This window comes from Chiloscyllium plagiosum, unplaced genomic scaffold (genome assembly GCF_037043375.1).
Source record: "Chiloscyllium plagiosum isolate Xiang-an unplaced genomic scaffold, Cpla_swu_hap1 HiC_scaffold_14, whole genome shotgun sequence".
In the NCBI taxonomy this organism is placed as follows: Eukaryota; Metazoa; Chordata; class Chondrichthyes; order Orectolobiformes; family Hemiscylliidae; genus Chiloscyllium; species Chiloscyllium plagiosum.
This window is the reverse complement of record NW_028270152.1, coordinates 10362285-10506463: the sequence shown is the minus strand read 5'-3', so window position 1 is coordinate 10506463 and position 144179 is coordinate 10362285. Positions and strand designations below refer to the sequence as shown.

Sequence of the window (144179 nt, the reverse complement as noted above, 5' to 3'; positions counted from 1 at the left end):
TCATTTTCAAAGGTTTCATCACCATATTAAGGAATATCTTCAGTGAGCCTCTGGACGAAGCACTGCTGATGTTTCCTGCTTTTTATTTATATGTTTTTCTCTCACTAGCATCCTTACATACAGATAAGGAAGGACACCACTTCGACTGGGACAACACATTCATCCTAGGACAAGCCAAACAGAGACACGCACGAGAATTCCTAGAAGCATGGCATTCCAACCAGAATTCTATCAACAAATACATTGACTTGGACCCCATTTACCACCCCCTGAGAAAAAGAACAGGAAATGACATTACCACAGGAAATGCCATCACCAATCCAAAGAAACCCAGACATATAAATAGAAAGCAGGAAACATCAGCAGTGCTTTTTCTGGAGGCTCACTATGGTGACGAAACATTTGAAAATGAACCTTCCAGCTCAGCGAGCAAATGTACATCCACAATTAAAATGAACTGGGATAATTGCAATTCCACTGATGCTAATTCTGATCTGGGACTCAAACGCAGAGGTACGATACTTTCTTTTTACCAACAGTATTGCATGAATTTTTTTCCTCTCAAAACGAATGGCCAGCTTCATCTTCATGTGGGGACAGCAACGTCCCTGTGAAACTGATGATTCAACTTCAGTCTACTCCCTGATGGTGCTTATTACTCATTGTTCAGTTTCCAACTTGTATTCTACATCCATCAGGAAGAACAAACAGAATATGAGACTATAAGAACTCTATTCACTTCAACAAATTTGCATTAGCTTCTACAAAGAATTTATCAAAAGTTTTCAATTTCACACTCATGTTGAAATGACAGGGAGTAATTCTCTCTGTTTTGCTGCATTACAGATGTTACTGATGTTAAGTTACGAGGACAGGTCGTGTAAACTTGGCTTATATCCCCTTGAGTTGAGGAGGTTGGTAGACAATACCATCAAAGTGAATAAAATGAGGAATGCATTCAATAGAATACAGAAAGACTATGTTCCCTGGTGAGGAAAGACAGGCAACTAGATTGAATATTCAACTTTGGAGCCAGTCTATTAGAAGCTGTTCTTCATTCTTTAATGGAATGTGGTCATTCCTGGCTGGGTCAATATTTATTGCCCATCTTTCATTGCCCCTGAGAAGGTGATGGTGTGAAGCCTTTTTAGTCACCATGCTCTTGGGAAAGAGGTTTCAAATGAACTTTGATTTAGATTTATTGTCACATGTATAAAAACACAGAGAAATATGTTCTTTGGTGGGTTACACACAACGCTGTGTCATGCTCCAGAGCCATGTTGATATACTGAATATAATGTCAGGGTTTGGTGTAATTGAGTTCTTTTTCTCTCTAGTTCTTTGTCCTCTTCCACTGCTCCTCCAGACAACGGCCGAATATCAGTCGGGGTCTCTGTAACAGGCCCCGGGGTCTCTGTAACAGGCTTCAGAGTCTCTGTAACAGGCTCCAGGGTCTCTGTAACAGGCTCCGGGGTCTCTGTAACAGGCTCCGGGGTCTCTGTAACAGGCCCCGGGGTCTCTGTAACAGGCTCCGGGGTCTCTGTAACAGGCTCCGGGGTCTCTGTAACAGGCCCCGGGATCTCTGTAACAGGGTCCGGGGTCTCTGTAACAGGCTCCGGGTTCTCTGTAACAGGGTCCGGGGTCTCTGTAACAGGCCCCGGGAACTCTATAACAGGCCCCGGGATCTCTGTAACAGGGTCCGGGGTCTCTGTAACAGGCCCCGGGGTCTCTATAACAGGCTCCAGGATCTCTGTAACAGGGTCCGGGGTCTCTGTAACAGGCTCCGGGGTCTCTGTAACAGGGTCCGGGGTCTCTGTAACAGGCCCCGGGAACTCTATAACAGGCCCCGGGATCTCTGTAACAGGCCCCGGGGTCTCTATAACAGGCTCCAGGATCTCTGTAACAGGCCCCGGGGTCACTGTAACAGGCCCCAGGGTCACTGTAACAGGCCCCGGGGTCACTGTAACAGGTCCCGGGGTCTCTGTAACAGGCCCCGAGGTCTCTGTAACAGGCCCCGGGGTCTTTATCACTGGCGCAAAGGTCTCTGTAACAGGCCCCGAGGTTTCAGTAAGATTCCTAGCATCCCCATTCCCCATACCTCCAATTCCCCATAACCCCTATTCCCCATATCTTTTATTCCCCATACCTCCTGTTGCCCACACCCCCATTCCCCATATCTCCTATTCCCCACACTCCCTATTCCTCATAACTCCTATACCCCACACCCCTATTCCCCACACCCCCATTCCCCATACCTCCTATTCCCTGTACCTCCTATTCCCCATACCTCCTATTCCCCACACTCCCTATTCCTCATAACTCCTATTCCCCACACCCCCTATTCCCCACACCCCCTATTCCCCATACCTCCTATTCCCCATACCTCCTATTCCCCACACTCCCTATTCCCGCATAACTCCTATTCCCCACACCCCCTATTCCCCATACCTCCTATTCCCCATACCCCCTATTCCCCATACCTCCTATTCCCCATACCTCCTATTCCCCACACTCCCGGTTCCTCATAACTCCTATACCCCACACCCCTATTCCCCACACCCCCATTCCCCATACCTCCTATTCCCCGTACCTCCTATTCCCCATACCTCCTATTCCCCATACTCCCTATTCCTCATAACTCCTATTCCCCACACCCCCTATTCCCCACACCCCCTATTCCCCATACCTCCTATTCCCCACACTCCCTATTCCGCATAACTCCTATTCCCCACACACCCTATTCCCCATACCTCCTATTCCCCATACCCCCTATTCCCCATACCTCCTATTCCCCATACCTCCTATTCCCCATACCTCCTGTTCCCCACACTCCCTATTCCCCATACCTCCTATTCCCCATACCTCCCGTTCCCCACACTCCCTATTCCCCATACCTCCTATTTCCCACACCTCCTATTCCCCATACCTCCTATTCCCTGTACCTCCTATTCCCCATAACTCTTGTTCCCCACACTCCCTATTCCCCATGCCTCCTATTCCCCATTCCTCCTATTCCCAGTACCTCCTGTTCCCCACACTCCCTATTCCCTATACCTCCTATTCCCCATTCCTCCTATTCCCCATACCTCCTGTTCCCCACACTCCCTATTCCCCATACCTCCTATTCCCCACGCTCCCTATTCCCCATACCTCCTATTCCCCATACCTCCTGTTCCCCTTACCTCCTGTTCCCCATACCTCCTGTTCCCCACACCCCCTATTCCTCATAACTCCTATTCCCCACACCCCCTATTCCCCATACCCCCTATTCCCCATACCTCCTGTTCCCCACACCCCCTATTCCCCACACCCCCTATTCCCCATACCTCCTATTCCCCATACCTCCTATTCCCCACACTCCCTATTCCGCATAACTCCAATTCCCCACACCCCCTATTCCCCATACCTCCTATTCCCCATACCCCCTTTTCCCCATACCTCCTATTCCCTATACCTCCTATTCCCCATACTCCCTATTCCCCATACCTCCTATTCCCCATACCTCCTGTTCCCCACACTCCCTATTCCCCATACCTCCTATTCCCCATACCTCCTATTCCCCATTCCTCCTATTCCCCATACCTCCTGTTCCCCACACTCACTATTCCCCATACCTCCTATTCCCCATACCTCCTGTTCCCCACACTCCCTATTCCCCATACCTCCTATTCCCCATACCTCCTATTCCCCATACCTCCTATTCCCAATACCTCCTGTTCCCCACACTCCCTATTCCCCATACCTCCTATTCCCCATACCTCCTGTTCCCCACACTCCCTATTCACCATATCTCCTATTCCCCATACCTCCTATTCCCCACACTCCCTATTCCCCATACCTCCTATTCCCCACGCTCCCTATTCCCCATACCTCCTATTCCCCATACCTCCTGTTCCCCTTACCTCCTGTTCCCCATACCTCCTATTTCCCACACCTCCTATTCCCCATACCTCCTATTCCCTGTACCTCCTATTCCCCATAACTCTTGTTCCCCACACTCCCTATTCCCCATGCCTCCTATTCCCCATTCCTCCTATTCCCCGTACCTCCTGTTCCCCACACTCCCTATTCCCCATACCTCCTATTCCCCATTCCTCCTATTCCCCATACCTCCTGTTCCCCACACTCCCTATTCCCCATACCTCCTATTCCCCACGCTCCCTATTCCCCATACCTCCTATTCCCCATACCTCCTGTTCCCCTTACCTCCTGTTCCCCATACCTCCTGTTCCCCACACCCCCTATTCCCCATTCCTCCTATTCCCCATACCTCCTATTTCCCACACCTCCTATTCCCCATACCTCCTATTCCCCATACCTCCTATTTCCCACACCTCCTATTCCCCATACCTCCTATTCCCCATTCCTCCTATTCCCCATACCCCCTATTCCCCATTCCTCCTATTCCCCATACCTCCTATTTCCCACACCTCCTATTCCCCATACCTCCTATTCCCCATACCTCCTATTTCCCACACCTCCTATTCCCCATACCTCCTATTCCCCATTCCTCCTATTCCCCATACCTCCAATTCCCCGTACCTCCTATTTCCCACACCTCCAATTCCCCGTACCTCCTATTTCCCACACCTCCTGTTCCCCATACCTCCTATTCCCTGTAACTCCTATTTCGCCATACCTCCTATTCCCCACACTCCCTATTCCCCATGCCTCCAATTCCCCATACCTCCTATTTCCCACACCTCCTGTTCCCCGTACCTCCTATTCCCTGTACCTCCTATTCCCCATAACTCTTGTTCCCCACACCCCTTATTCCCCATGCCTCCAATTCCCCATACCTCCTATTCCCCATAACTCCTATTTCCCCATACCTCCTGTTTCCCATTCCTCATATTCCCCATACCTCCTGTTCCCCATACCTCCTGTTCCCCACACCCCCTATTCCCCATTCCTCCTATTCCCCATACCTCATATTCCCCACACTCCCTATTCCCCATACCTCCTGTTCCCTATACCCCCTATTCCCCATACCTCCTGTTCCTCATACCTCATATTCCCCATACCTCCTGTTCCCCACACTCCCTAGTCCGCATACCTCCTGTTCCCCATACCTCATATTCCCCATACCTCCTGTTCCCCACACCCCCATTCCCCATTCCTCCTGTCCCACATACTTCCTATTCCCGATACCTCTTGTTCCTCACGCTCCCTATTCCCCATACCTCCTATTCCCCATACCTCCTATTCCCCATTCTTCCTATTCCCGATACCTCCTGTTCCCCACACTCCCTATTCCCCATACCTCCTGTTCCCCACACTCCCTATTCCCCAAACCTCCAATTCCCATACCTCCGATTCCCCATACCTCGAGTTCCCCATACCTCCTTTTCCCAATCACCCCTGTTCCCCATACCTCATATTCCCCACATCCCCATTCCCTGTACCTCCTATTCACCATACCTCCTGTTTCCCAGACCTCCTGTTCCCTATAACTCCTGTTCCCCATACCCCATTTCCTGTACCTTCCCACACCTCATATTCCCCACACCCCCATTCCCAGTACCTCCTATTCTCTTGAAGTGTTTTGCCCAAAACGTCAATTCTCCTGCTCCTTGGATGCTGCCTGACCTGCTGTGCTTTTCCAGCACCATACTCTGGCCATTTATACATCACACACACTGGACAATCTGAAGTAGCAGGTCGTAACTGTAGGAAATGGTTGTATGTTGAAGCTGCAACATTACTCCGCTGTATAGCATTCCGGATGAAGGGCTGTAGAAAATGTCGATTCTCCTGCTCCTCGGACACTGCTTGACCTACTGTGCTTTTCCAACACCACACTCTTGACTCTTGCATTCTTAAGTAAGTCGGACATTTGTAAATTGGCGATTCCCTGTATATAATTTCATATACATCACTACATCACTATGAGAGGCATAGATAGAGTTGATAGCCAGAGATTATTTCCCAGGGCAGAAATGACTAACACGAGGGGTCATAGTTTTAAGCTGGTTGAAGGAAAGTATAGAGGGGATGTCAGAGGCGGGTTCTTTACACAGAGAGTTGTGAGAGCATGGAATGCGTTGCCAGCAGCAGTTGTGGAAGCAGGGTCATTGGGGACATTTAAGAGACTCTTGGACATGCATATGGTCACAGAAATTTAAGGGTGCATACATGAGGATCAGTGATCGGCACAACATCGTGGGCTGAAGGGCCTGTTCTGTGCCGTACTGTTCTATGTTCTATGTTCTATCATTTCCACTGTCTCTCTGACTTCAGAAAGTGAAGTGTTCCGTTTCATGTGAAATTTACATGTTTCCTGAGCCATCTAGATCTTTCAGATGAGTATGTCTTTGGCTTGAATACTGTGGACATTTGAATCTGTTCTTGTCCTTGAATGGAATTTAAACTGAACCTCTCCACTGGAGGACCTTGAATCTCTCTAATGTCCTTCACTGAGGATGCTGATCCTGTCTAAATGTTTGGTCCATTACATTGTCTGGAGGAACCTCCATCTCCTGAATGTCTTTTGGAGAGTAACTCTTCCCAACTGAACCTGTTAGTTGCCCAATAAAAACATCTGGGCAACATCCAACCTTATAGGTTTCCAATGGGGGGATCATTTGCTCAGTGGAAAACAAACACTTTGTCCTTTGCAGCATCCTCAATTCCTGAGCCAGTTTAATTTTTGTGTTTTGACTGTGTTGTGATTCTGCGGTGTGGTATGTTGGTCTGGATTCCATTTTGTTGTATGCAGCTGACTTTCTGTTAGCGAATCCTTATTCTCAATTTGCTGATCAATGTGAAGTTATGCACTTTGGCAGAAAGAATAGAAGAGGTGAATATTATTTAAATAAGGAAAGGCAGCAGAGACGTGGAGCACAGAGGAATTTGGGGGTCCTACAGCATCGCTCAGAAAAATAATCCATTGGTCCCTGCAGGAGATAGGGAGAGAATGGATTGCAAACAAGATGTGGAAGCTTCAATGTACTAAGAATATATTCACCTCAGTTGTAATGGGAGAGAAACATAGCAATAGGCAATGCTTTTTAGTTGGTTACCACGGTATGGAGGTTTTGGCACCTCCACTGGAGTGCCTCCAGTCATTGCTCACAAACATCTTGTCCTCTCTTCAGATGGACTAAATGTCTGGTGCCTTGATTCTGTCTCTGTCCTGTTGTAGTGCCTTTCCTCCTAGAATGAGACAAAGGAAGGAATTGAGTCAGATGAAAGTGGGTGGGACAGTGCTGGTGAATTGTCCCAAGTGAGTGAGTAATTAGTACTGCAGCCATGTAGCTATAATAGGTCAGGGTTCAATAGTTCAGGCACACGGTGGCTCAGTGGTTAGCACTGCTGCCTCACATCGCCAGGGACTCGGGTTTGATTCCAGCATCGGGCGACTGTCTGCGTAGAGTTTGAACAGTCACCCCGTGTCTCTGTGGGTTTCCTCTGGGTGCTCCGGTTTCCTCTCACAGTCCAAAGATGTGCAGATTAGGGTGGTTTGGCCATGCTAAATTGCCCATAGTGTCCGTGGATGTGTAGGTTGGGTGGGTCAGCCATAGGAAATGTAGTGTGATAGCGAAGGGGGGTGAGTCTCCATGGGATGCTCCCTAGAGAGTTGGTATGGCCTTGTTGGGTCGAATGGCCTGTTTCCACACTGGAAGGATTCTGTGAGTGAGGGAACATGCTTCCTGCAGTAGTGAGGGCAGTACACGGTGGGCCGTGGTGGGATTTGGGTGCAGGAGCAGAGAGGATCCTTGATATTCTTCCTGCAATGCTGGGCAATTCTGATCACCCTGCTGTAGGGTCTGGGTGGAGTGCTCTTTGGAGGGTCAGTATGGACTCCATGGACTGAACGGCCAGCTTCCATAATGTAAGGCTTCTGTAAAGAAAGAGAGACTGTCAGTTAGAGCACCCTTGTCTCTGAGATTGATGGTCACACCCTGAGCATGTAAACCAGACTGACACTGTTGGAGCTATTGTCCTTCAAATAAGATGTTAACTCTGCGAGGGCCTGTCCTCCCTCTGAGATGGATATGAAATGGCTTTTGGTTATTGTTCAAAGCAGTATAACAGCCTGATATCTTGGCCATTATTTTTAAGGTGAGCAGAGAGAGACTTAAGAAAGACTTGACGAGCAAATGTTTTACACAGAGGGTGGTTCGTCTGTGGAATGAACTTCCTGAGGAAGTGGTAGATGTGGGTACAGCTGCAACATTTAAAAGATACTTGGATTAGTGCATGAATAAGAAAGTTTTTAGAGATATGGGCCAGGAGTGGGCAGGTGGGACTAGTTTAGTCTGGGAATGTGTTAGGCACAGACTGGTTGGACCAAAGGAGGAGTTTTCATGCTGTATGACTCTATGGCACTATTTATCCTTCAACCAACATTACTAAGATCAGAAGTGACATGACACCAGGTTATAGTCCAGCAGGTTTATTTGAAACCACAAGCTTTTGGAGCATTGCTCCTTCATCGGGTGAATGATGAAGTCTTGTGATTTCAAATAAACCTGCTGGACTATAACCTGGTGTCATGTGACCTCTGACCTTGACCATCTGAGTCCAACACCAGCACTTCCACATCAACATTACTAATACAGATAACCTGACTATTTATTTATATGCTGCTTGTACAAGCTTACTAAGTGGAGAAAGTGAGGTCTGCAGATGCTGGAGATCAGAGCTGAAAATGTGTTGCTGGAAAAGCGCAGCAGGTCAGGCAGCATCCAAGGGAACAGGAGAATCGACGTTTCGGGCATAAGCCCTTCTTCAGCCCTCCAAGCTTACTAAGTACAAACTGTAGTCTTTCCTTCTTTACAATACTGGCTGCACTTTCAGACGTTGAGATTGACTACAAAAACAATGCACCATGCCATGACGGTGTTTGGGTATGCTTTTTTAACGCCAGTCTAATTCAAAAATATCTCACTGTTGTTTGCAGAGAAGCTGCCCATGCAGAATTTACAATCGCATGTTACTCAATACTGAGCAAACACATAACTCCCAATGCTGAAAGATATTTAGCTTAATAATTTCGTGTTTAATTTAAAAAGGCAGTTATATTATCATAGGTAATTAGTCTTTTAATAATCCTGTCGCCACACAGTGCTAACTCATTTACAAATGCTTGATTTATCCTGCTACCAAACACCATAAATTGCATTATTAATCACTGGCTTTCAAACATGCATTAGAGTTGCATTTGGTTTTATTGCTAATACCTGCTGTTTTGGAGCATATTGGATGGGATACAGAATGACAGCACAAAACAGAGTTTATTGGATCTTTAATGATTGCATTACATGGAACGATGTAAAGTAAAACCCACTGCCCTGCTTAGCACCACAACTTTCTCTGCTTTATCTACCCACAGCCCATTCCAAGAAGTCCTGAACAGAGACATTTCGTTATTAAGTTGTCAGAAATCACTGTCCATTTATTCGCTCTAAGTACTATCTGCCCCGTCATCAAATACTTGTGAAGAAGGGCCACTGATCTGAAAATATTAACTCTGCTTTCTCTCCACAGATGCTGGGAGACCTGCTGAGTTTCTCCAGCAAATTCTGTTTTTGTATAAAATAGTTGGGCATTCGGAGCAACTTTTTTTATAGTAACTGCTTCCATAGATAGTGAAACGTCACACAACACCTAGTTATAGTCCAAAACGTTTATTTGGAAGCACTAGCTTTCGGAGCACAGCTCCTTGTTGGACAACCACCTGATGAAGGAGCAGTGCTCTGAAAGTTAGTGCTTCCAAGTAAACCTGTTGGAGGATAAAGTGAGGACTGCAGATGCTGGAGGACCAGAATTGAAAAATGTGGTTCTGGAAAAACACATCAGGCCAGGCAACATCCGAGGAGCAGGAGAATTGACGTTTCGGGCATAAGCCCTTCTTCAGGAATGGGCTGGTGTGCCAAGCGGGCTGAGATAAAAGGTAGGGGGGACGGAATTTGGGGGAGGGGCGCTGGGAATACGATAGGTACTGAGATGCTTATGCCTGAAACGTCAATTCTCCTGCTCCTCGGATGCTGCCTGGCCTGCTGTGTTTTTCCAGCACCACATTTTTCAACTGTTCGAGGATAGCCTGATGTTGAGTGATTTTTAACTTTGTCCATCACCATTCCAACACTGGCTCATCCAAAATATGACTTCCGTAGAGAGTGTGATGGCAAATTCCTGCAGATGTCGCTTGTCATCAGACCCGAGATGTTAGCTTTCTCTCTCTCTCCACGGATGCTGCCTGAGCTGCTGTGATTTCCAGCATTTTTATTTTGTTTTCTACACAGGCAGTGGCTGGGGTGAGTTGTTGAAAGGGCTGACTTCCTATTTTCGGTTTAGGTTTTGGTCACTTCAACGTTCCATCCCTCTGTCTTGGAACACGTCAACAGGAAAGGACACATAACATCTTCCTGCCCATCCCGAATTGCCCTGGAGAAGATGATGGTGAGCTGTCTTCCTGATCTGTGTGTTCCAGCGCTGCCTTAACTATTCATGCTCTCACATGTTCAAGGACTTTGACCTTTGACCAGGAGAGCTCCGACACACAGAGTGAACTAGAGCATGCGACCCTGAGAGACGTTACCGCCAATCAGCATCCCCACATCATCCAGAACAAAGCAGCTGGTTTATCTGACACCATATCCACAAATATCCACTCACTCCACTACTGATGCTCATCAACAGCAGTGTGTATCATCTACAAGATGCAGGAACAAGAGGCTCAAAGTTTCCCAGTAAAAGGGGAGATTTAACATCGACCCCAGTCATTTTAAGGAAGAAGACAAATTAACAAGGAGTGGATACAGGGGAAATCCAACACACAAAAATGCATCAATGCTGTAGCACAGAACTCGAATACTGCTGAGAAGGCAAACACAATGATTTTTGTCTTAGATTCATCAGGACAAATGCAAGAATGCCAAATTTCCAACTATCACAACAACATCTGCTACAGGACGTAAGGGTGCTGTATGGTTGACAAAAAACCGGACTGAGCCATTCAGCCAATTGGAGTCATCGAGTCATAGAGATGTACAGCATGGAAACAGACCCTTCAGTCCAACTCGTCCATGCCGACCAGATATCCTAAACTAATCTAGTCCCATTTGCCAGCACTTGGCCCATATCCCTCTAAAACCTTCCTATTTATATACCATCCAAATGCCTTTTCAATGTTGTCATTGTACCAGCCTCCACAACTTCCTCTGGCAGCTCATTCCATTTACACACCACCATCTGAGTGAAAAAGTTAGGTCTCTTTTAAATCTTTCCCCTCTCACCCTAAACCTATACCCTCTAGTTCTGGACTCCCCCGATCCAGGGAAAAGACCTTTTCAGTTAACCTTATCCATGCCCTTCATGATTTTATAAACTTCTTTAAGGTCACCCCTCTTCCTCTGACACTCCAGGGAAAACAGTCCCAGTCTATTCAGCCTCTCCCTATAACCCAAACCCTCCAACCCTGACAACATCCTTGTAAATCTTTTCTGAACCCTTTCAAGCTTCACAACATTCTTCCGTTAGGAAGGAGACCACAATTGCACGCAATATTTCAAAAGTGGCCTAACCAATGTTCTGTATAGCCCCAACATGACCTCCCAACCCCTATACTCAATGCTCTGAGCAATAATAGCAAGAATACCAAACTCCTCCTTCACTATCCTAGCTACCTGTGACTCCACTTTCAAGGAGCAATGAACCTGCACTCCAAGGTCTCTTTGTTCAGCAACACTCCCCAGGACCTCCCCATTAAGTGTATAAGTCCTGCCCTCATTTGCCTTTCCAAAATGCAGCACCTCACATTTATCTGAATTAAACTCCATCTGCCACTCCTCGGCCCATTGGCCCATCTGATCAAGATCCTGCTATACTCTAAGGTTGAGTTACCAATCATTCATCACCCTTTCCTCCTGGGGTATAAATTGTTGTGATTGCTTGAAATTTGGCACTCCTGCGTTTGTCCTGAAAAGAAAACACATCTGCAACATTTTAGGTATTTGAGGCATCTGACCCCACAGGCAACAAGACCTGGACCACGTCCAGACCTGGTCTGAAAAGGTACAAGTGGCATTCACACCATGCAAATACCAGGTAATGACCAACCCCAACAAGAGAGAGTCTACCACTGCCATTGACTGGCATGACCATCACTGAATTCCTCTTCATAACATTATGAAGGTTACCTTGATCAGAAACTGAATTGGACCAGCCAATATTTATACTGTGGTCACAAGAGCAGACCAATGACTGGGAGTCCTGCAGTGGGTAATTCACCTCCTGACTGCACAAAGCCTGTCCACCATCTATAAGGCATGAGTCAGGGGTGTGATGGAATACTCCACATTTGCCTGGACGGGTGCAGCTCCAATAACACTCTTTATTCATTCATAAGTTGAGAATATCACTGGCTAGACCAGCATTTATTGCCCATCCCTAATTGCCCAGAGGGGATGCTGAATCAACCACATTGTTGTGGGTCTGGAGTCACATGTAGACCAGACTGGGGTAAAGATTGGATTTTCCTTCCCTAAAGGACATTAGTGAACTGGATGGGTTTTTTTACAACAATCAATGCCAGATTCATGGTCATCATTAGACTCTTAATTCCAGATTTTTATTGAATTCAAACTCCACCATCTGCTGTAGCAGGATTCGAACCGGGTCCTCAGAAAATTACCTAGGTCTTTGGTTTCAACGAAACGTGGATTCTCCTGCTCCTCGAATGCTGCTTGACATGCTGTGCTTTTCCAACACCACACTCTCGACTCTTTGGATTAACAGTCCAGGAACAATACCACTAGACCACAACTCCCCAAAATGTCACATCATCCCCACATCATCCAGAGCAAAGCAGCTGGTTTGTTTGGCACCACATCCACAAAGATCCACTTGCTCCACTATTGGTGCTCATTGCCAGCAATGTGTACCATCTACAAGGTGCATTGAAATAACTCACTGAGGCTCCTACAACAATACATTGCAAACCCCCAACCACTTCCATCTAGAAGGACAAGGGCAGCAGATACATGGGAACAAAACTCCTTGCAAGTTCCCCTCCAAGCCACACACCATCCTGATTTGGAAAGATATCACCATTCCTTCACTGTTGCTGGGTCAAAATCCTGGAATTCCCTCCCTAACTGCCCTGTCCAGACACCTCCAAAGATTGCAGTGGTTCATGAAGGCAGCTTACATCATCTCAATTAGAACAATTAGAGTTTTGAAATAAAGTTAACTTACCGAGCAATGCTGTGAATAATTTTACAAGTTTCTCTTATCTACAAAAATATAGTGACCATATCCAGGAGATACATTTTGTATCTTTAATATACAGAAATCAGGAAAATCAAACATCTTATCTTTGATTCTTTGCCACTTCATTGGGAATGTTTTGGGATTCATCAACACTTTATTGTCTTCATTTCATGTTGATGTTCATGGAAAATCTACAGTGTGGAAGCAGGCTATTTGGCCCATCAATTCCACAGCACCCCTCCAAAGAGCATCCTATCCAGGCCCCAAACCTATGATTTGTATTTTCCCATGGCTAATCCACCTGACCTTCACACTCTGGGTAATTTAGCATGGTCAATCCATCTCACCTGCACATCTTTGGACTGTGGGAGGAAACCAGAGCACCTGGAGGGAAACCCACGCAGACACGGGGAGACAAACAGTGGCCTGAGGGTGGGATCAAACCCACGTCCCTGGCGCTATGAGGCAGCAGTGCTAACCACTGAGCCACTCTGCTATCCCCTGGACCTGAAAATCTTACATTAGAAATCCTGAAATTACATAGATTTAAATAGGAAAACCTGTTTTAATATAAGTGGTGGTAGCCAGCAACATTACCTGTTACTTAAAATGGGATTTTGTGTCCACTCTTCCCATTACACCTGCATAAAATGGACTCAATCTCAAGGGCTTCCCCACCCTCTGACTCACATGTGGATAACTATTCAACTCTTTAAGCAGTTTCACTTTTGTTCCCAATTCACCAACCAGGTTGAAAACTCTGTGGTCACTAGCTGAGAAGACACATTCTAACAATAACTGGCAGCGTTAGCTCCAGGGAAAGGGGTGGGGAGAGCCCTCAGCATATTTGCTGCTGAAACTTTCATGAATGTTTTGCGAGCTCCACTTGTCATTGCTCCAATACTCTCTGGACAGCCCTTCACCTTGTAAACCTGAAAACTCCTCCAGCCTTGACTTCCTTGTCCCACCATTGGCAGCCACACCTTAGCAGTTCCAAGATCGTGACTTCCAGGCCCTCAACATCTTCCTGTTCCTTCAGGATGCTTCTTCACACTTCCTCCAGCAACTAGTGCCTCCGCTGAACTGTCAGCCCGGGTTTTGATCTCACGCCTCAAGTGTATGGCTTCAAATTACAACCCTCTGATTCAGAGGCAAAGTTTTTCCAAAGTCAAACAAGCATATTCCTCACTTTCTCACACACATGAACACATGAACACACACACGCACAAACACACACACACAGACACACACACACTCGCACATACAGACATGCACACATTTTCTCTCTCACACGCACACAAACAGACACACACACACGCGCACATCCACACTCATTCCCAATCTCTCTCTCTCTCTCTCACACACACGGACACAGACACATGGTCACAGAAGTACACACACAGAATACACACATGCTTATAGACAACACACATGCACAGATACATAAACATGCACACACACACATATGAATACACACATGCACAGATACACACACACGGACACAAACGGACACACATGCTTACACATGAATACACACATACACACATGCACACACAGACACACACACCCATACAGACACACATACATATATACAGATGTACACACACACAGCCACATAAACACACACACAAGTGCACACACGCTCATGCACAAGCACATACACATGCACACTGACAAACACACACATTTACACTCAGTCTGTCATCCACACTCATTCCCAATCTCTCTCTCTCTCAGACACACACACACACACACACACATCTGCTCATATGTAACCATCAGAGCCTCAAGCAGAGGGAGGAACCGAGAGTGGGACATCATATACCACATTGAATGACTGAGAGATGTCAGTGTCCATTACCAACGCCTGCAGCACATTCCCTCCTGTGTAAGTATCCAGGTACAGCAAAGGTCAAATGAAGTTTATCAAGTGCTGATGCAGAGCTAACATTTGCTAAGATTTAGTGTTCCCTGGTGTTACTGTATCCTTCGCTCCACTTGCTTTAAATCTTTTCTACCACCAGTTTGTAAATTCCCAGAATCCCGAGTGCTGACAGATGATTTAATCTTTACTTCCACAATCTGTTACAGGTGACCTGAGCATAACTTCACATTTCACAGGCTCATAGAAAACAGGAGCAGGAGTGAGCCAACTTCACCATTCCGTATGATTCTGGCTGGTCTCACTGCTATACTCTCATTTTGTTTCCATACCCTTTGATGCTTTTAAAATCTTCAGTTCCATAGTTAACCTTTCATTTCACCTCAGAGTCTACAGTATTCAGTAGACATTTTCAAATATTTTTGACATATCTCCTCTATGAATGACGCCAGAAGAAAGGTTTCGAATCTGGGAAGAGTGTTTCACAGTCAGCATCTTAGTGAAGGAGTCTGGGAAAAGTGGCCTGCAGTTAGCATCATGGTGAAGGAGTCTGGGAAAAATATCTTGCAATTAGCATCATGGTGAAGGAGTCTGGGAAAAGTATCTTGCAGTTAGCATCATATTGGAGGAGTCTGGAAAGAGTGGCCTGCTGTCAGTTCTTGTTGAAAAGGGATAGTGACATCACAGATATTATATAAAAGCTGATTGGCGGAATATCGAAGATTTAGAAGATTGAAGATTTGGAAGAATTCCTGAGGAGTTGGATTGGCAGTAGTGCAGAGCAGGTGAATATTAACACAGCTGAGACACAAGACCTACGCTGAGGAGTCAGAAACACAATGGGATTGGTGAGGGAGCATCTGAGTTCAAAACAGAGAACAATTGCCATCGGAGCAAACTGTAGGTTCATTGATTGTTATGAAACCTGCTGCTGGAGATTGTCTACAAATTGCTGTAAATTAGAAGAGTGTATTATTTAAACAAGTAGCTGTTTTTCGATTTAACTGAGAAAGTTAGGGCCAGTGCAATAAGGTAATAAGATTAATGTGAGGGGATTTCCATGTACCTCAGTCACAATTATGTCCATCCATGCTGGGGTTTTTAAGGATCGCGTAACTTCAGTGGGGGGCTGTCTTGGTTGCAAGCTTACAGAATTGGAAACTGAATGTGATCACTTCTGAAAGTATGTTGTTACATCCCATGTAACATCGATCATTACAATGGAGATGTTGGACATTCCATATTGGGAAGCAGAGATTTTTAGGTTTCACGAGTGATGAGTGAGGATACGACAAGGGCCCACTCATCCACGTCCCAATAGATCTTTGTACGAGAGTGGAGAAGGGAGAAAGGAAGAACCCAATGATGGGTTCCCACACTCTGATCACTGCTCTGCTGAAACGTGTGTGTGTGTGTGTATATCTGTGTGTCTGTCTGCGTGTGTATGTGTGTCTGTGTGTGTTTCTGTGTGTGTGTCTCTGTGTCTATGTGTGTGTATTTGTGTGTGTCTGTGCGTGTGTCAGTGTGTGTGTGGGGTGGGTGTGTGTGTGCGCATGCGTGTGTATGTCTGTGTGTGTGTATGTGTGTCTGCGTGCGTGTGTGTGTCTGTATGTGTATCTGTTTGTGTCTGTGTGTGTGGGGTGGGTGTGTGTGTCTGTGAGTTTGGGAGAGCGTGTGTATTTGTGTCTCTGTATGTGTGTGTGTGTGTGTGTGTCTATGTGCGAGTTTGTGTATGTGTGAGTTTGTGTGTGTATGGGTGTGTGTGTGTGTGAGTGTGAGTGTGTGTGTGTCTGTGTGTGTTTCTCTGTGTGTGTGTGTTTCTCTGTGTGTGTCTATATGTGTGTTTCTGTGTGTATGTGTGTCTGTGTGTATCTGTATGTGTCTGTGTCTGTGTGCATGCGTGTCTGTGACTGTGTGTGTGTGTGTTTGTGTCTGTGTGTGAGTGTGAGAGTGTGTGTCTGTGCGTGTGTTCGTGTATGTCTGTGTGTGTGTGAGAGTGTGTGTGTCTGTGTGCATGTGAGTGTGTGTGTGTGTGTGTACATCCAGGCAGAATTCCCTTTTATTTTTAATGGGTTGCAACATTCTTTTCATTTAAATCATCCAGTTAAATATGGATTTTTATCCCTACAATAGATCATTTTTGGGGCCAGGGACCACTGATAATTCGAAATGATGTGATAAACTTTTACACGGCAAAGTTGCTATAGTTTGAGCAGACCATAACGCTGCTCTTTCATTAAAGAGAGAGAGACATGACCATTGGTGGTTTACCTAAGGATTACCACAGCCAGGTGAGGGAAGAAGTTGAGGAAAGTCCTTCATGGTAGCATCAGCCTGTGCAGGAATTGAACCCACACTGTTAGCATCACTCTACATTACAGACCAGCCATCCAGTCAACTGAGCTAACCAGCAAAAGTATCAACAGCAGCTAAGTGGAGTAGAGATAGATGTGAAATTGAATTAAGATTCAGTCCTTATCTAATTAATAACTCCAGATCCACAACAATATGCATGGGTCTTAATATCCCTCTGAAATGGCTCTGTCAAATAAATTAATTAAGACCACAGACAAAGATTAAAGGGTACAATCTGATAGCCTCATAGTGATACAGTTACAGGAGATCAATGCTGGGAACAAAATATTCAGGAGTAGATAAAACGTTGTGAGGTCACTTTCTTAGTATAGATGGGATAAGTAATATAGTAGATTCTCAATTCAGTAGCCGGTCAGTTGGGCCTAGGTCTTTGCTCGAGTTAGACTTTTCCGAGTGTTTTTCTTCAATCCAGGGAGGGTTACAAAGAGAGAGACCTGGCCTTTACTGCAGTATGTCTCATCATTTATGTGCAACAGCCCTCACAATTCTCTAACAAAATACAACTTAAAAATCTTAGAGCCTGTCGCTAACGTACCTTGCAATGCAAAGACAGCGAATGCCAGCTTGTCTCACAAAAGTGTCATATCCCAGCTTCCTCAGAAGGTCCATGATTTGTGTAACCAGCAACTCAACGACACACAGATTCTTCATTCTTATCTCCAAGTTGCAAAAGAAACACACCTGGTACACTTTCCACAACACTGCATTGTTCAAAGTTCCACTTCTCCAAGTTTATGTTACAGAAAACAATGGAGTGTTTACAACTTGTTGGTGACAGAAAGAGCATTTACAGTGCTGACAAGCTACCTACAAGATCCTTCTGATATTCTGCACCATTCTCCAAGCGGAGAACCGAGTGTGGAGATATGCAAACCAAGTTCAATCCCAGGTCAGAACCGATCAACCTGGCTCAAGTGACCGGGTTCCAATTACTGCAAGTACTTGTAGTCATTGTCAATCATGTTTATGGGTCAAACTCTGACCTTTGGCTAAAACCCAATCACGTTGGATATACCGTCACATAGGCTCCTGTCAACATGCCCTCAATATAAACCAGCTCATTTAAAGGCAGCTGTTCAGTAGCTGACATTTGCTCACAGCAACTCAAGTTTTCAAAGTCTCTACCTTACTTGTCCACACTGTGCTCTTGCCAATCCCACTCTCTAATATGGCAGCTTGGCATTGAGAGGAAACAGGGAGAAAGTGAGGACTGCAGATGCTGGAGATCAGGAATCCTGATGATGGCCCAAAATGTCAATTCTCCTGCTCCTCGGATGCTGCCTGACATGCTGTGATTTTCTAGCACCACACTTTCGATCAAGGGGAAACAGCAGATACACACCCCTGTTCAGACTTAAAGTCATCAAGAATACTGAACAGACAAATAATTGTGCAGGAGACAGAGAATACAAGAAGATTAGAGTCATACAGCATGAAACAGACCCTTCGGCTCAACTCATCCATGTCAACCAGGTTTCCTAAACTGAACTAGTCCCATTTGCCAAAAAAGAGAAAATGCAGGAAAATCTCAGCAAGTCTGGCATCATCTGTAAGGAGAGGAAAGAGCTGACGTATCGGGTCTAACTGACCCTTTGTCAAAGCTTTGACAAAGGGTCAGTTAGACTCAAAACATCAGCTCTTTTCTCTTCTTACAGATGCTGCCAGACTTGCTGAGATTTTCCTGCATTTTCTCTTTTTTGGTTTCAGATTTCAGCATCCGCAATAATTTGCTTTTATCTCGTCCCATTTGCCTATGTTTAGCCCATATCCCTCTAAACCCTTTCTGTTCATGTAGCTGTCCAGATGCCTTTTAAATGCTGTAATTGTACCAGCCTCTACCATTTCGTCTGGCAGTTCATTCCATACAAGCAACACCCTCTGTGTCAAAAGGTGCCCCTTTAATGCCTTTTAAACCTTTCCCCTCTCACCCTAAACCTATGCCCTTTAGTTTTGGACAGCCCTACCCTGGGGAAAAAGACCTTGTCTATTTACCTTATCTATGCCCCTCATGATTTTATAAACCTCCATAAGGTCACCCCTCAACCTCCGACGCTCCAGGGAAAATAGCTCCAGCCTACCCAGCCTCTCCTTGTAACTTAAACCCTTCAGTTTCTACAACATCCTTTCTGTATCCTATCTCACTTAACAACATTGTTCTGATAGGAGAGTTGAACACAATGGCTTCAACAATGTCCTAAACAGATGCAGTGTGATGTCCCAATTCCTATACTCAATGAACTGACCAATGAAGGCAAGCATGCCAAATGTCAAGGGCAGCAGATACATGGGAACACCACCCCCCTTGCAAGATCCTCTCCAAGCCACTCACCATCCTGACTTGGAAATATATCGCCGTTCCTTCACTGTTTTTGGATCAAAGTTCTGGAATTCCCTCCCTAAGGACATTGTGGGTTTTCCCACAGTACCTGGGCTGCAACGGTTCAGGAATGCAGCTCACCCCCCCCCCCCCCCCCCCCCCCCCACCTTCTCAAGGGGCACGTAGGGACGGGCAATAAATTCTGGCCCAGGAAACGATGCCCAAATCCCAGGAGTGAATAGATGCACGGGCGGAGGGAAACTGAGCACATAGTTGCGGTTGCAAAATATGTCAAAGAAAATCGCTGGAGTGGAGGTGTTCTGTTCAAACCTTTATCCCGAAACCTGCAGAAAATTGTGCCATTGCAGATTTTAGTGCCAGTCCTGGATGGTGTGCCAGGTTTGGAAGGAGGAACACTTTTATATTGAACCAGAAAGGCAAGGTGTCATAGAATGTCTCGTTAGAATTTGATGACTTTCAGAGACTTTATGAATTTGGCCAATTTGATAAATTTAACGCGCCCATATTAATATCTGTCTCCATGGGGCTTCTTTTATATCATTCATCGGATGCAGGGCCCAGCGGATTGGACAGCAGTTTTTGGACATCTTAATCATCCAAGGGGGTAGTTGAGAGTCAACCATGTTACTTTGGGTCCGGAGTCATATGAAGGCCAGACCAGGTAAAGATGGCAGATTTCTTTCCCTAAAGGGCATTTGTGAACCAGGTGGGCTTTTAAACAATGATTGAGAACAGTTTACATAGAATCCTCGACAGTATGGAAGTAGGCCATTCTGCCCATCGAGTCTACATGACCCTCCAAAGAGTGTTTCACCCAGACCCCACCCCATTCCTGTAACCCTGCATTCCCCATGGCTAATCCACCTAGCCTGCATGTCCCTGGACACTGGGCAAATTCCCATGACTAATCCACCTAACCAGCACATCTTTGGATTGTGGGAGGGAACCAGACCACTCAAGGAAACCCACACAGACACGGGAAGAATGTACAAACTCTGCACAGACAGGCACCTGAGGGTGAGATCGAACCCAGGTCCCTGGGGCTGTGAGCCATCACACCATCTTATGTCTGATCTGAGCTAGCTTTCAAGTTTAAACTTTATTGAATTTAAGTATAAGCCATCTGCCATGGTGGGATTCGAACTATTTCCCCCAGACCATTAGAAATAAAAACGTGACAATGAAATCACCTTTTGGTCCCTTTGGCACTAGTTTTGGGGATCGGGTTGGCAGGAGCACTTTCCACAACATGTAAGTCTCTGACCAGCTGGTGGCAAGGTGGTGAAGGGGTAGATATCAATCCCTGAAAAATGTTACTCATGTATAAGTTGACCCCCAACTTTGCTGGCTATAAATAAGATCCCTATAATGTGATTCTTCCAGCAGTATCTAACCCTGTGCTGCCCCTATCCTGGGAATGTTTGATAGGGGACAGGGTAGAGGTAACTTTACAATAGATCCAGTGCCTTGCCTTGATAACAGGGACATAGGCCACTGATTGTTTCCAAAGGTGAAACAGAATGAATCTGAAATTTTGAAGTATGTAACCATGTGGCCAGTGGGCAACCCATACATTACCTCTTTACTGGCTTTCGAGAAACAATCATTCGTTCACAACTCATTTTCAAATCAAATAAATTAGATAAAATGCCAATAATTTATTGTAATTCATTTCTTTGTCAATTCAAAGCAAGTTGGTGCTGAGAATAAAGCACAGTTAAGCACAAAGTTAGGTATATTGTACAATTCCAGTGTCCCCATCAAACACTCCCAAGACAGGGAGTTAAAGCTCTCTGTACACTGTCCCCATCAAGTACTCCCAGGTAAGGTACAGCACAGTGTTTTGATACAGAGTAAAGCTGCAGTTAAGCTGTCCTCATGAAACACTCCCAGGGACAGGGACAGCATGGGGTTAGATTCACAGTAAAGCTGCCTCTACACTGTCCACACCAAACACTCTCAGGACAGGGACAGCATGGTGTTTGATACAGAGGAAAGTTGCCTTTAAGCTGTCCCCCATCGAACGTTTTCCTGTGTTTCCCCCAATATGCCTTGACAAGGGTCATGACAGACACAGTAACGTAGAAACATAGAAGATACCAGCAGAAGTAGGTCATTCAGCCCTTCCAACCTGCTGCAACATGAAGACAATGTCTGATCATCCAACTCAGTCCCCTGTTCTCCACTTTCTCCCCATCCTTTGATCCATTCATCCCCAAGTGCTACATCCAACTCCTGTTTCAGGAGATCTGAGAAAGGGTCACTTGACCCGAAATGTTACCTATGATTTCTCTCCAGCGATGCTGCGAGACCAGCTGAACTTTTGCAGCAATTCCTGTTTTTGTTAACAATTCAGCCTCGGTTGCGTTCTGTGGTCGTGAATTGCACATGCTCCCCATTCTCTGGGTGAAGACATTTCTCCTCATCTCAGTCCTACACGGTTTATCCCATGTCCTTAGACATTGACACCTGGTTCTGGACTCCTCAGTCATCAGGAACATCATTCCTGCATCTATCCTGAAGAGACTCATTCGAATTGTATAGATTCCAATGAGAATCCACTCATCCTCTGAATGCTAATTGAAAACAACCTCTAATTATGGAGTGCTTTCCATGGGGCAAACACTTGGACTGAGAACTAGTGAATTTGAACATCAGTAAAGTCTGAAGGAAATGCCACAAGTTAGGAAGATGTGATTGTCCAATTTGCACAACTCCAAAACTCCTCGCAGTCAATGGGAAAATAGGCATGATTTCCAGACAAATCCCTGGTGCTGCATTTAGGCAAGACTAATTCTAGAGCGAATTATACAATGAATGAAAGTTGATGGGCAGAGAGATCTGAGAGTGCAGGTCCATTGTACCCTGAAGGTTGCTGCACAGGTGGATAGAGTAGTCAAGAAGGGATATAGTATGCTTGCCTTCATTGGACGGGGTATTGAGTATAAGAGCTGGCAGGTCATGTTAAAATTGTACAAGACTTTGGTTCGGCCGCATTTAGAATACTATATACAGTTCTGGGCTCCACATTACCGAAAGGATGTGGACGCTTTGGAGAGGGTGCAGAGAAGGTTTACGAGGATGTTGCCTGGTATGGAAGGTGCTAGCTATGAACAAAAGTTGAGTAGGTTAGGTTTATTTTAATTAGAAAAAGGGAGATTGAGGGGAGATCTGATTGAGATCTACAAAATCATGAAGGGTATAGACAGGGTGGGTAGAGACAAGCTTTTTCCCAGGGTGAAGGATTCAATAACGAGAGGTCACGCTTTCAAGGTGAGAGGTGGAAAGTTTAAGAGGATTACACGCGGTAAGTACTTCACACAGAGGGTGATGGGCGTTTGGAATGCGTTGCCAGCAGAGGTGGTAGAGGCAGACACGGTAGATTCATTTAAGATGCATCTGGATAAATGCATGAGTAGGTGGGGAGCAGAGGGATACAGATACTTAGGAATTGACCGACAGGTTTAGACAGTGCATTTGAATCATTTCAGGCTTGGAGGGCCGAAGGGCCTGTTCCTGAGCTGTAAATTTTCTTTGTTCTTTGTTCTTTGTGATTTTTAACAAGCAGTAAATACAGATTTAGTAAGGCGTGTGAGATCAAAATAATTGAATAACCTGGAGCTGAGGACTGACGGAGATTATTTTTCTGATATTAAGATGTATAATGACCTTCAAGAAACAGGAAAGTGAGAACATAGCTAACTGATTTTTATATTTCTAATAAGGACAATATAATTTAGTTCATTATGATGCTTTTCTTCCTCTTCCTCGCACACGTTGTCACTCTGGTGCCTGTGTGACAATCTGACATCGAGCTTTAATGTGCTTTAACATGGTCATGTTTGTCACTCTCTAATGAGCAGTGGCCCAGAACTAACACGTGCTATAAATAGTAGGAGCATACATCACGCTCCTGTGGTGCAAAACCTACCTTCACAAGCCGTGTGCTGACAGCTTGTTAATATTTTAGTAAGCGGCAGTTCAAAGGCAGCGTGTACAATAGTGGAGAGACTGGCTTGTAACACAGCCTAAAAACACTCTTGCAAAATGTCTTCCCCACTTTTAATGGAAAAAGTTGACAAGTGCACACAGACACAAGTTCTTTCTGGTACCACGAGAAATGAAGGACAGAAATTGAGATTCTTTGCCCAGTTGCAATGTTTGATTTTTCTTGATCCCCTGACTGAGTGGAAATCAATCTAATGAATGTCTCTTTACAACATCTGAGCAGAATATCTCACTGTCTTACCGATCTGCATTCAAAAAAGTGGAACCACAATTAGATTTGCAACCTTTGTGTCCACTTGGACAGAAAATGTTGCCCACTCACTGACTTCCTTTCCCTCTATCCTTTCTTCTGATGAAGCACTCTTAAGAATTCCCTCAGTGTTGCAATCCATGGAGGGATCAGCAAAGAGCATTTTTTTACAGCACTCCCTCCCTGTATAATGGTCCTGTTTTATAATCCCAATGGTTTTCATTGTGTTATGGATTGAATGGATAAGTGAATGGGTGACATAGAGATATATAAGTAGACAGATAGACATATACATGGGCAGCACTGTTTGCGCAGCAGTTAGCATTGCTGCCTCACAGTACCAGGGACCCAGGTCTGATTCCAGCCTCGGGCGACTGTCTGTGTGGAGTTTGCACATTCTCCCTGTGTCTGCGTGGGTTTCCTCCGGGTGCTCCAGTTTCCTCCCACAGTCCAAAGATGTGCAGGTTCAGTGGATTGGCCATGGGAAATGCAGGGTTACAGGAATAGGATTGGGGGGGTGAGTCTGTGTGGGATGCTCTTTGGAGAGAGAGTATGGACACAATGGGCCAAATGGCCTGTTTCCATACTGTAGGGATTATATGATAGTATCGGTGAGGTAAATGGAAAAGTGTATAGAATGCTCAATGGGTTAAGGCAGGTCATACCAGATTGAAGTGATCGTGAGAGGGCTAGGGCTTTAGAAGTGGGGTTTGAGCTTAGTTCCTTGAAGGTAGACAGGACAGTGAAGAAGGCTTTTGGCATGCTCACCTTCATTGATCAGTGCACTATGTATAGGAGTTGGGACATTATGTTTTGGCTGTATAGGACATTTTTGGAATACTACATTCAATTCCAGACTCCCTCCTATGGGAAGGATGTTGTGAAACTTGAAAGGGTTCAGAAAAGATTTACGAGGATGTTGTCAGGGGTGGAGGATTTGGGCTATAGGGAGAGGCTGAACAGGCTGGGGCTGTTTTCCCTTTGGTGTCGGAGGCTGAGGGGTGACCTTATAGAGATTTATAAAATCATGAGGACCATGGATAGGGTGAAGAGCCAAGGTCTTTTCCCTGGGGTAGGGGAGTCCAAAACTAGAGGGCATAGGTTTAGGGTGAGAGGGTAACGATTTAAAAGAGATTTGAGGGGCAACTTTTTCACGCAGAGGATGGTGCGTGTATGGGATGAGCTGAGAGAGAAAGTGGTGGAGGCTGGTACAATTGCAACATTTAAAAGGCATTTGGATGGGTAAATGAATAGAAAGGGTTTGGAGGGATATGGGCCAAATGCGGGCAAATGGGGCAAGATCAGTTTAGGATATCTGGTCAGCATGGATGAATCAGACTGAAGGGTTTATTTGTGTGCTGTATGAAAGGATGAATCTATGAGTGACTAGGGAAGGTCTCAGTTATTTAGTTACCCAGGACTTAGTTTAGAATATTTCTGTTTAACATTTCCTGTGTTCCTGTGCAGTAGGAGGTGGTGACATAGTGTTAATGTCACTGCATTACTGATATTCAGTAGTATCACCATTGTTGAATGCCACACTACCAACATTTTGAGGGTCACCAGAGGGCAACTTGACTCATGATATAAATATCGATGCCATAACAGCAAGTTAGAATCTGGGATATAATGTAACAAAGGAAGTCTAACTCAAGCCCTGACTCCTCCAGTTCCTATCCACCATCCAGAAGGTACCAGTCAGGAGTGTGATGGAATACTCCCCACTCGCCTGCATGGGTGTAGCTCCAACAACACTCAAAAGTTTGAGATCATCCAGGACAAAGCATCATCAACACCTTCAATATTCACTGACACTTAGTAACAACGATGCATACAGATAGTTCTTCTATAATGTGATGGTTGGGTTCTTGTGCAACCCTACATTATGGAAAAATCACACTTTAAAAACAGCGCTTAAAGTGTTGGTGATGTAAGCGCGTTACAGCCAACACCCATTTTAATAGTCTGCACTTTAGAAACTCTGTCCCTTTTTCATCAATCGCGTTACAGCAGATTTGCATTAACAAAACGAGCATTAAACCAGAACGACCTCTACCATTTAGTACATGAACTTACCAAGGTTAATCTAAAACCCTTGAATTCTCCCACCTAGATCAATAAGGGCAGCAGATGCACAGGGATACCATCACCAGCACATTCCCCTCCAAGCTATACATCATCCCACTTTGGAACTACATTATGATCCCTTCTCTGGGGCAAATTTCTTGGAATCTCTCCCTCCAATCACTGCATACCTACATCCCAACAACTGCAGTGATTCAATAGGATGGCTCACCATCAGTTCCAGGGAAATCTGGACAACATTCCAGCTCACTCTCGCATCTAGAAGCTTGACAGCAACACCTCCCCCACCATTCCATAGTGTCCCTTCCATCACTTGCTGAGGGATGGTCACCCTAAAGACTGTTTGAAAGTGGGGATTTAGCACAAAGTGTTGGTGTTAATCGCTAGTACAGCAATGTTTTTAATCAACCTGTTCAAAAATGCTATTATATGCCTCTGAAGCAGGTGGGACTTTAACATGGAGCTCGTAGCTCGGAGGTAGTGCACTACCATTTCCTGGTGGGAACCCCCTCTGACCATAACGTTGATATGATCTTGGCTGCAGGTGCAAAACCAGATAAAAGGGAGATGTTGGGACATTGGTAGGGTAATGGGACACCAGGAGGGCTGGGCAAATCTTCTGAGGGACATGGGTTAAAATATCAGCAACTCATGGAGTTTAAATTCAGTGTTTCAATCTGCAATTGAAACTTAGCCTCAGAGATAGTGATTGTGAAGAGGTGGTATGGGGTGTTACAGTGGCTCAGTAGTCAGCACTGCTGTCTCACAGCGCCAGGAACTCGGGTTCGATTCTACCCTTGGATGGCTGTCTGCGTGGAGTTTGCACATTCTCCCTCTGTCTGTGTGGGTTTCCTCCAGGTGCTCTGGTTTCCTCCCACAGCAGGTTAGGAGGATTGACCACGCCACATTACCCATAGTGGAAAATGTGTTGCTGGAAAAGCGCAGCAGGTCAGGCAGCATCCAAGGAGCAGGAGAATCGACGTTTCGGACATGACCTCTTCTGCAGGCTCGTGCCCGAAACATCGATTCTCCTGCTCCTTGGATGCTGCCTGACCTGCTGCGCTTTTCCAGCAACACATTTTCAGCTCTGATCTCCAGCATCTGCAGTCCTCACTTTCTCCTAGAAGACATTACCCATAGTGTTCAGGGATGTGTAAGTTGGGTGAACTGGCCATGCCACATTACCCATCGTGTTCAGGGATGTGTAAGTTGTGTTTTAAGAAGAAGGTAGGTCTTGGCAAAGCATCCCAGAAAGTGACCTGATGTATTTGAGCCCCTCCCAGCTGCAGATGAACATGGGATAGTGAGTAATCAGGGAATTAATCAGATATTGAAAATTCAAAAGGTGATTCTCCAGAAATCAGATTGTATGATATGGAAATGTTTAAAGGGTTAGATCATAGAACCGCTATAGTGTGGGAACAGGCCATTCTGCCCTTCATGTCCACAACGACCCTCGAGGGTCATCTCACTCCGTATCTTATCATTGTAACCTGGCTCTTCCCATGGTTAATCCACCCAGCCTATAAATCCCTGGACACTGTGGGGAATTAAGCATGGCCAATTCACCTAACCTGCACGTCTTTGGGCTGTGGGAGGAAACTGGAGCACCCAAAGGAAACCCACACAGACACAGGGAGTATGTGCAAACTCCACACAGACAGTCATCCAAGGATAGAATTGATCCCAGATCTCTGATACTCTGAGATAGCAGTGCTAACCACTGAGTCACCGTGCCACCCCAATAGTATAATATTTTATATTTCAGGAAACTATCATCCTGACTTGTAAAGAATATTACAGACTCATTAATCAATATTTATGAATAGGGCATGAACCTCTCTTTCATTGTTCATGATATTAATGCATTACCTATAAAACAACATTCTTATAGACTCATTCCATATTTCAATCCTACAAGAAGAGGATCAAACAGCCTATCAAAAAGAACGATTGAACAGTGGAGGAAGTGACATTGAGTCTTATGGTAGCTCAGTATCAATTCAAAACCTCTGGGCTGAATCTTAAAGGGTTTCTTGGAGGGTTTATCAATGTGAGGCTGAATTAGGTTTCTCACTGTATCTTATCAAACCCATCTCATTACCTCTCCTTTTATTTTATCCCCCCTTACCACATGACACTCTTAGAACAACTCACCACTCAGAGGAAATCTGCCAAAAGACTGGCATGCCTTGTGTCCACATTGACTTTACAAGGCTGCTGTGCCCCTGGACAAACATTGGCAATCTGATACTACCCCTTGTCACAATGGCATGGCAACCATAAAGGAGAATGTGAGGACTGCAAACGCCGGAGATCAGAGTCAGAAAGTGTGGCACTGGAAAATAACAGCATCTGAGGAGCAGGAGAGCCGACGTTTCGGGCATAAGCCCTTCATCAGGACTCTCCTGCTCACTCTTGGACATACAACCCCCCATTGTCTCACCCTCATCGTTATTTAGCCACTGGAACACTTGGCTTACCTGTCCTTTCCCATCCCTAAATCAGTGCTACTCTGACCCCAAACCCCACTAGGTTGGCCCTCACATCCCCCCTAACCATCAGATAATTACCATCATGAGCTTTTATTGACCCATGAGTGGACTCTGTAGTTTGCTCCCAAAATACAAACTAAGTATTGGCACTGTGACACCAATCTATCATCCGTGATAATCGTCTGCACCCAGATCTCAGTGACTAGAAGTTGGTATCAATCAGTTCCAGTCTGGCTGGTAATGTCCACTCCTCTGAGCTCTGTCAATACCCTCCTCAGAAGAAGAAGAATGCTTCAGTTCCACAGAGTCCAGTGCATCACCTCATTGTCTGCTCCAGGAACACAGCCCTTCATGACCAGCATGCCCTCTAATCTTTTTACTGGGTGCACGGGCTTCCAAGTACTCAGTGTGGTAGTGACTTCCAGGATCACAAATCCAAGGGGCGGCATGGTGGCTCAGTGGTTAACCCTGCTGGTTCACTGTGCCAGGGACCCGGGTTCAATTCCAGCCTCGGGCTACTGTCTGTGTGGAGTTTGCATATTCTCCCTGTGTCTGTGTGGGCTTCCCCTGCTCCAGTTCCCTCCCACTGTCCAAAGATGTGCAGGTTAGGGTGAATTGGCCGTGCTAAATTGTCCACAGTTTTCAGGGATGTGTAGGCCAGGTGCATTAGTTGGGGGTAAATATAGGATTGGTCACTCTTTGGAAGGTCAGTGTGGGCTTGTTGGGATGAAGGGCCTGTTTCCACACTGTAGGGATTGTATGATTCTAGAACTGAATCTTTGGTGGCCCCATTGTCTGCTGTGACACTGCACCAGCCAATGGTTGTGTGCCAACTTGATGAAGGTGCCAATCTGGCTGAGTGACCAACATATCACATTCAAAGGGGTAGTGCCTACTGCAGTATATCCCAGACCCACATCAATATTTCATAGAATCCTCACAGTGTGGAAACAGGCCATTCAGCCCAACAAGTCCACACTGACCCTCCAAAGAGCATCCCACCCAGATCCATCTTCCAACCCAATCCCTGTAACCTTGCATTTCCCATGGCTATTGCACCAAACCTACATATCCCTGGACACTATGGGCAATTTAGTGTGGTCAATCCACCCTAACCTGTACATCTTTAGACTACGGGAGGAAACCATGGCACCAGGGAGAATGTGCAAACTCCACACAGACAGTCGCCCGAGGCTGGACTCAAACCCGGTTCCCTGGCGCGGTGAGGCAGCCGTGCTAACCACCGTGCTGTCCGAACGTTCAGTAGACTCGGTCTAGTTGAGGTGCTCGTCGGACTGTCTGTGTAGACTTGTGTATCTAAAGATCTTTCAGACTGTGATCTATATTTTGATAGCTCAATTTGATCTGTTTTGTTCTTGTGTAATAGAAGTTCTGTTGTTAGAAAAGGGTCAATAACAATAGGGAGGGGCATAGTTTAAAACGGAAAGACAGGAGGCTGAGAGGAGATTTGAGGGAGACTTTTTTTTCTATCCAGAGAGGGGTTCTGGAATACACTGCCTGGGTCGAACGTTCAGAAGGAAACTCCACAGTCTTTAAGAAGTACTTGTATGAGCACTCAAAGAGTGTTGGGCCTTCAAAGCTGTGGGCCGAATACAGGAAAATAGGTCTAAAGTTCATAATAGTATATTTTTGGTGGTACAGACTCAATGGGTTGATGGGCCTTCTATGTATTGTATGATTCTGTAATCGAAATAAACAACTGCAGCTTTACATGTCATTTAAAATCCTTGAGAAAGTAAGATCTATCAAGCCAGATTTCTTTCTGAGCTCTGACTTGTCCAACAGTGCAATCAGTTGGGGTCATAACTGTAATCATTTACATAGTGCCTGGATGCCATACTTACACTCAGATAGTAGACTGCTTCTTGGAGAAGGTATTAAGTTAACACGAACCTCAACCATGCTGTTAGGCAATGATACCCATCTCCATGTTCTACTAAGCTGTCTGCCTGGGTACCATCATCAGCACTCACACACTACCAAGTCTGATTATCCACCCAGGAAATTCCATGTCACTGCTCATGGGTTCTGTGGGTCGCTGTGTGGCTGATAACCCCCAATCCAAGAGCCATGTCTGCGCCCACACATTTGGCAGGTGGAGGTGGAGTTGGTCTTTGATATTTCTTTCTGCAATGCCTTTCCCATAATTCCTCTCAAAGAATGATGTGCCTTCATACAGGAGTTTCCTCCCAGTTAGTTCCTTCTGACCGAGGGTGTCCTGTGCATTAACGTCTGTGATGCATTTCTTGAGGGAAGCCGTCACAGAGTCTTAGAAATTCTTCCTTTATTTAGATTACTTACAGTGTGGAAACAGGCCCTTCGGCCCAACCAGTCCACACCGACCCGCCGAAGCGCAACCCACCCAGACCCATTCCCGTACATTTACCCCTTCACCTAACTCTACAGGCAATTTAGCATGGCCAATTCACCTAACCTGTACATCTTTGGACTGTGGGAGGAAACCGGAGCACCCGGAGGAAACTCATGCAGACACAGGGAGGATGTGCAAACTCCACGTAGTCAGTCGCCTGAGGCGGGAATTGAACCTGGGTCTCTGGCGCTGTGAGGTAGCAGTGCTGACCACTACGCCACCGCGTTCTCCTCTTGTTCAGGTGCCTTCCTTGAACAGCTGAAGATTTGCTTTGGCCATCAGAACTCAGGCACCTTAAACAGGTGTCCGGCCCAGCTGAATTGGTTTTGAATGATTGTGGCCTTGAAGCTGCTGCTGTTAGCTGCTATAAGGACACTGATGTTAGTATACCTGTCCTCCCACTGATGCGGAGAATCCATCTCAAACAGCATCGACGGTACTTCACAAGGGCCTTGCGTTGGTGTCTATATGTAGTCCAAGTTTCACAGCCATGCAGGAGAGTCAGAAAGATGACTGCCTTATCCACAAGGATCCTGGTATGAGCACGGTTGTCACGGTCATCGAATTTTCTCATCCTTATATATTCAAAGGCAATGCTCACAGACTGGAGGCAATGCTGAATCTCCACATCAATGTCAGCCTTCGAAGAGAGGTAGCTTCCCAGGTAGGGGAAAATGCTCCACATTTGGGAGGATTCCTTCATTGATCTTAATGAAGAGCTGGATGGGAACATGACCTGAGACAGATTGGTAAAGGAATTCAGTCTTCTAAGCCTGGGTACCAACCTGCTACCAAAGGTAACCATCAGTGCCTAAAGCGAATTGTGTGTATTGAGCGTAATGTGCTGCCAATCCTCTTTCCTGTGTCAGTCTAAGAGCCTGTTGAGCAGCCAATTGTGATCACACACAAATCTTACCTTGTTTCTTTTACCAAAATGCAGTTACACCTCAGTAACCGCATACAGGTTTATTTTAACTCTTAAACCCATTAACTATCACTGACAAGATTAACAATGTGTCTCTCTAGCAGGAAGCCAGGCTCCTTCATTGTCAACCGCAAAATCCAGGCCTTAAACTTCAACCTTAGTTACCAAAAGGTCCCCGTGTCTGTCCTCGGTGTGTCTTTGTCTGCACTCAGTGTTAAATCACAGCCAGACTCAAGTGTGAACTTACTCAATGCAGCTTTTTATTATGAGCTTAAGTAGACATTCTAAGTGATGACCAGTCCCTTACCTGGTGTGGTCTCCCAGCTGTTGGCAAGATGTTGTGAAACTTTAAAAGTTGCAGAAAGGATTTACAATAATGTTGCCAATACTGGAGGGTTTGAGCTACAGGGAGAGTCTGGGGCTTTTTTCCCTGGAGGGTTGGAGGGGTGACCTGATAGAGGTTTATAAAATCATGAGGGGCATGGACAGGGTAAATCCCCAAGGTCTTTATTTAACCTGGGAGGGGTAAGGTTTAAAACAGACCTACGTTGTAACTTTTTCACGTATGCGTATGGAGTCAGCTGCCAGAGGAAGTGGTGGAGGCTGGTACAATTACAACATTTAAATGGGTGGGTATAGGAATAGGAAGGGGTTCAGAGGGATATGGGGCAAGTGCTGGCAAATGGCACTGGATTTATTTAAGATATCTGGCCAGCATGAACGAGTTGGACTGAAGGGTCTGTTTCCAGCACGATGACTCTATGGTTTAGTCTCGGTGTTGGTTTCATCTCTGCCAAAGTGGGTGACTTCTGTTACAGCCAGTTTTGCAGCTTAAGATCTTATGTTGGTCCCCTCACAGTTCCCTTAGTTTCCAAAGTACAGTATCTGAGGAATATTGCTTCCTTACGCTGGATAAGCTTAAGTGAGTCAATTGCATTCTGTGCCATTTATATTAATATTTCAAGTCCAGAAGACACAGCCCATTAACCCTTGTTTTTGTTTGTTGAAGTGTCGTTTAATCTCAGCCTTATCTTTCGCTGATCTTGCCTGTGACTTGTGTGGAATTCGGTTCTCTGGGGACTTGCGCACTTTATATATTCTCCTCAAATTCTATCAGATTTATTACTTATGCAGCAGATCTTGGAGTGCCAAGTCTATAAAGCATATCCGCCAGTCTTACAGTCCCCGGATCAGCTGGTGGGTGATGGATGGAGCCATTAGCAGAATCACTGTAAATAATGTGTAACTTTGAAAATTACAACAGGCTCCCTCATTAAATGCAGTTCAGTCATTTCACTTTCCAATTAATGTTTAAGGCCTCAGTGAGGCCAGTGACAATGCATCAAAGCACAGAGGCAAAACCCAACGGGACATTAATAGCATCTCGTCCACAAGGAGGATTTTCATCATCATTTATGAGCTGTAAATAAAGCGATCCTTTGCCCCAACGCTTCTTTTTATTACTCGAAAGATTGGTGATATCTCCTGGTTGTTGTTTCCTACTTGAAGGCTACGTCCACCTCCATGATTAAAAGTCCTCATCCAGGATTGCAGGATGGGTTAATACAGCAACATCCTCTTACACAACATTCTCTTCTCCATCTCCTCAATGCAACTGAATCTCTTTAATCTTGTTACAATTTACAGGAGTGGGGGAGAGTAGGGGATAAACAAAAGCGGCCATTCTGAGTGGACAGTCGAATTACTCCCAGTTGAGGTGTCCTGTAATTAAAATACACTGGAACACAAGGATCACCACTGGTTCTGCTGCAGGTAACCAATCCAAAGCCTCTGTTGAGAAACCCTCAGAAGAAACACAAATTTAATGAAGTTATGGCTCAATAGACGCTCCCCAAATTGCAACTTGTTTTCACCCAATCAGAACTGTATACCTGCGATTCTGAAAGAGAGAGAATGGTTGCCATGACACCCATTGGTGAATCTTACTGTTCCATTGGAAGAACCAAGTTCATATTAAACAGAGGCAAGGACACGTTGAGTGGTCCATAGAGTAGGGGATGGGGGGAGGTGTGGAGACCTCCTTACCTGGAAGATCACAGGAGGACAAGTGTCTGCACACTGACAACCAAGGTACTGTTTTGTATAATAATGAGTTTTCTAATAACTGAAGAGAATGCAGCAGCAAGAGGCACTGGGGGTGGGGTGTCAGCAAGGGTCAGCCTTACAACATTAGAATTCATGTCTGTGAAAATATAACCAGACAAGGTTACAAGAGTACTGTGCAGGCAAACTAACAATGTCTGAAAAGTCACTGTCTCTTGACAAAAACACAGAATTTAAATGGATGGGAGCCTATTCGTTGACTTAATCTGTGGGTTAGGTTTGGGTTACCTGGGAAGCAATGAGTGATCTTTTTCTCACCTGGAGATGTGAACTTTGACCTGATGACGATGTGCAGGCCACTACCTTAGCTGCCATCATGTTTCCTGACAGCCTGATTGTAGCCCGCTGTGCGATTGGTCTGTGGCCAACCCTTTCCTCTTAATATGTTCACAGGATGTAGGCATCACTGGCCGGGTCAGCGTGTACTGCCTGTCACCTTAACTCCGGTGCCTTATTGAACCACTGCAGTCCACCTGCTGTAGGTTGACCCACAATGCCCTTAAGGAGGGTATTCCAGGATTTTGGAGGTAAAAACATCAGGGCTTTTGCCCGAAACATCGATTTCGAAGCTCCTCGGATGCTGCCTGAACTGCTGTGCTCTTCCAGCACCACTAATCCAGAATTCCAGGATTTTGGTCCAGCGACAGTGAAGCAACCGCGATATGTTTCAATGTCAGGATGGTGAGTAGCTTGGAGGGGAACTTGTAGGTGGTGGTGTTCCTATGTAGCTGCTGCTCTTCTCCTTCCAGATGGAAGTGGTCATGGGATTGGAAGGTGTTGTATAAGGAACCTTGGTGAGTGAGTGGAGTGCATCTTGTAAATATTACACCTTGCTGCTACTGAGTGTCTGTGGTGGAAGGAGTGGATGCCGTAGATGTGGTGCCAATCAAGTGGACTGATTTGTCCTGGATGGTCATAGAGTCATAGAGTCATACAGCACGGAAACAAACCTTTTGGTCCAACCAGTCCGTGCCGAACATAATCCCAAACTAAACTAGTCTCACCTGCCTGTTCCTAGCCCACATCCCTCCAAACCCTTCACATGCATGTATCCATCCAAATGTTTTTTAAACATTGTAACTCTACCCACATCCACCACTTCCTCAGGATGTTCATTCCACACACAAACCACTCTCTGTGTAAAATATTTGCCTCTTATGTCTTTTTTAAAAATCTCCATCCCTTCCCCTTAAAAAGGTGCCCCCTAGTCTTGATGTCGAGCTTCTTGAGTGTTGTTGGATCTGTGCCCATCCAGGCAAGTGGGGAGTATCCCATCACACTCCAGACTTGTACCTTGTAGATGGTGGACAGGCTTTGGGGAGTCAGGAAGTGAGTTACTTGCTGCAGTATTCCTAGCCTCTGACCTGCTCTTGTAGTCACTGTGTTTATATGGTGAGTCCAGATGAGTTTCTGGACAATGGTAACCCCCAGGATGTTGACAGTGGAGGATTCAGTGATGTCAGTACCACTGAATATCAAGGGCGGTGGTTAGATTATCACTTATTGGAGATGGTTATTGCCTGACTCTGTGTGGCATGAATGTTACTTGCCATCTCCCATCCCAAAGCTGAACATTGTTCAGGTCTTGCTGCATCTGGACATGCACTTTTTCAGTATCTAAGGAGTCATGAATAGACAATAGACATGGTGCTTTACATGATGTAATAATCAGTCAACATCATCCACTTCTGAGGCAGGTCATGATGAAGCAGCCGAAGATAGTTGGGCAACTCTGAGGATCTCAGGCGCTTGTGTGGTGTATCTATGCCCAGAGGTCTGCAATGCCATCTCTGAACATGTTGATGAAAAGTACCTGTCCTGAGGGGCTCCTGTAGAGATGGCAAACTCTTTGATGAAATGTGGGACTCAGTGACAAAACATTTCTTTTGTCCATTTGAATTGTCCCGAGTGGCTTTCTAGGCTATTTCAGAGAGCAGTTAGGAGTTGGCCTTATTGCTTTGAGCTTGGAATCATGTACAGACCAGACAAGGATAGCAAATTTCCTTCTCCAAAGAGTGCGAATGAACTAGGTGAGGGGTTTTGGACAATCACAGACTGCTTTTGCGATTGCTATCAGGGAATATCGGCTTTCATTGATTGAACTACCAGTGTTGTGGTGGGATTTGAGGTCTGGTGCTGCGGACATTAGTCTGAGCCTGCAGAATATCAGCCTGGTGACATAACCCCTGCACCACATCTCCTTCTGATAGTTACCAGCCAGCTTTATAGCTTGGAATTGGGGGTCTAGTGGTACTATTGCTCAACTATAAATCCAGAGACACCAGGTAATGTTCTGGAGACCCAGTTTGAATCCCACCATGGGAAAGGTGGAATTTGAATTCAATAAAAATCTGTAATTAAGGAAGTCATGATAACCATGAAACTGTCATCAATTGTTGGGACAAACCCATTAGATTCACTAATGTCCATCAGGGAAGGAGACTGCCATCCTTACCTGGTCTGGTCTACATGTGACCATGGCAATGCGTTTGACTCTTAACTGTCCTCTGGGCAATTAAAGATGGACAATAAATACTGAGCCAGCGAGCAATGCCTGCATCCTAGAAACAAGTCAAAAAGATGTTTAAAGGATTCAGTTCAGATTTGTGTGTATTTCCTGTTTATTGACATGAGAAGGTTCTGGAGATAATAAACCCTCTTCTTCTAGAACCACAGGGTGTGAGGCCATTGGCTGAAAAATGCTTCAGGACATCTAGAGGTCTGAAAGATGCGATATAAATGCCTGTCTTTCCTCTTTCTGATTACTGTCCACCTGTTATCACAGTCTCTCACAGAAACTAATGTCAATTCTTGTAATGTCATGGACCTCCCACATCTCAAGCAGCCGGTTGTGCTCACTGGCGATAATACAGTCTGACTGAGAGCAAAGGAACATGAGGGATGAAGCTTCAAGTTACACACACACACACACACACAGACACATAAACAGACACACACACATATATACACACAGACAGACACACACACATACAAACACACGCACACACAGACATAAACAGAAACACACACACATACACAGACACATAGACACACACATATATACACACAGACAAACACACACACATACAAACACACGTACACACAGACATAAACAAACACACACACACACATACAAACACACACAGACATAAACAGAAATACACACACACACACACACAGACACATAAACAGACACACATATACACACAGACAGACGCACACATACAAACACACGCACACACAGACATAAACAGAAACACACACACAGACGCACACATACACATAAACAGACACACACACATACACACAGACACAAACACATAGACAGACACACACATAGACAGACACACATGCAGACACACACACAGACACATACACAGAGACACACACAGACACACACATACACACAGAGACACACACAGACCAAGACACACACACACAGACACACACAGGCATACGGACAGACACATACACAAAGACACACACACACTCACAATCCCAACACATGCACACATATGCAAACACACACAGACATAAACAGAAACACACACACATACACACAAACCCAACACACGCGCACACACAGACACACACATACAAACACACGCAGACACACACACACAGACACACATACACACATACACTCACTCTTACACACACAGACACACACACTCTCTCTCACAGACACCACACCACAGACACACACACAGACACACACACACTCTCACACATACACTCACTCTCACACAGACACCTCAAACACACACACTCCTCTCCCACATGCACTAACCCTCACACATACACCACAGGCACACACACTCACACACACACTCACTCTTACACACACAGACACACACACTCTCTCTCACAGACACCACACCACAGACACACACACAGACACACACACACTCTCACACATACACTCACTCTCACACAGACACCTCAAACACACACACTCCTCTCCCACATGCACTAACCCTCACACATACACCACAGGCACACACACTCACACACACACTCACTCTCATACATATACTTTCTCACACAGACACCACCGACATACACACGCACACACACACACTCACTTTCACACATACACTCCTCTCACACATACACTCACTCTCACATACTCTACAGGCACACACACACACTCACTTTCACAGATACACGCATATGCAAATACATATGAATAAACGTACACAGAGTCACAAACGTTCACATCTATAATTTGCAGCAGCCCCTGCTTTCTACTCTGCAGAATTTTGAAAGGAGATTTGAAAATTGGACTTGAAACTTCATCATAAGGCTGTAAGAACGAGGAGCAGGAAGAGGCCATTCAGCCCCTGGAGCCTGCTCTGCCATTGAATGGAATTGTGGCTGACCTGACATTCTCACGTCCACTGTCCTGCCCTTTCCTCTTAACCCCACTGATCAAGAATCTATTTACCTCAGCCTTAAATATCCTTCTCTCTCACTCTCACGTTCTGACAGAATCACACCCTCACCCTGGTTTCAAAGGGTAATGCTGAGGACATGACGGCCGAGTGCTATTGTTGTTGGATTGTTAGTCCAGCATCTGAGCTAGTGTTGTGGGTATCCAGGTTTGAATCCCATCACGGCAGATGGTGGAATTTGAATTTAATAAAAAAATCTGAAGTTAAGTGTCAAGTGATGATCATGAATCCTTCACTAATTGTTGGGGAAAACTCCATCTGGTTCACTGATGTCCTTCGGTGACAGAAACTGCCATCCTTACCCGGCTTGGCCTACACGTGACTCTAGACCCACAGCAACGTGGTTTGTGTTCAATAGACAATAGACAATAGGTGCAGGAGTAGGCCATTCAGCCCTTCGAGCCTGCACCGCCATTCAATATAATCATGGCTGATCATTCCTAATCAGAATCCTCTTCCTGCCTTATCTCCATAACCCTTGATTCCACTATCTTTGAGAACTCTATCCAACTCCTTCTTAAATGAATCCAGAGTGTGGGCCTCCACTGCCCCCTGTGGCAGAGCATTCCACACAGCCACCACTCTCTGGGTGAAGAAGTTTCTCCTGAGCTCTGTCCTAAATGGTCTACCCCGTATTTTTAAGCTGTGTCCTCTGGTTCGGCACTCACCCATCAGTGGAAATATGTTTCCTACTGCCAGAGTGTCCAATCCTTTCATAATCTTATTCGTCTCAATCAGATCCCCTCTCAATCTTCGAAACTCAAGAGTATACAAGCCCAGTTGCTTCAGTCTTTCAGTGTAAGGTAATCCTGCCATTCCAGGAATTGACCTCGTGAATCTACGCTGCTCTCCCTCAATAGCCAGAATGTCTTTTCTCAAATTTGGAGACCAGAACTGCACACAGTATTCCCAGGTGTGGTCTCACCAGGGCCCTGTACAGCTGCAGAAGCACCTCTTTGCTTCTATACTCAATTCCTCTTGTTATGAAGGCCAGCATGCTGTTAGCTTTCTGCACTACCTGCTGTACCTGCATGCTTGCCTTCATTGACTGGTGTACAAGAACACCCAGATCTCTCTTTACTGCCCCTTTACATAAATTGATTCCATTGAGGTAGTAGTCTGCCTTCCTGTTCTTGCTACCAAAGTGGATAACCATACATTTATCCACATTAAACTGCATCTGCCATGCATCTGCCCACTCACCTAACTTGTCCAGGTCACCCTGTAATCTCCTAACATCCTCATCACTTTTCACCCTGCCTCCCAGCTTTGTATCATCAGCAAATTTGCTAATGTTATTGCTGATACCATCTTCTATATCATTAACATATATTGTAAAAAGCTGTGGTCCCAGCACGGATCCCTGCGGTACCCCACTGGTCACTGCCTGCCATTCCGAAATGGAGCCATTTATCACTACCCTTTGTTTCCTATTCGCCAACCAATTTTCAATCCAAGCAATATACCATTCCTCCTCAACGATTAAAGTAAACATTTGTCCATCATTTACTTGTGCAGGAAAAGAGTCAATTGCCTTCTGAGCAAAAGGGACAGCTATAAATGCTGACCCAGCCAGCGACGCCCAAATCCCATGAATGACTTCTTTTAAAAATTAAAAAGAAAACAATTGTAGCAAATAGACTAAATATAGAGGAGGGAGTGAACAGTATTTGGCACCAGACAAGAATGTGCAATAGAAACCACAATCAGATCAGGCATAAACCTATTGAATAGCAGAGAGACTTGAGGGGCTGAGTGGCCTGCTCCAGTCCCTAATTCTCATGCTCCTATGTATGTGCTGCAAACATACAGTGAGTTGTGTAAATGCACCAGGGATGTGATAAGTGGAAACGAGATGGACATTGAATCATAAGAGACATACTGTAGACAGACAGAAGTCATTCAATGGCAGAAGACTTACATTCAAATAACAATTCAATGCCCCTCATGATGTCCCGAAATATTCGGGTAATCCATGTGATTTAATAGCTGGGACTCTTTTCCTGCACAAGTAAATGATGGACAAATGTTTACTTTAATCATTGAGGAGGAATGGTATATTGCTTGCACCAAGAATCATAGAATCCCTCCAGTGTGGAAATAGTCATTCAGCCCAACCAGTCCACACCGACTCTCTGAAGAGCAACCCACCCAGACCCATTGCCCTACTGTATTACTCTACATTGCCCCCTGACTAATTCACTCCTACATACCCCTGAACACTATGGGCAATTTAGCATGGCCAATGCACCCTACCCTGCACATCTTTGGGTTGTGGGAGGCAACCCACACAGACATGGGGAGAATGTGCAAATTCCAAACAGACAGTCACCTGAGGGTGGAATCGAACCTGGTCCCTGGCACTGTGAGGTAGCAGTGTTAACCACTGAGTGACTATGCCGCCCCCAAAGGGGCATTGTTTATTCAATTAAACATTTCTCCAGTAGATACAATTCATAGCTTCTCATTTTCCAATAATTGTATTTTAAAAGAAAGGTAAGAATGACAAAATTGTTATAGCACACAGAAGGCCATTCAGCCCAACATACTGGCACTGGCTCTTCAAACAAACATTATTACTGATACTAGCTTCCTACCTTCCCTCTGTACTCTATCATACTGTATCTATCCAAAAAAAGCATCCAGTGACCTCTTGAATGTCTCAATTGAACCTGATTCCATCCCGTTTCCAGGCAGCCCAACACCTCACTGCATGAAAAAGCATTTCCGCACATCATTTTTGCTTCATTTGTAAATCCATATGTTTTCATACACCCTCTCCCTCTTGACCCTTTATGAGAGGTAACACCTTCTCCCGATCTGCTCTGTCCAGGCCCTCTCGTGGTTTTGCAAACCTCTGTCAGATCCCCCTCTCAGCCTTCCTCTCACCATGAGGAACATTTCCAAACTTGCAATCCTCGAATCAGACAGTACCTAACAGGCATTTCAGCCCATCGGGGGTTAAACTGCTCTCAGCCTACACTAGTCCCACTTTCCAGAACATGGTCCATAGCCTTGATATTATGACGCTTCAAGTGCATATCCAAATACTTTTAAAAAGTTGCCTGAGATAGCCAGCCTCAATCACCCTCCCAGGCAGCGCATCACAACACCCACAAATGGAGCTGCATCAGAACATTATTTAAGTGGGCCATGACACACTGCAGCCCCCAGGAACGATGAGAAGCCAAGGAAAAACACCTGTACAACGTGTTCAGGAATAATGGGTACCCAATCATCACAGTCCGCCAATTCCTGCACAACAGACCCTAAACAAGCAGACACAACATGCCCAGAGACTCCAGCCACCCTGCCCTACATCAAAGACATCTCAAAGATAATGACCAGACTACACCAACCCCTTGGCATCATGGTAGCCCACAAACCTACCACCACACTGAATCTAAAGGACACCGTACCACCAACAACCAGCAGAACAAACATCATATACAAAATACCCTGCAAGGACTGTAACAAACATTACATTGGACAGATGGGCAGGAAACTAGCCACCAGGATACATGAGCACCAACTAGCCACCAAAAGACATGACCTAATATCACTAGTACCCATACACACAGATGAACAGGGACACCAGTTTAATTTGGATCGTACATCCATCATGGGACAGACTAAACAATGACACATGCAGGAATTCCTCAAGGCCTGGCATTCAAGTTGGAACTCCATTAATAAACTTATAGATTTGGACCCCATTTACCAACCTCTCAGAAACAGGACTGGAAGTGATGTCACCCACCATAACAAACCAAGACATAGAAATAGCAAATAGGACAGAACACCAGTGCTTCATCGGAGACTCACTGATGATGTTACCGAGCGTGATGAACGAAACATCTGAGAACAAATCAACCAGCTCAGTGAGCAAACTTACAACCTCACCCACAACCTGAGCTACAAATCCTCTCTAAAAAAAGTGCATTCCAGGCCCCCACCACCCTCTGGATGGAAAAGCTTTTCCTCAAATACCCTCTAAACCTCCTGCCTTTCACATTAATCTAATGCCTCCTTGTTATTGATCCTTCTAGTAAGAGGAACAGCTGCTTTCTATCCACCCTGTCCATGCCCCTCATAATCTGATCCACCTCTATCAAGTCCCCCTCCCTCAACCTTGTCTGTTCCAGAGAAAACAAACTGAGCTTATCCAGCCTGTCTCCATCGCAGGGGACATCCTGGAGAATGTCTTCTTAAATCTCCTGAAGTTTCTCATCGTCAATCTTGGAAACCACGTCTTGCACTCTCTGCAATGATATTACATCCTCCTTAGAGTGTGGCAGCCAGAACTGTACGCAATCCTCCAGCCAAATTAAGAATGTGGGTGTCCATTCGTTAGGTTTGAGGATGCCACAGTGTGTGGCACAGGGAAAAGGGGAATGGATGAAGGGTGAGTGGAGGGGTGATGGAGAGACCCCGCAACCCAGGGTCCAGGTCATTCCTCTCGGTGGGGGGGGGGGGAGGGCAGGGATTTGTCAGAGAAGTGGAAACAAACACAGTAACTGTTAATTGACTAACAGGAAAATTATAGAGAATGTAGCTTCTCCTCACACAACGAGGTGACACCTTAATGGTGAGTCAATGACTGATGGGACTACTGATCACTGCTCATTAATCTGAGTCACATTCAGACAGTGGAGTGCTGCGAACCATTTGCTATGTCTCTCCTGAATAGTCAATTCCGCTCAGGTACTGTGCAAAAGGAAGAATGATGCTGTGACAGGAAGGTGAAGGGGACTCCTTCTCTTACCACAACACCATAAGATACAGGAACAGAATCAGGCCATTCAGCCCACTGTGTCTGCTCTGCATTCAATCGTAATCGTTGAATCAGAGCAGGAGTAAAGGCTGCTGGTAGATTAGCAACAAAATAATTCAGAACAACTATTATTTATTCATTCTTCAGATGTAATGTGACTGCCAACGGGGTTAGCATTTATTGTCCCTCCCTAGTTGCCCTGGAGAAGGCGGTGGGTGAGCTTACTTCTTGACCTGCTAATGGTGTCAGGTCACCCACCGTGCTATTAAGGAGGGATCCCCAGCCTTGTGACTGACCAGTAGAGAAGACATGGAGATCCCATTTCAAATAAAGCAATGTTCACAAAACAAAGTAATCCAAGGCCCTTCACACCAGCATTCCTCAAACAAATACCAAAGCTATGCAGGTTGGGTGACTTGGCCATGCTAATCATAGTGTTCAGGATGTTTGAGTTAGGTGCATTGGTTAGGGGTAAATACAGGGTAGGGGAATGGGTCTGGGTGGGTTACTCTTCAGAGGGTCGGTGTGGACTTGTTGGGCCAAAGGTTCCATTTCTATACTGTAGGAATTCTATATTCTATATGGAAAAAAACAAGCACTGAGTAGTAATGGGCTTGGATTTTATGTGAAGAGATATAATGAGACTATCTCCTGAAGAGAGTAAAGCGATAGTATCTTCTGGAATCTGCATTGGTGAGTCAAACGTGAAAATCTGAAAATTGCTGTAATAATTAGGGTGGTTCAGTGGTTAGCACAGCTGCCTCACAGCACCAAGGACCTGGGTTCGAACCCATCCTCAGGTGACTGTCTGTGTCCAGTTTGTACGTTCTCCTTGTGTCTGTGTGGGTTTTCTGTGGGTGCTCTGGTTTCCTCCCACAATCCAAAGATGTGCAGGTTAGGGTGGATTGGCCCTAGGAAATTGCTTGGTGGTGTGCTGGGATGTGAAGGCTAGGTGGAATCTCAGTGTGGAGGGTGGGGTCTGGATGAGATGCTATTCTGAAAGTCAGCGTAAACTTGATAGACCGAATGGTCTGCTTCCACGCTGTAGGGATTCTATAATTTGCCCTGAAGTTCCAGCTTTACTGTACCAATTTGCCATCAATAGATGCAAGTAGGAAGGGATATGGGGCAAATGGCACTAGATTAATTAGGCTTTCTGATCCGCGTGCACGAGTGGACCAAAGGGTCTGTTTCCACACTGAGCAACTATGACCGTAAGTAGCATTGAGGGACGAACAAGACTGTGAGGGCATCCACTTATTGCACACAAATACTAAAACAGAAAATGTTTATTCCAGTGCATTCTGGTAGATGTACATTTTTAACAGGGTGTTAAATCTTAACAAACACCAGATAACATCTCTGGCATTAAACATGAAATTTTGGAGTCTCATCCATCAGGAGTTAATTATCATTGGGGACTTTCGAAAAAAATTAAACATGTTTTCCAACCTTTCTTTACTTGCAGTACCTTTTATCTCTCTCTTTTAATCCCATCATTTTTTTCTGTCTCTGCGGTACACTTTTTTTTTTGCTGTGAGTTAAATGATTTAAATTATATTTTCTGCTCTGGACCTCATCAGCCGGGTTTAGCTCAGTTGGCAGGAAGGTTGGTGTGTGATACCAACATCGTGGGTTTGATTCCTAAGCTGGTTGAGGTAACCACAAAGTACTCTCCTTCTCAACCTCTCTCCTCACCTGAGGCATGGCAACCTTTAGGTTAAACCGCCACCAGCCATCTCTCCGTAATGAGAGAGAGCAGCCCTGTGGTTTGTTAAGACAATGGTGACTTTACCCTTTCCTGAGATTATGTGGGCAGTACCCCCTCAGAATTGCAGTGGATTATCAACGTAGCTTTCTGCACTTAGTCTTGGAGTAGGATTTGAACTAGGAGCATTGTGATTTAAGAGATTAATCTGAGCTATGTTTTTACATTCCAGATTAATTAATTGGTTTTAAAGTCCACCCACTGGTTATAGAACATAGAACATAGAACATTAGAACATAGAACATAGAACATTCCAGCGCAGTACAGGCCCTTCGGCCCTCGATGTTGTGCCGACTTGTAGTTATGGTGGGACTTGAACCTGTATCCCCAGAACACTAGTAGTGTAGGCCATTGGATTCCTAGCTTGGCAACTGCTCATTCCTGGTGAAGGGCTTTTGCCCGAAACGTCGATTCTCCTGCTCCTCAGATGCTGCCTGACCTGCTGCGCTTTTCCAGCGCCACACTCTCGACTCTGATCTCCAGCATCCGCAGTCCTCGCTTTCACCTAACGTTACCACTCCGTCAACCCAGGTGTCCTGGTCTGAAAGTTGCTATTGTGCAGCGTTCCCAAGTTATCCTGATTTGACCTGATTTAGGTTTGAGTTGGTGCTACAATTGGGCATGCTTGCAAACCAATATAGAACAGAATGGGACAGAATATCTGAGAGACTCATCCTACAGCTCTCAGATTTGACCGATTTCTCAAAAATCCCTGAGCCTGAAGAGTTTGCATTGGAAGATTCTCTCTCTCTGTCTCTCTCTTTCCAACCCTTTTCCTTTCTTTAAACATAAGTGATACAAAAATTATACTTTTTCGTTTTGGAAAGAAATGAGCTATTTTGGAGAAGAAATCCATCATTTTCTCTTCTTCGGGAGGATATTTTGTATTCCCACAACGAAGCTTGATTACGTGAGCAAACTTAACATAAATTGTACTGCTTCAGTGATTCATAACAAATTAAAATTAACTGCTTGTCAAGTGCTACCAGCCATAGGTGAAAGGTTATGGCTATCAGCATTTCCATTGGCTGACAGCTCATTCCTTTTCTATTATGCTCCATCTTTCTTTAAAAAAAAACCCAACGCTTTGAGCTTGCCCTCCGCCTCTTGCAGCCCTCGGTTTAATTACAATTGCAGATTACGTACGCGCCAGCAGCAACACCCCACCCCGCTTCTTTCCCTACAACGAGAGAACTGTCAGCAAATCACACATCTCGGGCTGAGGGAAGGTCTGGTCTCTCGCTCACTCCCACTTCAATGGGAGAAAAATAAAATTAGGCAAATTACGCGCACTCCCTTCTCTTGACACCAGCAATTACTTGCTAAGTACGTGTTTGAACAAACCAGTTCATTTTCAACAAGACCTATCAGGTCATTTCATTTGACAGATGACTACTGCTAGGCATCCCTCCATGCCCAGTGGTTGCCATGGTGAATTGGGAGACCATGGAGCATTAGTACCTGAGTACATGTTCCTTTCAATGCAGGGACTTGTTCAAATAAATCATTTCATAATTACGATATTTGATGGCGGATAGGCTGTCATGTTAAGGTTGCAAGGAGGGTTTGAGTGAGAGCAAGACACCAGTTATTTGTCAAAACTGTAAGTGTGGAGTGAGTTGACAGGGTCTTCAGGGCCCTGTTCATGCATTGGCGAGCTCGTTATGTTAAGTCGACATGTGAAAAACAAACATACTTTGAAACAGCACTCTTTCCTCAACATCACCCATCTCCTCGCATCGTGAAAGAAAGCTCTGTTTTGTTTCTATTCTTCTATTCATTCATGGGAGGAGGAGAGCGTGTCTACTAGGCCAGCGTTTATTCCCAATCCCTAAATGCGCTTGAAGGGGCTGGTGGTGAGCCGTTACAGTCAATGGGGAATGGGGGCAGCCACAGTCCTGTTCAGGGGGGGGGGAGTTTTAAGATTGGGACCCAGCGACACTGAAGGAACAGGGATATATTTCCAAGTCAGGATGGTGTGTTGAGGGGAACGTGCAGGGGGGTGGTATTCCAATGCTCCAGCTGCCCTTGTCCTTCTAGATGGAAGTGGTCGTGGGTTTGGAAGGTGCTGGCTGAGGAGCAGTGCTGCAATGTTTGAGCGTAATGAAAACTTTGATGTCTCGATGTCACAGTCAAACATTCATTGTGTTTCTTCATATCCTAAAGCAGTGCCAGAGTACATCAAATCCAATTAATCTGCCTGACAGTGTGGGCACTGTTATAAGGTGAGCAAACACCCAACACTAGTCCACTCCATTTGCTTTGCTTTCCTTTTCTTTTTTTCCTTTTTCTCTTTATCTTTCTTTTTTTTTAACCTCCCTGTTAGAATCATTGAATGCTTACAGGTGTTGAACCAGGCCCAACACTAGAGGATGTAGGTTTAGGGTGAGAGGGGAAAGATTTAAAAGGGACCTGAGGGGCAACTTTTTCACCCAGAGGGTGGTGCGTGTGTGGTGCCAGAGGAAGTGGTGGAGGCTGGTACAATTACAACATTTAAAAGGCATCTAGATGGGTACATGAATAGGAAGGGTTTAGAGGGATATGGGCCAAATGCTGGCAGATGGGACTAGATCGATTTGGGTCATTGGTCGGCATGGACGGGTTGGACTGAGGGTCTGTTTCCATTGTGTACAGCTCTATGACTCTATGACTCTGCACACTGACACTCCAAAGAGCATCCTACCTAGACTCAACCCCTATCCTATCCCAGTAACTCCATATTCCCCATGCCTAACCCAAGTACAGTCAATTCTGCTATAACGTGTGTCTCTTCAATGCAAATTGGTTGTAACCTGACAGAAAAACTTAGAGCATTATTTGTAGAATGCGAACTTTCCTTACCTGTATTGGCTATAATGCAATTCCAGCCCCATTAGTGCTGCTACTACACAATTTTCTTATAACGCAGGATCACACTGAGATGGCACAATCGCATTATATCAGAACCAACTATACCCGCACATCCCTGGACACTATAGGCAATTTAGCATGGCCAATCCACCCTAACCTGAACACCTTTGGACTGTGGGAGGAAACTGGAGCACCCGGAGGAAACCCAAGCAGACACGGGGAGAATGTGCAAACTCCACACGGTCGCCCGAGGCGGGAATCGAACCCGGATCCTGGCGCTGTGTGCAGCAGCAGTGTTGACCACTGAGTCTCTTTGTGAAGAGCTTGGTTGCGCCAATAGCTTCAGTGGCAGTGAGATGAGCTGAGCCCGGACTTGTGGAACCTGAGGTGGAGGGGAGTTTGTACCCAGTCGTGGACACATAGTTGGCAGCTGCATCGGTGAGGTGGGTCCAGGGTACACGCTTGGCAGTGGTGCCAGAGTTGAGTTTGGGCCCAGCACAAGACCTGGCAGTATCATTGGTGTCTACATTGGCGATGTCCAGTGAGGACTCATGATGGGGCTCAGAGGGTGTCGGACAGTGTGGCAAGGAGGCTGGTGCCTGGCCACTCCAGACCCATGGCCAAGCACTTCACCAGAAGTACTGTAAAGCTGAACCTTATTTCTTTATTTTTCTGCCTTTATATTCTATGTTTTATTTCACTCTTCTGTATTTTAAGAGGGTGCTGCAGAGTGACGACACTATATGACACTTTTCACTGTATTTTGTGACAAAATAAATGTACAAGACTTTGGTCAGGCTGCTTTTGGAGTGGTCTCTATGCTGTGGGAAAAGATTTTTCAGATTAGATTCCCTACAGTGTGGAAATAGGCCCTTCGGCCCAACAAGGCCACACTGGCCCTCCGAAGAGTAACCCACCCAGACCCATTCCCCTCTGATTAGTGCACCTTAGCATGGGGCAATTTAGCCTGGCCAATTCACCTAATCGGCACATCTTTAGATTGTGGGAGGAAACCCACACAGACACGGGGAGAATGTGCAAATCCACACAGACAGTCACCCAAAGCTGGAATTAAACCCGGGTCCCTGGTGCTGTGAGGCAGCAGTGCTAACCACTGAGCCACCATGCCATCTATCATGAAACTTGAAAGGGTGCAGAAAAGATTTACAGGGATATTGCCAGGGTTGGAGGGTTTGAGGGGACTCGGGGTCGGGGGGAGAGGTATCGGGGTCAGGGGGGAGCGGTATCGGGGTCAGGGGGAGAGGTATCAGGGTCATGGGGAGCGGTATCGGGGACTCGGGGTCAGGGGGAGAGGTATCGGGGTCAGGGGGAGTGGTATTGGGGTCAGGGGGGAGCGGTATCAGGGACTCGGGGTTGGGGGGAGCGGTATCGGGGAGGCGGGGTCAGGGGGAGAGGTATCAGGGTCAGGGGGAGTGGTATCGGGGTCGGGGGGAGCAGTATCAGGGACCCGGGGTCAGGAGGGAAGCAGTATCGGGGTCAGGGGGAGCGGTATCAGGGTCGGGGGGAGCAGTATCGGGGTCAGGGGGAGTGGTATCGGGGTCAGGGGGAGAGGTATCGAGGACTCGGGGTCGGGGGTACAGTATCGGGGTCGGGGGGAGAGGCATCGGGGACTCGGGGTCGGGGGTACGGTATCGGGGTCAGGGGAGAGAGGTATTAGGGACTCGGGGTCGGGGGGAGCAGTATCGGGGTCAGGAGGAGAGGTATCAGGGACTCGGGGTCAGGGGAGAGCGGTATCAGGGTCAGGGGGGGAGAGGTATCGGAGTCTCAGGGTCAGGGAGAAGGGCCTCGAGCCTCTGACACCTGATGACTCACAGCCTGCCCCCAATAGAGCCCACCAAGGGCCTCTCTGCCAGTGAGCCTGGGGGTGGTGAACGTTTGGGCAGTGATCCTGGGACTTGGGTTGCTGGGAGTGATGACCCTGGGAAGAAGTGACTGTGGGGAGTGGTGACTCTGGGGAGAGGTGTCCCTGGGGAGGTGACCCTAGGGAGTGGTTACCCTGGGGAGTGGTGACTCTGGGTGAATGGCGACCCTGGGAAGTGGTGACTCTGGGGAGTGGTGGCCCTGGGGAGTGGTGACCTTGGAATGGTGACCCTGGGGAATGCTGACTCTGGGGAGTTGTGACCCTGGGGAGTGGTGACTCCAGGTACTGGTGACCCTGGGGAGTGGTGACCCTGGGGAGTGGTAACCGTGGGGAGTGGTGACTCTGGAGAGTGGTGACCATGGTGTGGTTACCCCCAGTTTGGTGACCCTGGGGTGATGACTCTGGGGAGGTGACCCCGGGGAATGGTGACTTGGGGAGTGGTGACCCTGGGATGTGGTGACCCTGGGGATTGGCGACCCTGGGGATTGGTGACCGTGGGATGATGACACTGGGGAGTGGCGACTCTAGGGAGTGGTGACCGTGGGATGATGACCCTGGGGAGTGGTGACCCTGGGGATTGGCGACCCTGGGGATTGGTGACCGTGGGATGATGACCCTGGGGAGTGGCGACCCTGGGGAGTGGTGACCGTGGGATGATGAACCTGGGGAGTGGCGACCCTGGGGAGTGGTGACCGTGGGATGATGACCCTGGGGAGTGGCGACCCTGGGGAGTGGTGACTCCGGGGCTAGTGACCCTGGGGAGTGGTGACCCTGGGGATTGGTAACCCTGGGATGGTGACCCTGGGAAGTGGCGACCCTGGGGATTGGTAACCCTGGGATGGTGACCCTGGGGAGTGGTGACCCTGGGGAAATGCGACCCTGGGGATTGGTGACCCTGGGGAGTGATGACCTTGGCGATTGGAGACCCTGGGATGGTGACCCTGTGGAGTGGTGACCCTGGGGAGTGGCGACCCTGTGGAGTGGTGACTCAGAGGCTGGTGACCGTGGGGAGTGGTGACTCTGGGGAGTGATAACCCTGGGGAGTGGTGACCCTGGGGAATGGTGACTCCGGGGCTGGTGACCCTGGAGAGTGGTAACCCTGGGGAAATGCGACCCTGGGGATTGGTGACCCTGGGATGGTGACCCTGGGATGGTGACCCTGGGGAGTGGTGACCCTGGGGAAATGCGACCCTGGGGATTGGTGACCCTGGGATGCTGACCCTGGGGAGTGGTGACTCAGAGGCTGGTGACCGTGGGGAGTGGTGACTCTGGGGAGTGACGACCCTGGGGAGTGGTGACTCTGGGGCGTGGTGACTCTGGGCGAGTGGTGATCCTGGGGAGTGGTGACTCTGGGGTGGTGACCCTGGGGGATATGGACCATCTGGAGATGGGATAGTCTCACACTGGGGAAGAGGTCATGGTCTGAGGCTAACTCTCCGGAGGAGGAGAGAGCGCTGGGAGAGATGTGGAGTCAGGGTCCAGTGAGACTATGGATTCAGTGAATCCCCAATCCTGCCCCGTTCTCTGAGCTCCCCCTCATCACACCACCGCCTCCTCGTCCCCCGCATTCTTCACTGGCTGAGAGAAGTGTTCAATGGCGATTTCTCATTTTCACTCTGGTTGCGTGTCACCACTGCAGCAATCCACTCAAATGGGGAGTATTCCATCACACTCCTGACTTGAACCTTGTCAATGGTGGACAGGCTTTGAGGTGTCACAAGGTGAGTTACTTGCTGCCGTGTTCCTAGTCTCTGTTCTGTTCTGAAAACTAAATCTGGACCCCATGATCCAATATGACACTGGCCCTTCATATCGGAATAGAACAAGACCATTTGGCCTTTCGAGTCTGATTCCTGGTTCAAGCTCTGTCTTGACTCCATCTTCTTGCCTTGGTTCCGCAAGCCTCTGTACCCTAACACAACACCAATCTATTCATCTCAGTTTTGAAATGGTCTGTTGGCCCTGGGACACAACAATCTTTTTGAGGGGAGCGTTCCAAATATCCCCAGTGCCTCTTGGATAAAGAGATTTGTCCTCACACCACCCTGAATCACCACACCCGAATTTGAAGGTTCCTCTCGAACCAGAAATGGTTTCCCTGTGCCCGCCCCAAGTCTGTCACCTTTGTGCCAAATGTAGCTCAGACGGTAGTTTTATTGCCGCTGAGCTGGAAGTTTGAGGGTTCAAGCCTTGCTCTAGGACTTGAGCCGATAGCTGACTCTCCTCTAACAGCAATGAGGGAACTGTGAGGCATCTGATCTGCTTCTGACTGAGCCGTTAAGCTGATTTACCGCCCAAGTGCCTGAGTGATGTTTTCTGCAGCAGTGCCTTTCTGAAGAGGAGAAACAAGAGCAGGTTTTGATACCTGGACCATATCGATTCCTAATTCAACATCGGTGAAACAGATTCTTTGGCTATTGTGAGTAGATTAGATTACTTTACAGTGTGGAAACAGGCCCTTCGGCCCAACAAGTCCACACCGACCCGCCGAAGCGCAAACCACCCATACCCCTACATTTACCCCTTACCTAACACTACGGACAATTTAACATGGCCAATTCACCTAACCTGCACATCTTTGGACTGTGGGAGGAAACCGGAGCACCCAGAGGGAACCCATACAGACACGGGGAGAATGTGCAAACTCCACACAGTCAGTCGCCTGAGGCGGGAATTGAACCCGGGTCTCTGGCGCTGCGAGGCAGCAGTGCTAACCACTGTGCCACCGTGCCGCCCACAGTACTTGCCATGTGATCACTGTGTGTTTCCAGAATTACAGCAACATCAATGGCTCAAAAATAAATTGGTGCTCTGGGGCTTAAACTGGTCATGAGAGGTGCTATATAAATGCAAGTCCTTTTGTTCAAATAACCGCATTGATAAAGAATGTGACAGTCAGTGATTGATCAGAAATTATCTCATCAATAGTGAGCTTCGCAGAGATTGTAATCGCAGAAACATGAAGAGTCACAGTGCAGGGAGAGGCCATTCAGCCCATTGTGCCTGCAGCAGCTCATTAAACAAACGTCATTACCCAGTGCCAACACTCGCTTTCTCCCTGTGCCCTTGCACATTTTTTCATCCAAATAACCACCCAATGCCCTCTTCAATTAAGAACTAGTACAGCACACAAAAAAAATGTTAGAGATGTGAAAGTGGAAAGGAAATGTTTCCTGACTTTGTTTAAAGATTCTGAGCTTGTTCCTCTCTGACTTGTAAAACTGCTACGGTGTGCGATCACATATTGAGAGATCAAGTGAACTTGTAAGCCTACAGTCTTAAACCACTGGACTGAGAGAGAACAGCAGTTCATTGACAATATCACACACTTGCCGATGGTCAGTGCTCAGGTCCAGTTGAGTTTTGTTCAATCAGCTTAGCTGGGAACGTAGTGTAATTGAGAAAAAGCTTGCTTGCAATGATGTTTCTCCATCCCCTCTCCCCCACCCCCACCCCACTCCACCATTGATCCCAAATTGTAAAACACAAAGACACAGAGCTGTGCTGGCAACTGAAGAGAAAAGCAATTAATGTTGAAATTGCTTCATTTCACGGTCTCTTCACAAAACCCTGTCCTTTTATTTGCTTTTAGCGAGGACTGTGTTTACCAGTTAGTGTTTTGCAGCATCAAGCTGCAGTAGAATCGATCTACCTAGCTCTGTCTATCAATCACCTATCTCTCTATCATTCAACTATTCATCATCTATCTATCATCTATCCATGTCTCTACTACCTTGAAAGCTGGCTATCGGGACTGGGGAGCTGTCAAGTCATTGTGAAAATCCACCTGGTTCACTCTCAGCCTTTAAAGGAGGGAATAGGCTACCTTTACCCTGTCTGAGCCCATGTGTCACCTCAAACCAGTGCCAGGTTACGAGGAAGGGTGACTGGACCCGAAATGTCAATTCTGATTTCTCTCCACTGGAGCTGCTGGACCTGCTGAGCTTTCCCGGCAATTTCTGTTTTTGTTTGTGATTTCCAGCATCTGCAGTTTTTAGTCATGTTGGTTGCCTCTTAACTGTCCTCTGGCATCGCTTGGCAAGACCTGTGGTTAAATCACCAGCCGGGTGATGGACAATAAATGCCAGCCTTGCCAGGTGGTGCCCAACTTGCCGAATTAAATGTACAGACGATGATCTGATCCTTGCTATCAACGCCTGTCCGTGTCTATCTAAACAGTGTGTCCCCTTATTTGCGGAACGATGTAGTGGCATCGGAGGCAGTTCAGAGGAGGTTCACTAGATTGATCCCAGAGATGAGGGATTTGTCGAATGAAGAGAGATTGAACAGTTTAGACCTATATTCTCTGGAATTACGAAGAATGAAGGGAGATCAAATTGAGGTATTCAAGATGATAAAAGTTGTGGATAAAATAGATGGGGAGCAGACGCTTCCTCTTGTGGGACATTCTAGGATGAGAGGTTATAGTCTTAGGATTAGGGGGAACAAATTTAAAACAGAGTTGAGGAGAAACTACTTCTCCCAAAGGGGTGTGAATCTGTGGGATTCCCGACCCCAAAGTGTGGTGGATGCTGGGACAGTGAGTAAATTTAAGGAGGAGTTAGGCAGATTTTTAATTGATAATGGGTTGGAGGGAAATGGGGAGAAGGCAGGAAAATGGGGGTGAGGAGCATATCAGCCATGATTGAATGGTGGAGCAGACTCGATGGGCCGAATGGCTTAATTCTGCTCTTATATCTTATGAACTTATGAACTTAAAAGTACATATATGCATTTATAAATTCAAGTGTTGCATCTAAGTTCACTTCCATCAGATGCATTTAAATTGAAAAGGTGTAAATTTATATAGAACCTTTGACAAGCCACTTTAAATACTTTTGAAATCAACACTGCAGATGCTGGAGATCTGAAAGAAGAACTCAGCTGCTCTGGCAGTATGTGTGGGGAGACAGACAGTGTTAACATTTTGAGTCTGATGTGACCCTTCCTCAGATTATTTGAAGGTTCTTTTGTAGTGTGGTCACTCTTGTAAAGTAGACAATGTTGCAGGCACAGCATGCTCCCACAAGCAGCAATGTGTTAGTGACTGGAAAATCTGCTCTATGACATATTGTTTGAGGTATGATTATTATCCAGGATACATGGGAATGTCTCTGGACATTTGCAAAATGGAGGTTGCTGAATCTTTCATGTCTCCATGGGTGATCCCTTGAAAGTGGCATCACAGGTAGGAAGGGTGGTGTAAAAGGCTTTCGGTCAGAGTGTTAGGTATAAGAGTTTTAACACCTTGTTGCAGCTGTACAAGACATCGGTGAGGCCACATTGGGAGTAATGTGCGCAGTTCTGGTCACCCTACTGTAGAAAGAATATTATTAGACAAGAAAGAGTGCAGAGAAGATTTACTAGGATGCTACTCGGACTGGAAGGTTTGAGTTTATAAGGAGAGGTTGGATAGGCTGGGGCTTTTTTCCCCTTGAACGGAGGAGATTGAGGGGTGGCCTGATAGAGCTTTATAAAATCCTGAGAGGCATACAAAACGTAGATAGTTGACAGGTTTTTCCCAGGGTAGGGGAGTCTAAAACTAGAGGACATGGGTTTAAGGTGAGAGGAGAGAGATACCAAAGGGGCCAAAGGAGTAATTTGTTCACACAGAGGGCGGTGAGAGTCTGGAACAGACTGCCAGAGATAGTGGTGGAAACGAGTACAATTTAAGGAACATTTAGACAGGTACATGAATGGGATAGGTATGGAGGGATATGGATCAAAAACAGGTAAATGGGATCAGTTTAATTTGTGAAAAGTGAGTGACATAGGCAAGTTGGGCTGAAGGGCCTGTTTCCATGCTGTTGACCTCTATGACTCTATGACAGTTTCTCGGTTTCTGTACTCCCGTGTGGGCTCCTATAGCCCCCAGCCTTGCAACTCAAAAGAAGTGAAAGATGTATCTTCAGAACTGAAGGTCCAATGATTTCAAATGAGTGACTTCACCGCTGCTGAGAATTCTGCGCTAGTCCAGCCTTCTGTTTATTAACTCCTTAATTAAAAGTGAAATGTTGGAGATCTGAAATCAAAAGCATTAATTGCTAGAGAAGCTCAATAGACCTGGCAGCATCTGTGGAGAGGGAAACCAAGATAATGTTTTAAAATCTTCTTCCAAGGAAGACTCACATTGGTCTCAAAACATTAACTTTGTTTCTCTCTCCATAGATGCTGTCTGAGTTTTCCCAGCACTTTTAGTGTGTTACATATTTCAAACACCCATAGTGTTTTGCTTTTTTAAAAAAAATGTTGACTGTTCCGTCCCTTAGGTTGCTATGGCAACGTGCCTCAATGGCAATAATTCTGAGCTCTGGTACAGACGGGAAACTGGCGAGCCCACCCCAGTCCCAGAGTCACTGACATTTAACAGATCCTGAGTGGGAGGCATTTGGTCACAAGTGACATTGCTCGTCTGTGTCAGATATAATAAGAGTTGCCTGAAACAAATCATTGCTGAGTGGCATTAATACATCATCTTCTCTGGTTCCTAAACCTGTTTACACTCTCTTTTCTCTCTGTCCCTGTCTCTCTCTCTCTCTCTCTCTCTCTCTCGCTCTATCTCTCTCTATGTCTCTTTTAATTCTCCCTGACAGTTAGTTTTGGTTTGAAATTTGGAAGCATGTTAAAGATGCAACAATAGTCAAGGGTCACTTTAACCTACATATGACAAGACAAATCAGATTTGTAGGAATAGCCTGGATGGGGCAGTTCATATTGAATGCTGTCACAAGAACTTCCAAGAACCATCGCCGTCTGGAGTCACCAGTGAGCAGGCTTGGTTTTATGTGAATTTATTAATTAACACAGAGTCAAGCGATCCTGAGGGAGCAGGGGACCAGAATATAATTGAATTTTGCATCCAGATTGAAAGGGAGAAGATGAGATCTCAGACTAGGATTGAGGCCTAAACTTAGGGCAATTGCATGGGCATGAACTTGGTGAACTGAGCTGGCAGCCGAGGCTTGGTGATAGGTCAATTGAGACATAGAAGCAAACGTTTAAAGGGTTGAGGATTTTCAGTTCATCTGTGATCTCATCGAGCGGTGGGAACGACTCGATGGGTTGAACGGCCCACCTCTGCATCAACGTCAAACGGTCCTCTTAGAGAGCAGCAGCAAATTTGAAGCAATTAAAACAGAAAATCCTGGCAAACCTCAGCAGATGCAGCAAGATCTGTGGAGAGAGAGAAAGAGAAAGAGAGAGAGAGAGAGAGAGGTATAAACAGAGATAATGTTTCATGTCTGGTGTGGCTCTTAGAGTCATAGAGGTGCACAGCATTGAAACAGACCCTTCGGTCCAACTCGTCTATCCTGACCAGATATCCCAACCTAGCCTAGTTACATTTGCCAGCACTTGACCCATATCCCTCTAAACCCTTCCTGTTCATGTGCCCATCCAGGTGTCTTTTAAATGCTATAATTGTACCAGCCTCCCTTAGAGTCATCAAGGGTGGCAGCGCAGGAAAAGATCCTTTGGCCCATCGCATCTGTACTGGTCAAAAACAACCACCTAACTATTCTAATCCATTTCCCAGCTCTCGGCCCATAGCCTTGTCAGTTTTAGCATTAAATACACATCTAAACAGCGGTTCGATTTGATGAGGGTTTCTCCCTCTCCCTCCCTTACAGGCAGGGAGTTCCAGGTTCCCACCACCCTCTGGGTGAAAAACAGTTTTCCTCACATTCCCTGTGAACGTCCTGTCCTTTACCTTCAATCCCTAGTCATTGATCCCTGCTCCAACGGGGAGAGTTTCTTGCTGTCTTCAGGACTAATCTCAACAAAATCAAAAGCCCCCTGGCCAATCCACAGTTCCATGCCTCTCATTCTCAACAAAATTAGGTTTCTAATTGGGGCAGTAGATTGGCTCAGTGGTTAGCACCGCTGCCTCACTGCGCCAGGGACCCCGGTTCGATTCTACCCTTGGGCAACTGTCTGTGTGGAGCTTGCACGTTTGCCCTGTGTCTGCACGGGTTTCCTCCTGGTGCTCCAGTTTCCTCCCACAATGTGCAGGTTAGGTTCAGCTTAGCCATGCTAAATTGCCCATGGTGTCTAGGGATGTACAGGCTGGGTGGATTAGCCATGGAAAATGCAGGGTTACAGGGATGGGTTGGATCTGGTTGGGATGCTCTTTGGAATGTTAGTGTGGGCAGAATGGTCTGCTTCCACACTGTCGAGATTCTGTCTTTCGAACAAAAACTGTGCTAATGTGTTGACAGTCCTGACGCAGACTAATATACTACAGCAGAGGTGGGATTTTTACTGCTCTTCTCTGACTTAGCCTCAGGAGCTAAGAGGTTTCAGCTGTGCAAGTTAATTTTCAGTGGAATTGTACTCCAGGAGTAAACATAGCCTCTGTCACTGAGACCTTTCCAATCACACGGCTTTATTAGCATTCCATGCAAGGAGTGCAACAATCCAAAATTAATGCCCTCACAGTGTGATGCTCGCTTAATAAAAACCGGCTCCACGGGGAGCCAACATGTTGTAAATAATAAGCCGAGAGTTGAATCTATGCAATTCCGGGAAGCTATTCTGCATGCTGCAGGAACACTGCAAGGATCAGCAATCAGGCCATTCAGCCCGACAGCTCAAGGCCAATGTTCGAATACAACACACGAGACTGTTTCTAACCCACCCCTTCAACAAACCTCATGCACGAGAAAGGATTTGTGTGGCGCCTTTGACTGGCCTCAAGATGCGGTAAACCCAACTGAAAAAAGGGGTTTATCCACCAAACCTCTTCATAATTGTGAGGGGCTCTGGAAAGACTGAACTGGGAAGGGGAATGTTTAGCTTCTGTTGTAATCGCAGCAATATGTCATTAAAAGTCGTCGTAGTTTATTGGACTCATTATCTTTATATCTTCTTCCCGCACCAAGATTGACTGAGCCTGGGTTCTTCCCTGTTGGTTGCAGACACGATGCAGTCTGCTTCAGCTCCCCTCCCCCCCCCCCCCCCCGGTGCATTAATGTGAATTGTAAGTGGATTCTGATTATATCAGACTGGTAAGTAAGTAGGGATCACATATATCAGCATTCAGATTAGGCCTGCAACATGGTACTTTTACATAGAATCCCTACAGTGTGGAAGCAGATCATTCAGCCCAGAGAGTCCATGCTCACCTTCCAAAGAGCCTCCTATCCAGACTCATGTAATGCTGCATTTCCCATGGCTAATCCACCCAGCCTGAATACCCCCAGACACTATGGGGCAATTTAGCATGGCCAATTTACCCAAACCAGCACACCTTTGGACTATGGGAGGAAGCCAGAGCACCACCACAGGGAGATTGTGCAAACTCCACACAGACAGTCGCCCGAGAGTGAAATCGAACCTGGGACCCTGGTGCTGTGAAGCAGCAGTGCTAACCATTGAGCCACCGTGCCGCGTCCCTTAGATAACTCCACAGATTCATGACGCTTTAAAGAAATAATTCTTCTTCATCTCTGTTTGAAACCTGCTACCCCTTATCCTGAAACCATGACCCCTTGTTCAAGATTGCCCTATATGAGGAAACATCCTCTCTACATAGAGTCATAGAGTCACAGAGATATACAGCATAGAAACAGACCCTTCGGTCCAACCCGTCCATGCCAACCAGATATCCTAGCCCAATCTATTCCCACCTGCCAGCACTCGGCCCATATCCCTCTAAATCCTTCCTATTTATATACCCATCCAAATGCCTTTTAAATGTTGTAATTGTACCAGCCTCCACCACTTCCTCTGGCAGCTCATTCCATACATGTAGCACACTCTGTGTGAAAACGTTGTCCCTTAGGTCTCTTTTACATCTTTCCCCTTTCACCCTACACCTATACCCTCAAGTTCTGGACTCCCCCAGGGAAAGGACTTTGTCAGTTTATCCTATCCATGCCCCTCATGATTTTATAATCCCTATAAGGTAACCCCTCAGCCTCCGACGCTCCAGGGAAAACAGCCCAAGCCTGTTCAGCCTCTCCCTGTAGCTCAAATCCTCTGACCCTGGCAACATCCTTGTAAATCTTTTCTGAACCCTTTCAAGTTTCACAACATCCTTCCGATAGGAAGGAGACCAGAATTGCACGCAATGTTCCAACAGTGGCCTAACCAACATCCTATACAGCCGCAACATGACTTCCCAACTCCTGTACTCAATACTCTGGCCAATAAAGGAAAGCATACCAAACGCCTTCTTCACTATCCTATCTACCTGTGATTCCACCTTCAAGGAGCTATGAACCTACATTCCAAGGTCTCTTTGTTCAGCAACGCTCCCTAGGACCTTACCATTAAGTGTATAAGTCCCGCTAGGATTTGCTTTCCCAAAATGCAACACCTCACATTTATCTAAATTAAACTCCATCTGCCACTTCTCAGCCCATTGGCCCATCTGTTCAAGATCCCGTTGTAATCTGAGGTAACCTTCTTCTCTGTCCACTATACTGCCAATTTTGGCATCACCTGCAAACTTATTAACTATATCTTGAACGCCTTACAGTAGACATGATAAAGATCATGTCTACCACTCTGCCCTTATCAATCCTCTTTGTTACTTCTTCAAAAAAACTCAAACAACTTTGTGAGACATGATTTCCCATGCACAAAGCCATGTTGACTATCCCTAATCAGATCTTGCTTTTCCAAATACATGTACATCCTGTTCCACAGGATTCCCTCCAACAACTTGCCCACCACTGATGTCAGGCTCACTGGTCTATAGTTCCCTGGCCTATCCTTATCACCCTTCTTAAACAGTGGCACCACGTTAGCCAACCTCCAGTCTTCTGGCACCTCACCTGTGATTATTGATGATCGAAATATCTCAGTAAGAGGCCCAGCAATCACTTCCCGAGCTTCCCACAGAGTTCTAGCGTACATCTGATCAGGTCCTGGGGATTTATCTTTTGTGTGTTTCATCTTCTGTGTCAATCCCATTTATAAATGTTCCTCCCTAATGTTGTTCTAGACTTGCAAGCCTTCCCTTTAGGAAGTAATTACTAAGTCCATTTTCACTGATAGTTTCATAAGGGGGAGCTGATGGCCTAGTGGTATTATCACTGGGCTGTTCATCCAGAGACCAGGTAATGTTCTGGGACCTAGGTTTACATGCCACTCTGGCAGAGGGTAGAACTTGATTTCAATTCAAAGCAACATTTCTGGAATTAAAAATCTAATGATGAGCCATAAATCAAATGTCGGAAAAGCTCATCTGGTTCACTAATGTCCTTTCGGAAAGGAAACTGCAAACTTTAGAATCCCTACAGTGTGGCAACAGGCCCTTTGGCCCAACAAGTTCACACCGACCCTCCGAAGTGTAACCCACCCAGACCCATTCCCCTGCTGCTCTACATTTATCCCTGACTAATGCACCTAACCTACGCATCCCTGAACGCTATGGACAATTTAACATGGCCAATTTATCCTAACTTGCACACCTTTGGATTATGGGAGGAAACCCACGCAGACACAGGGAGAATGTGCAAACTCCATACAGACAGTTGCCCGAGGTTGGTATTGAGGCTGGGTCCCTGGTGCTGTGAAGCAGCAGTGTTAACCACTGAGCCACCGTGCCACCTTTACCTGGTCTGAGCATTCATGTGACTCCAGACACACAGCAACGACTCTTAACTTCCCCTTGGCAAATTAGGGATGGGCAATAAATGCTGGCCATTAACCAGTCTCTTGTCCTGTGACTGAATGAAAAAATGTTGCGCATTCCATTTTGTAACAATCTCTCTGCATAAAGCAAGAACCTCCTCGAACCTCAAGTGATTTTGTTTCTAATGACTTTCAATCTGTGTCCTCCAATTTCCTAGCCTCAGGAAGGTGTTTCTCCATGTCCCCATTCTCAATTGGAAGGTGTGAAACAATTGCTAGAGGTTCAGTGACTGGTATATATCCTCTCTCAGGTGCTGAGGTCAATGCTGTAATGGTTTGAATGTCTCATGTTCCAGACTGTTCCCTGCTCCCTATTTCACAGAATGGGGAAGGGGAAAAGAGTAAGAGTTTCCTTGCAATCTGAACTAGATACCAGTTTGTTTCTTGTGCAGACAGCCTGTGAACATGGGCTATTAACAGCCAAAGACAAATTCCAACTTATCACAGCGTTTCCTCTTTGTCAGCTGAACTCAGGACAGCAAGTTAGAAAGGCGAATAAAAGAGAAAGACAAACATTTATACACAATGGCTTTCACAGTCTCTGTGAGGCATCTGAAAATAGCATACCGTCAATGAAGCACATTTTTAAAGTGCAGGTACTTTTGTAATGTGGAAAATGTAGCAGCGAAATTATGCACAGCAATCTTCCACAAACAACAATGACCAAACAATCTGTTTCTTGTTGAAAAGATTATTTTAACCCTTTGATCCCTCTTTCACTCTGGATGGGACTCAGGTTTCTTTCTTAAATGCTTATTCTTACATGCCTGAGAGACATACCCGTCAAAGATGGAACAAAAATCAACATTCATAACAAAAGCAATGATTTTATCCTATTTCTATAGATTACAAGTTTTCAATCAAAAGGTGACACATTTACTCACCAACCATTGAATCCCTACAGTGTGGAAGCAGGTCATTTGGCCCATCAAGTCCACACTGACTCTTTGAAGGGCATCTCACCCAATCCCTGTAACTCTACATTTCCCACGGCCAATCCACCTAACCCTTGCATCGTTGGACTGTGGGAGGAAACCGGAGCACCCAGAGGAAACCCACACAGACATAGGGAGAACGTGCAAACTCCACACAGTCAGTGTCCCGAGGGTGGAATCAAACCTGGGACCCTGGCACTGTGAGGCAGCAGTGCTAACCACTGAGCCACATGCTATTCCCTGGGCATTGAGTGTCCCAATTAAATAGTATTCATATTGTTTACATTCCTGGATGTTACACATGACCACATTATCCAATCATATTGGTTTAGTACATAGAACATAGAAAAGTACATTACAGGCCCTTCGGCCCTTGATGTTGTACTAACCTTTTATCCTACTCTAAGATCAAAGTAACCTACACACTCTACATTTTACTATCTTCCATGTGCCTATCCAAGAGTCGCTTAAATGTCCCTAATGTATCTGACTCTACTACCACCACTGGCAGTGCATTCCACACACCCACCACTCTCTGAGTGAAGAACCTACCTCTGACATCTCCCCAAAACCTTCCTCCAATCACCTTAAAATTATACCCCATTGTGATAGCCATTCCCACCCTGGGAAAAAGTCTCTGGCCAACCACTCTATCTATGCCTCTCAGCATCTCGTACCCCTCAATCAAGTCACCCCTCATCCTTCTTCACTCCAATGAGAAAAATAGTTCCCACAATCTTTCCTCATAAGACATGCCCTCCAGTGCAGGCAGCATCCTGGTAAATGTTATCATATTATCCAAATCTCAATCATATTATCGCATTCATATCTTCTAATTGTAAGTATATGCTCGTTATGATCAGAAACTCCTTACTCACCTTCTCCCCACTTTCAGTTGTGATGATTGAGGGACAAATATTTGTCGGGGTTATTGAGGATAACTCTTTCAAAATGGTGCCACCAAAGTAGGCAGATGTGCCCTTCGCTTTGAGGTCTGATCGAAAAGATAGAACCTGCCACAGAACCACACTGGAATGACAGCTTTTGTGTGCAGTGTGCAGACCCCGCACTGGGATTGAACCCACAACCTTCCTATCCAGAGGCCTGATACGACATGCAGCTAACAGATGGTTCACAATGTGACAACACAGAAAATAAAAGCAGGAGTAGGCCTTTTCAGCCCTTCCAGTCTGCTCCACCATTCAATATGTTATGGCTGATCCTCTAATTCAGTACACCTTTCCCACTTTTTTCCCATATCTTTTGATCCCTTTAACCCTAAGGACTATATCTAACTCCTTGAAAATATACATTATTTTGATCTGAGCCATTTGCTGTGGGAGAGAATTCAATAGGCTCACTCTCTGAGTAAAGAAATCTCTACCTATCTCAAACCTAAATGGCCCAATCCACATTCTTAGAATGTGACCCCCTGTTCTGGACTCCCTGGTCATCAAGAACATTCTTCCTGTGTTTATTCCAGAATATATAATCCTCACTGATCCAATCTCTCTTCACATGTCAATCCTGCCATCCCTAGGAAGCAGGCTGGTAAACCTTCGCTGCATTCCCCCCATCGCCAGAGCATCCTTCCTCAGATACGGAGACTAGATATTGCACACAATCAACTGGGTGAGTGCTTGATATCCTGAATGTACATGAAAACAGCATTGGCTGCCATTTACCATCCCTTCAGTCCTGACATTCGCTGCATTTCCCAATCCTAGTTGTCGGCAACTTTCTGAATCTGTCCATTTTCTATTTTTTACTCACCGCTGACTGGCCAACATTTATTGCCCATCCCTTGCTCCCCGTGGACTGAGTGGCTTGCTGGGCCATTTCAGAGGGCAGAGAGAGTCAACCACATTGCTGTGGGTCTGGAGTCAAACATAGGCCAGACCAGGTAAGGACAGCAGATTTCCTGCTCCAAAGGATATTAGTGAACCAGATGTTGCTTTTTATTCCTGACAATTGGTACTGGTTTAATGATTATCAGTCGATTCTTAACTCCAGATTTTATTTTTTAATTGAATTCAAATTCCTCTGTCTGCTGTGGTGGGTTTTGAACCCCGGTTCCCAGAATATTAGCTGAGTTTCGAGATTAATAGTTTTTTTCATAGAATCCTAACAGTGTGGCCCAACAACTCCACCCGACCCGCCAAAGTGTAATTCACCCAGACTCATTCCGCTCCCCTATTGCTCTACATCTACCCCTGACTAATGCACCTACACATCCCTGAACATCATGGGCATTGATAATTCTCCCTAACTTGCACATCTTTGGATTGTGGGAGGAAACCCACGCAAAGACAGGAACATAGAACATAGAACATAGAAGAATACAGCGCAGTACAGGCCCTTCGGCCCTCGATGTTGCGCCGATCCAAGCCCACCTAACCTACACTAGCCCACTATCCTCCATATGCCTATCCAATGCCCGCTTAAATGCCCATAATGAGGGAGAGTCCACCACTGCTACTGGCAGGGCATTCCATGAACTCACGACTCGCTGAGTAAAGAACCTACCCCTAACATCTGTCCTATACCTACCCCCCCTTAATTTAAAGCTATGCCCCCTTGTAATAGCTGACTCCATACGAGGAAAAAGATTCTCACTGTCGACCCTATCTAAACCCCTAATCATCTTATACACCTCTATCAAGTCACCCCTAAACCTTCTTTTCTCCAATGAAAACAACCCCAAGTGCCTCAGCCTTTCCTCATACGATCTTTCTACCATACCAGGCAACATCCTGGTAAACCTCCTCTGCACTCGTTCCAGTGCCTCCACATCCTTCCTATAGTATGGCGACCAAAACTGCACACAGGAGAATGTGTAAATTCCACACAGAGGCGAGGATTGAAGCCAGGTCCCTATTGCTGTGAGGCAGCAGTGCTAACCACTGAGCCAGCATGCCGCCCAACATTAATACCACCAGGCCATCTCCCCTCCAATCCCAGCTGATTTCTGCCCTCATTCCAGCTGACCATCCCTACTCTCCCGAGTTGGAGCAGTGATGGTGGACTGCACCATTGGAGATACCATCTTTCGGCTGAAGCGTTAAGCTTGGGATCTGATAATGCCCTCAAGTGCTTTATAATCAATTCAATATTCTCAATCTCCCAGGAGCGTCAATGGAGGAATGAATGACCAAATAATCATTTTTGTGATGTTCGTCGAGGGAGCGATATTAACCAGGAACTCCCTTCCCCTTCAAAATAGCAACATTGGGGGATCTTTAACATCTATCCGAGAGTCCAGTCATCCATCCCGATTACACTGCCAAAAAAAAAGAGTTTCGGGAAAGGAAGTGGGCAGAGGAAATCCTGGTAGAAGCCTCCACTAAAGAAGACAATAAACTTGATTGACTGCATTGGGAATTATGGGAGAATATTGGATTGATAACAACAGCCAATTTTTCCCTCTTTAGATGCAAAAGAGATGACACAGATAATTTTACAGCATTAAGTTATTTTTAAATTCAGCATGTTCCATTACGCACTTCTCTCCCTTAGGTTGAGACGTTGAAGTGCTGACACAATCCCATTAAAATGACACTTTGCTGCATTCCAAGGTTTTCTCTCTGATGGTGGTTAGTGGGAACCTGTTTAAAGGTGATAATTGTGTAAATTCTGTGTTTGAAATAATGGACTATTGGTGTGATCTGAAAATTCTGTATCAAAATTCCTGAATTCTCGTCATTGACTCCGGTTGACATCAGCATGAGGAGAAACAGCTTGTGTTTATCTATGTCGAAGCATCCTATTGTCTCTCAGAACTTTTGGAATACAGCGTGCAATTCTGGTCTTCCTACTATAGGACGAATGTTGTGAAAGTTGAAAGGATTCAGAAAAGATTTACAAGGATATTGCCAGTGTTGGAGGATTTGAGCTACAGGGAGAGGCTGAATAGGCTGGGGCTGTTTTCCCTGAAACGTCGGAGGCTGAGGGGCGTGGATAGGGTGAATAGCCAAGTTTTTTTTTCCCCAGTATAGGGGAGTCCAGAACTAAAGGACACAGGTTTAAGGTGAGAGGGGAAGGACATAAAAGAGACCTTAGGGGCATATTTTTCACGCAGAGGGTGGTGCGTGTATGGAATGAGCTGCCAGAGGAAGTGGTGGAGGCTGGTACAATTGTAACGTTTAAGAGGCATTTGGATGGAGAGATGAATAGGCAGGGTTTAGAGGGATATGGGCTGGGTGCTGGCAGGTGGGAGTAGATTGGGTTGGGATATCTGGTCGGCATGGACGTGTTGGACCGACGGGTCTGTTTCCGTGCTTTACATCTCTGTGACTCTATGACTCTATAACTCGATAACTCTATGACTCTGTAGGTGCCTGACATAACAGTTGCATATTTGCAGTGCAGGCAAATCCCTCCCTTTTTCCTAATGCACTGCAAGATCCCACTGTGACAAAGAATAAGACTTTGCCAAATCCCATGTCTGTGTCAATGAACCAAAAATGGTAAGAATCAATGGTGGGAAATGGAGGCAAGGTCCAGATTGAGGAGAAAGGCTTGACGTGGGCTGAATGGCCTTTAGGACCTCATATTGTAAACCACATTTGATCTTCACACCATTTTACACCAACAACATTTGATGAGCATTGTTGCTTTGATTTGTTTTGAATGGTGCTCGTTGTTGAGAGAGTATTGTCAGTCCACAATGCCATTGACCACTCATGAATTCCTGGATGTGAGCATTGCTGCGTTTATTACCCATTCCTAATTGTCGTCAGAGAGAGATTCCAGCTTGACATCCAAACAACAGTCAAGCAGTCACCTGAGCTTGCATTCACCAGGGTGCCCTACCTGCTGTCGCTATGCTTACCATTATCTCTGGTAACATTGGCTGGCTCAGTGATTAGCACTGCTGCCTCACAGCACCAGGGACCCAGGTTCACTGCCAGCCCCAGGTGTGCAGTTTGTATGTTCTTCATGTGTCTGTGTTGGTTTCCTCCCACAGTCCAAAGATGTGCAGGTTAGGTTAGATTAGATTAGATTTATTTATTAGATTCCCTACAGTGTGGAAACACCCCTTCAGCCCACCCAATCCACACTGCCCCTCCAAAGAGTAATCCACCCAGACCCACTTCCTTCTGACTAATGCACCTACCACTACGGGCAATTTAGCATGGCCAATTCACCTAACCTGCAGATCTTTGGACGACGGGAGGAAACTGGAGCACCCGGAGGAAACCCACGCAGACATGGGGAGAATGTGCAAACCCCTCACAGACAGTCACCTGAGGCTGGAATCGAACCTGGGACCCTGGTGCTGTGAGGCAGCAGTGCTAACCACTGAGACACTGTGCCACCCCAGGTTGATTGGCCAGGCTAAATTACCCATGGCACCTTGGGATGTGCAGGCTAGGTGGGTTAGCCATGGGACATGCAGGGTTACAGAAATACATTGTAGGGGGGGCTAGGTCTGGGTGGGATGCTCTATGGAAGGTTGGTGTGGACTCAATGGGCCAAATGGCCTGCTTCCACACTGTAGAAAACTGGCTGGGGATATTGTGGTATGGTAAAATCCAACAGACATTTATTACAACTAACCATTATGCACAAATATTCCAATTCCAGGTACACAAGTGTCTGAGCTAACAGTGAGTTATTCGGTTACAACAGAAGAGTGTGCTTTCAGTAGAATGTCATGCTTCAAGGGATTTGAAGTAAGATGGAGTACAGTTAGTTCTGCTATAGCATGCAATAAGAATTGGCTGTAATGCAATTGAAGAGTTTAGACCGTTGTTTATGGAGTGTGGAACTTTCCTGACCTGTATTGGCTATAACAGGATTCCAGTTGCAGTGGTTTAAATGGTGCTGCTATTACATGATTTTCTAAAAATCTGGGATTGCATTAGAATGGAACCATCACATTACATCAGAATAGGCTGTATGAGATCTTTATACACCGAGGTCACATGTTATGATGTATTGATAAGCATGAGCATCTCTTAAAAGTACTGACCATGAGACATTGTACAACTGAGGGGGACTTGCAGGCGGTACAGTTCTCCCATGTATCTGCTGCCCTTGAGCTTCTGGATGGTAGAGATCAGGAGTTTGCAGGATGTTTGAAGAAGCTCTGGTATGTTGTTGCATCCCAGGGGTGTTAAACCATTGAATCCCATATTGTAGAACAAACACTAACACAAGGCCATTCAGCCCCTCAATTCTGTTTTGCCATTTAAAAGATGGTGGCTAGGTTTGGATTTAGATTTTATTGTCACGTGTTCTTGAGTACAGGAATGCAGGAGTACAGTAGAAAGTGTACAAGGTTGCCGTTCCCTGCTGTCATCCTTGTCGATATATGGACAGGATTGAAAACAGAGGCAGAAATCACAGAAACAGCCAGAAGAAAAGGAAATGTGTAGATTACTCCCCCATCTCCATCGTGAGACCTCACCGCTAAAAAACAAAGCCATAATGTCCATTCCTCAATCAGCAAACACTCAGGAGCCCCAGGACACCACACACTGTCACAGTGGCCTCTGCCAACAGGTCCCTGGCCACAGTCATGGCTGGAGCTACGTCCCTACCATTGGATTGGTCACCATTCTTAGGCACCATCTCATCTCCACCACCATCGTCACCGCCATGAGTGGGCGATGGACTCATCTCAGCAATGCAGCTGCACGGTTCTGAACCGAGCTCCAGCCCTGCGTTAGGACCAACATACAGCCACTGATCCAGTCTGGATTACATTGCTGCCACTGTGACCGCCTGGGACTGACCGGCATTCCAACAAAGGAACCTATGTATATCACTGGGAAGGAAACATTCCCACAGCCCACTCTCCGGAAGGGAAACACTCCCACTGCCCACTCTCCGGGAGGGAAACATTCCCACTGCCCACACTCCGGGAGGGAACCCCTCCCACTGCCCACATTCCGGGAGGGAAACATTCCCACTGCCCACTCTCCGGGAGGGAACCCCTACCACTGCCCACACTCCGGGAGGGAAACATTCCCACTGTCCACACTCCGGGAAGGAAACATTCCCACTGCCCACACTCCGGGAATGAAACACTCCCACTGCACACACTCCGGGTGGGAAACACTCCCACTGCCCACATTCGGGAGGGAAACATTCCCACTGCCCACACTCCGGGAGGGAACCCCTCCCACTGCGCACACTCCAGGAATGAAACATTCCCACTGCCAACCTTCCGGAAGGGAAACATTCCCACTGCCCACTCTCCGGGAGGGAAACACTCCCACTGTCCACATTCCGGGAAGGAAACATTCCCACTGCCCACTCTCCGGGTGGGAAACACTCCCACTGCCCACACTCCGAGAGGGAAACACTCCCACTGCCCACACTCCGGGAGGGAAACATTCCCACTGCCCACACTCCGGGAGGGAACCCCTCCCACTGCGCACACTCCAGGAATGAAACACTCCCACTGCCCACACTCCGGGAGGGAAACATTCCCACTGCCCACACTCCGGGAGGGAACCCCTCCCACTGCCCACTCTCCGGGAGGGAAACATTCCCACTGCCCACACTCCGGGAGGGAACCCCTCCCACTGCCCACTCTCCGGGAGGGAAACATTCCCACTGCCCACACTCCGGGAGGGAAATATTCCCACTGCCCACTCTCCGGGAAGGAAATATTCCCACTGCCCACACTCCGGGAGGGAAACACTCCAACTGCCCACATTCCGGGAAGGAAATATTCCCACTGCCCACACTCCGGGAGGGAAACACTCTCACTGCCCACATTCCGGGAAGGAAATATTCCCACTGCCCACACTCCGGGAATGAAATATTCCCACTGCGCACACTCCGGGAATGAAATATTCCCACTGCCCACACTCCGGGAGGGAAACACTCCTACTGCCCACACTCCGGGAATGAAACATTCCCACTGCCCACACTCCGGAGGGAAACACTCCCACTGCCCACACTCCGGAGGGAAACATTCCCACTGCCCACACTCCAGAGGGAAACACTCCCACTGCCCACACTCCAGGAATGAAACATTCCCACTGTCCACTCTCCGGGAGGGAAACATTCCCACTGCCCACACTCCGGGAGGGAAACACTCCCACTGCCCACACTCCGGGACGGAAACATTCCCACTGCCCACTCTCCGGGAGGGAAATACTCCCACTGCCCACACTCCGGGAGGGAAACGTTCCCACTGCCCACACTCTGGGAGGGAACCCCTCCCACTGCCCACACTCCGGGAGGGAAACATTCCCACTGCCCACCCTCCGGGAGGAAAACATTCCCACTGCCCACTCTCCGGGAAGGAAACACTCCCACAGCCCACACTCCGGGTGGGAAACACTCCCACTGCCCACACTCCAGAAGGGAAACATTCCCACTGCCCACACTCCGGGAATGAAACATTCCCACTGCCCACACTCCGGGAGGGAAACATTCCCACTGCCCACTCTCCGGGAAGGAAACATTCCCACTGTACACACTCCGGGAGGGAAACATTCCCACTGCCCACTCTCCGGGAAGGAAACATTCCCACTGTCCACACTCCGGGAGGGAAACACTCCCACTGCCCACACTCCAAGAGGGAAACATTCCCACTGCCCACACTCCGGGAGGGAACCCCTCCCACTGCCCACTCTCCGGGAGGGAAACACTCCCACTGCCCACAATCCGGAAGGGAAACATTCCCACTGCCCACACTCCGGGAATGAAACATTCCCACTGCCCACACTCCGGGAGGGAAACATTCCCACTGCCCACTCTCCGGGAAGGAAACATTCCCACTGTCCACACTCCGGGAGGGAAACATTCCCACTGCCCACACTCCGGGTGGGAAACACTCCCACTGCCCACACTCCAAGAGGGAAACATTCCCACTGCCCACACTCCGGGAGGGAAACACTCCCACTGCCCACACTCCGGGAGGGAAACATTCCCACTGCCCACACTCCGGGAGGGAACCCCTCCCACTGCGCACACTCCAGGAATGAAATACTCCCACTGCCCACACTCCGGGAGGGAAACATTCCCACTGCCCACACTCCGGGAGGGAACCCCTCCCACTGCCCACTCTCCGGGAGGGAAATATTCCCACTGCCCACACTCCGGGAGGGAACCCCTCCCACTGCCCACTCTCCAGGAGGGAAACATTCCCACTGCCCACACTCCGGGAGGGAAACATTCCCACTGCCCACACTCCGGGAGGGAACCCCTCCCACTGCCCACTCTCCGGGAGGGAAACATTACCACTGCCCACACTCCGGGAGGGAAATATTCCCACTGCCCACTCTCCGGGAAGGAAATATTCCCACTGCCCACACTCCGGGAGGGAAACACTCCCACTGCCCACATTCCGGGAAGGAAATATTCCCACTGCCCACACTCCGGGAGGGAAACACTCTCACTGCCCACATTCCGGGAAGGAAATATTCCCACTGCCCACACTCCGGGAATGAAATATTCCCACTGCGCACACTCCGGGAATGAAATATTCCCACTGCCCACACTCCGGGAGGGAAACACTCCTACTGCCCACACTCCGGGAATGAAACATTCCCACTGCCCACACTCCGGAGGGAAACACTCCCACTGCCCACACTCCGGAGGGAAACATTCCCACTGCCCACACTCCAGAGGGAAACACTCCCACTGCCCACACTCCGGGAATGACACATTCCCACTGTCCACTCTCCGGGAGGGAAACATTCCCACTGCCCACACTCCAGGAGGGAAACACTCCCACTGCCCACACTCCGGGACGGAAACATTCCCACTGCCCACTCTCCGGGAGGGAAATACTCCCACTGCCCACACTCCGGGAGGGAAACGTTCCCACTGCCCACACTCTGGGAGGGAACCCCTCCCACTGCCCACACTCCGGGAGGGAAACATTCCCACTGCCCACCCTCCGGGAGGGAAACATTCCCACTGCCCACTCTCCGGGAAGGAAACACTCCCACTGCCCACTCTCCGGGTGGGAAACACTCCCACTGCCCACACTCCAGAAGGGAAACACTCCCACTGCCCACACTCCGGGTGGGAAACACTCCCACTGCCCACATTCCGGGAGGGAAACATTCCCAGTGCCCACTCTCCAGGAGGGAAAGCCTCCCACTGCCCAATCTCCGGGATGGAAACACTCCCACTGCCCACACTCCGAGAGGGAAACATTCCCACTGCCCACTCTCCGGGAAGAAAACATTCCCACTGTCCACACTCCGGGAGGGAAACACTCCCACTGCCCACACTCCGAGAGGGAAACATTCCCACTGCCCACTCTCCGGGAAGAAAACATTCCCACTGTCCACACTCCGGGAGGGAAACACTCCCACTGCCCACACTCCGGGAGGGAAACATTCCCACTGCCCACTCTCCGGGAAGGAAACATTCCCACTGTCCACACTCCGGGAGGGAAACATTCCCACTGCCCACACTCCGGGTGGGAAACACTCCCACTGCCCACACTCCGAGAGAGAAACATTCCCACTGCCCACACTCCGGGAAGGAAACACTCCCACTGCCCACACTCCGGGAGGGAAACATTCCCACTGCCCACACTCCGGGAGGGAACCCCTCCCACTGCGCACACTCCAGGAATGAAATACTCCCACTGCCCACCCTCCGGGAGGGAAACATTCCCACTGCCCACACTCCGGGAGGGAACCCCTCCCACTGCCCACTCTCCAGGAGGGAAACATTCCCACTGCCCACACTCCGGGAGGGAAACATTCCCACTGCCCACACTCCGGGAAGGAAATATTCCCACTGCCCACACTCCGGGAGGGAAACACTCCCACTGCCCACATTCCGGGAAGGAAATATTCCCACTGCCCACACTCCGGGAGGGAAACACTCTCACTGCCCACATTCCGGGAAGGAAATATTCCCACTGCCCACACTCCGGGAGGGAAACACTCCTACTGCCCACACTCCGGGAATGAAACATTCCCACTGCCCACACTCCGGAGGGAAACACTCCCACTGCCCACACTCCGGAGGGAAACATTCCCACTGCCCACACTCCAGAGGGAAACACTCCCACTGCCCACACTCCGGGAATGAAACATTCCCACTGTCCGCTCTCCGGGAGGGAAACATTCCCACTGCCCACACTCCGGGAGGGAAACACTCCCACTGCCCACACTCCGGGACGGAAACATTCCCACTGCCCACTCTCCGGGAGGGAAATACTCCCACTGCCCACTCTCTGGGAGGGAACCCCTCCCACTGCCCACACTCCGGGAGGGAAACGTTCCCACTGCCCACACTCTGGGAGGGAACCCCTCCCACTGCCCACACTCCGGGAGGGAAACATTCCCACTGCCCACCCTCCGGGAGGGAAACATTCCCACTGCCCAATCTCCAGGAGGGAAATACTCCCACTGCCCACACTCCAGGAGGGAAACACTCCCACTGCCCACACTCTGGGAGGGAACCCCTCCCACTGCCCACACTCCGGGAAGGAAACACTCCCACTGCCCACACTCTGGGAATGAAACATTCCCACTGCCCACTCTCCGGGAAGGAAACACTCCCACTGCCCACACTCCGGGAGGGAAACACTCCCACTGCCCACACTCCGGGAGGGAAACATTCCCGCTGCCCACACTCCGGGAGGGAAACACTCCCACTGCCCACACTCCGGGAGGGAAACATTCCCGCTGCCCACACTCCGGGAATGAAATACTCCCACTGCCCACACTCCGGGAGGGAAACATTCCCGCTGCCCACACTCCGGGAGGGAAGCACTCCCACTGCCCACACTCCGGGAGGGAAACATTCCCGCTGCCCACACTCCGGGAATGAAATACTCCCACTGCCCACACTCCGGGAGGGAAACATTCCCGCTGCCCACACTCCGGGAGGGAAGCACTCCCACTGCCCACACTCCGAGAGGGAAACATTCCCACTGCCCACTCTCCGGGAAGGAAACACTCCCACTGCCCACTTCCGGAGGCTAATTTGCATCTCAACACCAGGAACCATTCTCCCTGCCCTTCTGCCTCACACCAAGTCACCAAAAATACGATCCATCTGTTACCAGATTTGACAGTGACAATCTCAGCCAGCCCAGTGTTCAGGGGTTTTTGTGTCAGATCGGATCTCCACTGTTTGTGTGAAGAAGGAGTCTCTTTCTGAGCTCTCTGAGTGGGCCACACAGTATTGAAGATAAACCTCTGTAAGTAACAAAGAGGGGATGTGACCACGGCAAATGGACTGGAGTTTGAATCAAAGTTATTGCCATCTTTGAAAGACCTATTTATCGCAGTCTTTGAGACTACATTGTGCTTAAGTAACGAGACCACAAAGAAAGTAATAGATCAGTGAAACCTGAAAAAGAGCCTTTGTTATTTCGCCCATTCACATAATGAGTGTGTTTAAAGGAAGATTTATAGGACTTTTACAGCTGCATAAAGTCTCTCAATTAATGTTGACTGCTCGAAGAAGGCTTCTCCACCTAGACCAGCTCCAGGGACCATTTTTATGGCATTATGTTAAAATAATAACCATAATCCCTCCTTTTTAATTTCATTCCTATTGACCTAACGGCAAGGGGATAATCAGATACAGTTCACCGAAATATTGCTTCTAGCTGCATTGTACTTTAAAGAGTAAGTGTTTGTATTCCAGACTGACTAATGTTAAGACCATAAGGACATAGAAGCAGGAATTAGACCACTCAGCCCATTGAGTCTGCTCCACCATTCAATCTTGGCTGATAGGTTTCTCAACCCCATTCTCCCACTTTCTCCCTTGATCCCCTTGATAATCAAGAACCTGTCTATCTCCTTCTTAAATATACTCAATGACCTGGCCTCCCACACCCTTCTGTGGTAGTGAATTCCGTAGATTCCCCACTCTCTGGCTGACAAAGTTTCTCCTTCTCTCCATTCTAAAAGGTCTTCCCTTTACTCTAAGGCTGTGCCCTCAGGTCCTAATCTCTCCCACCAATGGAAACACCTTCCCAACGGCCACTCTGTCCAGCCCATTCAGTACACTGTAAGTTTCAATCAGATGCCCCCTCAACCTTCTAAACTCCATCGCGTATAGACCCAGACTCCTCAAACGTTCCTCATGTTAAGCCTTTCACTCCTGGGACCGTTCTTGTGAACCTCCTCTGGACCCGCTCCAGAGCCAGTGCATCCTTCCTGAGATATTGGACCCAAAACTGCACACAATACTCTAAATGTGGTCTGACCAGAGCTTTATAATGCCTTAGAAGGACATCCTTCCTTTTATATTCTAGTCATCTCAAAGTTAATTAACAGGGAATTAATAGCCTCAAAATGGGTTTTGAAATGCCAATGTATTTGGAGGATGGGGGGGGGGGGGGGGTTGTGGTTCCTGGTGTCCTACAGACATGGATATGACCTGAAATAACCTCACAGAGGTGGGTATGCCATCACCAAGTCACCTTTCATTTCCACGTACACAGTACATGGGCTTTGACCAGCAAATTCTAAGTCACAGTAATGTTGGCATGTTGGCATGTGAGAGTGCTTGTGACACACTGCCCTACAGTCTCACACTGACCAGTCAGGTTCCGAACTGAACCCAATCAGAAAGGAGGGAATGGCATTTTTTTTTAGATTCCCTACAGTACGGAAACAGGCCCTTCAGCCCAACAAGTTGAGACCGACCCTCCAAAGAGTAACCCATCCACACCCGTTCGCCTACCTTATATTTACCCTCGGGTAACACCCCCAGAAAGGCTGAGGGACTTGAGGCTATTTTCGTTAGAAAGAAGAAGGTTGAGAGGTGATTAATTGAGACATATAAGAGAATCAGAGGGTTAGATAGGGTGGACAGTGACAGCCTTTTTACTTGGATGGCGATGGCTAGCATGAGGGAACATAGCTTTAAATTGAGGGGTGATAAATATAGGATAGATATGAGAGATGGTTTTTTTACTCAGAGAGTAATAGAGGCATGGAACGCACTGTCTGCAACTGTAGTAGACTCGCCAACATTAAGGATACTTAAATGGTCATTGGATAAATATATGAATGAAAATGGAATAGTGTAGTTTAGATGGGTTTCAGATTGGTTTCACAGGTCGGCGCAATATCAAGGGCCGAAGAGCCTGTACTGCGCTGTAATGTTCTATGTTCTATATTCAATCAGTGCCAGCTTGTGGGATAGGAGTTGAGCTCTTCGGGAAATCTTCATGGTGGTACTGCCAGTGGGACAGGGGATTGGGTAGCTCAGTTGGCTGGACGGCTGGTTTCTGATGCCGACACCACAAGTTCAATTTTCTTACTGACTGAGGTCACCACGATGGTCCTGCCTTCTCAATGTCACTTGGTAACCCTCAGGTTATGCTACCATCAGTCGCCTCCATCTAATGTGAGTAGGCCCAGCAGTACGGACTCGAGTAGGCCCAACAGTATGGACTTCAGTAGGCGAAAGTGAGTACTGCAGATGCTGGAGATTAGAGTCAAGAGTGTGGTTTTGGAAAAGCACAGCAGGTCAGGCAGCATCCAAGGAGCAGGAAAATCGATGTTTCAAGCAAAAAAATGGACTTGAGTAGGCCCAGCAACATGGACTCAAGTAGGGCCAGCAGCATGGACTCAAGTGTGCCCAGCAGCATGGACTCGACTAGGCCCAGCAGTATGGACTCGAGTGTGCCCAGCAGCACAGACTTGAGTGGGCCTAACAACATGGACTCAAGTAGGCCCAGCAGTACGAATTTGAGTAGGCCCAGCAGAATGGACAGGAATAGGCCCAGCAGCACGGACTCAAGTAGGCACAACAATATGGACTCAAGTAGGCCCAGCAATATGAACTCAGGTGGGCCCAGAACAATGGTCTCGAGTAGGCCCAGCAATATGGATCAAGTGGGCCCAGCAGCACGGACTTGAGTGAGCCCGTGGTATGGACCCGAGTAGGCCAAGCAGCACGGACTCGAGTAGGCCCAGCAATATAGATCAAGTGGGCCCAGAAGCATGGACTCGAGTGGGCCCAGCAGTATGATCTCAAGCAGGCCGAGCAGCATGGACTCATGGAGGCAGCGGTGGAGTTGAGGAGTTTGGGCCAGTGCAGTACCTGGAGGTATCCATGGCGTCTGTATTTGCGAGGTCCAGTGAGGACTCATAGTGATGAGGGGGTCGGTAGAGGCAAGATGGTGCCATTGAGTGGCGACCTTCATTCCAGTGGCTGCAGTGCGATGAAGGGGACTCGTACCTGGTCACCAGACCCATGACCCTTGGTGGAGCACTCAATGAGAAGGACTGTACAGTTGGGAACTTTATTTATTTCTTAATTTATCTGCTTTGATGTTCCATTTTTCTCCATGTTTTAAGATGGTGCTGGAGAGCGGTGACACCACACAACACCGTGTTTTGTAACAATAGGCACGTGATAATAACTACACCAAATCAAACCAAGTCACAGCCACATTCCTGAAGAAGGGCCTGTGCCCGAAACATCGAATCTCCTGTTCCCTGGATGCTGCCTGACCTGCTGTGCTGTTCCAGCAATAAAGTTTCAACAGTGATACCCAAGCCTCATGAATGAATAAAAAATAATAAGCAATAAACAAGGCAAAACAATGTAGAGGAGAAACACAAAGCAGGGCCGAAGGCAGGTAAACAGATTGTCCCTCACAGTAATAGGCTTCATATGGCACTGTATGCCCATGTTCTGCCTTACCATTTAACTGGCTGGTTGCACAGTGCACTGGATAAATAGCTCCATCAATAGGAGTCAAAGATTGAGGTCAAAAACAATCAACAGCTATTTATTAAGCTCATTGATTGTTTTAAGGCCGCTCCAAGAATGGGAATAAATTGAAATCTATATTGCAGTAAATTGGGCTGGATAATTTGATATCACACTGATAATTTAAAAATGCTTGTAATTAGGTGGGTCGTTGTCACTGCAGAGTGATTGTACCAAGTAATAGTCTCAATGTTGGAGTCAAAAACGCTAGAGAATCTGGACAAGTAGCATCTTATAAAGATGAATTTTTTGTATTAATAATTCAGCTGTTCCTGCCTTGTATAAAGAATGTGTCAACACGACCTTTCTCACCCCCTACACTATAACAACCTCTACACTTGTAAAGTTCTTCATGAAAGGGTATTATTTCTAAGTTCCTTCTTAATTTCCTTCAATTTTCCTTCTTTCAATTTCTTTCTTTCCTTCTCTCCCTCCTTCCATTCACTCTCTTGCTTGAATGATTTCTCTCTCTCTCTCTCCCTTCCCTATTGCTTGTCAGTATTCCACTAGTCTCCCACAAACCCCTCCCGAACGCTCGAATTGAATTTATTTAAGATGGTCAAGGAAAGTGCATTTGTAACATGGAGAGGAAATGGCCCAGTGGTATTATTGTTGAAATATTCATCCAGGGACCCAGGTAACGCTCTGGGAACCTGGGTTTTAGATTAGATTAGATTCCCTACAGTGTGGAAACAGGCCCTTCAGCCCACCCAGTCCACACTGACCCTCCAAAGAATAACCCACCATTTCCCTCTGACTAATGCACCTAACACTATGGGCAATTTAGCATGGCCAATTCACCTGACCTGTACATCTTTGCGACTGTGGGAGGAAACTGGAGCACCCGGAGGAAACCGACGCAGACACGGGGAGAATGTGCAAACCCCACAGCGACAGTCACCCGAGGCAGGGATCGAACCTGGGACCCTGGTGCTGTGAGGCAGCAGTGCTGACCACTGAGCCACTGTGCCACCCGCATTTGAATCCCACCATGGCATATGTTGGAATTTCAATTCAATAAAAGTCTGGAATTAAGAATCTGCAATTGGAAAGATGTTGTTAAACTTGAAAGGGTGCAGAAAGGATTTACAAGGATGTTGGAGGGTTTGGGATATATTGATAAGCTGGGATGATTTTCCCTGAAGTGTTGGAGGCTGAGGGGCAACCTTATAAAGGTTTATAAAATCATGAGGGGCATAGATAGGGTGAACAGCCCAGGATTGTGGAATCTAAAAGTGGAGGGCATGGTGAGAGGAGAAAGATTTAAAAGGGACCTAAGGGGCAACGTTTTCACACAGAGGGTGGTAAGTGTGTGGAATGAGCTGCCAGAGGATGTGGCAGAAGCTGGCATAATTGCAGCATTTCAAAGGCACCTGGATGGCAAGGAAGGGTTTAGAGGGATATGGGCCAAGTGCTGGCAAATGGGACTAAATTAATATAGGATACCTGGTCAGCATGGACACTGTGACCAAAGGGTCTCCTTCCATGTTGTACATCTATATGGCTCTATGGATCACTAATGTCCTTCAGGGAAGGAAACTGCCATCCTTACCCGGTCTGGCCTACATGTGACTCCAGACCCATAGCAATGTGGGTGACTCTCAGCTGCCCTCTGGGGAATTTGGGAGGGGCAATGAATATTGGCTAGTGATGCCCACATCCTGTGAATGAGTATAAAAAGACATGGCCAAATAGCTTTATTAAAACATAGAAAAAGAAAAACCCCACTTTATTATCAACTGCAGCACTCACACACACGCGCGTGCATGTACACACACATACACATACATGTACACACACACACACGTACACACACACGCACACATACATGTACATACACGCACACTCACACACACACACACACACTTCACACATCCCTGAAACCCTGTTTGGTTGAAGAATTGATACCCTTCCATGTTAAATACCAGTTGGAGAAAGAACTGAGGGGCAAGGGTGCAGATTGTAATCTAAGTTGGAGACTTTAACATCCACGGCAAAGAGTTACTCAGTACTGTAGCACCAGTGGGTCAGGGGGAAGGGTGTATGTGTGTAAGTGTATGTTGGGGGGGGTTGGAGTGGGGGCTGGTGGTGGTGTGGAAGGAGGTGTATGTATGTGAGAGAGAGTAAGTGAGTGAGTAAATGTGTGTTTGTGTGTTGTGGGGAAGGATGTGTGTGTGGGGGGGTTGAGGGGGGAGAGGGTGGGTGTGTGTGGAGGGTGGTGGTGTTGGGGAGGAGTGTATGTGTGTGAGAGTGAGTGAGTGACCAAGTGTGTGTATGTGCATATATGGTGTGTGTGTGTGTGTGTGTGTGTGTGTGTGTGTGTGTGTGTGTGTGTGTGTGTGTGTGTGTGTGTGTGTGTGTGTGTGTGTGTGTGTGTGTGTGTGTGTGTGTGTGTGTGTGTGTACAAGAATATCTTTGTCAATAGAAACTCGATGCTTTAGTCCGATTTTCCAGGGTTCCTGTCCTGCTTTAAGTAAAGATGTCCTGATTCAGTTGTATAGAGCCTTGATGAGACCACATCTGCGGTATTGTGAGCATTTTTAGTCTCCTTACCTGACGAAGGATATAATTGACATAGAGGGAATGCAGTGGGAATGCAGTGGAGGATCATTAGACTAATTTCTGGAATGTCAGATTATTCTCTGAGGAGTGATTGAGGCGACTGAACCTTTATTCTCCTCAGTCTAGAAGAATGAGAGTTGATCTCATTTAAAATTTGAAATCTCTTCACAGTCTAACCAGGGCAGATGCAGGAAGAATGTTTTTCCCTGAGCTGGAGATGCAGAACAATCTGGCTTTGCCTCAGTATAGAGGACAACCCATCTTGGGCTGAGCTGCAGAGGAATTTCTTCACTCAGACATGTGTGCCTTATTGTAATTGTTTACCTCAAAGGCTCCAGGAGCCTGAATCACTGAGTGCGTTTAAGACAGAGATCAATGGATTTCTAGATACAGGTGATATGAAGAGGTAGCACTGGGAAATGGCATGAAGGTTGATGGTTAGCCATGATGGGTAATGACAAGCAAGCACGAGGACCTGAATGATTAACCTGTTTTCCTGTGTTCCATGTTCCATTAAAAAATAAAAATGTAGTGTACTTAACTTCATCCTCATTGCCCTAGCTGTTGAAGGTGCATCAGTTCATGACAGTATTGGGAGAAGTGACCATTGCACAGTTCTTGTGTGATTTTATGACTGTGTTAATTGGGGTGGATCTCAAACAGATCTAGCATCTCAATCTGAATATCCACGCAAACCATTAACAGCAGAATGGTACTCAAACACAATCTGTAAGCTCATGGTCTAGTCTATCATTACACTGAAGCCAGGGATCAACTCTAGTTTAATGAAGAGCGCAGGAAGGCAAGGCAGAAGCAGCCCCAGGAATACCTGAGCATTGTTAATGTTCCTAGGTGAAAGTAGGGACTGCAGATGCTGGAGCTCAGATCGAGAGTGTGTTGCTGGAAAAGCTCAGCAGGTCAGGCAGCATCTGAGGAGCAGGAGAATCGACGTTTCGGGCATAAGCCTTTCATCATTCCTGATGAAGGGCTTATTCCCAAAACATCGATTGTCGTGCTCTGAGGATGCTGCCTGACCTGCTGAGCTTTTCCAGCAACACACTCTTGAGTGTTAATGATCCTGTTCATCACTTTACTGATCCTTGAGAGTAGATTAATGGGACAGTGATCGGCTGGGTTAGATTTATCCTGTTTATTTGTGTACAGGACATACTTGGGCAATTTTCTACATAGCCAGTGAGATGCCAGTGTTGTAGCTGTACTGAAAGATCTTGGTCAGAGACACAGCCAGATCCAGAGAACATCTTTCAGAGTAACACCCAGTGAGGTTATCAGGTCCCATTGACTCTGACTTATCCAGTGCCTTCAGCCACTTTATCATGTTCACACACAATGTCAAACCTGAGGAGGTAACAGGGAGAAATGAGAAGGATGTGAACTGGACTAGACCAAACCCTCAAAATATATCAAGGAGATAGCCTGGACGCTAAATTTTATCCATTTAAAGGGAAGAGTAAGGTGCTGGATTCATTTGGTTAAACTATTAGACTTTAAGAAAACTATACTTTATTTTCCTTTTTTCCTTTTCTTTACCTCTATTTCCCCCACACTCCCGCCTAACTGTGGTAGTGCTTATATTTTTCCCAGCACCCATGTTGCGTGTGTGCAGGTGTGAGACACAGTGAAAGACAGCAGTGTACAAATCTTTATTTAAAAACCTACACTTTATTCTTTCACCACAATTAAAATACTAACAAAAGCAGAACTGGCATAATTTTAACTCTATTGAAATGCTGAACAAAATGCTGCATATTTTAACTACTTTTCATCAGCTTTTCCACTATAACAGCATCTCATTAACACACCTTTGGCAAAGGCAAATTCAGAAAAACAGATTTCCCTCACTTACGACCTCCTCCAGTCCAGGAGAAGGAATGTCAACAGAATGCCTCAAATAGCAGAGAAAGAACTCAAACTTTGAGAGTGAGTTGGGGGGAGGGGGGTGGAGAGAGAGAGAGAGGGGAGGGAAAGAGAGAGGGGAGGGAGAGAGAAAGAGGGAGATGCAGAGGGAGAGAAAGGCAGAGAGAGAGAGTGAGAATGAGAAAGAGAGAGTGAGAGTCAGATGAAGAGAGAGGGAGAGAGAGGGGGGAACAGAGAGAGAGAGGAAGGAAGAGAGAGAGGGTGAGAAAGAGAGTGAGGGAGAGGAAGAGAGAAAGGGGGAAGAGAGAGGGTGAGAGAGAGAGGAAAAGGGAGGGAGAGGGAGAGAGGAGAGAGAGAGGGAGATAGAGGGTGGAAACAGAGAGAGAGAGAGGGTGATAGAGGGGGAGAGAGAGAGAGTGAGAGAGAGAGAGAGAGTGTGTGTGAGAGTGTTTGTGAGAGAGAGAGAGGCTGTATCTAGCTGCTTCAACTCCAAAGCTCCAATTTCACCAGCAGAAAGCAAATCTAAACCCCTGAGTCTGTGTGAGCCTGACTCTACCCACTTCTTTTGACTAACTTAAAAAGAAAACTAAAGCAATTTACTCAGCTTTCCATGGAGCAGAGAGCCCGTGGCCAGGTTTACAACATCCCTCTTCAAGAGAACCCTGACAGACACATCTCAAATCCCTCTTCAAGGCACATCTAATCAAGGAAACAAGGGAAGTTCAAATCACAGGCCTTTCCCACAAGGCTCTTTCCATGATTGAGAGGAAGTGTCATTTCCTAATTACAAGGCTGATGAATGATAAACTTCAACTGTAATAATTTCCATGTTGCATTTTTGAGTTGGCAATTGCTCATGAAAAGCCCAAATCTAATGGTCTGGTTAATCTTCAAGATGTTAATAGAACTCTTGGGATGTAACTCATATCATTAATCTCTTATCTTCTTCCAACAGCAAATTGTTAATGGTTCGAGAAATACAGACAGCCTTCTACATGAAAAATTTATTTCATGGACAAATGAAAAGATCTCAGCCTTGTTAAATAAGTGTCTATAAGAAGGGAAGAGAGCTCCCTTAACTCATGACAATGGTTCAACATTACTTAGGGGTTCTATTGATCTACACAAGAGACCTCATGGACACTGTGTACCCCAATGGTGTTCTTCATGTACAGATGGACATTTCAGGGTTTTCCACAGGATGGCTAACAAAGATGATAAGGAGGAAAGGAAGGAGAATTATTAGATTAACTGGGACACAAAAGCACATCCAAAGATGGAGGCTCCATAAATTTGTTCAAAATTAACGAGAGACTTGACAAATGGGCATTTATTTATGACTGAATATCAGTGTAAAGGACATATTAGCCAAAGGACACTTTGTGGCAAAGACAATGTGCTGTACCTATAGATCACCTTTATTCAAATTGACTGTCAAATAGGTGTATGGTGATATATTGTAACGTATAACTTTTAACTTTGTTCCCTATTTCTTTCTATCTTGTTCTTAAGTTTTTGTACCTAGGTACTTGGATCCAAGATGGCACTGTGTGTGGCAACATTGAAAAGATTTCATTGTACTGCTGACTTGAGTGCACATGACAATAAAGCCTGATTCTATAAAGTATATAACTGCAGTGCAGTATATTCTTGTCTTTGATGGTTCCTGTGTAAAGTCTTCCATCTCTTCTGCTACTGGACTCAACCATGTGATAGTTCCACCATCAGTAGCTATGTGTAAAGCTGTTGTGAAATGTCCCTATACTTCTGACCCATTCTCCATGTAGTGAATGGCAAAATTTCATTTGTCTTTCTCACCACACACTGTATTTGCAATATAATCTATTGTCAATTATGGACCGGGATGCTGAGATTCCTCTGTTCCTCTAGATTCTGAATCTCTCTCCATTTAAATAGCATACAGTTTTTATTTTATTTTTCCTGCTGACGTGGACAAGTTTACAAGTTTTTTTTCACGTTGTATTCCAATTGTCAATTTTTTGCCACTCACTTGACCTCTCTATATCCCTTTTCAGTCTCTCTAACCTTCCATAACATGTTACTTTCTGACCTTACTCAGTGTCATTGTTATGATCCCTGCTTCAGGGAATGAGACCGATCCCACAGTCAGATCTGGCTTAATAGACCATGAGTACTATCTTTCTTTTACTTACCCTGGTAATCCATCACTGAACATCTTCACAAGAGGCTACCAGTATTCTTTTAACAAAAGAACATAAACATTTATTACAGACAAAAGAAAACACAGGCAACACTAAGTGATATGAAAACTATATGAAACAGTCTTATTACAAAGAAAGGCTCAACTCTTTCACCTCCACAACAACCTTACAGATACTCAAACTGCAGTGAAATGTTATATTAAAGTTCCTTGTCAAGCTGGCATGACTGTAATCAGTCTGTTTTTTCAGTAAATCTCTACATTAGTCCAGTGTTACTTTCTTCAATAAATGTCTCTTCCTATTGCCCTTAAGTGAGTTGTTAATATCTTACCAGCCATTTGTTCCTTGAAACCATGTGTTTGAGAGCCCTGTGGAATGTCTTTCTTTCCTGTCAATTGCACAACCTGCTTCTTCTAGAGTTTACTTCTAAACAATTCAGGGCTTTTATTTCTTTTCCCAGCCCTTGACTATTCAGGCCGTTGGTAACAGCCCCTCTGCTGTTAATGACCTCTTCTATTTGATTGAAATAGTTTCGGTCTGAATGGAACTGCTTCTGCACCTCCACTCACTTTGTGGTTGCAAACATCAGGTTAAAAATCTCCTTAGTCATTATCTGCCCGTAGGTGTGGAGGGGCTTTTCTATTTATTTAGCGAAAATTGAAAATCACTGTTCTAAAATGACCTTCTGACCCTTTGTTAAAAAAAACCTCCACAGAACAGAAAACTAACATCCAATTTCCTCCACTTTAAACCCAAGCTCTCGTGGTGTAATATTACATCACAAAACTTGATTACTGTATCAGAAAATTTGTCAACCATATATTCAGTCCCCACATCCAAACTGTTGCTATAGATTGAAAATGATTGAGATCCCAGCACTGATCCCTGTGGCACTCCATTAGTTCCAGCTTGCCAACTTGAAAAAAGACCCATTGTCTGTATTTCCTGTTAGCTATATCAATGCTAATATATTACTCTTTACACTAGGAACGCTTATTTTGTGTAGCACATGGATTTGACTTACTTGAAGATCTCTGGTGGATTTATTTACAGCTAAATGAATAGATACATTACAGAATAACCTCCAGACACAGCCAGTGCCTCAGTGCAACATGAACATAATATTTGGCCTATAGCCAGAGAGGTACTTGGCTCATTTACACAATGATGTCTTGAAGGCACATCATTCCAGAGGTGAGAACACAACAGATTTTCTCTGGGGAAGAGGACATTATTCTGTCCAGAGATTGGTGGAACCTTGGAACTCTCTTCCAAAATTGCCGATTATTGTTCCATTCAGCTTGGGCCGGTCAATAGCATCTGAAGGATAACTAGGGATGGGCGCTAAATGCTGGTATAGCCAGTGATGCCCATGTTGCATGCGAACATTTTTAAAATTGTTCATTTTAAGCCTAAGATTTATACACTTCTGTCAATGAATTAAGGGGTATGAGGCAAATTTGAAAGCGTGGAGTAACAAAGCAGATCTTATTGAATGGTTGAAAATAATGGCTGAAAAAAAGGAGCTGTTCTTGTTCCTGTGTTTGTCTGCATTAACAAAACTGTTTGGAGAGGAGATCAGGGAAGATAGGATCAAAATTCCAGAATTCGTTCACCATGGGAGAATCTTCAAGGAAAGCACCATAAGGAAACAGGTCAACTTCACTGCCTCATGACATAAGCTGGAAGTAAGATCATGAAACCATAACTGGAGCAGGCCCTTCGGCCCCTCAAACCTGCTCCACCATTCAATAGGGTCATGGCGAATCTAACATTCCTCACAGCCATTTTCCCTGCTCTATCCTCATAACTCTTGACCTCTCGACTGATCAAGAATCTCTCTTCTTCAGCCTTAAATATACACAAAGTCTGTGCCCCTACAGCAGCCCTTGGTGTTCCAAAGATTCTCAACCTTCTGAGAGAAGAAATCCCTCCTCATCTCAGTCTTAAATTGGCGCCCCTTTATTCTGAAACAATGCTCTCTGGTCCCAGACTCTCCCATGAGGGGAAGCATCCCATACATAGAACATAGAATCCTTAGAGTGTGGTAACAGTCCATTTGGCCCAACAAGTCAACACCGACCCTCTGAAGAATAACCCACCCAGACCCATTCCCCTGCATTTACCCCAAACTAATACACCTAACCTACACATCCCTGAACACTATGGGCAATTTAGCTTGGCCAGTTCACCTAACCTGCACGTCTTTGGATTGTGGGTGGAAACCAGAGTACCTGGAGGAAACCCACGCAGACACAGGGAGAATATGCAAACTCCACCCAGACAGTCAACCGAGGGTGGAATCGAACCTGGGTCCCTGGCGCTGTGAGGCAACAGTGCTAACCACTGAGTCACCGTGCTCCTCTCAGCATTGACCCTGTCAAGCTCCTTAAGAATTTTATGAGATTCAATGAAATCATTCTTCTGAATTAGAATGAGTAGAGTCCCAACCTGTTTAACCTTTGTTCATAAGACAATCCCTGCATACCCAGGGATCATCCGAGTAAACCTTTCTCTGAGCTGCCTCCAATGAATTGATAGACAAAAACAGAAGTTGCTGGAAAAGCTCAGCACCTCTTGCAGCATCTGTGAAGAGAAATCAGAGTTCATGTTTTGGGTCCAGTGACCCTTCTTCAGAACTCCGTGAAATGATACCTGACCTTAAATACGGACACCAAACTGCCCACAGTACTCCAGCTGTTGTCTCACCAGCAACTTGCACAGTTGCAGTAAGACTTCCCATCTCTTATACTCCACTCCCCATGAAATAAGGGTCAATGTTCCATTAGACTTCCTGATCTTCTGCTGCTCCTGAGTGAGAGCTTTACGGTGTTTTTGTATTTCAGCTTTTTGCAATTTTTCTTTGTTTAACTAAGACTCTGTTTTTTTGTTCTAATTTCGAAAACAAACAACTTCGCCTTTTCCCACCTTATACTTCACATGACAACTTTCTGCCCTGTTAATTAAGATGGTCAATAAATGTCCAGGACTCGCAAATTCTGAGATCAAGAGAAGGTACATATACTTCCAGAAATATCCCAAATTAATTCACCAGTAAGTCTGCAGAGCATGTTTATTAAAGATAATGAGGAAAGTGCTTAAATAATTTATCTTAACCAAATTAGATTAAATTTGCACATATTAACATTGCAGAACAAACTTCAAGCAACTCAAGAGAAAGTAGGATCGAAGTGTACTATACTGCTGTAGGAGATCGAAGTGTACTATACTGCTGTAGGAGATCGAAGTGTACTATACTGCTGTAGGAGATCGAAGTGCACTATACTGCTGTAGGAGATCGAAGTGTACTATACTGCTGTAGGAGATCGAAGTGTACTATACTGCTGTAGGAGATCGAAGTGTACTTTACTGCTGTAGGAGATCGAAGTGTACTATACTGCTGTAGGAGATCGAAGTGTACTATACTGCTGTAGGAGATCGAAGTGTACTATACTGCTGTAGGAGATCGAAGTGTACTATACTGCTGTAGGATATCGAAGTGTACTATACTGCTGTAGGATATCGAAGTGTACTATACTGCTGTAGGAGATCGAAGTGTACTATACTGCTGTAGGAGATCGAAGTGTACTATACTGCTGTAGGATATCGAAGTGCACTATACTGCTGTAGGAGATCGAAGTGTACTATACTGCTGTAGGAGATCGAAGTGTACTATACTGCTGTAGGATATCGAAGTGTACTATACTGCTGTAGGAGATCGAAGTGTACTATACTGCTGTAGGAGATCGAAGTGTACTATACTGCTGTAGGAGATAATATTTGAAGTATTGAAGGGACATGAACTAACAGAATTAAAGGGTGGTTTTGCTGATTATCTGAAAATAATGCAAGTGCCCTTATTTCCTGCATTAATAACATTCAATATTGCTGAATATAGCTGATTTATCAAATAGATAAGACCTGATTTACATATGTTAATTGTGATAATTACTACTGATTTTCTTCTGTTCCTTTCAAACATGGCGGAATAATGTAAACATATTATTCGAAAGATGGTTTCATTAGCATATGTAAATTACACCAATTATAAACCTATCCATGTTATACGAATACTGATGTTAATGAAGAGCTGACATCTCATTGATACAAATCATAAGCTGCACATATGCTTCATCTGCTCTGCATGTCCTCAAATTTGCCCCATATCCTTTAATTTCTTTGGTTGACAACAGTCTGTCAGAAACGGGAATATCTACATCCTATATTTAGTCAGAAATATATATACTTTATTAATACATGGGGTGTGGGTCAACATTTATTGTCCATCCTTCATTGCCTAGAGGAATATTAGAACTATACAGGACTTTGGTGAGGCCAAAGTTGGAGTACTGTGTGCACTTCTGGTCTCTGCACTATAGGAAGGATGTGACTGTACTGGAGGGGGTGCAGAGGCAATTGACCAGTATATTCCCTGGGATGGAGCATTTCAGTGATGAAGAGAGGCTGGATAAGCTCAAGTATTCTTTCCAGCAGAGAAGGTTGAGTTGACCAGATTGAGTTGCATGAGATTACAAGGGGCATGGACAGGGTATATGTCCATCCTTGGCCTTGTCCACTGTCAGAGTGAGACTGAATGTGAACTGGAGGAGCAACACCTGATATTTCTCCTGGGGAGCTTACAATGGTCTCAATATTGACTTCATCAGCTTCAAAATCCCTCCAACCCCAACGCTTATATCAGGGCCAGCCCTCCTCCTCATCCTCACCTCCCTGACCTGATCCAACCAGTCCATCTTCCTACTCACCTATCTACTCCACCTTTCCTACTGACCAATCATAATAACTCTCACCCTGTGTCCACCAATCACCATCGCACTTCCCCATCCCCCAGCCCCACTCAGTTCTGGCTCCCATTCCCCCTCCCTAGTCCTGATGAAGGGTTTCGGGCCGAAACGTTGACTCTTCTGCCCTTCAGATGCTGTCTGACCTGCTGTACTTTCCCAGCTCCACATCTCTTGACTCTGGATAGAATCAGCTGTGCCCCTGAGTCAAAGGGTCAATGACAAGGGGCATATTTTAAGATTAGATTAGATTATATTCCCTTCAGTGTGGAAACAGGCCCTTCGGCCTAACAAGTCCACACCAACCTTCTGAAGAGTAACCCACCCAGACTCATTCCCCTACATTTACCCCTCACTAATCCCTGCACACTATGGACAATTGAGCTTGGCCAATTCACCTGGCCTGCACATCTTTGGACTGTGGAAGGAAACTCGAGCACCCAGAGGAAACTCACGCAGACACAGGGAGAATGTGCAAACTCCACACAGACAGTCGCCTGAGGCAGGAATTGAACCCGGAACCCTGGCACTGTGAGGCCGCAGTTCTAGCCACTGAGCACCGTGCCAACCCACAGTGAAAGTGCGAAATACTGGAGGTTTAGAGGGGATTTGAGAATCTATTTTCACCCAGAGGGTAGTGGGCAGTCTGGACTGTGCTGCCTGGGAGAGTAGTTGAGGTGAGTTATCTCACTATCTTTAAAAGGTTTTTGAATGAGCAATTGGAATGCCACTAGGGGCCTAGTATGGGCAAGTGGGACTAGTGCAGATTTGACAGTATTGACGGGCTGAAGGGCCTTTTCTGTACTGTCAGATTCTATGTGATGGTGAGCTGCTTTCTTGATTCATCATTGTCTATTTGATGCAGGGGCACCAACACACTGCTGTTAGGAAGGGAGTTCCTTGACTTTCATCCTGCGATATTGGAGGAACGTGTTTATCTTAAAAATGCAAATTAAAGACGTAGGAAAGTGAGTAATTTATTCGTATCAATGTGCAGGTTTCAAAGACAGCAGGAATTATGGAGATGAGAGATGGGGGAAGTGGTGGGGTGGGGGGGTGGAGAATCAGAGAAGGATTAGCACATGTCTTAGAGCCTGCCTCGGAATGATCTGAAGTGGGAAGGGGTGTGATGAATGTCAATAACAGAGATTGAGAAGGGAGGCTGTGGAAGACCCAACACTGAGTGAACGAAAATAACTGTAGAAAGCCCTGACTCCTTCAACCACAACAGGAGTCTGGGGAGGTGGGGGGAAGGGGAGGCATGGGGGTGGGTGGGAGAGAATGATGGATGGGACTGGGAGGAGAGGGTGGGAGAAAGTGCGGAGGAGTGTCTTTGTTAATGTTAAATCTGAGTTCGATAAATATTTGTTAAGCAAAGGCATTAAGGAATATGGGCCAAAGGTGGGTATATAGAGTTAGACCACAGATCAGCTACAATCTCATTGAAAAGTGGAACAGGCTCCAGACCCGCAGCAATGTGTTTGACTCTTAGCCCTCTGGGCAATTAGGGATGGGCAATAAATACTGGCTCAGCCAGCAACCTCCTCATCCCGAGAATAAATAATTTTTAAAATGTTGTAGGAGGGGCTGAATGGCTCATACCTTCTCCTGATTCATGCGCATCTACACCCCATTTGGCTCTCCGCCTGTAAATAGAAGCAAGACGGACTGCCCATGCGATTCCCTCCACTTCACCTGACGAAAGGGCAGTGCTTCGAAAGCTTGTGATTTCAACTAAACCAGTCGAACAGTAACCTGGTGTCATGTGACTTTCTCCAGCCCGGTCTGACACCAGCACCTCCACATCATCCACAACCCTTATGGCAGTCATATTGTAACCTTTCCTTTGACACTCGTTGCTTTGTAGTATTGGGTCACTGAAACAGAAGTCACAGCAAGCTGGTAAAAATATTGTTTGAAATTCCTTCTCAGCAAAGACCTGGCTTAAACGAGCAAAGAACGTTCAATAACTAATTCCACACAGTGTGATTTCCTTCCATTTCTGTGTAAATGCAGGGTGATGCACTTGGTGACCGAGATTTTGACACTTTTGCTATTTCCTGGTAGGAGGCCTTTATTTCAAAAGGAATGGAGCATAAAAGTAAGGAGGTTTTGCTAAACCTATACAAGACATACTCTTAGCAAAGGACATACTGGCAGAAAATGTTCACTGAGAAGCATTAGCATTTGATTAGATTTGATTTATTATTGTCACATTTACAGTGAAATGTATCGTTTAGTGTGCAGTACAACAAATCATACCAAACAAAGACACAAAAATCTTGGCTAATAGAACAGAATGAGGAATACAAAGGCTATGGAGAAGGTGCACAAAGAGCAAGATCAACATTAAATTTAAAATTTGGAATTCCATTCAGAAATCTAATAACAGCGGGGAAAAAGCTGTTCTTGAACCTGTTGGTGCATGTGTTTAAGTTTTTGTATCTTCTGCCTGATGGAAGTGATTGGAGGAGATTACAAATGAAGTGGGAGGGGTCTTTGACACTGTTAGCTGCCTTTCCGTGGCAGTGAGAACTGGAGATGGAGTCAATGGATGGAAGATTGGCTTCTGTGATGGACGGGGCTACGTTCACAACTCTCTGTCGTTTCTTATGGTCCTGGGCAGAGCAAGTGCTGTACCAAGCCATGATGCATCCAGATAGAATGCTTTCTACAGTGCATCTGTCAAAGTTGGTGAGGGTCCTTGAATTTCCTTAGACTCCTGAGGAAGAAGAGGTGTTGTTGTGCCTTCTTGGCTGTCACATCGATGTGGGTGGACGATGTTGGTTATTGTCACTCCGAGGAATGTGACACTGTCGACTATCTCCACCTCAGCTCCAATGATGTAGACGGGGGGGGGGGGAGTCGGGGTGACCTCCTCCTTTCTTCCTGAAGTCAATGATCAGCTCTCTGGTTTGGCTGACATGTGGATAAACTCATTAAGGAGCTGTATGGCGTACTTGTCTTCACTGTTCAGGGCACATAGTCTAAAAATCGTGCTGCAGCTATGTAGAACTTTAGTTCAGTCCCATTTGGAATATAACATCCAGTTCTGATTGTCACACTATGTGGAGGCTTTGAGGAGGGAACAGAAACACTTTATCAGGATGTTGCTTGGTTTGAAGGGTATTGGCTATAATGAGGGAGATTGAAAAAACTTGGTTCATTTTCATTTGTAGCTGAGGGGCTGACGGGAGACCTCATAGAAATTTACAAAATTCTGAGAGGCGTGGAGAGAATGGATAGTCGGAGATTCCCCATCACACAACCCCCCCACCCCCGGATGGAAATGTCAAATACGAGGGGACATGGGTTTAAGCTAAAAGGGGGGATGTTTAAAAGAAATGCAAGAGGCAGATTCTTTACGTAGATGATGGGAAGTATCTGGAATGCATTACCAGATGAGATGGTAGAAGCAGATCCAATGGCAATGTTTAGAAGACATCTTGCTGTGTATAGATACATGAAGCATGGGGACAGCACAGTGGCTCAGTGGTTAGCACTGCTGCCTCACAGCACCAGGTCCCAGTTTCGATTCCAGCCTCGAGCGACTGACTGTATCGAGTTTGCACATTCTCCCCATGTCTGCGTGGGTTTCCTCTGGTGCTCTGGTTTCCTCCCACAGTCCAAAGATGTGCAGGTCAGGTGAATTGGCCATGCTAAATTGCCCGTAGTTATAGGTGCATTAGTTAGGGGAATGCGTCTGGGTGGGTTGCTCTTCGGAGGGTCGGTGTGGACTTGTTGGGCCAAATGGCCTGTTTCCACACTGTAGGGAATCTAATCTAATCTAATAGGCAGGGAATAGAGGGATATGGACCACATAAAAACAAAGGGTTTTTAGTTTAGAAAGGTGACATGTGTCAAAGCAGTCTTGGTGGGCAAAAGGCCTGTTCCTGTGCTGTACTGTTCTTTGTAGACTGATACCAGGTATGGAAAGATTCTCTTATAAGGAGACGTTGACTAAGCTCAGCCTGTGGAGAAAGTGAGGACTGCAAAGGCCAGAGATCAGAGAGGTGGTGCTGGCAAATCACAGCAGGTCAGGTAAAATCCGAGGAGCAGGACAGTTGATGTTTCGGGCATAAGCCCTTCATCAAGAATGAGGCTTGTGGGTCAAGGAGGCTGAGAGATAAATGGGGTGGGGGAGGGGGGAGTGGTTTGTGGGGCTGGGGGAAGATAGCTCGGAATGTAATAGGTAGATGGTCACAGAGGAGGGTGGAGCGGATAGATGGGAAAGACAATGGACAGGTCAAAAGGGCAGTAGAGAGTTGGAGGCTTGGGACTAGGAGGAGGGGAGATGAGGAAGCTGTTGAAATCCACATTGATCCCATAAGGTTGCAGGGTCACAAGGCAAAAGATGAAGCGTTCTTCCTCTAGGCGCCAAGTGTTTAGCATTTGGTGGTTGAGGAGGCCAAGGGCCTGCATGTCCTTGATGGAGTAGGAGGGGGAGTTGAAGTGTTCAGCTACTGGGTGGTGAGGATGGTTGGTGCGGGTGTCCCAGCGATGTTCTCTGAAATGATCTGCAAGTAGGTGTCCTGTCTCACCGATGTAGAGGAGACCACATCAGGTGCAATGGCTACAGTAGATGACACATGTGGAAGTAAAGTTAAATATCTGCCGAATATGGAAGGATTCTTTGGAACCTTGGATGGAGGTAGGGGGAGGTGCGGGTGCAGGTTTTGCACTTCTTGCAATGGCAGGGGAAGGTGCTAGGAGTTAGGAGTGGGGAGTGGGGAATGGGGGGAGGGAGGGCAGGTATGGATCTGACAAGAGAGTCATGGAGGGAATGGTCTCTCCGCAACACTGATAAGGGTGGGGAGGAAAATGTATCCCAAGTGGTGAGGGTCTGTCTGTTAGACTGTTTGGCCTGTACTCATTAAAGTTTAGAGAATGAGAGGTGATCTTATTGAAAGTTGCAAGGCTAGATGTGGAAAAGTTGCTTCCACTTGTAGGAAAGTCTGGGAACAGACAGTATCATCTCAGAATAAGGTGTTTCTAATTTAAGACAGAGATGAGGAGGAATTTCTTCCCTCAGGAGGGAGGTGAATCTATGGTATTCTTTAGCACAGAGGGAGGTTGAGGTTGGGTCGTTAAGTATATTCAAGGCTGAGATGGATTTTTAATCAGGAGAGGAATCGAGGATTATGGAGAAAAGGTGGGAATGTGGAGTTAGGGATTATCAGAGCAGCCATAAATGGTCAAATGGCCAACATCTGCTCCTACATCTTATGATCTTACCTCTCACCACCTGAGGTCATCTTTTTGCCCACACACTCCAGCGTACCAAAATCCCATTCATTCATTAACTCTTTACTTGCTGTTCTACATTGGGTCCTTGATTGGTAAGGCCTCAATTTTAAAATACAGGCCTTTGTCTTCAACTCTCACCATGGCCTTGCCCCTCCCTAATTTCTTGTTACCCTAAAAGTCTTTGAAATCTCTATCTGCCCGCAGTTTAGCCTCTTGCTCCTCGCCCATCTTCATCACTGCACCATTGATGCCTTCATTTGCCTTGGCATTATGCTCCACAATTTCCTCTTTAAGTCTCTCCACCTGCTCCCAACTGCACCCTCTCCCCGGCCTTCTGAAACCCTAAATTCCTTCCTGAGTCATCAAGATCATTGCAGAAAAATTAAGCTAAATTTTTAGATTTTGGATTTTTGAATTAGAAACGGAACTGAGACTAGCTAGTAACTCCTGTCTCCCCAAATCCTGTCCACCATCTCCAAGGCACAAGTCAGGAGTATGATGGAATACTCCCCAATAGCCTGGATGGGTGCAGCTCCAACAACACTCAAGAGGCTCGATACCATCCAGGACAAAGTAACCCACTTGACTGACACCACATCCACAAACATTCACTGATAGTCAGTCACAATAGTGTGTACCATCTATAAAACATACAGTCAATATTTACCAAAGATCCTTAGACAGCACTTTCCAAGCCCAAAACCCCTTGTCATCTGGAAGGTCAAGGTCAGCAGATACATGGGAACATCACCACGTCAACACCACCAATTCCCTCTACGCCAATTACCATCCTTTCTTGGAAATATATTACCATTCCTTCAGTGCCATTGAGCCAAAACCCTGGAATTCCCTCCCCAAGGGCATTGTGGGTCAACCTGCAGCACATCTACTGCAGAGAGCCAAGAAGGCAGATCATCACCACTTTCTCCAGTGGCAACTAGGGATGGGCTATAAATGCCAGTGACAGAGTGAATGAATGAAGGAAGATTTCAAGCTGCTGAATGGTCTTATGATGCTACTGTCACATTAACAAGGTTATTTTGCCTTTTTTTTCAAAAGACGTTGTAAAGGCAGAGGTACTGAAATGTCTGAAAATCCCTACTTTAACAATGGCGGGGGAGTGGCCAGTTCTCCCAGTTCAGGTTTATTTCTAGGTTGGTTTAGTTACAGCAGAGAAGCTGCTGGTAACCGTAGCAGAAACTGCTGCAGAGCAAAAAGATTCCATGCTTCAGCAGATGATTCTTGACTGGCATTTCTCGCTGAAATCTCTCTCTGCCTGTAAGAACCAATGTTTGAAGTTACCTTTTGCCAAGGTGTGTGTTTGTGAGATGTTACAGGAATTGGAACAATTCATTAGTTATGTTGCTGTATCAAGTCAGTTATGTTTTCCAATAGTTAAAATTATTCTAAATTCCATTTTCTTTTGCTTATGTTTCAATGCGAGCATTTAAATACATTCTGTTTTGCTTAAAGCAGAGTGGTTTTACCAGCTGCATCACATCTGGAATATCCACTCCACATCTAGAGTCTATGCTGCCTTCTTAAAATATTTTGAGGAGGTCTGCAGTTTTGAGATGTTCCTTCCAATTTTTGGTCGCACAAGGACTGAGTAAAGGTGTGCTATCATAATTCCCACTAACAAAACTCTTTTTTTTCAATCTACATCTCTTTACGTGGCTCAATATCAAATTCTGTTTCGTAATCTCTTCTCCGAAGACCTGTGGAGAATTTTTACTGCATTAAGGGTTGTGTACTGATAGGCAGAGATAGAGGCTTACATATATGGCCCTTTGCATCACACTGATATTGGTTAACAGAAGGAGCTGAGAGTGAGAGATGGCCACCAAAGAATAGCACTGTGTAAGTACGTAGAAAATAGGAGTGGGATTAGGCCATTCAACCCTTCAAATTGGTGCAGTAAATATGAAGATTTATATCATATGAAAGGCTGAGAGTTAAAATGTTAAATACAACTCATCGCTGGTCGTCAAGATGTAACTAGTGGGGTGCAACAAGGTTTAATCCTCTGGCCCCTGATGATTTATAATCTATATTAATGTTTTGGATGTAGGAATAGAAAGTACAACAGGCAAGTTTGTAGATGACATTAACATAGGTGGGAAATTAAGTTGCAATGAAGAAATTTTAAATTTTAAATGGATAGGGATGAGTGAGTCAAACTTTGGCGGCTGGAGTTTCACGTGGATAGGCGGGAGGTCATCCATTTCAGTCACAGGAATAGAAAGGCAACTCATTACTTAAATGGAGAAAAATATCAGAGTGCTTCAGGGCAGAGGGAGCTGGGTGTCCTCACGCAATGATTGCAGACAACTAGTATGCAGATGCAGCAAGTAACAAAGAAGGCAAATGGAATGTTGGTAATTATTGCTGAAGGAGAAGCGCAGCAGCTCAGGCAGCATCCGAGGAGCAGGAAAATTGACGTTTCAGGCAAAAGCTCTTCATCGGGTTCCTGATGAAGGGCTTTTGCCCAAAACGTCAATTTTCCTGCTCCTCGGATGTTGCCTGGCCTGCTGCGCTTTTCCAGCACCACTCTAATCTAGACTCTGATCTTTAGCATCTGCAGTCCTCGCTTTTGCCTTATTGCTGGAGGAGTTGAGTATACTGGTAGGGAAGTGCTGTTGCATTAATGAACAAAACATTGGTGAGACCGCACCTGGAGCATTATATCTCCTTACTTGAGCACAGATAAAGTTGCATCGTCAACAGTTCATTAGATTGATTCCAGAGATGAGGAGTCTGTCTAATGAAGAGAAATTGCGCAGTTTGGACACATATTCTTTGCAGTGTAGAAGAATGACAGCAGACCTAATTGAGGTAAATAAGATGCTAAATGGGATTGACAAAGTAGACATAGAGAGGATGTTTCCTCATATGGGACATTCTGGAACGAGAAGTCATGGATTTAGGATGTTTTAGGGGTACCCGATTTAAAACAGAGATGAGGAGGCATTTCCTCTGTCAAAGATTTGTGAATCTGTGGAGTAGGACAATTAATATGCAGCAGACCGCACAGTAACAACATAAATTACTATCGCAGCAAAATTGTGATGGTGTGTCGATTTGCTTGTTTTGAGGCATTGCCAAAAACTTTACTCATGTCACAGTTGGAAACATATATTGGCCTAAGAATGAAAGCAGAGGTCACGGGTGAATGGCAGACATGAATCACAAATATGGAGACCATCCCAAGTTGGTTTCATGCCAATCACTCAATGCAGAAGAATTCAATCTCAACCTGTCACTCAGCACCCCGCACCGCCCCCATTAGTCATTACCCCTTGTCATATATACAGGTTATTTTGTCTGGCTTTTTGTGTTCGCTGTATATGGACATCCTATTCGGGAAACAAAATCATTGTTAATACGTAACAACGGAGTGTGGCACATCAGACGCAGAAAATATTGCACTGAATGTGTTGGAAAGAGACAGGTCGGGGGAAAAGTCAGTGTGGGGAAGTAATGTTCTTAAAAGGGAACAATCTTAAATTTTGCTTAATTTTACCCCAATGGCGTGACAAATAAACATTTCAAATTGGATCTGAATTCTGTTTATTTTTAAATCTAACACACCACAAACTGGGTTAAATCAACATCAAAGATGTGCCTATTCCTTTCGAGAGAAGCAATCCTTATCGTTGACATTCACTGGAAGGGCAGTGCTAAGGGGCTCATTGGAGAATTCAGGGTGAAGAGGCATTGGGTATGTCCTGATTAGCCAGCAGCCAATTGCAAGCTTCCAATTGATGGGATGTCATTTGAGCTGACGGTGTTAATTCAGTTAATTAGCTTCCCTGGATGACTTCTCTCTCTCTTTCACAGACACGCGAATCAGCTCATTCATGTGAACAAAACGAGTGGCAGTGGAGATTTTTTTTTGGCGGTCTGTGCATCATCAGCTCTGATTGCTCAAATTCAGAATGAATCTTCTGCTGCATCACTGAGGTTTTTAAGATGAAAATTAATCTTCCAGCTTTTGCTCGGTTAATTTAATTAATTCTATTTTAATGCTCTTAAAAATCATTTAGAGGTTAAAGCACAGCTGCCTTTTATCGGCCCTACTTTATCCTATTGTTTCCTGAAGAGGTCAGCAGTGATTCAATGGGCTGAATGGCCTCTAGCTGGGCATACAATGCCATGAGTTGGAGGAATGGGATGATGGGAAGGCAGCCAGCTGGTATTTGCTCTGTGTAACCTTTCTTATAGGGTCAGATAGTCAAAGGAAACAGACCCTTTGGTCTAACCAGTCCATGCTGAACATAATCCCAAACTAAATTAGTCCCACCTGCCTGCTCCTGGCCCATATCCCTCCAAACCCTCCTGTTCATGTACTTATCCAAATATCTCTTAAAAATTGTAACTGTACCCACATCCACCACTTCCTCTGGAAGTTCATTCCACACACAAACAAACCTCTGTGTAAACATTTGTCTTTTATGTCTTTTTTAAATCTCTCTCCTTTCACCTTAAAAATGAGCCTGCTCGTCTTGAACTTCCACATCATGGGGAAAAGCCAACTACCATTAAGTCTATCTATACCACTCATTATTTTATAAACTTCAATCAGGTCACCTTTCAACCTCCTACATTTCAGTCCCAGTCTATCCAGCCCTTTCTCTATCACTCGAACTTTCCATACCCAGCAACATGCTTACAGTCTGCATCAAACAGCACAAGGTAAATGGTGATTAAACCTCTGGAGGCTTCACAGATGGGGTGAAAAGTAAAAGAAAATAACCTGCATTAATTTCTGAATTCAACACTTTCCAGCTGACCAAGTATTTCTGGAGCGATGTCAGTGTTGCATTGTAGGAGGCAAAGAGAAACAGCAGTGAACTAAGTGATGAGTGCATCCAGTTTTAGTGGGTTGTTTGAGAAGCAAATTTTGGCCAACGGCTGAGAGAAAACGCCCCTGCTTTTTATTTTTGGATAGTGCTGTGGAATATTTTACATTTTACTTGGCAGACATATGAGCACCTCGAGAATAGTGATGTGGGCCATATGGAAGCGGATAGGACCAGTTCCCGAAAATTCCTGGGTTTGAATCTCACCCTTTGGTGAGCGATTAGCGGCTACTGATCAATCAGGGATCAGTGTTGGGACTGCCATTGTTTACTGTGTAGATAGATGATTTAGAGTTGGGGGCCCAAGTGTAGTGAATGACACTAAGATGACACTAAGATGAGCAAAGTATGCACAGGGCACTGAAAGGTTGGCAGAGGGATATAGATAGGTTAAGTGAGTGGGTAAGAGTCTGGCAGATGGAGTACAATGTTGGTAGGAATAACAGCAAAATGGACTATTATTTAAATGGGGAAAAATTGCAGCATACTGCTGTGTAGGAGGACCTGAGTATCCTTGTGTATGAATCACAAAAAGTTGGTTTTCAAGTTCAGCAGGTAATTAAGAAGGCAAATGGAATATTGTCCTTCGTTGCTAGACGGACTGAAAGGTTCTGCTGCAGCTGTATAGGGTGCAGGTGAGGCCATACCTGGAGTACTGTGTACAGTTTTGATCTCCTTACTTGAGAAAGGATGTCCTGGCAGTGGTGGGGGTGCAGAGGCGGTTCACCAGGTTGACTCCGGAGTTGAGCGGGTTGGCTTATGAGGAGAGACTGAGTAGACTGGAGTTATACTCATTGGAATTTAGAATGAGGGAAGATGTTGCAGAAACATATAAAATTACGAAGGAAATAGATATGATAGAAGCAGGGAGGTTGTTTCTACTGGTGGGTGAAAGTAGAACGTGGGGGGCATTGCCTCAAAATAAGGGGAAGCAGATTTAGGACAGAGTTAAGGAGGAACTTCTTCACCCAAAGTGTTGTGAATCTGTGAAATGCCCTGCCCAGTGAAATAGTTGAGGCTTCCTCGTTGAATGTTTTTATGGCAAAGATAGATTTCTGACGAGTAAAGGAATTAAGGGTTTGGTGAGTGGGGTGGTAATGGAGGCTCGAGGGGCCAGATGGCCTACTCCTGCTCCTAGTTCTTATGTTCTTACGCTCAGAGCAGATGGTAAAGTTTGAATTCAAGGATTAAGGTTCTAATGATGACCATGAATCCATTGCCGACCGTTGGGAAAAACCCATCTGGGTCACTAATGGGAACTGCCATCCTTACCTGGTCTGACTTACACGTGACTCCAGAACCGCAGCAATGTGCCTGACTCTTAATTACCCTCTGGGCAATAAGGAATGGGCAATAAATGCTGGGCCTGGCCAATGACATCCTCATCCCATGAACAAATTCTAACCAAGTTCAAAATGGTATCATGGTCAGCACAGACATGGAGGAGAAAGTAGGGACTGCAGATGTTGGAGATCAGAGTCGAGAGTGTGGTGCTGAAAAAGCACAGCAGCTCAGGCAGCATCTGAGGAGCAGGAGAATCCACATTTCGGGCATAAGCCCTTCGTCAGGAATTCCTGAATGCCCGAAACGTCGATTGTCCTGCTCCTCAGATGTTGTGCTTTTCCAGCACCACACTTTCAATTCAGCACACACATGGTGTACCAAAGGGCCTGTTCCTGTGCTGTACTGTTCTATGTTCTAATTTGCTTTCATCTAAGAGAGTGGAAAGGCCATTGATTCAACATCTCAAATGACATACGAAGGCTCCAGTTGTGCCTCACAAATATCAGGCAATGAGTATCTCCAGCAGGGGAAAATGTAGCCATTACTCCTTAACAGTCAATGGTGTTATCATCACTGAATCTCCCACTGGACTTCCCATATAAATACAGTGGCTACAAGAGCAGGTCAGAGGCTCGGGATTCTGTCGAAGTAACTCACCTCCTGACTGCCCAATGTCTTCCCACCATCTTCAAGACACAAGTCAGGAGTGTGATGGAGCACTCCCTGGATGGGTGCAGCTCCAGCAACACTTAAGAAGCTCAATACAGTCCAGGACAAAGCAGCCCTTGATATCACATCTCGAAACATATACTTCCTCCATAACAGCAGTAGAGTGTACCATCAAACAATGAAAGCAACTCATAAGGCCTCAATAAGGAGCACCTTTCTCTCCTCTACCACCTATAAGGATGTGGGCAGCAGGCTATCGATGAGACTATCTCTCAGCAATGTGTTGCTGGAAAAGCACAGCAGGTCAGGCAGCATCCAAGGAGCAGGAGAATCGACGTTTCGGGCATAAGCCCTTCTTCAGGCTCATGCCCGAAACGTCGATTCTCCTGGTCCTTGGATGCTGCCTGACCTGCTGCGCTTTTCCAGCAACACATTTTCAGCTCTGATCTCCAGCATCTGCAGTCCTCACTTTCCCTTATCTCTCAGCAATGCCAACCCACATCATTAAAAACAGGCTACTTGGTAATTTACCTGATTGTTGCTTGTGGAAACTCCCTGTGCAATAATTGGCTGCCATGTTCCCTACATTACAAAGCGATTGTTCTTATAGGAGAGCAGTGATTAACTCACAGAATTAATAGTCTCAAACACCAAGGTTCTAAGACATGGGGTTGAGTCCCACCAAGGCAGATGGTGGAATTTCAAATTCAATTAAGATTTGGAATTCCAGAAGAATTAAGCTCTTGAATTTAAAGGAGCTAGCTAATGATGGCCATATAACTGTTGCGAATCCACCAAGTTCACTAATGCCCTTTCCTCTATGACTCTCTGAGTCCATGATTCCATGACTCTATGACTCTATATCTCTATAACATTGTTCAGGACAAAGCAGCCCTTGATATCACATCTAGAAACATACACTTCTTCCATAACAGCAGCAGGGTGTACCACCAAACAATGAAGGGAAAGTAATCTGCTGCCTTATGCATGATTCCAGACCTATAGCAATCATTGTTGACTCTTGACTGCTCTCTGGGCAACAAATGATGGCTCACGTATTAATGTAGAACATATTTCATTGCCTGAAACACTTCAAGGTTATGAAAGGCGCTCTAGAAATGCACGGTGAGGTTAAGCACCATCGAGAAGGAAAGGAACAGTTGATCTTCACCAGGTTCCCAAACATTCTTGTGTCAAGTAACACAATGTAAAGAAATGTCTTCTCTTATCTGAGCACTTGTCCAATGATAATGAAAGTGTAGTTTAATGCCATTTGACCCTAAAATGTGCCCATAAACACCTCTCAGTCCTGTAGCATGCTGTGGTCTCTCACATTAAAGTAAAACACTGAAAAGGTCAATAAAAGGAAAGGCTGTCTGTCAGAGGAGTTGAAAGCTCTTTAGTTTTATTAGACCACAGTGCAATGAGTGATTGCTTTAATGCAATCCAATGGCCTTGATAACAACACCTTCCAGTTGGATTGCACATTTATGATGGTAAAACAACATTAGGCACTTCATGGGAGCCGAGCCAGTAAAGGCTTGATGTTGTGCAAAAGGAGACAATGAGGAGGAGTGACCAAACTCTTGGACAAAGAGAGAGTCATAGAGTCACAGAGATATAGAGTCATAGAGTCATGGAGTCATACAGTTGTACAGCACAGAAACAGACCCTTCAGTCCAATACATTAATGCTGACCAGATATCCTAAAGCAATCTAGTCCCAAGTACCGGCATTTGGCCCATATTCCTCTAAACCCTTCCTATTCATATGCTCATCCAGATGTCTTTTAAATGCCGTCATTGTACCAGCTCCCACCACTTCCTCTGGCAGCTCATTCCATTCACGGTACCAGCCTCTGTGCGAAAAAGCTGCCCCTTAGTCCTTTTTAAATCTTTCCCCACTCACCCTAAACCTAAGCCCTCTAGTCCTGGATACCCCTGCCCCAGAGTAAAGACCTTGGCTATTTATCCTATCCATGACCCTCATGACTTTATAAACATCTGTAAGGTCACACCTCAGCCTCCGATGATGCAGGGAAAACAGCCCCAGTCCATTCAACCTCTCCCTATAGTTAAAGCCCTCCAACCCCAGCAACATCCTTATAAATATTTTCTGAACCCTTTCAAATTTCACAACATTATTCCAATAGGAGGGAGAGCAGAATTGCAGGCAATATTCCAAAAGTGGCCTAATTAACATCCTGTAGAGCCGCAACATGACCTCCCGACTCCTATACTCAATGCACTGACCAATAAAGGCAAGCACATCAGACGCTTTCTTTAATATCCTATCGAGCTGTGACTCCACTTTCAAGCACGTCCAGCATTTTGACAGTTTTTTATATTAAATATAAGCCTGGGTGGGGCGGTGGGGTCAATATTTCCCTCTTGCGTTCCCCATGGCATCATCTTGAATAATCAGATAATACCACCAGGCCATTGCTTCCCTTACAGAGCTCACAATTAGCTGTCAATGTGTTTCATCAGACTACCATCAGTGCTAATGCTTTAACATCTTGCATTTTTTTTAAAGCAAAGAAAGCAGCAATTTCTCAGAACACGAATATCGTTGGCAAGTCTCTCATTTATTGCCATCCTCTCTTTGCCTGAGGAAGTGGTGTTGAGCTGTCTTCTTACTTTGTACCAGTTACATTTACAACTGAATAGTTTGCTCGAACATCCTAGGCAGCATTCGAGTCAACGGCACTGTGAGGGACTGGAGTGATCTTTAAACCAGGCTTGGTGCTGACAGCCTCCCTCCCCCGATGGCCATCGGTGAAGCACTTGGGTCCTTTTTTAATGACAATCTTGCTTCCTTTGCCTATCAACCAGTTCTATTTTTTGAGCCTGCAGATTCACAAAATCATTACGTTCGCAACTTGTCACAGAGCAACTCAAAATTGGAGCACTACGACAAAAATGGGTCAGCTCACTCAGCGAGGAATCGAGAGATCCAGCCAAAACCCCTGGGGACTTAGGTTTGAATCCCACCGTAGATGGTAGTCGTATTTAAAATTCCAAATTAAAAAAAATCTCAAGATGACCGTGAAGCTATTGTTGCAAAAGCCCATCTGGAATTTTAGGGAAGGAATGTTGGTCTTGTGTTGACTCTGCGAGCACGGCAGGTGGCTCAGTGGTTAGCACTGCTGCCTTACAGCACCAGGGACCCAGGATTGATTCCCATCTCAGGCGGCTGTGTGGAGTTTGCACATTCTCCCCGTGTCTGCGTGGGTTTCCTCCCGGTGCTCCGGTTTCCTCCCACAGTCCAAAGATGTGCAGGTCAGTTGGATTGGCCATGGGACATTGCCCGTCGTGTTAGGTGGATTAGTCAGAGGGCAATGGATCTGGGTGGGTTACTCTTCAGAGGGTTGGTGTGGGCTCGTTGGGCCAAATGGCCTGTTTCCACATCGTAGGGGATCTAGTCTACACAGACCTGGCAAGCCAACTGTTTGATGGGTAATTGGTGCTGGCCACTTGGGGCTGGTTTGGAGTTCAAGCTGATTTGTATTTTTTTTTGTCTCAGTTCCATTTTCTTTTCTTACTGCTCATGAATGCCCATGGGGTGAGACAAGCATCCTTAATTACTCTCACAAAGGTGGTAGTAAGCCCCTCCCTGGACTCAGCAGTCCACAAGTGATCGGGAGGTGATGGCCAAGTGGTGTTATCATTAGACTACTAATCCAGAGACCCCGGTAATATTCTGTGGCAAATCCTACCACAGCAGCTGGTAAATTTGAATTCAACAAAAATCTGGAATTAAGAATCTACTGATGACCACGAATCCATTGTTGGGAAAAAAAACTAATCTGCTTCACCAATGTCCTTTAGGGGAAGGAAACTGCCATCCTTACCTGGTCTGGCCTACATGTAACTCCAGGCCCACAGCAATGAATTGAATTGAATTTATTGTCACGTGTACTGAGGCACAGTGAAAAGCTTTGTCTTGCGAGCAATACAGGCAGATCACAGAGTTCAATGGCATATATAAGTAAATAATAGGTAAACAGCGGCAAAATAAAACACAGTACAGGTGAATGCTAAGAGTTTGTGAGTCCATTCAGTACTGTAACAACAATAGGGTAGAAACGGTTTTGAAACCAGCTAGTGCGCGTGTTCAGGCTTCTATACTTTTTCCCGGATGGTAGAGGTTGTAGGAAAATGTTGCCAGGGTGGGATGGATCTTTGAGAATGCTGGCAGCCTTTCCTTGACAGCGGGCTTGGTAGATGGATTCTATAGATGGAAGGTTGGCCTTTGTGACTGTCCGGACCGAGTTCACCACTCTCTGTAACCGTCTCCGATCTTGAATGGTAATAATTGCCATACCAGGTAGTGATACACCCAGACAGAATGCTCTCGATGGCGCACTGATAAACGTTGGCAAGGGTATTTGCCGTCATGCCAAACTTCCTCAGCTGCAATGTGGTTGGTTCTTAACTGCCCGCTGGGTAATTCGGGCAGGGCAATAAATGCTGGCCTGACGTGGCTGCTGGGGAGGAATAAGCACTGCTGCTGTTTGGTCAGTAGTGTCGGGGGATTTAAAAATAAATAAATAAATAATACTTGCCTCATCAGGGACATTGTCATCCCATGGATGAGTAAAATAATGTCCATCTGGTTCAACTTTTCAGTCACTAATTGGTACAGTCGAGTAGGGTGGCTGGGGGGTGGGGGGAGGGTGGCACGGTCTCAACCATCCTGGGGGCAGTAAGAGTCAATCCCATGGCTGTGGTCACATGTAGGCCAGACCAGGCAAGGATGGCACATGTCCCCCAGCCCCACCCAAAGGGCATTAATGAACAAGGGGGTGACAACATGGATGAGTCAATTGCATTTAAATTCAACCAGCAAGACTTGAATCCCTGTTGCTGGAGCATTCATCCAGCCTCTGGATAATTCATCCACTATACCATTCCATCCCCCAATATCTACCTGCCCTAACGTCCTTCCATATCCTGAGGTAACACCTGACAGAGACAGGAATAAAGGATGTGTTAATGGAGGTGTAATGAAAAAGGGTGAAAGGAAGTTTAAGTAGATGCCTTTTAAACATTGTAATCAACCTGTTCAGAGATGCCTTTGCACAACCCTGGTACAAGTGGGACTTGAACCAGGCTCTGCTGGTTCAGAGTTGAAAAGTGTAGCGCCGCAAAAGCACAGCAGGTCAGGCAGCATCTGAGGAGCAGGAGAATCGACGTTTTAGGCATAAGCCCTTCATCAGGATTCCGAGTCTGCTGGTTAAGAGACAGGAGGCTAAGCTAGTTCGTTTCTTGATCAGTCGGAAAGTCAAGGGAAGTTGCAGTTGAATGGACGTGAGGAATGTTGGGTCAGCCATGATCCTATTGAATGGCAGGGCAGGCTTAAGGGGCTGAATGGCTTACTCCTGCTCCTGTTTCTTATGGTCTTACAACCTGAAAGGGCAGTAGAATACAGGGCAATTAGATAATTGCCTGACCAATAAAAACCTCTTGGTCTTATTGGGAGAGTGGGGCTAATGCTCTTTCAAAGAACCGCACAGGAATACTGTGCTGTATACCTCTCTCTGTGGCGTAGACCTCTCTCTGTGGTGTAGGCCTCTCTCTGTGGTGTAGGCCTCTGTCTGTGCTGTATACCTCTCTCTGTGGTGTAGGCCTCTCTCTGTGGTGTAGGCCTCTGTCTGTGCTGTAGGCCTCTCTCTGTGCTGTAGGCCTCTCTCTGTGCTGTGGCATCCTTTGACTCCATAGGGGTTAAAAAGAAAAATTTGCATCTTACACTGAGTGAAATCACTTCAATCAGAAACACATCAAAGTGCTTCATGCACACTGCCTTTACTTTCAAGCATGGTGAATTGATAAATTTGATTGAGATGTTTAAAATCACGAGGGGTCTGGACAAGAGCAATGGTGGAAGGTTCAAGAAGCAGCAAGTCAAAAATAATAATATCTGGCAAGAGGTTAGAATGCAGAGCGTGGTGGAGGCTGGGTCAATTGAAGCCTTTGAGAGGGTATTGGATCATTATCCAAAGAGGAACTACAATGTTTACAGGGTTGTGGAGGGTACAAGCAGGGGAGTGGCACCAATGAACTTACTTTTGCAGAAGGCCAGTACAGAGAGGACAGGCCGAGTGGCCTCCTTCTGAAATGTAGCTGTCCTTTGATCCCGAGAATGCAAAATGAAACAGATAAATCTGTGCAAGATTTGTGAAGGTTTGTAGCTCAGGTTGAGGTTTAGGGTGTAGGTTTGCTCGCTGAGCTGTAGGTTTGATATCCAGACGTTTCATTACCTGGCTAGGAAACATCATCAGTGGCGACCTCCAAGTGAAGCGAAACTGTTGTCTCCTGCTTTCTATTTATATCTTTCTCCTGGATGGGATTCCTGGGGTTTGTGGTGATGTCATTTCCTGCCCGTTTTCTGAGGGGTTGATAGATGGTATCTAGATCTATGTATTTGTTTATGGCGTTGTGATTGGAGTGCCAGGCCTCTAGGAATTCTCTGGCATATCTTTGCTTAGCCTGTCCCAGGATAGATGTGTTGTCCCAGTCGAAATGGTGGGTTTTTTTCCTCCGTGTGTAGGGTTACGAGGGAGAGAGGATTGTGTCTTTTTGTGGCTAGCTGGTGTTCGTGTATCCTGGTGGCTAACTTTCTTCCTGTTTGTCCTACGTAGTGTTTGTGGCAGTCCTTGCATGGAATTTTGTAGATGACGTTGGTTTTGTCCATGGGTTGTACTGGGTCTTTTAAGTTTGTTAGTTTTTGTTTGAGAGTGTTGGTGGGTTTGTGTGCTACTAGAATTCTGAGGGGTCTTAGTTGTCTGGCTGTCATTTCTGAAACTTCTTTGATGTATGGTAAGATGGTTAGGGCTTCTGGCTGTGTTTGGTCTGCTTGTCGTGGTTTGTTCTTGAGGAATCTGCGCACTGTATCTTTTGAGTATCCGTTCTTCTTGAATACGTTGTATAGGTGGTTCTCCTCTGTTTTCCGAAGTTCGTCTGTGCTGCAGTGTGTGGTGGCTCGTTGGAATAGTGTTTTGATACAGCTTTGTTTGTGTGTGTTGGGATGGTTGCTGGTGTAGTTAAGTATTTGGTCAGTGTTTGTCGGTTTTCTGTATACGCAGGTTTGTAGTTCTCCATTGTCCTTTCTTTCGACTGTGACGTCCCGGAATGCGAGTTTGTTGTCGGTTTCTTCCTCCTTGGTGATGTTCAGTGATGCTTTTGCTTTCTCAAATAAAACAAAGTGCGGACACTGGAAATCAGAAACAAAAGTCAAAATCACTAGAGAAACGCAGCAAGCCAGGCAGCAGGTTAGGGTTATAGAATTCCACAGCACTAAAACAGACCCTTTGGCCCAAATCCTCCATACCAAACAGATATCCTAAATCAGCCTTGTCCGATTTGCCGCCATTTGGCCCATATCCCTCTATACCCTGTGGAGAAGCAGAGTTGATATTTTGCGTCCAGTGACCTTTCTTCAGATCAGTTATTACAAACCTCAGGAGCAGGGCAAACATGAACCTAGACCTCCCAGCTCAGAGGTAGGGACACTACCATGCCACAAAAGCGAACTAAAACTACATTTTGGTTTCTGAGGTCTTCTATTGAATTCAGTTGCCATCAATACTCACTGAATCGCAGTCTCCAGAGATTGAGGCTGGGCGTCAGGACTATTGGCATTGCCACTCACTTTCCCAGCAATGCATTCATAAACGTAAGTCTTTCTTTTAAAGAACTACGGAAATAAAACTGAGAGCCATGGGATAATTCATTGAGGGCTCTTTCTTTGTAATGTGTATTTCTGTCCTACTCTCTCTGGGTCTGGCAGATGGGGGATTACACGCTTATTGCCAATGTAAATGTTAAGCGACTGAAATTTCTCGCCATAATTAAATTTCTGAAAACCTGATTTCCTGTGAAGTCTTTCGAGCTAATGCCAATGTAAATTGTTTCAGTGAAGCATCTTCGGTGGGTTCCCTGCTCACTGCTCCTCTTTTCAAATATCCATTACATCCTGACATCGCTCTGTTTTATGCCAAAACTGTGCAAAGCCGACCATTGCTGAGCTGAGAGAAGGTGCCAACATGAAGAAATGCTGCACTCGACAGTGAACGCCACACTTTTTGGTTCCGATCTCCAGCATCTGGTATCCACACATTCTCAGAGTTGACAGGGAGTAAGCCGACTGCACACTCTACACTCACGAAGAGTGCTTGCACATTATTCAGTTAGACATTCTGAGGGCAGCACTGATGGAGACCTGCATTGAAGGAAAGGAGCACTGATGGAGTGCAGCAGTGGAAGAGTGTAGCGTGGATGGGGAGTAACACAGATGGACTGGAACACTGATGGAGTGTAACACTGATGGAGTGTAGACTGATGGAGTGTAGTCCTGATGGAGTGTAGTCCTGATGGAGTGTAACACTGATAGTGTGTAACACTGATGGTGTGTAGTATTGATGGAGTGTAGTCCTGATGGTGTGTAACACTGATGGAGTGTAGTCCTGATGGAGTGTAGTATTGATGGAGTGTAGTCCTGATGGAGTGTAACATTGATGGTGTGTAACACTGATGGAGTGTAGTCCTGATGGAGTGTAGTCCTGATGGAGTGTAACATTGATGGTGTGTAACACTGATGGAGTGTAGCACGGATGGAGTGTAGTCCTGATGGAGTGTAGTCCTGATGGAGTGTAACATTGATGGTGTGTAACACTGATGGAGTGTAGTCCTGATGGAGTGTAAAACTGATGGAGTGTAAAACTGATGGAGTGTAACACTGATGGAGTGTAGCACGGATGGAGTGTAGTCCTGATGGAGTGTAGTCCTGATGGAGTGTAACATTGATGGTGTGTAACACTGATGTAGTGTAACACTGAAGGAGTGTAGCACAGATAGAGTGTAACACTATGGTGTGTAACACTGATGGAGTGTAAAACTAATAGAGTGTAACACTGATGGTGTGTAACACTGATGGACTGTACAACGGATAGAGTGCAACACTGATGGCGTGTAACAGTGATGGTGTGTAACACTGATAGGGTGTAACACCGATGGAGTGTAACACTGATGGAGTGTAGCACTGATGGAGTGTAACACTGATTGTAGCTCTCGCAGTGTTACAATCCATCAGTGTGACACTCTATCAGTGTTACACTCCATTACAGTTACACTCTCTCAGTGTTCCGCTCCATCAGTGTTACACTCCATCAGTGTTACACTCCAGCAGTACTGCAAACCATCAGTGCTACACTCCATCAGTGTTACACTCCATCAGTGCTACACTCCATCAGTGTTACACACCAGCAGTGTTACACACCATCAGTGCTACACTCCATCAGTGTTACACTCCATCAGTGTTACACTCCATCAGTGTTACACACCATCAGTGCTACACTCCATCAGTGTTACACTCCATCAGTGTTACACTCCATCAGTGCTACACTCCATCAGTGTTACACACCATCAGTGTTACACTCCATCAGTGTTACACTCCATCAGTGTTACACTCCATCAGTGCTACACTCCATCAGTGTTACACACCATCAGTGTTACACTCCAACAGTGTTACACTCCATCAGTGCTACACTCCATCAGTGTTACACACCATCAGTGTTACACTCCATCAGTGCTACACTCCATCAGTGTTACACACCATCAGTGTTACACTCCATCAGTGTTACACTCCATCAGTGTTACACTCCATCAGTACTGCACTCCATCAGTGCTACACTCCGTCAGGACTTCAGTCCATCAGCACAACACTCCATCATTATTATACTCCATCAGTGTTAAACTCCTTCAGTGATACACTCCATCAGTGTAACATTCCATCAGTACTACTCTGCATCAATTTTACACTCCATCAATGTTACAATCCAAGAGTGTTACTCTCCATCAGTGCTACACTCCAAAAGTGCTAGACTCCAACATTGCTACACTCCATCAGTACTCCATTCCATCAGTGTTACACTCCATCTGTACTACACTCCATCAGCGTTACATTCCACCAGTGCTACACTCCATCAGTGTTATTCTCCATCAGTAATACACATCATTAGTGCTACACTCCATCCGTGCTACATTCCATCAGTACTACACTCCATCAGTGTTACACTCCATCAGTGTTACTCTCCATCAGTGTTATTCTCCATCAGTAATACACACCATTAGTGCTACACTCCATCCGTGCTACACTCCATCAGTACTACACTCCATCAGTGTTACTCTCCATCAGTGTAACACTCCATCAGGACTCCACTCCATCAGGACTCCACTCCATCAGTGTTACACACCATCAGTATTATACTCCATCAGTGTTACGGTCTGTCAATACTACACTCCATCTGTGCTACACCCCATCACTATTATTCTCCATCAGTATGACACCCCATCAGTGTTTCACACCATCAGTGCCACACACCATCAGGACTACACTCCATCAGTAAGCACTCCATCAGTGCTACATGCTATCAGTACTACACTCCATCAGTACTACACTCCATACTACAATACTGATGGTGTGTAACTCTGATGGAGTGCAACACTGATGGCGTGTTCCACTGTTGGAGTATAATACTGATGGAGTGTAGTACTGATGGAGTGTAGCACTGATGGAGTGTAGTACTGATGGTGTGTAGTACTGATGGAGTGTAGTACTGATAGCGTGTAGCACTGATGGAGTGTATACTGATGGAGTGTTGTCCTGATGGTGTGTAGCACTGATGGAGTGTCATACTGATGGACTGCTCTACTGATGGAGTGTAACACTGATTGAGTGTAATACTGATGTAGTGTAGCATAGATGGAGTGCAATACTGATGGAGTGTAACACTGATGGAGTGTAACATTGATTGAGTGTAACACTGATGGTGTGTAGTACTGATACAGTGTAACATTGATGGAGTGGAGTATTGATGGAGTGTAACACTGATGGAATGTAGCACTAATGGAGTGTAACACTGATGGAATGTAGCACTAATGGAGTGTAACACTGATGGAATGTAGCACTGATGGAGTGTAACACTGATGGAGTGTAACAGTGATGGAGTGTAACACTGATGGAGTGTAGCACTGATGGAGTGTAACACTGATGGTGTGAAACACTGATGGAGTGTTGTACTGATGGAGAATAATAGTGATGGGGTGTAGCACTGATGGAGTGTATACTGAAGGAGTGTAACACTGATGGTGTGAAACACTGATGGAGTGTAATACTGATGGAGTGTAGCACTGAAGGAGTGTAACACTGATGGTGTGAAACACTGATGGAGTGTTGTACTGATGGAGAATAATAGTGATGGGGTGTAGCACTGATGGAGTGTATACTGAAGGAGTGTAACACTGATGGAATGTAGCACTGAAGGAGGGTAACACTGATGGTGTGAAACACTGATGGAGTGTAATACTGATGGAGTGTAGCACTGATAGCGTGTAGCACTGATGGAATGTAACACTGATGGAGTGTAACAGTGAGGGAGTGTAGCACTAATGGAGTGTAGCACTGATGGAATGTAATACTGATGGAGTGTAACAGTGATGGAGTGTAGCACTGATGGAATGTAATGCTGATGGAGTGTAGTACCGATGGAATCTAACACTGATGGAGTATGTCACTGATGGAGTGTGGCACTGATGGAGTGTAACACTGATGGACTGTAGCAGGGATGGAGTGTAAGACTGATGGTGTGTATTACTGATGGTGTGTAACACTGATGGAATGTAGCACGGATGGAGTGTAGTACTGATGGAGTGTAACACTGATGGAGTGTAGTACTGATGGAGTGTAGTACTGAAGGAGTGTAACACTGATGGAGTGGAATACTGATGGAATGTAACACTGATGGAATGTAGTACTGATGGAGTGTAGCACTGATGGAGTGTAGTACTGATGGAGAATAACATTGATGGAGTGTAGCACTGATGGAGAATAACACTGATGGAGTGTAGCACTGATGGAATATAATACTCATGGAGTGTTACACTGATGGAGTGTAGTACTGATGGTGTGTAGTACTGATGGAGTGTAGTACTGATAGCGTGTAGCACTGATGGAGTGTATACTGATGGAGTGTAGTCCTGATGGTGTGTAGCACTGATGGAGTGTCATACTGCTGGACTGCTCTACTGATGGAGTGTAACACTGATTGAGTGTAATACTGATGTAGTGTAGCATAGATGGAGTGCAATACTGATGAAGTGTAGCACTGATGGAGTGTAACATTGATTGAGTGTAACACTGATGGTGTGTAGTACTGATGGAGTGTAACATTGATGGAGTGGAGTACTGATGGAGTGTAACACTGATGGAATGTAGCACTAATGGAGTGTAACACTGATGGAATGTAGCACTGATGGAGTGTAACACTGATGGAGTGTAACATTGATTGAGTGTAACACTGATGGTGTGTAGTACTGATGGAGTGTAACATTGATGGAGTGGAGTACTGATGGAGTGTAACACTGATGGAATGTAGCACTAATGGAGTGTAACACTGATGGAATGTAGCACTGATGGAGTGTAACACTGATGGAGTGTAACATTGATTGAGTGTAACACTGATGGTGTGTAGTACTGATGGAGTGTAACATTGATGGAGTGGAGTACTGATGGAGTGTAACACTGATGGAGAGTAGCACTAATGGAGTGTAACACTGATGGAATGTAACACTGATGGAGTGTAACAGTGAGGGAGTGTACACTGATGGAGTGTAGTACTGATGGAGAGTAGCACTGATAGCGTGTAGCAATGATGGAGTGTATACTGATGGAGTGTAACACTGATGGAGTGTAGCACTGATAGCGTGTAGCAATGATGGAGTGTATACTGATGGAGTGTAACACTGATGGAGTGTAGCACTGAAGGAGTGTAACACTGATGGTGTGAAACACTGATGGAGTGTAGCACTGAAGGAGTGTAACACTGATGGTGTGAAACACTGATGGAGTGTAATACTGATGGAGTGTAGCACTGATGGAATGTAGTACTGATGGAGAATAACACTGATGGAGTGTAGCACTGATGGAGAATAACACTGATGGAGTGTAGCACTGATGGAATATAATACTCATGGAGTGTTACACTGATGGAGTGTAATACTGATGGTGTGTAGTACTGATGGAGTGTAGTACTGATGGTGTGTAGTACTGATGGAGTGTAATACTGATGGAGTGTAACACTGATGGTGTGAAGCACTGATGGAGTGTAGCACTGATGGAATGTAGTACTGATGGTGAATAACACTGATGGAGTGTAGTACTGATGGAGAATAACACTGATTGAGTGTAGCACTGATGGAATATAATACTCATGGAGTGTTACACTGATGGAGTGTAGTACTGATGGTGTGTAGTACTGATGGAGTGTAGTACTGATAGCGTGTAGCACTGATGGAGTGTATACTGATGGAGTGTAGTCCTGATGGTGTGTAGCACTGATGGAGTGTCATACTGATGGACTGCTCTACTGATGGAGTGTAACACTGATTGAGTGTAATACTGATGTAGTGTAGCATAGATGGAGTGCAATACTGATGAAGTGTAGCACTGATGGAGTGTAACATTGATTGAGTGTAACACTGATGGTGTGTAGTACTGATGGAGTGTAACATTGATGGAGTGGAGTACTGATGGAGTGTAACACTGATGGAATGTAGCACTAATGGAGTGTAACACTGATGGAATGTAGCACTGATGGAGTGTAACACTGATGGAGTGTAACAGTGAGGGAGTGTACACTGATGGAGTGTAGTACTGATGGAGAGTAGCGCTGATAGCGTGTAGCAATGATGGAGTGTATACTGATGGAGTGTAGCACTGATAGCGTGTAGCAATGATGGAGTGTATACTGATGGAGTGTAACACTGATGGAGTGTAGCACTGAAGGAGTGTAACACTGATGGTGTGAAACACTGATGGAGTGTAATACTGATGGAATGTAGCACTGATGGAGTGTAACACTGATGGAGTGTAACACTGATGGAGTGTAACAGTGAGGGAGTGTACACTGATGGAGTGTAACACTGATGGAGTGTAGCACTGATAGCATGTAGCAATGATGGAGTGTATACTGATGGAGTGTAGCACTGATAGCGTGTAGCAATGATGGAGTGTATACTGATGGAGTGTAACACTGATGGAGTGTAACACTGATGGTGTGAAACACTGATGGAGTGTAATACTGATGGAGTGTAACACTGATGGTGTGAAACACTGATGGAGTGTAGCACTGATGGAATGTAGTACTGATGGAGAATAACACTGATGGAGTGTAGTACTGATGGAGAATAACACTGATGGAGTGTAGCACTGATGGAGAATAACACTGATGGAGTGTAGCACTGATGGAATATAATACTCATGGAGTGTTACACTGATGGAGTGTAGTACTGATGGTGTGTAGTACTGATGGAGTGTAGTACTGATAGCGTGTAGCACTGATGGCGTGTATACTGATGGACTGCTCTACTGATGGAGTGTAACACTGATTGAGGGTAATACTGATGTAGTGTAGCATAGATGGAGTGCAATACTGATGAAGTGTAGCACTGATGGAGTGTAACATTGATTGAGTGTAACACTGATGGTGTGTAGTACTGATGGAGTGTAACACTGATGGAGTGTAGCACTGATGGAATATAATACTCATGGAGTGTTACACTGATGGAGTGTAGTACTGATGGTGTGTAGTACTGATGGAGTGTAGTACTGATAGCGTGTAGCACTGATGGCGTGTATACTGATGGAGTGTAGTACTGATGGTGTGTAGTACTGATGGAGTGTAGTACTGATAGCGTGTAGCACTGATGGCGTGTATACTGATGGACTGCTCTACTGATGGAGTGTAACACTGATTGAGGGTAATACTGATGTAGTGTAGCATAGATGGAGTGCAATAGTGATGAAGTGTAGCACTGATGGAGTGTAACATTGATTGAGTGTAACACTGATGGTGTGTAGTACTGATGGAGTGTAACACTGATGGAGTGTAGCACTGATGGAATATAATACTCATGGAGTGTTACACTGATGGAGTGTAGTACTGATGGTGTGTAGTACTGATGGAGTGTAGTACTGATAGCGTGTAGCACTGATGGCGTGTATACTGATGGAGTGTAGTCCTGATGGTGTGTAGCACTGATGGAGTGTCATACTGATGGACTGCTCTACTGATGGAGTGTAACACTGATTGAGTGTAATACTGATGTAGTGTAGCATAGATGGAGTGCAATACTGATGAAGTGTAGCACTGATGGAGTGTAACATTGATTGAGTGTAACACTGATGGTGTGTAGTACTGATGGAGTGTAACATTGATGGAGTGGAGTACTGATGGAGTGTAACACTGATGGAATGTAGCACTAATGGAGTGTAACACTGATGGAATGTAGCACTGATGGAGTGTAACACTGATGGAATGTAGCACTGATGGAGTGTAACACTGATGGAGTGTAACAGTGAGGGAGTGTACACTGATGGAGTATAGTACTGATGGAGAGTCAGCACTGATAGCGTGTAGCAATGATGGAGTGTATACTGATGGAGTGTAACACTGATGGAGTGTAGCACTGAAGGAGTGTAACACTGATGGTGTGAAACACTGATGGAGTGTAACACTGATGGAGTGTAACTCTGATGGAGTGTAACACTGATGGTGTGAAACACTGATGGAGTGTTGTACTGATGGAAAATAATAGTGATGGGGTTTAGCACTGATGGAGTGTATACTGATGGAGTGTAACAGTGATGGAGTGTAACAGTGAGGGAGTGTAGCACTAATGGAGTGTAGCACTGATGGAATGTAATATTGATGGAGTGTAGCAGGGATGGAGTGTAAGACTGATGGTGTGTATTACTGATGGTGTGTAACACTGATGGAGTGTAACCCTGATGGAATGTAGCACGGATGGAATGTAGTACTGATGTAATGTAGCACTGATGGAGTGTAACACTGATGGAATGTAACACTGATGGAGTGTAACAGTGAGGGAGTGTACACTGATGGAGTATAGTACTGATGGAGAGTCAGCACTGATAGCGTGTAGCAATGATGGAGTGTATACTGATGGAGTGTAACACTGATGGAGTGTAGCACTGATAGCGTGTAGCAATGATGGAGTGTATACTGATGGAGTGTAGCACTGATGGAGTGTAACACTGATGGAGTGTAACACTGATGGAGTGTAACACTGATGGAGTGGAATACTGATGGAATGTAGCACGGATGGAATATAACGTTGATGGAGTGTAGTACTGAAGGAGTGTAACGCTGATGGAGTGTAGTACTGATGGAGTGTAACACTGATGGAGTGGAGCACTGATGGATTGTTGTACTGATGGTGTGTAATACTGATGGCGTGTAGCACTGATGGAGTGTAGTCCTGATGGTGTGTAACACTGATGGTGTGCAACACTGATGGAGTGTAACACTGATCGTGTGTGACACCTGATGGAGTGTAACACTGATGGAGTATAATACTGATGGTGTGTAACACTGAAAGAGTGTAGTCCTGATGGTGAGTAGCACTGATGGAGAATAACACTGATAGAGTGTAGCACTGATTGAGTGCAACACTGATGGAGTGTAATACTGATCGGGTGCTGAGTGTAACACTGATGGCGTGTTGCGCTGATGGTGCATAACACTGATTGTTTGCAGTACTGATGGAGTGGAACACTGATGGTATGTAACACTGATGGTGTGTAACACTGAGAGAGTGTAACTGTAATGGAGTTTTACAGTGATAGAGTGTAACACTGATAGAGTGTCACACTGATGGAGTGTAAGACTGAGAGAGTGGAACTGTGATGGAGTGTAACACTGATGCAGTGTAGTACAGATGGAGTGTAACATTGATGGAGTATAATACTGATGGAGTGTAGTTCTGATGTGGTGTAGCACTGATGGAGTGTAGCACTGATGGTGTGTAACACTGATGGTATGAAACACTGATGGAGTGTAACACTGATGGAGTGTAACACTGATGGTGTGTAACACTGATGGAGTGTAACACTGATGGAGTGTAACACTGATGGTGTGTAACACAGATGGAGTGTAACACTGATGGTGTGTAACACTGATGGAGTGTAACACTGATGGTGTGTAACACTGATGGAGTGTAACACTGATGGAGTGTAACACTGATGGTATGAAACACTGATGGAGTGTCATACTGATGGAGTGTAGCACTGATGGAGTGTAACACAGATGGAGTGTAACACTGATGGAGTGTAGCACAGATGGAGTGTAGCACTGATGGAGTGTAACACTGATGGAGTGTAACACTGATGGAGTGTAGGACAGATGGAGTGTAACACTGATGGAGTGTAGGACAGATGGAGTGTAGCACAGATGGAGTGTAACACTGATGGAGTGTAACACTGATGAGGTGTAACACTGATGGAATGTAACACTGATGGAGTGTAGCTCAGATGGAGTGTAACACAGATGGAGTGTAACACAGATGGAGTGTAACACTGATGGAGTGTAACACTGATGGAGTGTAACACTGATGGAGTGTAACACTGATGGAGTGTAACACTGATGGATTGTTGTACTGATGGTGTGTATTACCGATGGCGTGTAGCACTGATGGAGTGTCGTACTGATGGATTGTTGTACTGATGGTGTGTAGTCCTGATGGAGTGTAGCACTGATGGTGTGTAACACTGATGGTGTGTAGTCCTGATGGAGTGTAGCACTGATGGTGTGTAACACTGATGTTGTGTAACGCTGATGGTGTGTAACACTGATGGAGTGTAACACTGATGGTGTGTAACACTGATGGTGTGTAACACTGATGGAGTGTAACACTGATGGTGTGTAACACTGATGGAGTATAACACTGATCGTGTATGACACCTGATAGAGGGTAACACTGATCGTGTGTGACACCTGATGGAGTGTAACACTGATCATGTGTAACACTGATGGAGCGTAACACTGATATTGTGTAACGCTGATGGTGTGTAACACTGATGGAGTGTAACACTGTTGGTGTGTAACACTGATGGTGTGTAACACTGATGGAGTGTAACACTGATGGTGTGTAACACTGATGGAGTGTAACACTGATGGTGTGTAACACTGATGGAGTATAACACTGATCGTGTGTGACACCTGATGGAGGGTAACACTGAACGTGTGTGACATCTGATGGAATGTAACACTGATCGTGTGTAACACTGATGGAGCGTAACACTGATGTTGTGTAACACTGATGGTGTGTAACACTGATGGAGTGTAACACTGATGGTATGTAACACTGATGGAGTATAACACTGATCGTGTGTGACACCTGATGGAGGGTAACACTGATCGTGTGTGACACCTGATGGAGTGTAACACTGATCGTGTGTAACACTGATGGAGCGTAACACTGATGTTGTGTAACGCTGATGGTGTGTAACACTGATGGAGTGTAACACTGATGGTGTGTAACACTGATGGAGTGTAACACTGATGGTGTGTAACACTGATGGAGTATAACACTGATCGTGTGTCACACCTGATGGAGAGTAACACTGATCGTGCGTAACACTAATGGAGCGTAAAAATGATGTTGTGTAACACTAATGGTGTGTAACACTGATGGAGTGTAAGACTGATCGTGTGTGACATCTGATGCATTGTAACACTGTGTAACACTGATTGAGCGTAACACTGATGTTGTGTAACACTGAGGGAGTGTAACACTGATGGAGTGTAAAACTGAGGGATTGTAACAATCATGGAGTGTAACACTGATGGAACGTAACACTGATGGAGTGTAACACTGAGGGATTGTAATTATGATGGAGTGTAGTACAGATGGAGTGTAGCACTGATGGAGTATAACACTGATGGTGTGTATTACTGATGGCGGGTGGCACTGATGGAGTGTAGTCCTGATGGAGTGTAACACTGATGGAGTGTAGCACTCATGGAGTGTAGCACTGATGGAGTGTAATGCTATTGGAGTGTAGCACTGATGGAGCGTAATACTGATGTTGTGTAACACTGATCGTGTGTAACACTGATGGCGCGTAACACTGATGTTGTGTAACACTGATAGTGTGTAACACTGATGGAGTGTAACACTGATGGAGTGTAACACTGATGGTGTGTAATACTGATGGAGTGTAACACTGATGGTGAGTAACACTGAGGGAGTGTAGCTGTGATGGAAAGTAACACTGATGGAGTGTAACACTGAGGGAGAGTAACACTGATCGTGTGCAACACTGATGGAGCGTAACACTCATGGTGTGTAACACTGATGGAGTGTAATACTGATGGAATGTAACACTGATGGAGAGTAACACTGATGGAGTGTAGCACTGATGGAGTGTAGTACTGATGGAGTGTAAAATCGATGGAGCGTAGTACTGATGGAATGTAACACTGCTGGAGTGTATCACTGATGGAGTGCAACACTGATGGTTTGTAACACTGCCAAGTGTAACACTGCTGGAGTGTAACACTGAGGGATTGTAACAATCATGGAGTGTAACACTGATGAAACGTAACTCGGATGGAGTGTAACACTGGGGGATTGTAATTATGATGGAGTGTAGTACTGATGGAGTGTAACACTGATGGAGTGTAACACTGAGGGATTGTAACAATCATGGTGTGTAACACTGATGGAGTGTAACACTAATCGTGTGTAATACTGATGGACCGTAACACTGATGGTGTGTGATAGCTGATGGTGTGTAACACTGATCGTGCGTAACATTGATGGAGCGTAACAATGTTTTTGTGTAACACTGATGGTGTGTATTACTGATGGAGTGTAACACTGATGGTGTGTAACCCTGATGGAGTATAACACTGATGGTGTGTAACACTGATGGAGTGTAAGACTGATGGAGCGTAACACTGATCACGTGTAACACTGATGGAGTGTAGCACAGATGGAGGGTAACACTGATGGAGTGTGGCATGGATGGAGTGTAGTACTGACGCAGTGCAGCACTGATAGAATGTAGTACTGATGGAGCATAGCACTGATGGAGTGTAACACTGATGGATTGTAGCACTGATGGTGTGTATAACTGATGGCGTCTAGCACTGTTGGAGTATAGTACTGATGGAGTTAGTACTGATGGAGTGTAACACTGATGGTGTGTAACACTGATGGAGTGTAACACTGAGGGAGTTTAACTGTTTTGGAATGGAACACTGATGGAGTGTACCACTGAGGGAGAATAACACTGATCATGTGCAACACTGATGGACCGTAACACTGATGGTGTGTAACACGGATGGAGTGAAGCACTGATGGAGTGTAACACGGATGGAGTGTAGCACTGATGGAGTGGGGGATTGTAATTATGATGGAGTGTAGTACTGATGGAGTGTAACACTGATGGAGTGAAACACTGAGGGATTGTAACAATCATGGTATGTAACACTGATGGAGTGTAACACTGATCGTGTATAATACTGATGGGCCGTAACACTGATGGAGTGTAACACTGATGGAGTGTAACACTGATGGAGTGTAGTACTGATGGAGTGTAAAATCGATGGAATGTAGTTCTGTTGGAATATAACACTGATGGAGTATATCACTGATGGAGTGTAACACTGATGGTATGTAACACTGCTGGTGTGTAACACTGGGGGATTGTAACAATCATGGAGTGTAACACTGATGGAACGTAACACTGTTGGAGTGTAACACTGGGGGATTGTAATTATGATGGAGTGTAGTACTGATGGGGTGTAGCACTGTTGGAGTGTAACGCTATTGGAGTGTAATACTGATGGAGCGTAACACTGATGAAGTGTAGTACTGATGGAGCGTTACACTGATGGAATGTAACACTGCGAGTGTATCACTGATGGAGTGCAACACTGATGGTTTGTAACACTGCCAAGTGTAACACTGCTGGAGTGTAACACTGAGGGATTGTAATAATCATGGAGTGTAACACTGATGAAACGTAACTCGGATGGAGTGTAACACTGGGGGATTGTAATTATGATGGAGTGTAGTACTGATGGAGTGTAACACTGATGGAGTGGAACACTGAGGGATTGTAACAATCATGGTGTGCAACACTGATAGAGTGTAACACCAATCGTGTGTAATACTGATGGACCGTAACACTGATGGTGTGTGATAGCTGATGGTGTGTAACACTGATCGTGCGTAACATTGATGGAGCGTAACAATGTTTTTGTGTAACACTGATGGTGTGTATTACTGATGGAGTGTAACACTGATGGTGTGTAACCCTGATGGAGTATAACACTGATGGTGTGTAACACTGATGGAGTGTAAGACTGATGGAGCGTAACACTGATCACATGTAACACTGATGGAGTGTAGCACAGATGGAGGGTAACACTGATGGAGTGTGGCATGGATGGAGTGTAGTACTGACGCAGTGCAGCACTGATAGAATGTAGTACTGATGGAGCATAACACTGATGGAGTGTAACACTGATGGATTGTAGCACTGATGGTGTGTATAACTGATGGCGTCTAGCACTGTTGGAGTATAGTACTGATGGAGTTAGTACTGATGGAGTGTAACACTGATGGTGTGTAACACTGATGGAGTGTAACACTGAGGGAGTTTAACTGTTTTGGAATGGAACACTGATGGAGTGTAACACTGAGGGAGAATAACACTGATCATGTGCAACACTGATGGACCGTAACGCTGATGGTGGGTAACACGGATGGAGTGAAGCACTGATGGAGTATAACACTGATGGTGTGTAACACGGATGGAGTGAAGCACTGATGGTGTGTAACACGGATGGCGTGTAGCACTGATGGAGTGGGGGATTGTAATTATGATGGAGTGTAGTACTGTTGGAGTGTAACGCTGATGGAGTGAAACACTGAGGGATTGTAACAATCATGGTATGTAACACTGATGGAGTGTAACACTGATCGTGTATAATACTGATGGGCCGTAACACTGATGGAGTGTAACACTGATGGAGTGTAACACTGATGGAGTGTAGTACTGATGGAGTGTAAAATCGATGGAATGTAGTTCTGATGGAATATAACACTGATGGAGTATATCACTGATGGAGTGTAACACTGATGGTATGTAACACTGCTGGAGTGTAACACTGGGGGATTGTAACAATCATGGAGTGTAACACTGATGGAACGTAACACTGTTGGAGTGTAACACTGGGGGATTGTAATTATGATGGAGTGTAGTACTGATGGGGTGTAGCACTGTTGGAGTGTAACGCTATTGGAGTGTAATACTGATGGAGCGTAACACTGATGAAGTGTAGTACTGATGGAGCGTTAGACTGATGGTGTACAACACTGATGGAGTGTAACACTGATGGTGTGTAACACTGATCGTGTGTAACACTGATGGCGCGTAACACTGATGTTGTGTAACACTGATGGTGTGCAACACTGATGGAGTGTAACACTGATGGAGAGTAACACTGAGGGAGTGTAACTGTGATGGAATGTTACACTGATGGAGTGTAACACTGAGGGAGAGTAACACTGATCGTGTGAAACACTGATGGAGCGTAACACTGATGGTGTGTAACACTGATGGAGTGTAGCACTGATGGAATTTAGTACTGATGGAGTGTAAAATTGATGGAGCGTAGTACTGATGGAATGTAACACTGATGGAGTGTATCACTGATGGAGTGTAACACTGATGGTTTGTAACAATCATGGAGTGTAACACTGATGGAATGTAACACGGATGGAGTGTAACACTGGGGGATTGTAATTATGATGGAGTGTAGTACTGATGGAGTGTAACACTGATGGAGTGTAACACTGATGGATTGTAACAATCATGGTGTGTAACACTGATGGAGTGTAACACTGATCGTGTGTAATACTGATGGTCCGTAACACTGGTGGTGTGTGACACCTGATGGAGTGTAACACTGATCGTGCGTAACACTGATGGTGCATAACAATGATTTTGTGTAACACTGATGGTGTGTATTACTGATGGAGTGTAACACTGATGGTGTGTAACCCTGATGGAGTGTAATACTGATGGAGTGTAGCACGGATGGAGGGTAACACTGATGGAGTGTAGCATGGATGGAGTGTAGTACTGACAGAGTGCAGCACTGATAGAATGTAGTACTGATGGAGCATAACACTGATGGAGTGTAACACTGATGGATTGTAGCACTGATGGTGTGTATAACTGATGGCGTGTTGCACTGTTGGAGTGTAGTCCTGATGGAGTTAGTACTGATGGAGTGTAACACTGATGGTGTGTAGCACTGATGGAGTGTAACACTGAGGGAGTTTAACTGTTTTGGAATGTAACACTGATGGAGTGTATCACTGAGGGAGAGTAACACTGATCATGTGCAACACTGATGGACCGTAACACTGATGGTGTGTAACACGGATGGAGTGAAGCACTGATGGAGTGTAACACTGATGGAGTGTAACACGGATGGAGTGTAGCACTGATGGAGTGTAACACTTATGGAGTGTAGCGCGGATGGAGTGTAACACGGATGGAGTGTAGCACTGATGGAGTGTAGTGCAGACGGAGAGTAGCACTGACGAACTGTAGTACTGATGGTGTGTTTTACTGATGGCATGTAGCATTGTTGCAGTGTTGTGCTGATGGAGTGTAACACTGATGGTCTGTAACACTGCTCGAGTGTAACACTGCTGGAGTGTAACACTGAGGGATTGTAACAATCATGGAGTGTAACACTGATGGTGTGAAACACTGATGGAGTGTAACACTGAGGGATTGTAATTATGATGGAATGTAGTACAGATGGAGTGTAACACTGATGGAGTGTAACACTGAGGGATTGTAACAATCATGGTGTGTAACATAGATGGAGTGTAACACTGATCGTGTGTAACACTGATGGGCCGTAACACTGATGGTGTGAAACACTAATGGAGTGAAACACTGATGGTGTGTAACATTGATGGAGTGGAACACTGATGGCGTGTGTCACCTGATGGAGTGTAATACTGATCGTGCGTAACACTGATGGAGCGTAACAATGATTTTGTGTAACACTGATGGTGTGTATTACTGATGGACAGTAACACTGATGGTGTGTAACCCTGATGGAGTATAGCACTGATGGTGTGTAACACTGACGGAGTGTAATAATGATGGAGCGTAACACTGCTGGCATTTAACACTGATGGAGTGTAGCACGGATGGAGGGTAACACTGATGGAGTGTAGCATGGATAGAGTGTAGTACTGACGGAGTGCAGCACAGATAGAATGTAGCACAGATGGAGCATAACACTGATGGAGTGTAACACTGATGGATTGTAGCACTGATGGTGTGTATTACTGATGGCGTGTAGCACTGTTGGATTGTAGTACTGAGGGATTGTAACAATCATGGAGTGTAACACTGATGGTGTGCAACACTGATGGAGTGTAACACTGGGAGATTGTAATTATGATGGAGTGTAGTACTGATGGAGTGTAACACTGATGGACTGTAACACTGAGGGATTGTAACAATCATTGTGTGTAACACTGATGGAGTGTAACACTGATGGTGTGTAACGCTGATGGAGTGTAACACTGAGGGAGTTTAACTATAATGGAATGTAACACTGATGGAGTGTAACACTGAGGGAGAATAACACTGATCATGTGCAACACTGATGGAACGTAACACTGATGGTGTGTAACACGGATGGAGTGAAGCACTGATCGAGTGTAACACTGAGGGAGTGGAACACTAAGGGAGTGCAACATGGATGGAGTGTAGCACTGATGGAGTGTAGCATGGATGAATTGTAGTACTGATGGAGTGTTTTACTGATGGCATATAGCATTATTGGAGTGTAGTACTGATGGAGTGTAACACTGATCGTGCGTAACACTGATGGAGCATAACAATGATTTTGTGTAACACTGATGGTGTGTAACACTGATGGAGTGTAACACTGATGGTGTGTAACACTGATGGATTGTAACACTGATGTAATATACCACTGATGGAACGTAACACTGATGGAGTGTAACACTGAGGGATTATAATAATGATGGAGTGTAGTTCTGATGCTGTGTAACCCTGATGGAGTATAACATTGATGGTGTGTAACACTGATGGAGTGTAGTACTGATGGAGTGTAACACTGAGGGAGTATATCACTGATGGAGTGTAACACTGATCGTGCGTAACACTGATGGAGCATAACAATGATTTTGTGTAACACTGATGGTGTGTAACACTGATGGAGTGTAACACGGATGGAGTGAAGCACTGATGGAGTGTAGCATGGATGAATTGTAGTACTGATGGTGTGTTTTACTGATGGCATATAGCATTGTTGGAGTGTAGTACTGATGGAGTGTAACACTGATGGTGGGTAACACTGATGAAGTGTAACACTGATGGTGTGTAACACTGATGGTGTGTAACACTGATGGATTGTAACACTGATGTAGTATAACACTGATGGAACATAACACTGATGGAGTGTAACACTGATGGATTGTAATAATGGAGAGTAGTTCTGATGCTGTGTAACCCTGATGGAGTATAACACTGATGGTGTGTAACACTGATGGAGTGTAACACTGAAGGTGTGTAACACTGATGGAGTGTAACACTGAGGGATTGTAATTATGATCGAATGTAGTACTGATGGAGTGTAACACTGATGGAGTGTAACACTGAGGGATTGTAACAATCATGGTGTGTAACACAGATGGAGTGTAACACTGATCGTGTGTAATACTGATGGGCCGTAACACTGATGGTGTAACACTGATGGAGTGTAACACTGATGGTGTGTAACATTGATGGAGTGGAACACTGATGGTGTGTAACATTGATGGAGTGGAACACTGATGGCGTGTGTCACCTGATGGAGGGTAATACTGATCTTGCGTAACACTGATGGAGCGTAACAATGATTTTGTGTAACACTGATGGTGTGTATTACTGATGGAGTGTAACACTGATGGTGTGTAACCCTGATGGAGTATAGCACTGATGGTGTGTAACACTGACGGAGTGTAATAATGATGGAGCGTAACACTGCTGGCGTGTAACACTGATGGAGTGTAGCACGGATATAGGGTAACACTGATGGAGTGTAGCATGGATAGAGTGTAGTACTGACGGAGTGCAGCACTGATAGAATGTAGCACAGATGGAGCATAACACTGATGGAGTGTAACACTGATGGATTGTAGCACTGATGGTGTGTATTACTGATGGCGTGTAGCACTGTTGGATTGTAGTACTGAGGGAGTTAGTACTGATGGAGTGTAACACTGATGGTGTGTAACGCTGATGGAGTGTAACACTGAGGGAGTTTAACGAAAATGGAATGTAACACTGATGGAGTGTAACACTGAGGGAGAATAATACTGATCATGTGCAACACTGATGGAGTGTAACACTGATGGTGCGTAACACGGATGGAGTGTAGCACTGATGGAGTGTAGCATGGATGAATTGTAGTACTGATGGTGTGTTTTACTGATGGCATATAGCATTGTTGGAGTGTAGTACTCATGGTGTGTAACACTGATGGAGTGTAACACTGATGGAGTGTAACACTGATGGAGTGTAACACTGATGGTGTGTAACACTGATGGATTGTAACACTGATGTAATATAACACTGATGGAACGTAACACTGATGGAGTGTAACACTGAAGGATTATAATAATGATGGAGTATAGTTCTGATGCTGTGTAACCCTGATGGAGTATAACACTGATGGTGTGTAACACTGATGGAGTGTAGTACTGATGGAGTGTAACACTGAGGGAGTATATCACTGATGGAGTGTAACACTGATCGTGCGTAACACTGATGGAGCATAACAATGATTTTGTGTAACACTGATGGTGTGTAACACTGATGGAGTGTAACACTGATGGAGTGTAACACTGATGGTGTGTAACACTGATGGGGTGTAACACTGATGGTGAGTAACACTGATGGATTGTAACACTGATGGATTGTAATAATGATGGAGTGTAGTTCTGATGCTGTGTAACCCTGATGGAGTGTAACACTGATGGAGTGTAGTACTGATGGAGTGTAACACTGAGGGAGTATATCACTGATGGAGTGTAACACTGATCGTGCGTAACACTGATGGAGCATAAAAATGATTTTGTGTAACACTGATGGTGTGTAACACTGATGGAGTGTAACACTGATGTAGTACAACACTGATGGAACGTAACACTGATGGAGTGTAACATTGAGGGATTGTAATAATGATGGAGTATAGTACTGATGCTGTGTAACCCTGATGGAGTATAACACTGATGGAGTGTAGTACTGATGGAGTGTAACACTGAGGGAGAGTAACACTGATCGTGTGCAAAACTGATGGTGCGCAACAATGATGGCGTGTAACACTGATGGAGTGTAGCACTGATGGAGTGTAACACGGATGGAGTGTAGCGCTGATGGAGTGTAACACTGATGGAGTGTAAGACGGATGGAGTGTAGCACTGATGGAGTGTAACACTGATGGAGTGTAGCGCGGATGGAGTGTAACACTGATGGTGTGTAACACGGATGGAGTGTAGCGCGGATGGAGTGTAGTGCAGACGGAGAGTAGCACTGACGAATTGTAGTACTGATGGTGTGTTTTACTGATGGCATGTAGCATTGTTGCAGTGTTGTGCTGATGCAGTGTAACACTGATGGTCTGTAACACTGCTCGAGTGTAACACTGCTGGAGTGTAACACTGAGGGATTGTAACAATCATGGAGTGTAACACTGATGGTGTGTAACACTGATGGTGTGTAACACTGAGGGATTGTAATAATGGAGGGTAGTTCTGATGCTGTGTAACCCTGATGGAGTATAACACTGATGGTGTGTAACACTGATGGAGTGTAACACTGATGGTGTGTAACACTGATGGAGTGTAACACTGATGTAGTACAACACTGATGGAGTGTAACACTGATGGTGTGTAACACTGATGGAGTGTAACACTGATGGTGTGTAACACTGATGGAGTGTAACACTGATGTAGTACAACACTGATGGAACGTAACACTGATGGAGTGTAACATTGAGGGATTGTAATAATGATGGAGTATAGTACTGATGCTGTGTAACCCTGATGGAGTATAACACTGATGGAGTGTAGTAATGATGGAGTGTAGTACTGATGGAGTGTAACACTGAGGGAGTGTAGTACTGATGGAGTGTAACACTGAGGGCGTATATCACTGATGGAATGTAACACTGATGGAGTGTAACACTGAGGGAGAGTAACACTGATCGTGTGCAAAACTGATGGTGCGCAACAATGATGGTGTGTAACACTGATGGAGTGTAGCACGGATGGAAGGTAACACTGATGGAGTGTAGCATGGATGAAGTGTAGTACTGACAGAGTGCAGCACTGATAGAATGTAGTACTGATGGAGCATAACACTGATGGAGTGTAACACTGATGGATTGTAGCTCTGATGGTGTGTATTACTGGTGGCGTGTAGCACTGTTGGAGTGTAGTACTGATGGAGTTAGTACTGATGGAGTGTAACACTGATGGTGTGTAACACTGATGGAGTGTAACACTGATGGAGAGTAACTATGATGGAATGTAACACTGATGGTGTGTAACACGGATGGAGTGAAGCACTGATGGAGTGTAACACTGAGGGAGTGTAACACTGATCACGTGTAACACTGATGGAGTGTAGCACAGATGGAGGGTAACACTGATGGAGTGTGGCATGGATGGAGTGTAGTACTGACGCAGTGCAGCACTGATAGAATGTAGTACTGATGGAGCATAACACTGATGGAGTGTAACACTGATGGATTGTAGCACTGATGGTGTGTATAACTGATGGCGTGTAGCACTATTGGAGTGTAGTACTGATGGAGTTAGTACTGATGGAGTGTTACACTGATGGTGTGTAACACTGATGGAGTGTAACACTGAGGGAGTTTAACTGTTTTGGAATGGAACACTGATGGAGTGTAACACTGAGGGAGAATAACACTGATCATGTGCAACACTGATGGACCGTAACACTGATGGTGTGTAACACGGATGGAGTGAAGCACTGATGGAGTGTAACACTGATGGTGTGTAACACGGATGGAGTGAAGCACTGATGGAGTGTAACACTGATAGAGTGTAACACTGATGGAGTGTAACACGGATGGAGTGTAGCACTGATGGAGTGTAGCATGGATGGATTCTGTACTGATGATGTGTTTTACTGATGGCATGTAGCATTGTTGGAGTGTCGTACTGATGGAGTGTAACACTGATCATGCGTAACACTGATGGAGCGTAACAATGATTTTGTGTAACACTGATGGTGTGTATTACTGATGGAGTGTAACACTGATGGTGTGTAACACTGATGGAGTGTAATACTGATCGAGCGTAACACTGATGGTGTGTAACACTGATGGATTTTAACACTGATGTAGTATAACACTGATGGAACGTAACACTGATGGAGTGTAACACTGAGGGATTGTAATAATGATGGAGTGTAGTACTGATGCTGTGTAACCCTGATGGAGTATAACACTGATGGTGTGTAACACTGATGGAGTGTAACACTGATGGAGGGTACCACTGATCGTGCATAACACTGATGGAGCATAACAATGATTTTGTGTAACACTGATGGTGTGTAACACTGATGGAGTGTAACACTGATGTAGTAGAACACTGATGGAACGTAACACTGATGGAGTGTAACACTGAGGGATTGTAATAATGATGGAGTGTAGTACTGATGCTGTGTAACCCTGATGGAGTATAACACTGATGGAGTGTAGTACTGATGGAGTGTAACACTGATGGTGTGTAACACTGAGGGAGTGTAACACTGATGGTGTGCAACACTGTTGGAGTGTAATACTGATCGTGTGTGACACCTGATGGAGTGTAACTCTGATCGTGTGTAACACTGATGGTGTGTAACACTGATGGAGTGTAACACTGAGGGAGTTTAACTGTTTTGGAATGTAACACTGATGGAGTGTAACACTGAGGGAGAGTAACACTGATCATGTGCAACACTCATGGAGTTTAACACTGATGGCGTGTAACACTGATGGAGTGTAGCACGGATGGAGTGTAGCACTGATGGAGTGTAGTACTGATGGTGTGTTTTCCTGATGGTGTGTAACACTGATGGAGTGTAACACTGATCGTGTGTAATACTGATGGACCGTAACACTGATGGTGTGTAACACTGATGGAGTGTAACACTGATGGCATGTGACACCTGATGGATTGTAGCACTGATGGTGTGTATTACTGATGGCGTATTGCACTGTTGGAGTGTAGTACTGATCGAGTTAGTACTGATGGAGTGTAACACTGATGGTGTGTAACACTGATGGAGTGTAACACTGAGGGAGTTTAACTGTTTTGGAATGTAACACTGATGGACCGTAACACTGATGGTGTGTAACACGGATGGAGTGAAGCACTGATGGAGTGTAACACTGATGGGGTGTAACACGGATGGAGTGTAGCACTGATGGAGTGTAACACTGATGGGGTGTAACACGGATGGAGTGTAACACGGATGGAGTGAAGCACTGATGGAGTGTAACACTGATGGGGTGTAACACGGATGGAGTGTAGTGCTGACGGAGTGTAGCACTGATGAATTGTCGTACTGATGGTGTGTTTTACTGATGGCATGTAGCATTGTTGGAGTGTCGTACTGATGGAGTTTATGTGTGATGGAGTGTAACACTGTTGGAGTGTAACAGTGATGGAGTGTAACACTGTTGGAGTGTAACAGTGATGGAGTGTAACACTGATGGAGCGTAACAGTGATGGAGTGTAACGCTGAAAGTGTGTAACTGTGATGGAGTGTAGCACTGATGGAGTGTAAGACTGATGTTATGAAATATTGATGGGGTGTATGACTGATGGAGTATAACACTGATGGAGTGTAACTCTGATGGAGTGTAGCACTGATGGAGTGTAACACTGAGGGAGTGTAACTGTGATGGAGTGTAACACTGATGGCGTGTAACACTGATGGAGTGTAGTACTGATGGAGTGTAACACTGATGGAGTATATCACTGATGGAGGGTACCACTGATCGTGCGTAACACTGATGGAGCATAACAATGATTTTGTGTAACACTGATGGTGTGTAACACTGATGGAGTGTAACACTGATGTAGTACAACACTGATGGAACGTAACACTGATGGAGTGCAACACTGAGGGATTGTAATAATGATGGAGTGTAGTACTGATGCTGTGTAACCCTGATGGAGTATAACACTGATGGAGTGTAGTACTGATGGAGTGTAACACTGATGGTGTATAACACTGAGGGAGTGTAACACTGATGGTGTGCAACACTGTTGGAGTGTAACACTGATCGTGTGTGACACCTGATGGAGTGTAACTCTGATCGTGTGTAACACTGATGGAGTGCAACACTGATGGTGTGTAACACTGATGGAGTGTAACACTGAGGGAGTTTAACTGTTTTGGAATGTAACACTGATGGAGTGTAACACTGAGGGAGAGTAACACTGATCATGTGCAACACTCATGGAGTTTAACACTGATGGCGTGTAACACTGATGGAGTGTAGCACGGATGGAGTGTAGCACTGATGGAGTGTTTTCCTGATGGTGTGTTTTCCTGATGGTGTGTAACACTGATGGAGTGTAACACTGATCGCGTGTAATACTGATGGACCGTAACACTGATGGAGTGTAACACTGATGGCATGTGACACCTGATGGATTGTAGCACTGATGGTGTGTATTACTGATGGCGTATTGCACTGTTGGAGTGTAGTACTGATCGAGTTAGTACTGATGGAGTGTAACACTGATGGTGTGTAACACTGATGGAGTGTAACACTGAGGGAGTTTAACTGTTTTGGAATGTAACACTGATGGACCGTAACACTGATGGTGTGTAACACGGATGGAGTGAAGCACTGATGGAGTGTAACACTGATGGGGTGTAACACGGATGGAGTGTAGTGCTGACGGAGTGTAGCACTGATGAATTGTCGTACTGATGGTGTGTTTTACTGATGGCATGTAGCATTGTTGGAGTGTCGTACTGATGGAGTTTATGTGTGATGGAGTGTAACACTGTTGGAGTGTAACAGTGATGGAGTGTAACACTGTTGGAGTGTAACAGTGATGGAGTGTAACACTGTTGGAGTGTAACAGTGATGGAGTGTAACACTGATGGAGCGTAACAGTGATGGAGTGTAACGCTGAAAGTGTGTAACTGTGATGGAGTGTAGCACTGATGGAGTGTAAGACTGATGTTATGAAATATTGATGGGGTGTATGACTGATGGAGTATAACACTGATGGAGTGTAACTCTGATGGAGTGTAGCACGGATGGAGTGTAACACTGAGGGAGTGTAACTGTGATGGAGTGTAACACTGATGGCGTGTAACACTGATGGAGTGTAGACAGATGGAGTGTAGCAATGATGGAGTGTATTCCTGATGGTGTGTAACACTGATGGAGTGTAACACTGATCGTGTGTAATCCTGATGGACCGTAACATTGATGGTGTGTAACACTGATGGAGTGTAACACTGATGGCGTGTGACACCTGATGGAATGTAACACTGATCGGGCGTAACACTGATGGAGCGTAACAATGATTTTGTGTAACACTGATGGTGTGTATTACTGATGGAGAGTAACACTGATGGTGTGTAACACTGATGGAACGTAACACTGATGGAACGTAACACTGATGGAGTGTAACACTGAGGGATTGTAATAATTATGGAGTGTAGTACTGATGCTGTGTAACCCTGATGGAGTGTAACACTGATGGAGTGTAACACTGATGGTGTGTATTACTGATGGAGTGTAACACTGATGGTGTGTAACCCTGATGGAGTATAGCACTGATGGTGTGTAACACTGACGGAGTGTAATAATGATGGAGCGTAACACTGCTGGCGTGTAACACTGATGGAGTGTAGCACGGATATAGGGTAACACTGATGGAGTGTAGCATGGATAGAGTGTAGTACTGACGGAGTGCAGCACTGATAGAATGTAGCACAGATGGAGCATAACACTGATGGAGTGTAACACTGATGGATTGTAGCACTGATGGTGTGTATTACTGATGGCGTGTAGCACTGTTGGATTGTAGTACTGAGGGAGTTAGTACTGATGGAGTGTAACACTGATGGTGTGTAACGCTGATGGAGTGTAACACTGAGGGAGTTTAACGAAAATGGAATGTAACACTGATGGAGTGTAACACTGAGGGAGAATAATACTGATCATGTGCAACACTGATGGAGTGTAACACTGATGGTGCGTAACACGGATGGAGTGTAGCACTGATGGAGTGTAGCATGGATGAATTGTAGTACTGATGGTGTGTTTTACTGATGGCATATAGCATTGTTGGAGTGTAGTACTCATGGTGTGTAACACTGATGGAGTGTAACACTGATGGAGTGTAACACTGATGGAGTGTAACACTGATGGTGTGTAACACTGATGGATTGTAACACTGATGTAATATAACACTGATGGAACGTAACACTGATGGAGTGTAACACTGAAGGATTATAATAATGATGGAGTATAGTTCTGATGCTGTGTAACCCTGATGGAGTATAACACTGATGGTGTGTAACACTGATGGAGTGTAGTACTGATGGAGTGTAACACTGAGGGAGTATATCACTGATGGAGTGTAACACTGATCGTGCGTAACACTGATGGAGCATAACAATGATTTTGTGTAACACTGATGGTGTGTAACACTGATGGAGTGTAACACTGATGGAGTGTAACACTGATGGTGTGTAACACTGATGGGGTGTAACACTGATGGTGAGTAACACTGATGGATTGTAACACTGATGGATTGTAATAATGATGGAGTGTAGTTCTGATGCTGTGTAACCCTGATGGAGTGTAACACTGATGGAGTGTAGTACTGATGGAGTGTAACACTGAGGGAGTATATCACTGATGGAGTGTAACACTGATCGTGCGTAACACTGATGGAGCATAAAAATGATTTTGTGTAACACTGATGGTGTGTAACACTGATGGAGTGTAACACTGATGTAGTACAACACTGATGGAACGTAACACTGATGGAGTGTAACATTGAGGGATTGTAATAATGATGGAGTATAGTACTGATGCTGTGTAACCCTGATGGAGTATAACACTGATGGAGTGTAGTACTGATGGAGTGTAACACTGAGGGAGAGTAACACTGATCGTGTGCAAAACTGATGGTGCGCAACAATGATGGCGTGTAACACTGATGGAGTGTAGCACTGATGGAGTGTAACACGGATGGAGTGTAGCGCTGATGGAGTGTAACACTGATGGAGTGTAAGACGGATGGAGTGTAGCACTGATGGAGTGTAACACTGATGGAGTGTAGCGCGGATGGAGTGTAACACTGATGGTGTGTAACACGGATGGAGTGTAGCGCGGATGGAGTGTAGTGCAGACGGAGAGTAGCACTGACGAATTGTAGTACTGATGGTGTGTTTTACTGATGGCATGTAGCATTGTTGCAGTGTTGTGCTGATGCAGTGTAACACTGATGGTCTGTAACACTGCTCGAGTGTAACACTGCTGGAGTGTAACACTGAGGGATTGTAACAATCATGGAGTGTAACACTGATGGTGTGTAACACTGATGGTGTGTAACACTGAGGGATTGTAATAATGGAGGGTAGTTCTGATGCTGTGTAACCCTGATGGAGTATAACACTGATGGTGTGTAACACTGATGGAGTGTAACACTGATGGTGTGTAACACTGATGGAGTGTAACACTGATGTAGTACAACACTGATGGAGTGTAACACTGATGGTGTGTAACACTGATGGAGTGTAACACTGATGGTGTGTAACACTGATGGAGTGTAACACTGATGTAGTACAACACTGATGGAACGTAACACTGATGGAGTGTAACATTGAGGGATTGTAATAATGATGGAGTATAGTACTGATGCTGTGTAACCCTGATGGAGTATAACACTGATGGAGTGTAGTAATGATGGAGTGTAGTACTGATGGAGTGTAACACTGAGGGAGTGTAGTACTGATGGAGTGTAACACTGAGGGCGTATATCACTGATGGAATGTAACACTGATGGAGTGTAACACTGAGGGAGAGTAACACTGATCGTGTGCAAAACTGATGGTGCGCAACAATGATGGTGTGTAACACTGATGGAGTGTAGCACGGATGGAAGGTAACACTGATGGAGTGTAGCATGGATGAAGTGTAGTACTGACAGAGTGCAGCACTGATAGAATGTAGTACTGATGGAGCATAACACTGATGGAGTGTAACACTGATGGATTGTAGCTCTGATGGTGTGTATTACTGGTGGCGTGTAGCACTGTTGGAGTGTAGTACTGATGGAGTTAGTACTGATGGAGTGTAACACTGATGGTGTGTAACACTGATGGAGTGTAACACTGATGGAGAGTAACTATGATGGAATGTAACACTGATGGTGTGTAACACGGATGGAGTGAAGCACTGATGGAGTGTAACACTGAGGGAGTGTAACACTGATCACGTGTAACACTGATGGAGTGTAGCACAGATGGAGGGTAACACTGATGGAGTGTGGCATGGATGGAGTGTAGTACTGACGCAGTGCAGCACTGATAGAATGTAGTACTGATGGAGCATAACACTGATGGAGTGTAACACTGATGGATTGTAGCACTGATGGTGTGTATAACTGATGGCGTGTAGCACTATTGGAGTGTAGTACTGATGGAGTTAGTACTGATGGAGTGTTACACTGATGGTGTGTAACACTGATGGAGTGTAACACTGAGGGAGTTTAACTGTTTTGGAATGGAACACTGATGGAGTGTAACACTGAGGGAGAATAACACTGATCATGTGCAACACTGATGGACCGTAACACTGATGGTGTGTAACACGGATGGAGTGAAGCACTGATGGAGTGTAACACTGATGGTGTGTAACACGGATGGAGTGAAGCACTGATGGAGTGTAACACTGATAGAGTGTAACACTGATGGAGTGTAACACGGATGGAGTGTAGCACTGATGGAGTGTAGCATGGATGGATTCTGTACTGATGATGTGTTTTACTGATGGCATGTAGCATTGTTGGAGTGTCGTACTGATGGAGTGTAACACTGATCATGCGTAACACTGATGGAGCGTAACAATGATTTTGTGTAACACTGATGGTGTGTATTACTGATGGAGTGTAACACTGATGGTGTGTAACACTGATGGAGTGTAATACTGATCGAGCGTAACACTGATGGTGTGTAACACTGATGGATTTTAACACTGATGTAGTATAACACTGATGGAACGTAACACTGATGGAGTGTAACACTGAGGGATTGTAATAATGATGGAGTGTAGTACTGATGCTGTGTAACCCTGATGGAGTATAACACTGATGGTGTGTAACACTGATGGAGTGTAACACTGATGGAGGGTACCACTGATCGTGCATAACACTGATGGAGCATAACAATGATTTTGTGTAACACTGATGGTGTGTAACACTGATGGAGTGTAACACTGATGTAGTAGAACACTGATGGAACGTAACACTGATGGAGTGTAACACTGAGGGATTGTAATAATGATGGAGTGTAGTACTGATGCTGTGTAACCCTGATGGAGTATAACACTGATGGAGTGTAGTACTGATGGAGTGTAACACTGATGGTGTGTAACACTGAGGGAGTGTAACACTGATGGTGTGCAACACTGTTGGAGTGTAATACTGATCGTGTGTGACACCTGATGGAGTGTAACTCTGATCGTGTGTAACACTGATGGTGTGTAACACTGATGGAGTGTAACACTGAGGGAGTTTAACTGTTTTGGAATGTAACACTGATGGAGTGTAACACTGAGGGAGAGTAACACTGATCATGTGCAACACTCATGGAGTTTAACACTGATGGCGTGTAACACTGATGGAGTGTAGCACGGATGGAGTGTAGCACTGATGGAGTGTAGTACTGATGGTGTGTTTTCCTGATGGTGTGTAACACTGATGGAGTGTAACACTGATCGTGTGTAATACTGATGGACCGTAACACTGATGGTGTGTAACACTGATGGAGTGTAACACTGATGGCATGTGACACCTGATGGATTGTAGCACTGATGGTGTGTATTACTGATGGCGTATTGCACTGTTGGAGTGTAGTACTGATCGAGTTAGTACTGATGGAGTGTAACACTGATGGTGTGTAACACTGATGGAGTGTAACACTGAGGGAGTTTAACTGTTTTGGAATGTAACACTGATGGACCGTAACACTGATGGTGTGTAACACGGATGGAGTGAAGCACTGATGGAGTGTAACACTGATGGGGTGTAACACGGATGGAGTGTAGCACTGATGGAGTGTAACACTGATGGGGTGTAACACGGATGGAGTGTAACACGGATGGAGTGAAGCACTGATGGAGTGTAACACTGATGGGGTGTAACACGGATGGAGTGTAGTGCTGACGGAGTGTAGCACTGATGAATTGTCGTACTGATGGTGTGTTTTACTGATGGCATGTAGCATTGTTGGAGTGTCGTACTGATGGAGTTTATGTGTGATGGAGTGTAACACTGTTGGAGTGTAACAGTGATGGAGTGTAACACTGTTGGAGTGTAACAGTGATGGAGTGTAACACTGATGGAGCGTAACAGTGATGGAGTGTAACGCTGAAAGTGTGTAACTGTGATGGAGTGTAGCACTGATGGAGTGTAAGACTGATGTTATGAAATATTGATGGGGTGTATGACTGATGGAGTATAACACTGATGGAGTGTAACTCTGATGGAGTGTAGCACTGATGGAGTGTAACACTGAGGGAGTGTAACTGTGATGGAGTGTAACACTGATGGCGTGTAACACTGATGGAGTGTAGTACTGATGGAGTGTAACACTGATGGAGTATATCACTGATGGAGGGTACCACTGATCGTGCGTAACACTGATGGAGCATAACAATGATTTTGTGTAACACTGATGGTGTGTAACACTGATGGAGTGTAACACTGATGTAGTACAACACTGATGGAACGTAACACTGATGGAGTGCAACACTGAGGGATTGTAATAATGATGGAGTGTAGTACTGATGCTGTGTAACCCTGATGGAGTATAACACTGATGGAGTGTAGTACTGATGGAGTGTAACACTGATGGTGTATAACACTGAGGGAGTGTAACACTGATGGTGTGCAACACTGTTGGAGTGTAACACTGATCGTGTGTGACACCTGATGGAGTGTAACTCTGATCGTGTGTAACACTGATGGAGTGCAACACTGATGGTGTGTAACACTGATGGAGTGTAACACTGAGGGAGTTTAACTGTTTTGGAATGTAACACTGATGGAGTGTAACACTGAGGGAGAGTAACACTGATCATGTGCAACACTCATGGAGTTTAACACTGATGGCGTGTAACACTGATGGAGTGTAGCACGGATGGAGTGTAGCACTGATGGAGTGTTTTCCTGATGGTGTGTTTTCCTGATGGTGTGTAACACTGATGGAGTGTAACACTGATCGCGTGTAATACTGATGGACCGTAACACTGATGGAGTGTAACACTGATGGCATGTGACACCTGATGGATTGTAGCACTGATGGTGTGTATTACTGATGGCGTATTGCACTGTTGGAGTGTAGTACTGATCGAGTTAGTACTGATGGAGTGTAACACTGATGGTGTGTAACACTGATGGAGTGTAACACTGAGGGAGTTTAACTGTTTTGGAATGTAACACTGATGGACCGTAACACTGATGGTGTGTAACACGGATGGAGTGAAGCACTGATGGAGTGTAACACTGATGGGGTGTAACACGGATGGAGTGTAGTGCTGACGGAGTGTAGCACTGATGAATTGTCGTACTGATGGTGTGTTTTACTGATGGCATGTAGCATTGTTGGAGTGTCGTACTGATGGAGTTTATGTGTGATGGAGTGTAACACTGTTGGAGTGTAACAGTGATGGAGTGTAACACTGTTGGAGTGTAACAGTGATGGAGTGTAACACTGTTGGAGTGTAACAGTGATGGAGTGTAACACTGATGGAGCGTAACAGTGATGGAGTGTAACGCTGAAAGTGTGTAACTGTGATGGAGTGTAGCACTGATGGAGTGTAAGACTGATGTTATGAAATATTGATGGGGTGTATGACTGATGGAGTATAACACTGATGGAGTGTAACTCTGATGGAGTGTAGCACGGATGGAGTGTAACACTGAGGGAGTGTAACTGTGATGGAGTGTAACACTGATGGCGTGTAACACTGATGGAGTGTAGACAGATGGAGTGTAGCAATGATGGAGTGTATTCCTGATGGTGTGTAACACTGATGGAGTGTAACACTGATCGTGTGTAATCCTGATGGACCGTAACATTGATGGTGTGTAACACTGATGGAGTGTAACACTGATGGCGTGTGACACCTGATGGAATGTAACACTGATCGGGCGTAACACTGATGGAGCGTAACAATGATTTTGTGTAACACTGATGGTGTGTATTACTGATGGAGAGTAACACTGATGGTGTGTAACACTGATGGAACGTAACACTGATGGAACGTAACACTGATGGAGTGTAACACTGAGGGATTGTAATAATTATGGAGTGTAGTACTGATGCTGTGTAACCCTGATGGAGTGTAACACTGATGGAGTGTAACACTGATGGTGTGTAACACTGATGGAGTGTAGCATGGATGGAGTGTAACACTGATGGAGTGTAGCATGGATAGAGTGTAACATTGATGGAGTGTAGTACTGATGGAGTGTTACACTGATGGAGTTTAGCACTGATACAGCGTAACACTGATGATGTGTAACACTGATGGAGAGTGGTACTGATGGTGTGTAACACTGATGGAGTGTCATACTGATGGAATGTAAGTGTGATGGGGTGTAACACTGTTGGAGTGTAACAGTCATGGAGTGTAACACTGATGGAGTGTAACAGTCATGGAGTGTAACGCTGAAAGTGTGTAACTGTGATGGAGTGTAGCACTGTTGGAGTGTAAGACTGATGGTGTGTAATATTGATGGGGTGTATTACTGATGGAGTGTAACACTGATGGAGTGTAGTACTGATGGAGTGTAGCATGGATGGAGTGTTACACTGAAGGAGTGTGACTGTGATGGAGTGTAACTTTGATGGTGTGTAACACTGATGGAGCGTAATAGTGATGGAGTGTATCACTGAGACCGTGTGACACAGATGGAGTGTAACACTGATGCGGTGTAGTACTGATGGAGTGTAACTGTAATGGAGTGTAACAATCATGGAGTGTAACACTGATGGTGTGCAACACTGATGGTGTGTAACACTGATGGAGTGTAACACTGAGGGAGTTTAACTGTTTTGGAATGTAACACTGATGGAGTGTAACACTGAGGGAGAATAACACTGATCATGTGCAACACTGATGGACCGTAACACTGATGGTGTGTAACATGGATGGAGTGAAGCACTGATGGAGTGTAACACTGATGGTGTGTAACACGGATGGAGTGAAGCACTGATGGAGTGTAACACTGATGGAGTGTAACACTGATGGAGTGTAACATGGATGGAGTGTAGCACTGATGGAGTGTGGCATGGATGGAGTGTAGTACTGACGCAGTGCAGCACTGATAGAATGTGGTACTGATGGAGCATAACACTGATGGAGTGTAACACTGATGGATTGTAGCACTGATGGTGTGTATAACTGATGGCGTGTAGCACTATTGGAGTGTAGTACTGATGGAGTTAGTACTGATGGAGTGTTACACTGATGGTGTGTAACACTGATGGAGTGTAACACTGAGGGAGTTTAACTGTTTTGGAATGGAACACTGATGGAGTGTAACACTGAGGGAGAATAACACTGATCATGTGCAACACTGATGGACCGTAACACTGATGGTGTGTAACATGGATGGAGTGAAGCACTGATGGAGTGTAACACTGATGGTGTGTAACACGGATGGAGTGAAGCACTGATGGAGTGTAACACTGATGGAGTGTAACACTGATGGAGTGTAACACGGATGGAGTGTAGCACTGATGGAGTGTAGCATGGATGAATTCTGTACTGATGATGTGTTTTACTGATGGCATGTAGCATTGTTGGAGTGTCGTACTGATGGAGTGTAACACTGATCATGCGTAACACTGATGGAGCGTAACAATGATTTTGTGTAACACTGATGGTGTGTATTACTGATGGAGTGTAACACTGATGGTGTGTAACACTGATGGAGTGTAATACTGATGGAGCGTAACACTGATGGTGTGTAACACTGATGGATTTTAACACTGATGTAGTATGACACTGATGGAACGTAACACTGATGGAGTGTAACACTGAGGGATTGTAATAATGATGGAGTGTAGTACTGATGCTGTGTAACCCTGATGGAGTATAACACTGATGGTGTGTAACACTGATGGAGTGTAACACTGATGGAGGGTACCACTGATCGTGCATAACACTGATGGAGCATAACAATGATTTTGTGTAACACTGATGGTGTGTAACACTGATGGAGTGTAACACTGATGTAGTACAACACTGATGGAACGTAACACTGATGGAGTGTAACACTGAGGGATTGTAATAATGATGGAGTGTAGTACTGATGCTGTGTAACCCTGATGGAGTATAACACTGATGGAGTGTAGTACTGATGGAGTGTAACACTGATGGTGTGTAACACTGAGGGAGTGTAACACTGATGTTGTGCAACACTGTTGGAGTGTAACACTGATCGTGTGTGACACCTGATGGAGTGTAACTCTGATCGTGTGTAACACTGATGGAGTGCAACACTGATGGTGTGTAACACTGATGGAGCGTAATAGTGATGGAGTGTATCACTGAGACCGTGTGACACAGATGGAGTGTAACACTGATGCGGTGTAGTACTGATGGAGTGTAACTGTAATGGAGTGTAACAATCATGGAGTGTAACACTGATGGTGTGCAACACTGATGGTGTGTAACACTGATTGAGTGTAACACTGAGGGAGTTTAACTGTTTTGGAATGTAACACTGATGGAGTGTAACACTGAGGGAGAATAACACTGATCATGTGCAACACTGATGGACCGTAACACTGATGGTGTGTAACATGGATGGAGTGAAGCACTGATGGAGTGTAACACTGATGGTGTGTAACACGGATGGAGTGAAGCACTGATGGAGTGTAACACTGATGGAGTGTAACACTGATGGAGTGTAACACGGATGGAGTGTAGCACTGATGGAGTGTGGCATGGATGGAGTGTAGTACTGACGCAGTGCAGCACTGATAGAATGTGGTACTGATGGAGCATAACACTGATGGAGTGTAACACTGATGGATTGTAGCACTGATGGTGTGTATAACTGATGGCGTGTAGCACTATTGGAGTGTAGTACTGATGGAGTTAGTACTGATGGAGTGTTACACTGATGGTGTGTAACACTGATGGAGTGTAACACTGAGGGAGTTTAACTGTTTTGGAATGGAACACTGATGGAGTGTAACACTGCGGGAGAATAACACTGATCATGTGCAACACTGATGGACCGTAACACTGATGGTGTGTAACACGGATGGAGTGAAGCACTGATGGAGTGTAACACTGATGGTGTGTAACACGGATGGAGTGAAGCACTGATGGAGTGTAAC

At 45.6% G+C, this 144179-nt stretch overlaps 1 long non-coding RNA gene across 1 annotated transcript; it reads left to right on the top strand.

Annotated features, from left to right (window-relative positions):
* Positions 1-34007: 34007 nt before the first annotated feature.
* Positions 34008-84173, top strand: LOC148147708 (uncharacterized). Its single transcript, XR_015759260.1, has 3 exons — positions 34008-34060; positions 34487-34774; positions 84040-84173. It is a non-coding gene; the product is annotated as an uncharacterized LOC148147708 (long non-coding RNA).
* Positions 84174-144179: the final 60006 nt, after the last annotated feature.